Genomic DNA, 106,543 nt, shown 5'->3' with positions numbered 1-106,543 from the left:
ACACATCATCCCTCAGTACAGTCATGTGTATATACTGTATATATATATATATCACTACACATCATCCTCAGTACAGTCATGTGTATATACTGTATATATATATATCACTACACATCATCCCCAGTACAGTCATGTGTATATACTGTATATATATATATATCACTACACATCATCCCCAGTACAGTCATGTGTATATACTGTATAATATATATATATCACTACACATCATCCCTCAGTACAGTCATGTGTATATACTGTATATATATATATCACTACATCATCCCCAGTACAGTCATGTGTATATACTGTATATATATATCACTACACATCATCCCCAGTACAGTCATGTGTATATACTGTATATATATATATATCACTACACATCATCCCCAGTACAGTCATGTGTATATACTGTATATATATAATATATATATCACTACACATCATCCTCAGTACAGTCATGTGTATATACTGTATATATATATATCACTACACATCATCCTCAGTACAGTCATGTGTATATACTGTATATATATATATATCACTACACATCATCCTCAGTACAGTCATGTGTATATACTGTATATATATATATCACTACACATCATCCCCAGTACAGTCATGTGTATATACTGTATATATATTATATATCACTACACATCATCCTCAGTACAGTCATGTGTATATACTGTATATATATATATCACTACACATCATCCCCAGTACAGTCATGTGTATATACTGTATATATATATATATCACTACACATCATCCTCAGTACAGTCATGTGTATATACTGTATATATATATATATCACTACACATCATCCCCAGTACAGTCATGTGTATATACTGTATATATATATATATCACTACACATCATCCCCAGTACAGTCATGTGTATATACTGTATATATATATATCACTACACATCATCCACAGTACAGTCATGTGTATATACTGTATATATATATATATCACTACACATCATCCCCAGTACAGTCATGTGTATATACTGTATATATATATATATCACTACACATCATCCCCAGTACAGTCATGTGTATATACTGTATATATATATATATCACTACACATCATCCTCAGTACAGTCATGTGTATATACTGTATATATATATATATCACTACACATCATCCCCAGTACAGTCATGTGTATATACTGTATATATATATATCACTACACATCATCCCCAGTACAGTCATGTGTATATACTGTATATATATATATCACTACACATCATCCTCAGTACAGTCATGTGTATATACTGTATATATATATATCACTACACATCATCCCCAGTACAGTCATGTGTATATACTGTATATATATATATCACTACACATCATCCTCAGTACAGTCATGTGTATATACTGTATATATATATATATCACTACACATCATCCCCAGTACAGTCATGTGTATATACTGTATATATATATATCACTACACATCATCCCCAGTACAGTCATGTGTATATACTGTATATATATATATATATCACTAACACATCATCCTCAGTACAGTCATGTGTATATACTGTATATATATATATATATCACTACACATCATCCTCAGTACAGTCATGTGTATATACTGTATATATATATATATATATATATATCACTACACATCATCCCCAGTACAGTCATGTGTATATACTGTATATATATATATATATCACTACACATCATCCTCAGTACAGTCATGTGTATATACTGTATATATATATATATATCACTACACATCATCCTCAGTACAGTCATGTGTATATACTGTATATATATATATCACTACACATCATCCCCAGTACAGTCATGTGTATATACTGTATATATATATATATCACTACACATCATCCCCAGTACAGTCATGTGTATATACTGTATATATATATATATCACTACACATCATCCCCAGTCAGTCATGTGTATATACTGTATATATATATATATATCACTACACATCATCCCCAGTACAGTCATGTGTATATACTGTATATATATATATATCACTACACATCATCCCCAGTACAGTCATGTGTATATACTGTATATATATATATCACTACACATCATCCCCAGTACAGTCATGTGTATATACTGTATATATATATATCACTACACATCATCCTCAGTACAGTCATGTGTATATACTGTATATATATATATCACTACACATCATCCTCAGTACAGTCATGTGTATATACTGTATATATATATATCACTACACATCATCCTCAGTACAGTCATGTGTATATACTGTATATATATATATCACTACACATCATCCCCAGTACAGTCATGTGTATATACTGTATATATATATATCACTACACATCATCCTCAGTACAGTCATGTGTATATACTGTATATATATATATATATCACTACACATCATCCTCAGTACAGTCATGTGTATATACTGTATATATATATATCACTACACATCATCCCCTGTACAGTCATGTGTATATACTGTATATATATATATATCACTACACATCATCCCCAGTACAGTCATGTGTATATACTGTATATATATATATCACTACACATCATCCCCAGTACAGTCATGTGTATATACTGTATATATATATATCACTACACATCATCCCCAGTACAGTCATGTGTATATACTGTATATATATATATATCACTACACATCATCCCCAGTACAGTCATGTGTATATACTGTATATATATATATATCACTACACATCATCCCCAGTACAGTCATGTGTATATACTGTATATATATATATCACTACACATCATCCCCAGTACAGTCATGTGTATATACTGTATATATATATATCACTACACATCATCCCCAGTACAGTCATGTGTATATACTGTATATATATATATATCACTACACATCATCCTCAGTACAGTCATGTGTATATACTGTATATATATATATATCACTACACATCATCCCCAGTACAGTCATGTGTATATACTGTATATATATATATATATATCACTACACATCATCCCCAGTACAGTCATGTGTATATACTGTATATATATATATCACTACACATCATCCCCAGTACAGTCATGTGTATATACTGTATATATATATATATCACTACACATCATCCTCAGTACAGTCATGTGTATATACTGTATATATATATATATCACTACACATCATCCCCAGTACAGTCATGTGTATATACTGTATATATATATATATCACTACACATCATCCTCAGTACAGTCATGTGTATATACTGTATATATATATATATATCACTACACATCATCCCCAGTACAGTCATGTGTATATACTGTATATATATATATCACTACACATCATCCTCAGTACAGTCATGTGTATATACTGTATATATATATATATATAACTACACATCATCCTCAGTACAGTCATGTGTATATACTGTATATATATATATATCACTACACATCATCCCCAGTACAGTCATGTGTATATACTGTATATATATATATCACTACACATCATCCCCAGTACAGTCATGTGTATATACTGTATATATATATATATATATCACTACACATCATCCTCAGTACAGTCATGTGTATATACTGTATATATATATATCACTACACATCATCCCAGTACAGTCATGTGTATATACTGTATATATATATATATATATATATATCACTACACATCATCCCCTGTACAGTCATGTGTATATACTGTATATATATATATCACTACACATCATCCCCAGTACAGTCATGTGTATATACTGTATATATATATATATCACTACACATCATCCCCAGTACAGTCATGTGTATATACTGTATATATATATATATCACTACACATCATCCCCAGTACAGTCATGTGTATATACTGTATATATATATATCACTACACATCATCCCCAGTACAGTCATGTGTATATACTGTATATATATATATCACTACACATCATCCTCAGTACAGTCATGTGTATATACTGTATATATATATATATATCACTACACATCATCCCCAGTACAGTCATGTGTATATACTGTATATATATATATATCACTACACATCATCCCCAGTACAGTCATGTGTATATACTGTATATATATATATATTCACTACACATCATCCCCAGTACAGTCATGTGTATATACTGTATATATATATATCACTACACATCATCCCCAGTACAGTCATGTGTATATACTGTATATATATATATATCACTACACATCATCCTCAGTACAGTCATGTGTATATACTGTATATATATATATCACTACACATCATCCTCAGTACAGTCATGTGTATATACTGTATATATATATATATCACTACACATCATCCCCAGTACAGTCATGTGTATATACTGTATATATATATATATATATCACTACACATCATCCCCAGTACAGTCATGTGTATATACTGTATATATATATATCACTACACATCATCCCCAGTACAGTCATGTGTATATACTGTATATATATATATCACTACACATCATCCCCAGTACAGTCATGTGTATATACTGTATATATATATATATCACTACACATCATCCCCAGTACAGTCATGTGTATATACTGTATATATATATATATCACTACACATCATCCCCAGTACAGTCATGTGTATATACTGTATATATATATATATCACTACACATCATCCTCAGTACAGTCATGTGTATATACTGTATATATATATATATATCACTACACATCATCCCCAGTACAGTCATGTGTATATACTGTATATATATATATCACTACACATCATCCCCAGTACAGTCATGTGTATATACTGTATATATATATATATATATCACTACACATCATCCCCAGTACAGTCATGTGTATATACTGTATATATATATATCACTACACATCATCCCCAGTACAGTCATGTGTATATACTGTATATATATATATATCACTACACATCATCCCCAGTACAGTCATGTGTATATACTGTATATATATATATCACTACACATCATCCCCAGTACAGTCATGTGTATATACTGTATATATATATATATATCACTACACATCATCCCTCAGTACAGTCATGTGTATATACTGTATATATATATATATCACTACACATCATCCCCAGTACAGTCATGTGTATATACTGTATATATATATATATATCACTACACATCATCCTCAGTACAGTCATGTGTATATACTGTATATATATATATCACTACACATCATCCTCAGTACAGTCATGTGTATATACTGTATATATATATATATCACTACACATCATCCCCAGTACAGTCATGTGTATATACTGTATATATATATATATATATCACTACACATCATCCTCAGTACAGTCATGTGTATATACTGTATATATATATATATCACTACACATCATCCTCAGTACAGTCATGTGTATATACTGTATATATATATATATCACTACACATCATCCTCAGTACAGTCATGTGTATATACTGTATATATATATATATATCACTACACATCATCCTCAGTACAGTCATGTGTATATACTGTATATATATATATATCACTACACATCATCCTCAGTACAGTCATGTGTATATACTGTATATATATATATCACTACACATCATCCCCAGTACAGTCATGTGTATATACTGTATATATATATATATCACTACACATCATCCCCAGTACAGTCATGTGTATATACTGTATATATATATATATATATCACTACACATCATCCCCAGTACAGTCATGTGTATATACTGTATATATATATATATATCACTACACATCATCCTCAGTACAGTCATGTGTATATACTGTATATATATATATATCACTACACATCATCCCCAGTACAGTCATGTGTATATACTGTATATATATATATATCACTACACATCATCCCCAGTACAGTCATGTGTATATACTGTATATATATATATCACTACACATCATCCTCAGTACAGTCATGTGTATATACTGTATATATATATATATATATATAACTACACATCATCCTCAGTACAGTCATGTGTATATACTGTATATATATATATATCACTACACATCATCCCCAGTACAGTCATGTGTATATACTGTATATATATATATATATCACTACACATCATCCCCAGTACAGTCATGTGTATATACTGTATATATATATATATATCACTACACATCATCCTCAGTACAGTCATGTGTATATACTGTATATATATATATATCACTACACATCATCCCCAGTACAGTCATGTGTATATACTGTATATATATATATATCACTACACATCATCCCCTGTACAGTCATGTGTATATACTGTATATATATATATCACTACACATCATCCCCAGTACAGTCATGTGTATATACTGTATATATATATATATATCACTACACATCATCCCCAGTACAGTCATGTGTATATACTGTATATATATATATCACTACACATCATCCCCAGTACAGTCATGTGTATATACTGTATATATATATATATATCACTACACATCATCCCCAGTACAGTCATGTGTATATACTGTATATATATATATATCACTACATATCATCCTCAGTACAGTCATGTGTATATACTGTATATATATATATATATCACTACACATCATCCCCAGTACAGTCATGTGTATATACTGTATATATATATATCACTACATATCATCCTCAGTACAGTCATGTGTATATACTGTATATATATATATATATCACTACACATCATCCCCAGTACAGTCATGTGTATATACTGTATATATATATATATCACTACACATCATCCTCAGTACAGTCATGTGTATATACTGTATATATATATATATATCACTACACATCATCCTCAGTACAGTCATGTGTATATACTGTATATATATATATATCACTACACATCATCCTCAGTACAGTCATGTGTATATACTGTATATATATATATCACTACACATCATCCCCAGTACAGTCATGTGTATATACTGTATATATATATATATATCACTACACATCATCCTCAGTACAGTCATGTGTATATACTGTATATATATATATATCACTACACATCATCCTCAGTACAGTCATGTGTATATACTGTATATATATATATATATCACTACACATCATCCTCAGTACAGTCATGTGTATATACTGTATATATATATATATCACTACACATCATCCTCAGTACAGTCATGTGTATATACTGTATATATATATCACTACACATCATCCTCAGTACAGTCATGTGTATATACTGTATATATATAATATATCACTACACATCATCCCCAGTACAGTCATGTGTATATACTGTATATATATATATATCACTACACATCATCCCCAGTACAGTCATGTGTATATACTGTATATATATATATATCACTACACATCATCCCCAGTACAGTCATGTGTATATACTGTATATATATATATATATCACTACACATCATCCCCAGTACAGTCATGTGTATATACTGTATATATATATATCACTACACATCATCCCCAGTACAGTCATGTGTATATACTGTATATATATATATCACTACACATCATCCCTCAGTACAGTCATGTGTATATACTGTATATATATATATCACTACACATCATCCCCAGTACAGTCATGTGTATATACTGTATATATATATATCACTACACATCATCCTCAGTACAGTCATGTGTATATACTGTATATATATATATATATATCACTACACATCATCCTCAGTACAGTCATGTGTATATACTGTATATATATATATATATCACTACACATCATCCCCAGTACAGTCATGTGTATATACTGTATATATATATATATCACTACACATCATCCCCAGTACAGTCATGTGTATATACTGTATATATATATATATCACTACACATCATCCCCAGTACAGTCATGTGTATATACTGTATATATATATATATCACTACACATCATCCTCAGTACAGTCATGTGTATATACTGTATATATATATATATCACTACACATCATCCTCAGTACAGTCATGTGTATATACTGTATATATATATATATCACTACACATCATCCCCAGTACAGTCATGTGTATATACTGTATATATATATATATCACTACACATCATCCTCAGTACAGTCATGTGTATATACTGTATATATATATATATCACTACACCCCAGTACAGTCATGTGTATATACTGTATATATATATATCACTACACATCATCCCCAGTACAGTCATGTGTATATACTGTATATATATATATCACTACATATCATCCCAGTACAGTCATGTGTATATACTGTATATATATATATATATATCACTACACATCATCCCAGTACAGTCATGTGTATATACTGTATATATATATATCACTACACATCATCCTCAGTACAGTCATGTGTATATACTGTATATATATATATATCACTACACATCATCCCCAGTACAGTCATGTGTATATACTGTATATATATATATCACTACACATCATCCCCAGTACAGTCATGTGTATATACTGTATATATATATATCACTACACATCATCCCAGTACAGTCATGTGTATATACTGTATATATATATATATCACTACACATCATCCTCAGTACAGTCATGTGTATATACTGTATATATATATATATCACTACACATCATCCCCAGTACAGTCATGTGTATATACTGTATATATATATATCACTACACATCATCCCCAGTACAGTCATGTGTATATACTGTATATATATATATATATCACTACACATCATCCCAGTACAGTCATGTGTATATACTGTATATATATATATCACTACACATCATCCTCAGTACAGTCATGTGTATATACTGTATATATATATATATCACTACACATCATCCCCAGTACAGTCATGTGTATATACTGTATATATATATATCACTACACATCATCCCCAGTACAGTCATGTGTATATACTGTATATATATATATATCACTACACATCATCCCCAGTACAGTCATGTGTATATACTGTATATATATATATATCACTACACATCATCCCCAGTACAGTCATGTGTATATACTGTATATATATATATATCACTACACATCATCCCAGTACAGTCATGTGTATATACTGTATATATATATATATCACTACACATCATCCTCAGTACAGTCATGTGTATATACTGTATATATATCTATATATAACTACACATCATCCTCAGTACAGTCATGTGTATATACTGTATATATATATATCACTACACATCATCCTCAGTACAGTCATGTGTATATACTGTATATATATATATATATATATCTAACTACACATCATCCTCAGTACAGTCATGTGTATATACTGTATATATATATATCACTACACATCATCCCCAGTACAGTCATGTGTATATACTGTATATATATATATCACTACACATCATCCCAGTACAGTCATGTGTATATACTGTATATATATATATCACTACACATCATCCCCAGTACAGTCATGTGTATATACTGTATATATATATATCACTACACATCATCCTCAGTACAGTCATGTGTATATACTGTATATATATATATATCACTACACATCATCCCCAGTACAGTCATGTGTATATACTGTGTATATATATATATATCACTACACATCATCCTCAGTACAGTCATGTGTATATACTGTATATATATATATATATCACTACACATCATCCTCAGTACAGTCATGTGTATATACTGTATATATATATAGCACTACACATCATCCTCAGTACAGTCATGTGTATATACTGTATATATATATATATATAACTACACATCATCCTCAGTACAGTCATGTGTATATACTGTATATATATATATCACTACACATCATCCTCAGTACAGTCATGTGTATATACTGTATATATATATATATATATAACTACACATCATCCTCAGTACAGTCATGTGTATATACTGTATATATATATATCACTACACATCATCCCCAGTACAGTCATGTGTATATACTGTATATATATATATCACTACACATCATCCCCAGTACAGTCATGTGTATATACTGTATATATATATATCACTACACATCATCCCCAGTACAGTCATGTGTATATACTGTATATATATATATCACTACACATCATCCTCAGTACAGTCATGTGTATATACTGTATATATATATATATCACTACACATCATCCCCAGTACAGTCATGTGTATATACTGTATATATATATATCACTACACATCATCCCCAGTACAGTCATGTGTATATACTGTATATATATATATATCACTACACATCATCCCCAGTACAGTCATGTGTATATACTGTATATATATATATCACTACACATCATCCTCAGTACAGTCATGTGTATATACTGTATATATATATATATCACTACACATCATCCCCAGTACAGTCATGTGTATATACTGTATATATATATATCACTACACATCATCCTCAGTACAGTCATGTGTATATACTGTATATATATATATATCACTACACATCATCCCCAGTACAGTCATGTGTATATACTGTATATATATATATCACTACACATCATCCTCAGTACAGTCATGTGTATATACTGTATATATATATATCACTACACATCATCCCCAGTACAGTCATGTGTATATACTGTATATATATATATATATCACTACACATCATCCCAGTACAGTCATGTGTATATACTGTATATATATATATATCACTACACATCATCCCCAGTACAGTCATGTGTATATACTGTATATATATATATATATATATATATCACTACACATCATCCCCAGTACAGTCATGTGTATATACTGTATATATATATATATAGCACTACACATCATCCCCAGTACAGTCATGTGTATATACTGTATATATATATATCACTACACATCATCCCCAGTACAGTCATGTGTATATACTGTATATATATATATATCACTACACATCATCCTCAGTACAGTCATGTGTATATACTGTATATATATATATCACTACACATCATCCCCAGTACAGTCATGTGTATATACTGTATATATATATATATCACTACACATCATCCTCAGTACAGTCATGTGTATATACTGTATATATATATATCACTACACATCATCCTCAGTACAGTCATGTGTATATACTGTATATATATATATATCACTACACATCATCCTCAGTACAGTCATGTGTATATACTGTATATATATATATCACTACACATCATCCTCAGTACAGTCATGTGTATATACTGTATATATATATATCACTACACATCATCCTCAGTACAGTCATGTGTATATACTGTATATATATATATATATATCACTACACATCATCCCCAGTACAGTCATGTGTATATACTGTATATATATATATCACTACACATCATCCCCAGTACAGTCATGTGTATATACTGTATATATATATATATATATCACTACACATCATCCCCAGTACAGTCATGTGTATATACTGTATATATATATATATATATCACTACACATCATCCTCAGTACAGTCATGTGTATATACTGTATATATATATATATATATCACTACACATCATCCTCAGTACAGTCATGTGTATATACTGTATATATATATATCACTACACATCATCCCCAGTACAGTCATGTGTATATACTGTATATATATATATCACTACACATCATCCTCAGTACAGTCATGTGTATATACTGTATATATATATATATATATATATATATATAACTACACATCATCCCCAGTACAGTCATGTGTATATACTGTATATATATATATATATATCACTACACATCATCCCCAGTACAGTCATGTGTATATACTGTATATATATATATATATCACTACACATCATCCCCAGTACAGTCATGTGTATATACTGTATATATATATATATATCACTACACATCATCCTCAGTACAGTCATGTGTATATACTGTATATATATATATCACTACACATCATCCCCTGTACAGTCATGTGTATATACTGTATATATATATATATCACTACACATCATCCTCAGTACAGTCATGTGTATATACTGTATATATATATATATATATATCACTACACATCATCCTCAGTACAGTCATGTGTATATACTGTATATATATATCACTACACATCATCCCCAGTACAGTCATGTGTATATACTGTATATATATATATATCACTACACATCATCCCCAGTACAGTCATGTGTATATACTGTATATATATATATATCACTACACATCATCCTCAGTACAGTCATGTGTATATACTGTATATATATATATATCACTACACATCATCCCCAGTACAGTCATGTGTATATACTGTATATATATATATCACTACACATCATCCCCAGTACAGTCATGTGTATATACTGTATATATATATATATCACTACACATCATCCCCAGTACAGTCATGTGTATATACTGTATATATATATATCACTACACACCATCCCCAGTACAGTCATGTGTATATACTGTATATATATATATCACTACACATCATCCCCAGTACAGTCATGTGTATATACTGTATATATATATATCACTACACATCATCCCCAGTACAGTCATGTGTATATACTGTGTATATATATATATATATATATATCACTACACATCATCCCCAGTACAGTCATGTGTATATACTGTATATATATATATCACTACACATCATCCTCAGTACAGTCATGTGTATATACTGTATATATATATATCACTACACATCATCCCCAGTACAGTCATGTGTATATACTGTATATATATATATCACTACACATCATCCTCAGTACAGTCATGTGTATATACTGTATATATATATATATCACTACACATCATCCCCAGTACAGTCATGTGTATATACTGTATATATATATATCACTACACATCATCCCCAGTACAGTCATGTGTATATACTGTATATATATATATCACTACACATCATCCCCAGTACAGTCATGTGTATATACTGTATATATATATATATCACTACACATCATCCCCAGTACAGTCATGTGTATATACTGTATATATATATATATATATATCACTACACATCATCCCCAGTACAGTCATGTGTATATACTGTATATATATATATATCACTACACATCATCCTCAGTACAGTCATGTGTATATACTGTATATATATATATATATATATCTCACTACACATCATCCCCAGTACAGTCATGTGTATATACTGTATATATATATATCACTACACATCATCCTCAGTACAGTCATGTGTATATACTGTATATATATATATATATATATCTCACTACACATCATCCCCAGTACAGTCATGTGTATATACTGTATATATATATATATCACTACACATCATCCCCAGTACAGTCATGTGTATATACTGTATATATATATATCACTACACATCATCCTCAGTACAGTCATGTGTATATACTGTATATATATATATATCACTACACATCATCCTCAGTACAGTCATGTGTATATACTGTATATATATATATATCACTACACATCATCCCCAGTACAGTCATGTGTATATACTGTATATATATATATATATCACTACACATCATCCCCAGTACAGTCATGTGTATATACTGTATATATATATATCACTACACATCATCCCCAGTACAGTCATGTGTATATACTGTATATATATATATATCACTACACATCATCCTCAGTACAGTCATGTGTATATACTGTATATATATATATATCACTACACATCATCCCCAGTACAGTCATGTGTATATACTGTATATATATATATCACTACACATCATCCCCAGTACAGTCATGTGTATATACTGTATATATATATATATCACTACACATCATCCTCAGTACAGTCATGTGTATATACTGTATATATATATATATATATATCACTACACATCATCCTCAGTACAGTCATGTGTATATACTGTATATATATATATATCACTACACATCATCCTCAGTACAGTCATGTGTATATACTGTATATATATATATCACTACACATCATCCCCAGTACAGTCATGTGTATATACTGTATATATATATATATCACTACACATCATCCCCAGTACAGTCATGTGTATATACTGTATATATATATATCACTACACATCATCCCCAGTACAGTCATGTGTATATACTGTATATATATATATCACTACACATCATCCTCAGTACAGTCATGTGTATATACTGTATATATATATATATCACTACACATCATCCTCAGTACAGTCATGTGTATATACTGTATATATATATATATATCTTACCGTTTTCCTCCATAAGATCGATCTGTATTGGGGAACGCGCTGATTGTTCTGGTCGGATAGAACCACAGACAGGAAGAATGGATTCCGCTCTGTGTCGGTTCCTATATAATTCTGGTGAACTGGGAAACAAAACACAAATAAAGCTTAAAACCTAAGAATGCAAAGTATATATCTCCTGTACACCCCACAGTATACATCTCCTGTACACCCCACAGTATATATCTCCTGTACACCACACAGTATATATCTCCTGTACACCACACAGTATACATCTCCTGTACACCACACAGTATATATCTCCTGTACACCACACAGTATACATCTCCTGTACACCACACAGTATATATCTCCTGTACACCCCACAGTATATATCTCCTGTACACCCCACAGTATACATCTCCTGTACACCCCACAGTATATATCTCCTGTACACCCCACAGTATATATCTCCTGTACACCACACAGTATACATCTCCTGTACACCACACAGTATACATCTCCTGTACACCACACAGTATATATCTCCTGTACACCCCACAGTATATATCTCCTGTACACCACACAGTATATATCTCCTGTACACCCCACAGTATATATCTCCTGTACACCACACAGTATATATCTCCTGTACACCACACAGTATATATCTCCTGTACACCCCACAGTATACATCTCCTGTACACCCCACAGTATATATCTCCTGTACACCCCACAGTATATATCTCCTGTACACCCCACAGTATATATCTCCTGTACACCCCACAGTATATATCTCCTGTACACCCCACAGTATATATCTCCTGTACACCACACAGTATATATCTCCTGTACACCACACAGTATATATCTCCTGTACACCCCACAGTATATATCTCCTGTACACCCCACAGTATATATCTCCTGTACACCCCACAGTATATATCTCCTGTACACCCCACAGTATATGTTACGCCGAGCGCTCCGGGTCCCCGCTCCTCCCCGGAGCGCTCGCTTCACTCTCCCCGCGGCAGCGCTCCGGTCACGTCCTCTGACCCGGGGCGCTGCGATTCCGCTGCCAGCCGGGATGCGATTCGCGATGCGGGTAGCGCCCGCTCGCGATGCGCACCCTGGCTCCCCTACCTGACTCGCTCTCCGTCTGTTCTGTCCCGGCGCGCGCGGCCCCGCTCCCTAGGGCGCGCGCGCGCCGGGTCTCTGCGATTTAAAGGGCCACTGCGCCGCTGATTGGCGCAGTGGTCCCAATTAGTGTGTTCACCTGTGCACTTCCCTATATCACCTCACTTCCCCTTCACTCCCTCGCCGGATCTTGTTGCCTTAGTGCCAGTGAAAGCGTTCCTTGTGTGTTCCTAGCCTGTGTTCCAGACCTTCTGCCGTTGCCCCTGACTACGATCCTTGCTGCCTGCCCCGACCTTCTGCTACGTCCGACCTTGCTTTTGCCTACTCCCTTGTACCGCGCCTATCTTCAGCAGCCAGAGAGGTGAGCCGTTGCTAGTGGATACGACCTGGTCACTACCGCCGCAGCAAGACCATCCCGCTTTGCGGCGGGCTCTGGTGAAAACCAGTAGTGGCTTAGAACCGGTCCACTAGCACGGTCCACGCCAATCCCTCTCTGGCACAGAGGATCCACTACCTGCCAGCCGGCATCGTGACAGTAGATCCGGCCATGGATCCCGCTGAAGTTCCTCTGCCAGTTGTCGCTGACCTCACCACGGTGGTCGCCCAGCAGTCACAACAGATAGCGCAACAAGGCCAACAGCTGTCTCAACTGACCGTTATGCTACAACAGTTACTACCACAGCTTCAGCAGTCATCTCCTCCGCCAGCTCCTGCACCTCCTCCGCAGCGAGTGGCCGCTCCTGGGATACGCTTATCCTTGCCGGATAAATTTGATGGGGACTCTAAGTTTTGCCGTGGCTTTCTTTCCCAATGTTCCCTGCATCTGGAGATGATGTCGGACCTGTTTCCCACTGAAAGGTCTAAGGTGGCTTTCGTAGTCAGCCTTCTGTCCGGAAAAGCCCTGTCATGGGCCACACCGCTCTGGGACCGCAATGACCCCGTCACTGCCTCTGTACACTCCTTCTTCTCGGAAATCCGAAGTGTCTTTGAGGAACCTGCCCGAGCCTCTTCTGCTGAGACTGCCCTGTTGAACCTGGTCCAGGGTAATTCTTCCGTTGGCGAGTATGCCGTACAATTCCGTACTCTTGCTTCAGAATTGTCCTGGAATAATGAGGCCCTCTGCGCGACCTTCAAAAAAGGCCTATCCAGCAACATTAAAGATGTTCTGGCCGCACGAGAAATTCCTGCTAATCTACATGAACTTATTCACCTAGCCACTCGCATTGACATGCGTTTTTCCGAAAGGCGTCAGGAACTCCGCCAAGATATGGACTCTGTTCGCACGAGGCGTTTCTTCTCCTCGGCTCCTCTCTCCTCTGGTCCCCTGCAATCTGTTCCTGTGCCTCCCGCCGTGGAGGCTATGCAGGTCGACCGGTCTCGCCTGACACCTCAAGAGAGGACACGACGCCGTATGGAGAACCTCTGCCTGTACTGTGCTAGTACCGAACACTTCCTGAGAGATTGTCCTATCCGTCCTCCCCGCCTGGAAAGACGTACGCTGACTCCGCACAAAGATGAGACAGTCCTTGATGTCTACTCTGCTTCTCCACGTCTTACTGTGCCTGTGCGGATGTCTGCCTCTGCCTTCTCCTTCTCTACAGTGGCCTTCTTGGACTCTGGATCTGCAGGAAATTTTATTTTGGCCTCTCTCGTCAACAGGTTCAACATCCCGGTGACCAGTCTCGCCAGACCCCTCTACATCAATTGTGTAAATAATGAAAGATTGGACTGTACCATACGTTTCCGCACGGAGCCCCTTCTTATGAGCATCGGATCTCATCATGAGAGGATTGAACTTTTGGTCCTCCCCAATTGCACCTCGGAAATTCTCCTTGGACTTCCCTGGCTTCAACTCCATTCCCCTACCCTGGATTGGTCCACTGGGGAGATCAAGAGTTGGGGGTCCTCTTGTTCCAAGAACTGTCTAAAACCGGTTCCCAGTAACCCTTGCCGTAACTCTGTGGTTCCTCCAGTAACCGGTCTCCCTAAGGCCTATATGGACTTCGCGGATGTTTTCTGCAAAAAACAAGCTGAGACTCTACCTCCTCACAGGCCTTATGATTGCCCTATCGACCTCCTCCCGGGCACTACTCCACCCCGGGGCAGAATTTATCCTCTCTCTGCCCCAGAGACTCTTGCCATGTCCGAATATGTCCAGGAGAATCTAAAAAAGGGCTTTATCCGTAAATCCTCCTCTCCTGCCGGAGCCGGATTTTTCTTTGTGTCCAAAAAAGATGGCTCCCTACGTCCATGCATTGACTACCGCGGTCTTAATAAAATCACGGTTAAGAACCGCTACCCCTTACCCCTCATCTCTGAACTCTTTGATCGCCTCCAAGGTGCCCACATCTTCACTAAATTGGACTTAAGAGGCGCCTATAACCTCATCCGCATCAGAGAGGGGGACGAGTGGAAAACGGCATTTAACACCAGAGATGGACACTTTGAGTATCTGGTCATGCCCTTTGGACTGTGCAACGCCCCTGCCGTCTTCCAAGACTTTGTCAATGAAATTTTTCGTGATCTGTTATACTCCTGTGTTGTTGTATATCTGGACGATATCCTAATTTTTTCTGCCAATCTAGAAGAACACCGCCAGCATGTCCGTATGGTTCTTCAGAGACTTCGTGACAACCAACTCTATGCCAAAATTGAGAAATGTCTGTTTGAATGCCAATCTCTTCCTTTTCTAGGATATTTGGTCTCTGGCCAGGGACTACAGATGGATCCAGACAAACTCTCTGCCGTCTTAGATTGGCCACGCCCCTCCGGACTCCGTGCTATCCAACGCTTTTTGGGGTTCGCCAATTATTACAGGCAATTTATTCCACATTTTTCTACCATTGTGGCTCCTATCGTGGCTTTAACCAAAAAAAATGCTGATCCCAAGTCCTGGCCCCCTCAAGCAGAAGACGCCTTTAAACGACTCAAGTCTGCCTTTTCTTCGGCTCCCGTCCTCTCCAGACCTGACCCTTCCAAACCCTTCCTATTGGAGGTTGATGCCTCCTCAGTGGGAGCTGGAGCTGTTCTTCTACAAAAAAATTCTTCCGGGCATGCTGTCACTTGTGGTTTTTTCTCTAGGACCTTCTCTCCAGCGGAGAGGAACTACTCCATCGGGGATCGAGAGCTTCTAGCCATTAAATTAGCACTTGAGGAATGGAGGCATCTGCTGGAGGGATCAAGTTCTCCTGTTATTATCTACACCGACCACAAGAACCTCTCCTACCTCCAGTCTGCCCAACGGCTGAATCCTCGCCAGGCCCGGTGGTCTCTGTTCTTTGCCCGATTTAATTTTGAGATTCACTTTCGTCCTGCCGATAAGAACATTAGGGCCGATGCTCTCTCTCGTTCCTCGGATGCCTCAGAAGTTGAACTCTCTCCGCAACACATCATTCCACCTGACTGCCTGATCTCCACTTCTCCTGCCTCCATCAGGCAGACTCCTCCAGGAAAGACCTTTGTTTCTCCTCGCCAACGCCTCGGAATCCTCAAATGGGGTCACTCCTCCCATCTCGCAGGTCATGCGGGTATCAAGAAATCTGTGCAACTCATCTCCCGCTTCTATTGGTGGCCGACTCTGGAGACGGATGTTGTGGACTTTGTGCGAGCCTGCACTATCTGTGCCCGGGATAAGACTCCTCGCCAGAAGCCCGCTGGTTTTCTTCATCCTCTGCCTGTCCCCGAACAGCCTTGGTCTCTGATTGGTATGGATTTTATTACTGACTTACCCCCATCCCATGGCAACACTGTTATTTGGGTGGTCGTTGATCGATTCTCCAAAATGGCACATTTTATCCCTCTTCCTGGTCTTCCTTCTGCGCCTCAGTTGGCTAAACAATTTTTTGTACACATTTTTCGTCTTCACGGGTTGCCTACGCAGATCGTCTCGGATAGAGGCGTCCAATTCGTGTCTAAATTCTGGAGGGCTCTCTGTAAACAACTCAAGATTAAATTAAATTTTTCTTCTGCATATCATCCCCAGTCCAATGGACAAGTAGAAAGGATTAACCAGATCTTGGGTGATTATTTGCGACATTTTGTTTCCTCCCGCCAGGATGACTGGGCAGATCTCCTCCCATGGGCCGAATTCTCGTATAACTTCAGGGTCTCTGAGTCTTCCTCCAAATCCCCATTTTTCGTGGTGTACGGCCGTCACCCTCTTCCCCCCCTCCCTACCCCCTTGCCCTCTGGTCTGCCCGCTGTGGATGAAATTTCTCGTGACCTTTCCATCATATGGAGAGAGACCCAAAATTCTCTCCTACAGGCTTCATCACGCATGAAGAAGTTCGCGGATAAGAAAAGAAGAGCTCCCCCCGTTTTTTCCCCTGGAGACAAGGTATGGCTCTCCGCTAAATATGTCCGCTTCCGTGTCCCTAGCTACAAGTTGGGACCACGCTATCTTGGTCCTTTCAAAATTTTGTGTCAAATTAATCCTGTCTCTTATAAACTTCTTCTTCCTCCCTCTCTTCGTATCCCTAATGCCTTTCACGTCTCTCTTCTCAAACCACTCATCCTCAACGTTTTTCTCCCAAATCTGTTCCTCCCACTCCTGTTTCCGGCTCCTCGGACATCTTCTCGGTCAAAGAAATTTTAGCTGCCAAAAAGGTCAGAGGGAAAAATTTTTTTTTAGTGGACTGGGAGGGTTGTGGTCCTGAAGAGAGATCCTGGGAACCTGAGGACAACATCCTAGACAAAAGTCTGCTCCTCAGGTTCTCAGGCTCTAAGAAGAGGGGGAGACCCAAGGGGGGGGGTACTGTTACGCCGAGCGCTCCGGGTCCCCGCTCCTCCCCGGAGCGCTCGCTTCACTCTCCCCGCGGCAGCGCTCCGGTCACGTCCTCTGACCCGGGGCGCTGCGATTCCGCTGCCAGCCGGGATGCGATTCGCGATGCGGGTAGCGCCCGCTCGCGATGCGCACCCCGGCTCCCCTACCTGACTCGCTCTCCGTCTGTTCTGTCCCGGCGCGCGCGGCCCCGCTCCCTAGGGCGCGCGCGCGCCGGGTCTCTGCGATTTAAAGGGCCACTGCGCCGCTGATTGGCGCAGTGGTTCCAATCAGTGTGTTTCACCTGTGCACTTCCCTATATCACCTCACTTCCCCTGCACTCCCTTGCCGGATCTTGTTGCCTTAGTGCCAGTGAAAGCGTTCCTTGTGTGTTCCTAGCCTGTGTTTCCAGACCTTCTGCCGTTGCCCCTGACTACGATCCTTGCTGCCTGCCCCGACCTTCTGCTACGTCCGACCTTGCTTTTGCCTACTCCCTTGTACCGCGCCTATCTTCAGCAGCCAGAGAGGTGAGCCGTTGCTAGTGGATACGACCTGGTCACTACCGCCGCAGCAAGACCATCCCGCTTTGCGGCGGGCTCTGGTGAAAACCAGTAGTGGCTTAGAACCGGTCCACTAGCACGGTCCACGCCAATCCCTCTCTGGCACAGAGGATCCACTACCTGCCAGCCGGCATCGTGACAGTATATATCTCCTGTACACCCCACAGTATATATCTCCTGTACACCCCACAGTATATATCTCCTGTACACCACACAGTATATATCTCCTGTACACCCCACAGTATATATCTCCTGTACACACAGTATACATCTCCTGTACACCAACCCACAGTATATATCTCCTGTACACCCCACAGTATATATCTCCTGTACACCCCACAGTATATATCTCCTGTACACCCCACAGTATACATCTCCTGTACACCCCACAGTATATATCTCCTGTACACCACACAGTATATATCTCCTGTACACCCCACAGTATATATCTCCTGTACACCACACAGTATACATCTCCTGTACACCCCACAGTATACATCTCCTGTACACCCCACAGTATATATCTCCTGTACACCCCACAGTATATATCTCCTGTACACCACACAGTATATATCTCCTGTACACCCCACAGTATATATCTCCTGTACACCACACAGTATATATCTCCTGTACACCCCACAGTATATATCTCCTGTACACCCCACAGTATATATCTCCTGTACACCCCACAGTATATATCTCCTGTACACCCCACAGTATATATCTCCTGTACACCCCACAGTATATATCTCCTGTACACCCCACAGTATACATCTCCTGTACACCCCACAGTATATATCTCCTGTACACCACACAGTATATATCTCCTGTACACCCCACAGTATATATCTCCTGTACACCCCACAGTATATATCTCCTGTACACCCCACAGTATACATCTCCTGTACACCCCACAGTATACATCTCCTGTACACCACACAGTATATATCTCCTGTATACCACACAGTATACATCTCCTGTACACCACACAGTATATATCTCCTGTACACCCCACAGTATATATCTCCTGTACACCCCACAGTATATATCTCCTGTACACCCCACACAGTATATATCTCCTGTACACCACACAGTATACATCTCCTGTACACCCCACAGTATATATCTCCTGTACACACCCCACAGTATATATCTCCTGTACACACCCCACAGTATATATCTCCTGTACACCCCACAGTATATATCTCCTGTACACCCCACAGTATATATCTCCTGTACACCCCACAGTATATATCTCCTGTACACCCCACATTATATATCTCCTGTACACCCCACACAGTATATATCTCCTGTACACCCCACAGTATATATCTCCTGTACACCCCACAGTATATATCTCCTGTACACCCCACAGTATATATCTCCTGTACACCCCACAGTATATATCTCCTGTACACCCCACAGTATATATCTCCTGTACACCCCACAGTATATATCTCCTGTACACCACAGTATATATCTCCTGTACACCCCACAGTATACATCTCCTGTACACCCCACAGTATATATCTCCTGTACACCCCACAGTATATATCTCCTGTACACCCCACAGTATACATCTCCTGTACACCCCACAGTATACATCTCCTGTACACCCCACAGTATACATCTCCTGTACACCACACAGTATATATCTCCTGTACACCCCACAGTATATATCTCCTGTACACCCCACAGTATATATCTCCTGTACACCCCACAGTATATATCTCCTGTACACCACACAGTATACATCACCTGTACACCACACAGTATACATCACCTGTACACCACACAGTATATATCTCCTGTACACCACACAGTATATATCTCCTGTACACCACACAGTATATATCTCCTGTACACCACACAGTATATATCTCCTGTACACCCCACAGTATATATCTCCTGTACACCCCACAGTATATATCTCCTGTACACCCCACAGTATATATCTCCTGTACACCCCACAGTATATATCTCCTGTACACCCCACAGTATATATCTCCTGTACACCCCACAGTATATATCTCCTGTACACCACACAGTATATATCTCCTGTACACACCACAGTATATATCTCCTGTACACACCACAGTATATATCTCCTGTACACACCACACAGTATATATCTCCTGTACACCCCACAGTATATATCTCCTGTACACCCCACAGTATATATCTCCTGTACACCCCACAGTATATATCTCCTGTACACCACACAGTATACATCTCCTGTACACCACACAGTATACATCTCCTGTACACCACACAGTATACATCTCCTGTACACCCCACAGTATACATCTCCTGTACACCCCACAGTATACATCTCCTGTACACCCCACAGTATACATCTCCTGTACACCCCACACAGTATATATCTCCTGTACACCCCACAGTATATATCTCCTGTACACCCCACAGTATACATCTCCTGTACACCCCACAGTATACATCTCCTGTACACCCCACAGTATACATCTCCTGTACACCCCACAGTATACATCTCCTGTACACCCCACAGTATACATCTCCTGTACACCCCACAGTATACATCTCCTGTACACCCCACAGTATACATCTCCTGTACACCCCACAGTATACATCTCCTGTACACCCCACAGTATACATCTCCTGTACACCCCACAGTATACATCTCCTGTACACCCCACAGTATACATCTCCTGTACACCCCACAGTATACATCTCCTGTACACCCCACAGTATACATCTCCTGTACACCCCACAGTATATATCTCCTGTACACACCACACAGTATATATCTCCTGTACACCCCACAGTATATATCTCCTGTACACCCCACAGTATACATCTCCTGTACACCCCACAGTATACATCTCCTGTACACCCCACAGTATACATCTCCTGTACACACCACAGTATACATCTCCTGTACACCACACAGTATATATCTCCTGTACACACCACACAGTATACATCTCCTGTACACACCACAGTATATATCTCCTGTACACCCCACAGTATATATCTCCTGTACACCCCACAGTATATATCACCTGTACACCCCACAGTATACATCTCCTGTATACCACACAGTATATATCTCCTGTACACCCCACAGTATATATCTCCTGTATACCCCACCTATAGGTCATGGCGCTGCTGCTCTCTATACGTCTCGGCGCTGCTGCTCTCTATACGTCTCGGCGCTGCTGCTCTCTATACGTCTCGGCGCTGCTGCTCTCTATACGTCTCGGCGCTGCTGCTCTCTATACGTCTTGGCGCTGCTGCTCTCTATACGTCTTGGCGCTGCTGCTCTCTATACGTCTTGGCGCTGCTGCTCTCTATACGTCTTGGCGCTGCTGCTCTCTATACGTCTTGGCGCTGCTGCTCTCTATACGTCTTGGCGCTGCTGCTCTCTATACGTCTTGGCGCTGCTGCTCTCTATAGGTCTTGGCGCTGCTGCTCTCTATACGTCTTGGCGCTGCTGCTCTCTATAGGTCTTGGCGCTGCTGCTCTCTATAGGTCTTGGCGCTGCTGCTCTCTATAGGTCTTGGCGCTGCTGCTCTCTATAGGTCTTGGCGCTGCTGCTCTCTATAGGTCATGGCGCTGCTGCTCTCTATAGGTCTTGGCGCTGCTGCTCTCTATAGGTCTTGGCGCTGCTGCTCTCTATAGGTCTTGGCGCTGCTGCTCTCTATAGGTCTTGGCGCTGCTGCTCTCTATAGGTCTTGGCGCTGCTGCTCTCTATAGGTCTTGGCGCTGCTGCTCTCTATAGGTCTTGGCGCTGCTGCTCTCTATAGGTCTTGGCGCTGCTGCTCTCTATAGGTCTTGGCGCTGCTGCTCTCTATAGGTCTTGGCGCTGCTGCTCTCTATAGGTCTTGGCGCTGCTGCTCTCTATAGGTCATGGCGCTGCTGCTCTCTATAGGTCTTGGCGCTGCTGCTCTCTATAGGTCTTGGCGCTGCTGCTCTCTATAGGTCTTGGCGCTGCTGCTCTCTATAGGTCATGGCGCTGCTGCTCTCTATAGGTCATGGCGCTGCTGCTCTCTATAGGTCTTGGCGCTGCTGCTCTCTATAGGTCTTGGCGCTGCTGCTCTCTATAGGTCTTGGCGCTGCTGCTCTCTATAGGTCTTGGCGCTGCTGCTCTCTATAGGTCTTGGCGCTGCTGCTCTCTATAGGTCTTGGCGCTGCTGCTCTCTATAGGTCTTGGCGCTGCTGCTCTCTATAGGTCTTGGCGCTGCTGCTCTCTATAGGTCTTGGCGCTGCTGCTCTCTATAGGTCTTGGCGCTGCTGCTCTCTATAGGTCTTGGCGCTGCTGCTCTCTATAGGTCTTGGCGCTGCTGCTCTTTATAGGTCTTGGTCACTTGTACGGACGCCCCTTGTGTATTGGGCAGCACATGTAACATGCAGTTAAATCTGTGCAGAAGATCTTCCCTCTATCCAGACCAGATTCCCAGTTCCATCATTTACTGTATTCTGGGATTCTTTATAGAGAACCCTCCTCAATACCCATGGGGAGGTGACGGGGTAATGTTGGGGACTTCCTTCATGTACCTTTCCCAAGGAAATACTTGAAGAACCATCGTGTGTGGTACTCTGGGTTCTCCAGGTGAACGTCCGTCCGTCTCCAGACCGCCGGTGTGTAGTCACTGTCCTGCAGGACAAGAGAAAAGGTGAAATAATCAATAGAAGACGACAAATAACAGGAGGAGATGAGACCTTGGCGGCTGAATGTCCCGTTCTCTGCGCCTTCCATATCTGAATGTACTTGTTATACTGCAGAGAGTTCAGCCTTAGGCCCCATCACATATGTAAACTGAAGATTGTAAACGTCTCCCAAATGTATAGATTTTCTATTTAAGTTGTCTTCAGACAGAATACAGTCCCAGGTGGACAGCAATCACTCTATCAATGCTGTATATAGACCCTCAGGGGCCCGCCCCGCGTGTAGACAGACCCTCAGGGGCCCGCCCCGCATGTAGACAGACCCTCAGGGGCCCGCCCCGCGTGTAGACAGACCCTCAGGGGCCCGCCCCGCGTGTAGACAGACCCTCAGGGGCCCGCCCGCATGTAGATAGACCCTCAGGGGCCCGCCCCGCGTGTAGACAGACCCTCAGGGGCCCGCCCCGCGTGTAGACAGACCCTCAGGGGCCCGCCCCGCGTGTAGACAGACCCTCAGGGGCCCGCCCCGCGTGTAGACAGACCCTCAGGGGCCCGCCCCGCGTGTAGACAGACCCTCAGGGGCCCGCCCCGCGTGTAGACAGACCCTCAGGGGCCCGCCCCGCGTGTAGACAGACCCTCAGGGGCCCGCCCCGCGTGTAGACAGACCCTCAGGGGCCCGCCCCGCGTGTAGACAGACCCTCAGGGGCCCGCCCCGCGTGTAGACAGACCCTCAGGGGCCCGCCCCGCGTGTAGACAGACCCTCAGGGGCCCGCCCCGCGTGTAGACAGACCCTCAGGGGCCCGCCCCGCGTGTAGACAGACCCTCAGGGGCCCGCCCCGCGTGTAGACAGACCCTCAGGGGCCCGCCCCGCGTGTAGACAGACCCTCAGGGGCCCGCCCGCATGTAGACAGACCCTCAGGGGCCCGCCCCGCGTGTCGACATTAATGCTTATTAATGCTTATGCAGAATTATAAAACTACATCCCTTTCCCTTATCCCCTTACACCCTTCCCTTCAATCCCCTGGTTGGACTTGATGGACGTATGTCTTTTTTCAACCATATTAACTATATATAATTTTTATATACTGGAATATTCCTTTAAGTATGTTCTGCCTCGCTCTGCTCCTCCACCAGGATGGACTGATGCTTGTAGACCTGGTATGGAGTCTTCATGGCTCCGGAGAATCTCCTGTCTCCTGTTATCTCCAGATCTGCTCCTCCACCAGGATGGACTGATGCTTGTAGACCTGGTATGGAGTCTTCATGGCTCTGGTGGAGGATCTCTTGCCTCCTGTTATCTCCAGATCTGCTCCTCCACCAGGATGGACTGATGCTTGTAGACCTGGTATGGAGTCTTCATGGCTTCGGAGGATCTCTTGCCTCCTGTTATCTCCAGATCTGCTCCTCCACCAGGATGGACTGATGCTTGTAGACCTGGTATGGAGTCTTCATGGCTCCGGAGAATCTCCTGTCTCCTGTTATCTCCAGATCTGCTCCTCCACCAGGATGGACTGATGCTTGTAGACCTGGTATGGAGTCTTCATGGCTCTGGTGGAGGATCTCTTGCCTCCTGTTATCTCCAGATCTGCTCCTCCACCAGGATGGACTGATGCTTGTAGACCTGGTATGGAGTCTTCATGGCTCCGGAGAATCTCCTGTCTCCTGTTATCTCCAGATCTGCTCCTCCACCAGGATGGACTGATGCTTGTAGACCTGGTATGGAGTCTTCATGGCTCCGGAGAATCTCCTGTCTCCTGTTATCTCCAGATTTGCTCCTCCACCAGGATGGACTGATGCTTGTAGACCTGGTATGGAGTCTTCATGGCTTCGGAGAATCTCCTGTCTCCTGTTATCTCCAGATCTGCTCCTCCACCAGGATGGACTGATGCTTGTAGACCTGGTATGGAGTCTTCATGGCTCTGGTGGAGGATCTCTTGCCTCCTGTTATCTCCAGATCTGCTCCTCCACCAGGATGGACTGATGCTTGTAGACCTGGTATGGAATCTTCATGGCTCCGGAGAATCTCCTGTCTCCTGTTATCTCCAGATCTGCTCCTCCACCAGGATGGACTGATGCTTGTAGACCTGGTATGGAGTCTTCATGGCTTCGGAGGATCTCTTGCCTCCTGTTATCTCCAGATCTGCTCCTCCACCAGGATGGACTGATGCTTGTAGACCTGGTATGGAGTCTTCATGGCTTCGGAGGATCTCTTGCCTCCTGTTATCTCCAGATCTGCTTCTCCACCTGGATGGACTGATGCTTGTAGACCTGGTATGGAGTCTTCATGGCTCTGGTGGAGGATCTCCTGTCTCCTGTTATCTCCAGATCTGCTCCTCCACCAGGATGGACTGATGCTTGTAGACCTGGTATGGAGTCTTCATGGCCTCCGGAGGATCTCTTGCCTCCTGTTATCTCCAGATCTGCTCCTCCACCAGGATGGACTGATGCTTGTAGACCTGGTATGGAATCTTCATGGCTCCAGAGGATCTCTTGCCTGCTGTTATCTCCAGATCTGCTCCTCCACCAGGATGGACTGATGCTTGTAGACCTGGTATGGAGTCTTCATGGCTCCGGAAAATCTCTTGCCTCCTGTTATCTCCAGATCTGCTCCTCCACCAGGATGGACTGATGCTTGTAGACCTGGTATGGAGTCTTCATGGCTCCGGAGGATCTCTTGCCTCCTGTTATCTCCAGATCTGCTCCTCCACCAGGATGGACTGATGCTTGTAGACCTGGTATGGAGTCTTCATGGCTCTGGTGGAGAATCTCTTGCCTCCTGTTATCTCCAGATCTGCTTCTCCACCTGGATGGACTGATGCTTGTAGACCTGGTATGGAGTCTTCATGGCTCTGGTGGTGGATCTCCTGTCTCCTGTTATCTTCAGATCTGCTCCTCCACCAGGATGGACTGATGCTTGTAGACCTGGTATGGAGTCTTCATGGCTCTGGTGGAGAATCTCTTGCCTCCTGTTATCTCCAGATCTGCTTCTCCACCTGGATGGACTGATGCTTGTAGACCTGGTATGGAGTCTTCATGGCTCTGGTGGTGGATCTCCTGTCTCCTGTTATCTCCAGATCTGCTCCTCCACCAGGATGGACTGATGCTTGTAGACCTGGTATGGAGTCTTCATGGCTCCGGAGGATCTCTTGCCTCCTGTTATCTCCAGATCTGCTCCTTCACCAGGATGGACTGATGCTTGTAGACCTGGTATGGAGTCTTCATGGCTCCGGAGAATCTCTTGCCTCCTGTTATCTCCAGATCTGCTCCTCCACCAGGATGGACTGATGCTTGTAGACCTGGTATGGAGTCTTCATGGCTCTGGTGGAGGATCTCCTGCCTCCTGTTATCTCCAGATCTGCTCCTCCACCAGGATGGACTGATGCTTGTAGACCTGGTATGGAGTCTTCATGGCTCCGGAGAATCTCCTGTCTCCTGTTATCTCCAGATCTGCTCCTCCACCAGGATGGACTGATGCTTGTAGACCTGGTATGGAGTCTTCATGGCTCCGGAGAATCTCCTGTCTCCTGTTATCTCCAGATCTGCTCCTCCACCAGGATGGACTGATGCTTGTAGACCTGGTATGGAGTCTTCATGGCTCTGGTGGTGGATCTCCTGCCTCCTGTTATCTCCAGATCTGCTCCTCCACCAGGATGGACTGATGCTTGTAGACCTGGTATGGAATCTTCATGGCTCCGGAGGATTTCTTGCCTCCTGTTATCTCCAGATCTGCTCCTCCACCAGGATGGACTGATGCTTGTAGACCTGGTATGGAGTCTTCATGGCTCTGGTGGAGGATCTCTTGCCTCCTGTTATCTCCAGATCTGCTCCTCCACCAGGATGGACCGATGCTTGTAGACCTGGTATGGAGTCTTCATGGCTCTGGTGGTGGATCTCTTGCCTGCTGTTATCTCCAGATCTGCTCCTCCACCAGGATGGACTGATGCTTGTAGACCGGGTATGGAGTCTTCATGGCTCTGGTGGTGGATCTCCGTAGTATACTACGATTTTAGGTCCGGTCACAAAACTGTATACGGGTCAAAAATGAGCTGACCGGAGTCACCATTTGGCTCCGGTCGGCTCATTAAAGTGAATGGAGTTCAGCGCTGGTCCAGCTGGGGTACGGGAGAGCCTGGTTTGCCCCTCCCCCAGCCGGATCCGGCACCCGTAATATAAAAACGAAGTGGGAATGCAGCCTAACAGAATTTTGACATTTCCACATTCATGAAACCCAGAGCTTTCAGCTGTCTTATAATTGAGGGGGGGGGGGGGGGGGGGGGGTGTTACCACTTCAGAGATGTGTGATGTTATATGGAGATGTGTGATGTTCTATGGAGGGATAATACAGGATATATGGAGATGTGTGATGTTATATGGAGGGATAATACAAGATATATGGAGATGTGTGATGTTATATGGAGGGAAAATACAGGATATATGGAGATGTGTGATGTTATATGGAGTATACAGGATATATGGAGATGTGTGATGTTATATGGAGGGATAATACAGGATATATGGAGATGTGTGATGTTATATGGAGGGATAATACAGGATATATGGAGATGTGTGATGTTCTATGGAGGGATAATACAGGATATATGGAGATGTGTGATGTTATATGGAGTATACAGGATATATGGAGATGTGTGATGTTATATGGAGTATACAGGATATATGGAGATGTGTGATGTTATATGGAGGGATAATACAGGATATATGGAGATGTGTGATGTTATATGGAGGGATAATACAGGATATATGGAGATGTGTGATGTTCTATGGAGGGATAATACAGGATATATGGAGATGTGTGATGTTATATGGAGTATACAGGATATATGGAGATGTGTGATGTTATATGGAGTATACAGGATATATGGAGATGTGTGATGTTATATGGAGGGATAATACAGGATATATGGAGATGTGTGATGTTATATGGAGTATACAGGATATATGGAGATGTGTGATGTTATATGGAGTATACAGGATATATGGAGATGTGTGATGTTATATGGAGTATACAGGATATATGGAGATGTGTGATGTTATATGGAGTATACAGGATATATGGAGATGTGTGATGTTATATGGAGGGATAATACAGGATATATGGAGATGTGTGATGTTCTATGGAGGGATAATACAGGATATATGGAGATGTGTGATGTTATATGGAGTATACAGGATATATGGAGATGTGTGATGTTATATGGAGTATACAGGATATATGGAGATGTGTGATGTTATATGGAGGGATAATACAGGATATATGGAGATGTGTGATGTTATATGGAGTATACAGGATATATGGAGATGTGTGATGTTATATGGAGTATACAGGATATATGGAGATGTGTGATGTTATATGGAGTATAGAGGATATATGGAGATGTGTGATGTTATATGGAGGGATAATACAGGATATATGGAGATGTGTGATGTTATATGGAGTATACAGGATATATGGAGATGTGTGATGTTATATGGAGGGATAATACAGGATATATGGAGATGTGTGATGTTATATGGAGTATACAGGATATATGGAGATGTGTGATGTTATATGGAGGGATAATACAGGATATATGGAGATGTGTGATGTTAGGAGTAATTCATGACATTTACCTCGTCTGAAGATCCATTCTCCACCCGGAATCTTCCGGCTCTCTGTATAGCTCCATCAGCATCACTGGAGATGAGCTGTGGAAAAAGAATTTATTAACCCTTTGGTGACAGACTGAACAGTTGTTAGGAAAGACATCACAGAGATCCTGGAGGAGATGCCTTTCTATACAGATCACTGCAATCAGCCATCAATGATCTGTATATGAGGAAAGAGGGAACACACAGAAAATGTCATTCCTGATAAACTGCGCCCCAGACGAGAGAAAAACACACACAAAAGGCAAATTATACTACGAAAAATAAAAATACAAAAAAATAAGAAAAAACTCCAGGAAAACACACCTGTCCAACCACACGGATCTCATCCACCAAAGAGAGAGCACACCTGTCCAACCACACGGATCTCCTCCACCAAAGAGAGAGCACACCTGTCCAACCACACGGATCTCATCCACCAAAGAGAGTGCACACCTGTCCAACCACACGGATCTCCTCCACCAAAGAGAGAGCACACCTGTCCAACCACACGGATCTCATCCACCAAAGAGAGAGCACACCTGTCCAACCACACGGATCTCATCCACCAAAGAGAGAGCACACCTGTCCAACCACACGGATCTCATCCACCAAAGAGAGAGCACACCTGTCCAACCACACGGATCTCATCCACCAAAGAGAGAGGACACCTGTCCAACCACACGGATCACATCTACCAAAGAGAGTGCACACCTGTCCAACCACACGGATCTCATCCACCAAAGAGAGAGGACACCTGTCCAACCACACGGATCTCATCCACCAAAGAGAGAGGACACCTGTCCAACCACACGGATCTCATCCACCAAAGAGAGAGGACACCTGTCCAACCACACGGATCTCATCCACCAAAGAGAGAGCACACCTGTCCAACCACACGGATCTCCTCCACCAAAGAGAGAGCACACCTGTCCAACCACACGGATCTCCTCCACCAAAGAGAGAGGACACCTGTCCAACCACACGGATCTCATCCACCAAAGAGAGAGGACACCTGTCCAACCACACGGATCTCATCCACCAAAGAGAGAGCACACCTGTCCAACCACACGGATCTCCTCCACCAAAGAGAGAGCACACCTGTCCAACCACACGGATCTCATCCACCACAGAGAGAGCACACCTGTCCAACCACACGGATCTCATCCACCACAGAGAGAGCACACCTGTCCAACCACACGGATCTCATCCACCAAAGAGAGAGCACACCTGTCCAACCACACGGATCTCATCCACCAAAGAGAGAGCACACCTGTCCAACCACACGGATCTCATCCACCAAAGAGAGAGCACACCTGTCCAACCACACAGATCTCATCTACCAAAGAGAGAGCACACCTGTCCAACCACACGGATCTCATCCACCAAAGAGAGAGCACATCTGTCCAACCACACGGATCTCATCCACCAAAGAGAGAGGACACCTGTCCAACCACACGGATCTCATCCACCAAAGAGAGAGGACACCTGTCCAACCCACACGGATCTCATCCACCAAAGAGAGAGCACACCTGTCCAACCACACGGATCTCATCCACCACAGAGAGAGCACATCTGTCCAACCACACGGATCTCATCCACCACAGAGAGAGCACATCTGTCCAACCACACGGATCTCATCCACCAAAGAGAGAGCACACCTGTCCAACCACACGGATCTCATCCACCAAAGAGAGAGGACACCTGTCCAACCACACGGATCTCATCCACCAAAGAGAGAGGACACCTGTCCAACCACACGGATCTCATCCACCAAAGAGAGAGGACACCTGTCCAACCACACGGATCTCATCCACCAAAGAGAGAGCACACCTGTCCAACCACACGGATCTCCTCCACCAAAGAGAGAGCACACCTGTCCAACCACACGGATCTCCTCCACCAAAGAGAGAGGACACCTGTCCAACCACACGGATCTCATCCACCAAAGAGAGAGCACACCTGTCCAACCACACGGATCTCATCCACCAAAGAGAGAGCACACCTGTCCAACCACACGGATCTCCTCCACCAAAGAGAGAGCACACCTGTCCAACCACACGGATCTCCTCCACCACAGAGAGAGCACACCTGTCCAACCACACGGATCTCATCCACCACAGAGAGAGCACACCTGTCCAACCACACGGATCTCATCCACCAAAGAGAGAGCACACCTGTCCAACCACACGGATCTCATCCACCAAAGAGAGAGCACACCTGTCCAACCACACGGATCTCATCCACCAAAGAGAGAGCACACCTGTCCAACCACACGGATCTCATCCACCAAAGAGAGAGCACACCTGTCCAACCACACGGATCTCATCCACCAAAGAGAGAGGACACCTGTCCAACCACACGGATCTCATCCACCAAAGAGAGAGAACACCTGTCCAACCACACGGATCTCATCCACCAAAGAGAGAGCACACCTGTCCAACCACACGGATCTCATCCACCACAGAGAGAGCACACCTGTCCAACCACACGGATCTCATCCACCAAAGAGAGAGCACACCTGTCCAACCACACGGATCTCATCTACCAAAGAGAGAGCACACCTGTCCAACCACACGGATCACATCTACCAAAGAGAGAGCACACCTGTCCAACCACACGGATCTCATCTACCAAAGAGAGAGCACACCTGTCCAACCACACGGATCTCCTCCACCAAAGAGAGTGCACACCTGTCCAACCACACGGATCTCCTCCACCAAAGAGAGAGGACACCTGTCCAACCACACGGATCTCATCCACCAAAGAGAGAGCACACCTGTCCAACCACACGGATCTCATCCACCACAGAGAGAGCACATCTGTCCAACCACACAGATCTCCTCCACCACAGAGAGAGCACATCTGTCCAACCACACGGATCTCATCCAACAAAGAGAGAGCACACCTGTCCAACCACACGGATCTCTTCCACCACAGAGAGAGCACACCTGTCCAACCACACGGATCTCATCTACCAAAGAGAGAGCACACCTGTCCAACCACACGGATCTCATCCACCAAAGAGAGAGCACACCTGTCCAACCACACGGATCTCATCCACCAAAGAGAGAGCACACCTGTCCAACCACACGGATCTCATCCACCAAAGAGAGAGGACACCTGTCCAACCACACGGATCTCATCCACCAAAGAGAGAGGACACCTGTCCAACCACACGGATCTCATCCACCAAAGAGAGAGCACACCTGTCCAACCACACGGATCTCCTCCACCAAAGAGAGAGCACACCTGTCCAACCACACGGATCTCCTTCACCAAAGAGAGAGGACACCTGTCCAACCACACGGATCTCATCCACCAAAGAGAGAGGACACCTGTCCAACCACACGGATCTCATCCACCAAAGAGAGAGCACACCTGTCCAACCACACGGATCTCCTCCACCAAAGAGAGAGCACACCTGTCCAACCACACGGATCTCATCCACCACAGAGAGAGCACACCTGTCCAACCACACGGATCTCATCCACCACAGAGAGAGCACACCTGTCCAACCACACGGATCTCATCCACCAAAGAGAGAGCACACCTGTCCAACCACACGGATCTCATCCACCAAAGAGAGAGCACACCTGTCCAACCACACGGATCTCATCCACCAAAGAGAGAGCACACCTGTCCAACCACACGGATCTCATCCACCAAAGAGAGAGCACACCTGTCCAACCACACGGATCTCATCCACCAAAGAGAGAGGACACCTGTCCAACCACACGGATCTCATCCACCAAAGAGAGAGGACACCTGTCCAACCACACGGATCTCATCCACCAAAGAGAGAGAACACCTGTCCAACCACACGGATCTCATCCACCAAAGAGAGAGCACACCTGTCCAACCACACGGATCTCATCCACCACAGAGAGAGCACACCTGTCCAACCACACGGATCTCATCCACCAAAGAGAGAGCACACCTGTCCAACCACACGGATCTCATCTACCAAAGAGAGAGCACACCTGTCCAACCACACGGATCACATCTACCAAAGAGAGAGCACACCTGTCCAACCACACGGATCTCATCTACCAAAGAGAGAGCACACCTGTCCAACCACACAGATCTCCTCCACCAAAGAGAGAGGACCACCTGTCCAAACCACACGGATCTCCTCCACCAAAGAGAGAGGACACCTGTCCAACCACACGGATCTCATCCACCACAGAGAGAGCACATCTGTCCAACCACACGGATCTCCTCCACCACAGAGAGAGCACATCTGTCCAACCACACGGATCTCATCCAACAAAGAGAGAGCACACCTGTCCAACCACACGGATCTCTTCCACCACAGAGAGAGCACACCTGTCCAACCACACGGATCTCATTCTACCAAAGAGAGAGCACACCTGTCCAACCACACGGATCTCATCCACCACAGAGAGAGCACACCTGTCCAACCACACGGATCTCATCTACCAAAGAGAGAGCACACCTGTCCAACCACACGGATCTCATCTACCAAAGAGAGTGCACACCTGTCCAACCACACGGATCTCATCTACCAAAGAGAGTGCACACCTGTCCAACCACACGGATCTCATCACCAAAGAGAGAGCACACCTGTCCAACCACACGGATCTCATCCACCACAGAGAGAGCACACCTGTCCAACCACACGGATCTCCTCCACCAAAGAGAGTGCACACCTGTCCAACCACACGGATCTCCTCCACCAAAGAGAGCACACCTGTCCAACCACACGGATCTCATCCACCAAAGAGAGAGGACACCTGTCCAACCACACAGATCTCATCTACCAAAGAGAGAGCACACCTGTCCAACCACACAGATCTCATCTACCAAAGAGAGAGCACACCTGTCCAACCACACGGATCTCATCCACCAAAGAGAGAGCACACCTGTCCAACCACACGGATCTCATCCACCAAAGAGAGAGGACACCTGTCCAACCACACGGATCTCATCTACCAAAGAGAGAGGACACCTGTCCAACCACACAGATCTCATCTACCAAAGAGAGAGCACACCTGTCCAACCACACGGATCTCATCCACCAAAGAGAGAGCACACCTGTCCAACCACACGGATCTCATCCACCAAAGAGAAAGCACACCTGTCCAACCACACGGATCACATCCACCAAAGAGAGAGGACACCTGTCCAACCACACGGATCTCATCTACCAAAGAGAGAGCACACCTGTCCAACCACACGGATCACATCCACCAAAGAGAGTGCACACCTGTCCAACCACACGGATCTCATCCACCAAAGAGAGAGCACACCTGTCCAACCACACGGATCTCATCCACCAAAGAGAGAGCACACCTGTCCAACCACACGGATCTCATCCACCAAAGAGAGAGCACACCTGTCCAACCACACGGATCTCATCCACCACAGAGAGAGCACACCTGTCCAACCACACGGATCTCATCCACCAAAGAGAGAGCACACCTGTCCAACCACACGGATCTCATCTACCAAAGAGAGAGCACACCTGTCCAACCACACGGATCACATCTACCAAAGAGAGAGCACACCTGTCCAACCACACGGATCTCATCTACCAAAGAGAGAGCACACCTGTCCAACCACACGGATCTCCTCCACCAAAGAGAGTGCACACCTGTCCAACCACACGGATCTCCTCCACCAAAGAGAGAGGACACCTGTCCAACCACACGGATCTCATCCACCAAAGAGAGAGCACACCTGTCCAACCACACGGATCTCATCCACCACAGAGAGAGCACATCTGTCCAACCACACGGATCTCCTCCACCACAGAGAGAGCACATCTGTCCAACCACACGGATCTCATCCAACAAAGAGAGAGCACACCTGTCCAACCACACGGATCTCTTCCACCACAGAGAGAGCACACCTGTCCAACCACACGGATCTCATCTACCAAAGAGAGAGCACACCTGTCCAACCACACGGATCTCATCCACCAAAGAGAGAGCACACCTGTCCAACCACACGGATCTCATCCACCAAAGAGAGAGCACACCTGTCCAACCACACGGATCTCATCCACCAAAGAGAGAGGACACCTGTCCAACCACACGGATCTCATCCACCAAAGAGAGAGGACACCTGTCCAACCACACGGATCTCATCCACCAAAGAGAGAGCACACCTGTCCAACCACACGGATCTCCTCCACCAAAGAGAGAGCACACCTGTCCAACCACACGGATCTCCTCCACCAAAGAGAGAGGACACCTGTCCAACCACACGGATCTCATCCACCAAAGAGAGAGGACACCTGTCCAACCACACGGATCTCATCCACCAAAGAGAGAGCACACCTGTCCAACCACACGGATCTCCTCCACCAAAGAGAGAGCACACCTGTCCAACCACACGGATCTCATCCACCACAGAGAGAGCACACCTGTCCAACCACACGGATCTCATCCACCACAGAGAGAGCACACCTGTCCAACCACACGGATCTCATCCACCAAAGAGAGAGCACACCTGTCCAACCACACGGATCTCATCCACCAAAGAGAGAGCACACCTGTCCAACCACACGGATCTCATCCACCAAAGAGAGAGCACACCTGTCCAACCACACGGATCTCATCCACCAAAGAGAGAGCACACCTGTCCAACCACACGGATCTCATCCACCAAAGAGAGAGGACACCTGTCCAACCACACGGATCTCATCCACCAAAGAGAGAGAACACCTGTCCAACCACACGGATCTCATCCACCAAAGAGAGAGCACACCTGTCCAACCACACGGATCTCATCCACCACAGAGAGAGCACACCTGTCCAACCACACGGATCTCATCCACCAAAGAGAGAGCACACCTGTCCAACCACACGGATCTCATCTACCAAAGAGAGAGCACACCTGTCCAACCACACGGATCACATCTACCAAAGAGAGAGCACACCTGTCCAACCACACGGATCTCATCTACCAAAGAGAGAGCACACCTGTCCAACCACACGGATCTCCTCCACCAAAGAGAGTGCACACCTGTCCAACCACACAGATCTCCTCCACCAAAGAGAGAGGACACCTGTCCAACCACACGGATCTCATCCACCAAAGAGAGAGCACACCTGTCCAACCACACGGATCTCATCCACCACAGAGAGAGCACATCTGTCCAACCACACAGATCTCCTCCACCACAGAGAGAGCACATCTGTCCAACCACACGGATCTCATCCAACAAAGAGAGAGCACATCTGTCCAACCACACGGATCTCTTCCACCACAGAGAGAGCACACCTGTCCAACCACACGGATCTCATCTACCAAAGAGAGAGCACACCTGTCCAACCACACGGATCTCATCCACCACAGAGAGAGCACACCTGTCCAACCACACGGATCTCATCTACCAAAGAGAGAGCACACCTGTCCAACCACACGGATCTCATCTACCAAAGAGAGTGCACACCTGTCCAACCACACGGATCTCATCCACCAAAGAGAGTGCACACCTGTCCAACCACACGGATCACATCCACCAAAGAGAGAGCACACCTGTCCAACCACACGGATCTCATCCACCACAGAGAGAGCACACCTGTCCAACCACACGGATCTCCTCCACCAAAGAGAGTGCACACCTGTCCAACCACACGGATCTCATCCACGAAAGAGAGCACACCTGTCCAACCACACGGATCTCATCTACCAAAGAGAGAGGACACCTGTCCAACCACACAGATCTCATCTACCAAAGAGAGAGCACACCTGTCCAACCACACAGATCTCATCTACCAAAGAGAGAGCACACCTGTCCAACCACACGGATCTCATCTACCAAAGAGAGAGGACACCTGTCCAACCACATGGATCTCATCTACCAAAGAGAGAGGACACCTGTCCAACCACACAGATCTCATCTACCAAAGAGAGAGCACACCTGTCCAACCACACGGATCTCATCCACCAAAGAGAGAGCACACCTGTCCAACCACACGGATCTCATCCACCAAAGAGAAAGCACACCTGTCCAACCACACGGATCACATCCACCAAAGAGAGGACACCTGTCCAACCACACGGATCTCATCTACCAAAGAGAGAGCACACCTGTCCAACCACACGGATCACATCCACCAAAGAGAGTGCACACCTGTCCAACCACACGGATCTCATCCACCAAAGAGAGAGCACACCTGTCCAACCACACGGATCTCATCCACCAAAGAGAGAGCACACCTGTCCAACCACACGGATCTCATCCACCAAAGAGAGAGCACACCTGTCCAACCACACGGATCTCATCCACCACAGAGAGAGCACACCTGTCCAACCACACGGATCTCATCTACCAAAGAGAGAGCACACCTGTCCAACCACACGGATCTCCTCCACCAAAGAGAGTGCACACCTGTCCAACCACACGGATCTCATCCACGAAAGAGAGAGCACACCTGTCCAACCACACGGATCTCATCTACCAAAAAGAGAGGACACCTGTCCAACCACACAGATCTCATCTACCAAAGAGAGAGCACACCTGTCCAACCACACGGATCTCATCCACCAAAGAGAGAGCACACCTGTCCAACCACACAGATCTCATCTACCAAAGAGAGAGCACACCTGTCCAACCACACGGATCTCATCTACCAAAGAGAGAGCACACCTGTCCAACCACACGGATCTCATCCACCAAAGAGAGAGGACACCTGTCCAACCACACGGATCTCATCTACCAAAGAGAGAGCACACCTGTCCAACCACACGGATCTCATCCACCAAAGAGAGAGGACACCTGTCCAACCACACGGATCTCATCTACCAAAGAGAGAGCACACCTGTCCAACCACACGGATCTCCTCCACCAAAGAGAGAGCACATCTGTCCAACCACACGGATCTCCTCCACCAAAGAGAGAGCACACCTGTCCAACCACACGGATCTCATCCACCAAAGAGAGTGCACACCTGTCCAACCACACGGATCTCATCCACCAAAGAGAGAGCACACCTGTCCAACCACACGGATCTCCTCCACCAAAGAGAGAGCACATCTGTCCAACCACACGGATCTCCTCCACCAAAGAGAGAGCACATCTGTCCAACCACACGGATCTCCTCCACCTGCAGAGGCAGAAGGTGATCAAGTATTCGCACACAGGATGTAAATTACCGGAAAAATAATCCCCCTGGCTGTCAATGTTACCTTCTTCCTGGCCGATCCGCTGTTACTCATAATGTTCTGTCTGGATTCATCTCCCTATGTACAGAAGCGGTGTCTAATGCTAATGGGGGAGACTAAACACTTACAGATACCATAGGGCGTCATACAATATCCACATATATGGCATCCCTATGGACGGGAAACTAGGGGATTCATTATTAGGGTAAAGAGAATTAAATGAATAAACAGCATTAAAAACAGAACAGGAAAAGTTCTGGAAAAATTGTCGTTTTCAAAACTTTTACCAGTTTCCCTAAAATAAAACTAAGAAACAAAAACAAACACAGAAAATGACTGATTCAACTGTAAATAATAGAAAAACCAGTGCGTCCCAAAAAAAGAAAAAAACTCCTTTACTGCGACATAAGTATTCATACCCTTTACAGTGCCATTTGATTTAAGTATTCATGCCGTTTACTCCGGACTGAAGCCCCTTTGGGAGTGATTACGGCCTCCTCCTTCTTGGGGATAAGGCCACAAGGTTTACACAACTGGATATTCTGCCATTTTTCCCCTGCAGACTCTCTCAGCTCTGAACGGTTGGATGGGACCATCGGTAGAAGCCATTTTCAGGTCTCTCCAGAGATGTCCCTGTCACGATTCGGCTAGCTGGATGTGGATCCTCTGTGTCAGCGAGGGATTGGCGTGGACCGTGTCGGTGGACCGGTTCTAAGATGCTACTGGTATTCACCAGAGCCTGCCGCAAAGCGGAATGGTCTTGCTGCGGCGGTAGCAACCAGGTCGTATCCATCGGCAACGGCTCAACCTCTCTGACTGCTGAGAAGGCGCGGGACAGAAGGACTAGGCAGAGGCAAGGTCAGACATAGCAGAAGGTCAGGGCAGGCGGCAAGGATCGTAGTCAGGATGGATAGCAGAAGATCTGGAAACACAGGCTTTGGACAACACTAAACGCTTTCACTGGCACAAGGCAACAAGATCCGGCAAGGAAGTGCAGGGGAAGTGAGGTAATATACACAGGGAGCAGGTGGAAGCTAATTAGGCTAATTGGGCCAGGCACCAATCATTGGTGCACTGGCCCTTTAAATCTTAGAGAGCTGGCGCGCGCGCGCCCTAAGGAGCGGAGCCGCGCGCGCCAGGACATGACAGCCGGGGGCCGGGGACAGGTAAGTGACTTGGGATGCGATTCGCGAGCGGGCGCGTCCCGCTATGCGAATCGCATCCCCGCCGGCAATGTCAGTGCAGCGCTCCCGATCAGCGGGTCTGACCGGGGCGCTGCAGAGAGAGGAACGCCGCGAGCGCTCCGGGGAGGAGCAGGGACCCGGATCGCTCGGCGTAACAGTCCCATTGGGTTTGGGCTCTGGCTCCACTCAAGAACATTCACAGAATTGTCTCTAAGGTGTTCCTGTGTTGTCTTGGCCGTGTGCTTAGGGTCATGGTCATGTTGGGAGCTGAACCTTCTGCCCAGTTTGAGGTCCAAAGCTCTGGATCAGGTTTTTATTAACATCTCTGTACTTTGCTACATTCAGCTTTCCCACAACCCTGACCAGTCACCCTGTCCCTAAAGAACGATGATGCCCCCACCATGATCACTGTAGGGATGGTTTTGGGCAGGTGATGGGCAGTGCCTGGTTTCCCCCAGACATGATGCTGCCCCCACCATGATCACTGTAGGGATGGTATTGGGCAGGTGATGGGCAGTGCCTGGTTTCCCCCAGACATGATGCTGCCCCCCCCCCCCCCCATGATCACTGTAGGGATGGTATTGGGCAGGTGATGGGCAGTGCCTGGTTTCCTCAAGACATGATGCTGCCCCCCCCCCCCCATGATCACTGTAGGGATGGTATTGGGCAGGTGATGGGCAGTATCTGGTTTCCTCCATACATGATGCGGCCCCCACTATGATCACTGTAGGGATGGTATTGGGCAGGTGATGGGCAGTACCTGGTTTCCTCCATACATGATGCGGCCCCCACCATGATCACTGTAGGGATGGTATTGGGCAGGTGATGGGCAGTGCCTGGTTTCCTCCAGACATGATGCGGCCCCCACCATGATCACTGTAGGGATGGTATTGGGCAGGTGATGGGCAGTATCTGGTTTCCCCCAGACATGATGCTGCCCCCACCATGATCACTGTAGGGATGGTATTGGGCAGGTGAGGGGCAGTGCCTGGTTTCCTACAGACATGATGCGGCCCCCACCATGATCACTGTAGGGATGGTATTGGGCAGGTGATGGGCAGTGCCTGGTTTCCTCCAGACATGATGCTGCCCCCACCATGATCACTGTAGGGATGGTATTGGGTGGGTGATGGGCAGTGCCTGGTTTCCTCCATACATGATGCGGCCCCCACCATGATCACTGTAGGGATGGGTATTGGGCAGGTGATGGGCAGTGCCTGGTTTCCTCCATACATGATGCGGCCCCCACCATGATCACTGTAGGGATGGTATTGGGCAGGTGATGGGCAGTATCTGTTTTCCTCCAGACATGATGCGGCCCCCACCATGATCACTGTAGGGATGGTATTGGGCAGGTGATGGGCAGTATCTGTTTTCCTCCATACATGATGCTGCCCCCACCATGATCACTGTAGGGACGGTATTGGGCAGGTGATGGGCAGTGCCTGGTTTCCTCCATACATGATGCGGCCCCCACCATGATCACTGTAGGGATGGTATTGGGCAGGTGATGGGCAGTGCCTGGTTTCCTCCATACATGATGCGGCCCCCACCATGATCACTGTAGGGATGGTATTGGGCAGGTGATGGGCAGTATCTGGTTTCCTCCAGACATGATGCTGCCCCCACCATGATCACTGTAGGGATGGTATTGGGCAGGTGATGGGCAGTGCCTGGTTTCCTCCAGACATGATGCGGCCCCCACCATGATCACTGTAGGGATGGTATTGGGCAGGTGATGGGCAGTATCTGGTTTCCTCCAGACATGATGCTGCCCCCACCATGATCACTGTAGGGATGGTATTGGGCAGGTGATGGGCAGTACCTGGTTTCCCCCAGACATGATGCTGCCCCCACCATGATCACTGTAGGGATGGTATTGGGCAGGTGATGGGCAGTACCTGGTTTCCCCCAGACATGATGCTGCCCCCACCATGATCACTGTAGGGATGGTATTGGGCAGGTGATGGGCAGTATCTGGTTTCCCCCAGAAATTATGCTGCCCCCACCATGATCACTGTAGGGATGGTATTGGGCAAGTGATTATAACACTCCAGACAATAGTGACCTGTATTAGTTCAGAATCCTGTTTACATCCCCGCCCCCCCTATAGTGATCACATTGTAACCTACTGTAACAATCATTAGCAGGAAGCGTTCAGCGACGTTATAAATAAATTCCCAGGATCAGGTTATGGCTCCAATAATCACATTATAGAGAAATTCATCAAATTAACCTGGACATGACCAGCGAGCATCTCTGCAGATCCCGAGCACAGCCCAAGCCATCTGCATACAGAGAGATAACCAGGTCACACAGCCCGAGCCAGCTGCATACAGAGAGATCACCAAGTCACACAGCCTGACCCTTCTGCATACAGAGAGATCACCAAGTCACACAGCCCGACCCTTCTGCATACAGAGAGATCACCAAGTCACACAGCCCGAGCCATCTGCATACAGAGAGATCACCAAGTCACACAGCCCGACCCTTCTGCATACAGAGAGATCACCAAGTCACACAGCCCGAGCCATCTGCATACAGAGAGATCACCAGGTCACACAGCCCGAGCCATCTGCATACAGAGAGATAACCAGGTCACACAGCCCAAGCCATCTGCATACAGAGAGATAACCAGGTCACACAGCCCGAGCCAGCTGCATACAGAGAGATCACCAAGTCACACAGCCCGAGCCATCTGCATACAGAGAGATCACCAAGTCACACAGCCTGACCCTTCTGCATACAGAGAGATCACCAAGTCACAGAGCCCGAGCCATCTGCATACAGAGAGATCACCAAGTCACACAGCCCGACCCTTCTGCATACAGAGAGATCACCAGGTCACACAGCCCCAGCCATCTGCATACAGAGAGATCACCAGGTCACACAGCCCAAGCCATCTGCATACAGAGAGATAACCAGGTCACACAGCCCGAGCCAGCTGCATACAGAGAGATCACCAAGTCACACAGCCCGACCCTTCTGCATACAGAGAGATCACCAAGTCACACAGCCCGAGCCATCTGCATACAGAGAGATCACCAAGTCACACAGCCCGACCCTTCTTCATACAGAGAGATCACAAGGTCACACAGCCCGAGCCATCTGCATACAGAGAGATCACCAGGTCACACAGCCCGAGCCATCTGCATACAGAGAGATAACCAGGTCACACAGCCCAAGCCATCTGCATACAGAGAGATAACCAGGTCACACAGCCCGAGCCAGCTGCATACAGAGAGATCACCAAGTCACACAGCCCGAGCCATCTGCATACAGAGAGATCACCAAGTCACACAGCCCGACCCTTCTGCATACAGAGAGATCACCAGGTCACACAGCCCCAGCCATCTGCATACAGAGAGATCACCAAGTCACACAGCCCGACCCTTCTGCATACAGAGAGATCACCAAGTCACACAGCCCGAGCCATCTGCATACAGAGAGATAACCAGGTCACACAGCCCGAGCCATCTGCATACAGAGAGATCACAAGGTCACACAGCCCGAGCCATCTGCATACAGAGAGATCACAAGGTCACACAGCCCGAGCCATCTGCATACAGAGAGATCACCAGGTCACACAGCCCGAGCCATCTGCATACAGAGAGATCACCAGGTCACACAGCCCGAGCCATCTGCATACAGAGAGATCACCAGGTCACACAGCCCAAGCCATCTGCATACAGAGAGATCACCAGGTCACACAGTCCGAGCCATCTGCATACAGAGAGATAACCAGGTCACACAGCCCGAGCCATCTGCATACAGAGAGATAACCAGGTCACACAGCCCGAGCCATCTGCATACAGAGAGATCACGAGGTCACACAGCCCGAGCCATCTGCATACAGAGAGATCACCAGGTCACACAGCCAGCCCCCTCCCGTTTCTCAGCCAGTCCCCTCCCGTCCCTCACACCCCAGGTCACACAGCCAGTCCCCTCCCGTCCCTCACACCCCAGGTCACACAGCCAGCCCCCTCCCGTCCCTCACACCCCCAGGTCACACAGCCAGCCCCCTCCCGTCCCTCACACCCCCAGGTCACACAGCCAGTCCCCTCCCGTCCCTCACACCCCAGGTCACACAGCCAGTCCCCTCCCTTCCCTCACACCCCAGGTCACACAGCCAGCCCCCTCCCGTCCCTCACACCCCAGGTCACACAGCCAGCCCCCTCCCGTCCCTCACACCCCCAGGTCACACAGCCAGCCCCCTCCCGTCCCTCACACCCCCAGGACACACAGCAAGTCCCCTCCCGTCCCTCACACCCCCAGGTCACACAGCCAGCCCCCTCCCGTCCCTCACACCCCCAGGACACACAGCCAGTCCCCTCCCGTCCCTCACACCCCCAGGTCACACAGCAAGTCCCCTCCCGTCCCTCACACCCCCAGGTCACACAGCCAGCCCCCTCCCGTCCCTCACACCCCCAGGACACACAGCCAGTCCCCTCCCGTCCCTCACACCCCAGGTCACACAGCCAGCCCCCTCCCGTCCCTCACACCCCAGGTCACACAGCCAGTCCCCTCCCGTCCCTCACACCCCAGGTCACACAGCCAGTCCCCTCCCGTCCCTCACACCCCCAGGACACACAGCCAGTCCCCTCCCGTCCCTCACACCCCAGGTCACACAGCCAGTCCCCTCCCGTCCCTCACACCCCAGGTCACACAGCCAGTCCCCTCCCGTCCCTCACACCCCCAGGACACACAGCCAGTCCCCTCCCGTCCCTCACACCCCCAGGTCACACAGCCAGCCCCCTCCCGTCCCTCACACCCCCAGGTCACACAGCCAGCCCCCTCCCGTCCCTCACACCCCCAGGTCACACAGCCAGCCCCCTCCCGTCCCTCACACCCCCAGGTCACACAGCCAGCCCCCTCCCGTCCCTCACACCCCAGGTCACACAGCCATTCCCCTCCCGTCCCTCACACCCCAGGTCACACAGCCAGTCCCCTCCCGTCCCTCACACCCCAGGTCACACAGCCAGTCCCCTCCCGTCCCTCACACCCCAGGTCACACAGCCATTCCCCTCCCGTCCCTCACACCCCAGGACAAACCAACACTGCTAGAAAGGAACCATACAGGAGTTGCAAATGCTGATCATGACTGTCTTGTTCTTACCACCCACCCGCCAACATGTGTCTGCCCCAGCCTAACGTCCAATAGGGAACCAAATCATTAACAAACCCCACCAAGAGGCAGTCACTCAATTTTAACGACCTATCCACTCCTCTTCCACATACATCCTCTTATACAGAGTGACCTGTGTACAGTCCTCCTCATTCCTCCACCATATATCCCCTAATACAGAGTGACCTGTGTACAGTCCTCCTCATTCCTCCACCATACATCCTCTTATACAGAGTGACCTGTGTACAGTCCTCCTCATTCCTCCACCATATATCCCCTAATACAGAGTGACCTGTGTACAGTCCTCCGCATTCATCCTCTTATACAGAGTGACCTGTGTACAGTCCTCCTCATTCCTCCACCATACATCCTCTTATACAGAGTGACCTGTGTACAGTCCTCCTCATTCCTCCACCATACATCCTCTTATACAGAGTGACCTGTGTACAGTCCTCCGCATTCATCCTCTTATACAGAGTGACCTGTGTACAGTCCTCCTCATTCCTCCACCATACATCCTCTTATACAGAGTGACCTGTGTACAGTCCTCCTCATTCCTCCACCATACATCCTCTTATACAGAGTGACCTGTGTACAGTCCTCCTCATTCCTCCACCATATATCCCCTAATACAGAGTGACCTGTATATAAAAAAAAAGTTGCACAGAATGTACATATCATCACACTGTGTATACACCTGCAGTACATTATATATGGTGTATAGACTATATACAATGATATCATCACACTGTGTATACACCTGCAGTACATTATATATGGTGTATAGACTATATACAATGATATCATCACACTGTGTATACACCTGCAGTACATTATATATGGTGTATAGACTATATACAATGATATCATCACACTGTGTATACACCTGCAGTACATTATATATGGTGTATAGACTATATACAATGATATCATCACACTGTGTATACACCTGCAGTACATTATATATGGTGTATAGACTATATACAATGATATCATCACACTGTGTATACACCTGCAGTACATTATATATGGTGTATAGACTATATACAATGATATCATCACACTGTGTATACACCTGCAGTACATTATATATGGTGTATAGACTATATACAATGATATCATCACACTGTGTATACACCTGCAGTACATTATATATGGTGTATAGACTATATACAATGATATCATCACACTGTGTATACACCTGCAGTACATTATATATGGTGTATAGACTATATACAATGATATCATCACACTGTGTATACACCTGCAGTACATTATATATGGTGTATAGACTATATACAATGATATCATCACACTGTGTATACACCTGCAGTACATTATATATGGTGTATAGACTATATACAATGATATCATCACACTGTGTATACACCTGCAGTACATTATATATGGTGTATAGACTATATACAATGATATCATCACACTGTGTATACACCTGCAGTACATTATATATGGTGTATAGACTATATACAATGATATCATCACACTGTGTATACACCTGCAGTACATTATATATGGTGTATAGACTATATACAATGATATCATCACACTGTGTATACACCTGCAGTACATTATATATGGTGTATAGACTATATACAATGATATCATCACACTGTGTATACACCTGCAGTACATTATATATGGTGTATAGACTATATACAATGATATCATCACACTGTGTATACACCTGCAGTACATTATATATGGTGTATAGACTATATACAATGATATCATCACACTGTGTATACACCTGCAGTACATTATATATGGTGTATAGACTATATACAATGATATCATCACACTGTGTATACACCTGCAGTACATTATATATGGTGTATAGACTATATACAATGATATCATCACACTGTGTATACACCTGCAGTACATTATATATGGTGTATAGACTATATACAATGATATCATCACACTGTGTATACACCTGCAGTACATTATATATGGTGTATAGACTATATACAATGATATCATCACACTGTGTATACACCTGCAGTACATTATATATGGTGTATAGACTATATACAATGATATCATCACACTGTGTATACACCTGCAGTACATTATATATGGTGTATAGACTATATACAATGATATCATCACACTGTGTATACACCTGCAGTACATTATATATGGTGTATAGACTATATACAATGATATCATCACACTGTGTATACACCTGCAGTACATTATATATGGTGTATAGACTATATACAATGATATCATCACACTGTGTATACACCTGCAGTACATTATATATGGTGTATAGACTATATACAATGATATCATCACACTGTGTATACACCTGCAGTACATTATATATGGTGTATAGACTATATACAATGATATCATCACACTGTGTATACACCTGCAGTACATTATATATGGTGTATAGACTATATACAATGATATCATCACACTGTGTATACACCTGCAGTACATTATATATGGTGTATAGACTATATACAATGATATCATCACACTGTGTATACACCTGCAGTACATTATATATGGTGTATAGACTATATACAATGATATCATCACACTGTGTATACACCTGCAGTACATTATATATGGTGTATAGACTATATACAATGATATCATCACACTGTGTATACACCCGCAGTACATTATATATGGTGTATAGACTATATACAATGATATCATCACACTGTGTATACACCCGCAGTACATTATATATGGTGTATAGACTATATACAATGATATCATCACACTGTGTATACACCCGCAGTACATTATATATGGTGTATAGACTATATACAATGATATCATCACACTGTGTATACACCCGCAGTACATTATATATGGTGTATAGACTATATACAATGATATCATCACACTGTGTATACACCCGCAGTACATTATATATGGTGTATAGACTATATACAATGATATCATCACACTGTGTATACACCCGCAGTACATTATATATGGTGTATAGACTATATACAATGATATCATCACACTGTGTATACACCCGCAGTACATTATATATGGTGTATAGACTATATACAATGATATCATCACACTGTGTATACACCCGCAGTACATTATATATGGTGTATAGACTATATACAATGATATCATCACACTGTGTATACACCCGCAGTACATTATATATGGTGTATAGACTATATACAATGATATCATCACACTGTGTATACACCCGCAGTACATTATATATGGTGTATAGACTATATACAATGATATCATCACACTGTGTATACACCCGCAGTACATTATATATGGTGTATAGACTATATACAATGATATCATCACACTGTGTATACACCTGCAGTACATTATATATGGTGTATAGACTATATACAATGATATCATCACACTGTGTATACACCCGCAGTACATTATATATGGTGTAGAGACTATATACAATGATATCATCACACTGTGTATACACCCGCAGTACATTATATATGGTGTAGAGACTATATACAATGATATCATCACACTGTGTATACACCCGCAGTACATTATATATGGTGTAGAGACTATATACAATGATATCATCACACTGTGTATACACCCGCAGTACATTATATATGGTGTAGAGACTATATACAATGATATCATCACACTGTGTATACACCCGCAGTACATTATATATGGTGTAGAGACTATATACAATGATATCATCACACTGTGTATACACCCGCAGTACATTATATATGGTGTAGAGACTATATACAATGATATCATCACACTGTGTATACACCCGCAGTACATTATATATGGTGTAGAGACTATATACAATGATATCATCACACTGTGTATACACCCGCAGTACATTATATATGGTGTAGAGACTATATACAATGATATCATCACACTGTGTATACACCTGCAGTACATTATATATGGTGTAGAGACTATATACAATGATATCATCACACTGTGTATACACCTGCAGTACATTATATATGGTGTAGAGACTATATACAATGATATCATCACACTGTGTATACACCTGCAGTACATTATATATGGTGTAGAGACTATATACAATGATATCATCACACTGTGTATACACCTGCAGTACATTATATATGGTGTAGAGACTATATACAATGATATCATCACACTGTGTATACACCTGCAGTACATTATATATGGTGTAGAGACTATATACAATGATATCATCACACTGTGTATACACCTGCAGTACATTATATATGGTGTAGAGACTATATACAATGATATCATCACACTGTGTATACACCTGCAGTACATTATATATGGTGTAGAGACTATATACAATGATATCATCACACTGTGTATACACCTGCAGTACATTATATATGGTGTAGAGACTATATACAATGATATCATCACACTGTGTATACACCTGCAGTACATTATATATGGTGTAGAGACTATATACAATGATATCATCACACTGTGTATACACCTGCAGTACATTATATATGGTGTAGAGACTATATACAATGATATCATCACACTGTGTATACACCTGCAGTACATTATATATGGTGTAGAGACTATATACAATGATATCATCACACTGTGTATACACCTGCAGTACATTATATATGGTGTAGAGACTATATACAATGATATCATCACACTGTGTATACACCTGCAGTACATTATATATGGTGTAGAGACTATATACAATGATATCATCACACTGTGTATACACCTGCAGTACATTATATATGGTGTAGAGACTATATACAATGATATCATCACACTGTGTATACACCTGCAGTACATTATATATGGTGTAGAGACTATATACAATGATATCATCACACTGTGTATACACCTGCAGTACATTATATATGGTGTAGAGACTATATACAATGATATCATCACACTGTGTATACACCTGCAGTACATTATATATGGTGTAGAGACTATATACAATGATATCATCACACTGTGTATACACCTGCAGTACATTATATATGGTGTAGAGACTATATACAATGATATCATCACACTGTGTATACACCTGCAGTACATTATATATGGTGTAGAGACTATATACAATGATATCATCACACTGTGTATACACCTGCAGTACATTATATATGGTGTAGAGACTATATACAATGATATCATCACACTGTGTATACACCCGCAGTACATTATATATGGTGTAGAGACTATATACAATGATATCATCACACTGTGTATAACCACCCTCCCCTCCCTGTATATAGACAGCAGGGACTCACCAGCTCCACAGATCCGTAGTGTTTTCGGCTGAATTCTCCTCGTCTGCAGCCCAAATCTTCTGAGACGGAGCTGGAAGAGAAACGCTTCATTAGTAACCATAGCGAGAACCACAGCGTCTACTGCAGGGCTCAGCAAGGAGGGGTCTCCTGAGCAAGAAGAGGAGGGGCAGCCGCTCAGCAATGAGGGGTCTCCTGAGCAAGAAGAGGAGGGGCAGCCGCTCAGCAATGAGGGGTCTCCTGAGCAAGAAGAGGAGGGGCAGCCGCTCAGCAATGGTCCCAGCAAGAAGGGGTCACAGTCACATCAGCTACACTAAAAAGGACAGCACCTGCCAGCCCCCCCCCCCCAACCTGCCAGACCCCCAGACATCCCCCAACCTGCCAGCCCCCCCCAACCTACCAGCCCCCCAGACATCCCCCAACCTGCCAGCCCCCCCCCAACCTGCCAGCCCCCCAGACATCCCCCAACCTGCCAGCCCCCCCCAACCTACCAGCCCCCCAGACATCCCCCAACCTGCCAGCCCCCCCAGACATCCCCCAACCTGCCAGCCCCCCCAGACATCCCCCAACCTGCCAGCCCCCCCAACCTACCAGCCCCCCAGACATCCCCCAACCTACCAGCCTACAAGCCCCCCAGACACTGCCCAACCTGCCAGCCCCCCCCCAGACACTGCCCAACCTGCCAGCCCCCCCCCCAGACATCCCCCAACCTGCCAGCCCCCCCCCAGACATCCCCCAACCTGCCAGCCCCCCCCAGACATCCCCCAACCTACCAGCCCCCCCCCCAGACATCCCCCAACCTCTCAGCCCCCCCCCCCAGACATCCCCCAACCTGCCAGCCCCCCCAGACATCCCCCAACCTGCCAGCCCCCCCAGACATCCCCCAACCTGCCAGCCCCCCCAGACACCGCCCAACCTGCCAGCCCCCCCAGACACCGCCCAACCTGCCAGCCCCCCCAGACACTGCCCAACCTGCCAGCCCCCCCAGACACTGCCCAACCTGCCAGCCCCCCCAGACACTGCCCAACCTGCCAGCCACCCCAGACACTGCCCAACCTGCCAGCCCCCCCAAACACTGCCCAACCTGCCAGCCCCCCCAAACACTGCCCAACCTGCCAGCCCCCCCAAACACTGCCCAACCTGCCAGCCCCCCCAGACATCCCCCAACCTGCCAGCACCCCAGACATCCCCCAACCTGCCAGCCCCCCCCATCCCCCAACCTGCCAGCCCCCCAGACACTGCCCAACCTGCCAGCCCCCCCAGACACTGCCCAACCTGCCAGCCACCCCAGACACTGCCCAACCTGCCAGCCCCCCCCAAACACTGCCCAACCTGCCAGCCCCCCCAAACACTGCCCAACCTGCCAGCCCCCCCAGACATCCCCCAACCTGCCAGCACCCCAGACATCCCCCAACCTGCCAGCCCCCCCATCCCCCAACCTGCCAGCCCCCCCAGACACTCCCCAACCTGCCAGCCCCCCAGACACTGCCCCACCCCCAGACCCTGCCCAACCGGTCACCCTACATACAGATCTGACAGTACAGCGCGGGGGACTATGCTGGCGCTATCACCCTACATACAGATCTGACAGTACAGCGCGGGGGACTATGCTGGCGCTATCACCCTACATTACAGATCAATGACAGTACAGCGCGGGGGACTATGCTGGCGCTATCACCCTACATACAGATCTGACAGTACCGTGCGGGGGACTATGCTGGCGCTATCACCCTACATACAGATCTGACAGTACAGCGCGGGGGACTATGCTGGCGCCATCACCCTACATACAGATCTGTGAGTACAGCGCGGGGGACTATGCTGGCGCTATCACCCTACATACAGATCTGACAGTACAGCGCGGGGGACTATGCTGGCGCCATCACCCTACATACAGATCTGTGAGTACAGCGCGGGGGACTATGCTGGCGCTATCACCCTACATACAGATCTGTGACAGTACAGTGCGGGGGACTATGCTGGCGCCATCACCCTACATACAGATCTGTGACAGTACAGCGCGGGGGACTATGCTGGCGCTATCACCCTACATACAGATCTGACAGTACAGCGCGGGGGACTATGCTGGCGCTATCACCCTACATACAGATCTGTGAGTACAGCGCGGGGGACTATGCTGGCGCTATCACCCTACATACAGATCTGACAGTACAGCGCGGGGGACTATGCTGGTGCTATCACCCTACATACAGATCTGACAGTACAGTGCGGGGGACTATGCTGGCGCTATCACCCTACATACAGATCTGACAGTACAGTGCGGGGGACTATGCTGGCGCTATCACCCTACATACAGATCTGACAGTACAGCGCGGGGGACTATGCTGGCGCTATCACCCTACATACAGATCTGACAGTACAGCGCGGGGGACTATGCTGGCGCTATCACCCTACATACAGATCTGACAGTACAGCGCGGGGGACTATGCTGGCGCTATCACCCTACATACAGATCTGTGACAGTACAGCGCGGGGAACTATGCTGGCGCTATCACCCTACATACAGATCTGTGAGTACAGCGCGGGGGACTATGCTGGCGCTATCACCCTACATACAGATCTGTGACAGTACAGCGTGGGGGACTATGCTGGCGCTATCACCCTACATACAGATCTGTGAGTACAGCGCGGGGGACTATGCTGGCGCTATCACCCTACATACAGATCTGACGGTACAGCCCGGGGGACTATGCTGGCGCTATCACCCTACATACAGATCTGACAGTACAGCGCGGGGGACTATGCTGGCGCTATCACCCTACATACAGATCTGACAGTACAGCGCGGGGGACTATGCTGGCGCTATCACCCTACATACAGATCTGACAGTACAGCGCGGGGGACTATGCTGGCGCTATCACCCTACATACAGATCTGACAGTACAGTGCGGGGGACTATGCTGGCGCTATCACCCTACATACAGATCTGACAGTACAGCGCGGGGGACTATGCTGGCGCTATCACCCTACATACAGATCTGACAGTACAGCGCGGGGGACTATGCTGGCGCTATCACCCTACATACAGATCTGACAGTACAGCGCGGGGGACTATGCTGGCGCTATCACCCTACATACAGATCTGACAGTACAGCGCGGGGGACTATGCTGGCGCTATCACCCTACATACAGATCTGACGGTACAGCGCGGGGGACTATGCTGGCGCTATCACCCTACATACAGATCTGACGGTACAGCCCGGGGGACTATGCTGGCGCTATCACCCTACATACAGATCTGACAGTACAGCGCGGGGGACTATGCTGGCGCTATCACCCTACATACAGATCTGACAGTACAGCGCGGGGGACTATGCTGGCGCTATCACCCTACATACAGATCTGACAGTACAGCGCGGGGGACTATGCTGGCGCTATCACCCTACATACAGATCTGACAGTACAGCGCGGGGGACTATGCTGGCGCTATCACCCTACATACAGATCTGACAGTACAGCGCGGGGGACTATGCTGGCGCTATCACCCTACATACAGATCTGACAGTACAGCGCGGGGGACTATGCTGGCGCTATCACCCTACATACAGATCTGACAGTACAGCGCGGGGGACTATGCTGGCGCTATCACCCTACATACAGATCTGACAGTACAGCGCGGGGGACTATGCTGGCGCTATCACCCTACATACAGATCTGACAGTACAGCGCGGGGGACTATGCTGGCGCTATCACCCTACATACAGATCTGACAGTACAGTGCGGGGGACTATGCTGGCGCTATCACCCTACATACAGATCTGACAGTACAGTGCGGGGGACTATGCTGGCGCTATCACCCTACATTACAGATCTGTGACAGTACAGCGCGGGGGACTATGCTGGCGCTATTACCCTACATACAGATCTGACAGTACAGCACAGGGGACTATGCTGGCTGTTACGCCGAGCGCTCCGGGTCCCCGCTCCTCCCCGGAGCGCTCGCTACACTCTCCTCACTGCAGCGCTCCGGTCAGTTCCACTGACCCGGGGCGCTGCGATACCGCCTCCAGCCGGGATGCGATTCGCGATGCGGGTAGCGCCCGCTCGCGATGCGCACCCCGGCTCCCGTACCTGACTCGCTCTCCGTCAGTCCTGTCCCGGCGCGCGCGGCCCCGCTCCCTAGGGCGCGCGCGCGCCGGGTCTTTGCGATTTAAAGGGCCACTGCGCCGCTGATTGGCGCAGTGGTTCCAATTAGTGTTAACACCTGTGCACTTCCCTATATCACCTCACTTCCCCTTCACTCCCTCGCCGGATCTTGTTGCCATCGTGCCAGTGAAAGCGTTTCCTTGTGTGTTCCTAGCCTGTGTTCCAGACCTCCTGCCGTTGCCCCTGACTACGATCCTTGCTGCCTGCCCCGACCTTCTGCTACGTCCGACCTTGCTTCTGTCTACTCCCTTGTACCGCGCCTATCTTCAGCAGCCAGAGAGGTTGAGCCGTTGCTAGTGGATACGACCTGGTCACTACCGCCGCAGCAAGACCATCCCGCTTTGCGGCGGGCTCTGGTGAAAACCAGTAGTGACTTAGAACCGATCCACTAGCACGGTCCACGCCAATCCCTCTCTGGCACAGAGGATCCACTACCTGCCAGCCGGCATCGTGACAGTAGATCCGGCCATGGATCCCGCTGAAGTTCCTCTGCCAGTTGTCGCTGACCTCACCACGGTGGTCGCCCAGCAGTCACAACAGATAGAGCAACAAGGCCAACAGCTGTCTCAACTGACTGTGATGCTACAACAGTTACTACCACAGCTCCAGCAATCATCTCCTCCGCCAGCTCCTGCACCTCCTCCGCAGCGAGTGGCCGCTTCTGGACTACGACTATCCTTGCCGGATAAATTTGATGGGGACTCTAAGTTTTGCCGTGGCTTTCTTTCCCAATGTTCATTGCACTTGGAGATGATGTCGGACCAGTTCCCCACTGAAAGGTCTAAGGTGGCTTTCGTAGTCAGCCTTCTGTCTGGAAAAGCCCTGTCTTGGGCCACACCGCTCTGGGACCGCAATGACCCCGTCACTGCCTCTGTACACTCCTTCTTCTCGGAAATTCGAAGTGTCTTTGAGGTACCTGCCCGAGCCTCTTCTGCTGAGACTGCCCTGTTGAACCTGGTCCAGGGTAATTCTTCCGTTGGCGAGTATGCCGTACAATTCCGTACTCTTGCTTCATAATTATCCTGGAATAATGAGGCCCTCTGCGCGACCTTTAAAAAAGGCCTATCCAGCAACATTAAAGATGTTCTGGCCGCACGAGAAATCCCTGCTAATCTACATGAACTCATTCACCTAGCCACTCGCATTGACATGCGTTTTTCCGAAAGGCGTCAGGAGCTCCGCCAGGATATGGACTCTGTTCGCACGAGGCGTTTCTTCTCCCCGGCTCCTCTCTCCTCTGGTCCCCTGCAATCTGTTCCTGTGCCTCCCGCCGTGGAGGCTATGCAGGTCGACCGGTCTCGCCTGACACCTCAAGAGAGGACACGACGCCGCATGGAGAATCTCTGCCTGTACTGTGCTAGTACCGAACACTTCCTGAAGGATTGTCCTATCCGTCCTCCCCGCCTGGAAAGACGTACGCTGACTCCGCACAAAGGTGAGACAGTCCTTGATGTCTACTCTGCTTCTCCACGTCTTACTGTGCCTGTGCGGATGTCTGCCTCTGCCTTCTCCTTCTCTGCTGTGGCCTTCTTGGACTCCGGATCTGCAGGAAATTTTATTTTGGCCTCTCTCGTCAACAGGTTCAACATCCCGGTGACCAGTCTCGCCAGACCCCTCTACATCAATTGTGTAAACAATGAAAGATTGGACTGTACCATACGTTTCCGCACGGAGCCCCTTCTAATGTGCATCGGATCTCATCACGAGAGGATTGAACTTTTGGTCCTCCCCAATTGCACTTCTGAAATTCTCCTTGGACTTCCCTGGCTTCAACTCCATTCCCCAACCCTGGATTGGTCCACTGGGGAGATCAGGAGTTGGGGGCCCTCTTGTTCCAAGGACTGCCTAAAACCGGTTCCCAGTAACCCTTGCCGTGACTCTGTGGTTCCTCCTGTAACCGGTCTCCCTAAGGCCTATATGGACTTTGCGGACGTTTTTTGCAAAAAACAAGCTGAGACTCTACCTCCTCACAGGCCTTATGATTGTCCTATTGACCTCCTCCCGGGCACTACTCCACATCGGGGCAGAATCTATCCTCTGTCCGTCCCAGAGACTCTTGCCATGTCTGAATACGTCCAGGAAAATTTAAAGAAGGGCTTTATCCGTAAATCCTCCTCTCCTGCCGGAGCCGGATTTTTCTTTGTGTCCAAAAAAGATGGCTCTCTACGTCCTTGCATTGACTACCGCGGTCTTAATAAAATCACGGTTAAGAACTGCTACCCCCTACCCCTCATCTCTGAACTCTTTGATCGCCTCCAAGGTGCCCACATTTTTACCAAACTGGACTTAAGAGGTGCTTATAATCTCATCCGCATCAGAGAGGGGGATGAATGGAAAACGGCATTTAACACCAGAGATGGACACTTTGAGTATCTGGTCATGCCCTTTGGCCTGTGCAACGCCCCTGCCGTCTTCCAAGACTTTGTTAATGAAATTTTTCGTGATCTCCTATACTCCTGTGTTGTTGTATATCTGGACGATATCCTGATTTTTTCTGCCAATCTAGAAGAACACCGCCAGCATGTCCGTATGGTTCTTCAGAGACTTCGTGACAATCAACTCTATGCCAAAATAGAGAAATGTCTGTTTGAATGCCAATCTCTTCCTTTCCTAGGATACTTGGTCTCTGGCCAGGGACTACAAATGGATCCAGACAAACTCTCTGCCGTCTTAGATTGGCCACGCCCCTCCGGACTCCGTGCCATCCAACGTTTTTTGGGGTTCGCCAATTATTACAGGCAATTTATTCCACATTTTTCTACCGTTGTGGCTCCTATTGTGGCTTTAACCAAAAAAAATGCCGATCCCAAGTCTTGGCCTCCTCAAGCGGAAGACGCCTTTAAACGGCTCAAGTCTGCCTTTTCTTCGGCTCCCGTGCTCTCCAGACCTGACCCATCTAAACCCTTCCTATTGGAGGTTGATGCCTCCTCAGTGGGAGCTGGAGCTGTCCTTCTACAAAAAAACTCTTCCGGGCATGCTGTTACTTGTGGTTTTTTTTCTAGGACCTTCTCTCCGGCGGAGAGGAACTACTCCATCGGGGATCGAGAGCTTCTAGCCATTAAATTAGCACTTGAGGAATGGAGGCATCTGCTGGAGGGATCAAGATTTCCAGTTATTATTTACACCGATCACAAGAACCTCTCCTACCTCCAGTCTGCCCAACGGCTGAATCCCCGTCAGGCCAGGTGGTCTCTGTTCTTTGCCCGATTTAATTTTGAAATTCACTTTCGGCCTGCCGATAAGAACATTAGGGCCGATGCTCTCTCTCGTTCCTCAGATGCTTCTGAAGTTGAACTCTCTCCTCAACACATCATTCCTCCTGACTGCCTGATTTCCACTTCTCCAGCCTCCATCAGGCAAACTCCTCCAGGAAAGACCTTTGTTTCTCCACACCAACGCCTCGGAATCCTCAAATGGGGTCACTCCTCCCATCTCGCAGGTCATGCGGGCATCAAGAAATCTGTGCAACTCATCTCTCGCTTCTATTGGTGGCCGACTCTAGAGACTGATGTGGTGGACTTTGTGCGAGCCTGCACTATCTGTGCCCGGGATAAGACTCCTCGCCAGAAGCCCGCTGGTTTTCTTCATCCTCTGCCTGTCCCCGAACAGCCTTGGTCTCTGATTGGTATGGATTTTATTACTGACTTACCCCCATCCCATGGCAACACTGTTATTTGGGTGGTCGTTGATCGATTCTCCAAAATGGCACATTTCATCCCTCTTCCTGGTCTTCCTTCAGCGCCTCAGTTGGCTAAACAATTTTTTGTACACATTTTTCGTCTTCACGGGTTGCCTACGCAGATCGTCTCGGATAGAGGCGTCCAATTCGTGTCTAAATTCTGGAGGGCTCTCTGTAAACAACTCAAGATTAAATTAAATTTTTCTTCTGCATACCATCCTCAATCCAATGGACAAGTAGAAAGAATTAACCAGGTCTTGGGTGATTATTTACGACATTTTGTTTCCTCCCGCCAGGATGACTGGGCAGATCTTCTACCTTGGGCCGAATTCTCGTATAATTTCAGAGTCTCTGAATCTTCCTCCAAATCCCCATTTTTCGTGGTGTACGGCCGTCACCCTCTTCCTCCCCTCCCTACCCCCTTGCCCTCTGGTCTGCCCGCTGTGGATGAAATTTCTCGTGATCTTTCCATCATATGGAGAGAGACCCAAAATTCTCTCTTACAGGCTTCTTCACGCATGAAGAAATTCGCGGATAAGAAAAGAAGAGCTCCTCCCATTTTTTCCCCTGGAGACAAGGTATGGCTCTCCGCTAAATATGTCCGCTTCCGTGTCCCTAGCTATAAGTTGGGACCACGCTATCTTGGTCCTTTCAAAATTTTGCGCCAGATTAATCCTGTCTCTTACAAACTTCTTCTTCCTCCTTCTCTTCGTATTCCTAATGCCTTTCACGTTTCTCTTCTTAAACCACTTATCATTAACCGTTTCTCTCCCAAATCTGTTCCTCCCACTCCTGTCTCCGGCTCCTCGGACATCTTCTCCGTCAAAGAGATTTTAGCATCAAAAAAGGTCAGAGGGAAAACCTTCTTTTTAGTGGATTGGGAGGGTTGTGGTCCAGAAGAGAGGTCCTGGGAACCTGAGGACAATATCCTGGACAAAAGTCTGGTCCTCAGGTTCTCAGGCTCCAAGAAGAGGGGGAGACCCAAGGGGGGGGGGTACTGTTACGCCGAGCGCTCCGGGTCCCCGCTCCTCCCCGGAGCGCTCGCTACACTCTCCTCACTGCAGCGCTCCGGTCAGTTCCACTGACCCGGGGCGCTGCGATACCGCCTCCAGCCGGGATGCGATTCGCGATGCGGGTAGCGCCCGCTCGCGATGCGCACCCCGGCTCCCGTACCTGACTCGCTCTCCGTCAGTCCTGTCCCGGCGCGCGCGGCCCCTCTCCCTAGGGCGCGCGCGCGCCGGGTCTTTGCGATTTAAAGGGCCACTGCGCCGCTGATTGGCGCAGTGGTTCCAATTAGTGTTAACACCTGTGCACTTCCCTATATCACCTCACTTCCCCTTCACTCCCTCGCCGGATCTTGTTGCCATCGTGCCAGTGAAAGCGTTTCCTTGTGTGTTCCTAGCCTGTGTTCCAGACCTCCTGCCGTTGCCCCTGACTACGATCCTTGCTGCCTGCCCCGACCTTCTGCTACGTCCGACCTTGCTTCTGTCTACTCCCTTGTACCGCGCCTATCTTCAGCAGCCAGAGAGGTTGAGCCGTTGCTAGTGGATACGACCTGGTCACTACCGCCGCAGCAAGACCATCCCGCTTTGCGGCGGGCTCTGGTGAAAACCAGTAGTGACTTAGAACCGATCCACTAGCACGGTCCACGCCAATCCCTCTCTGGCACAGAGGATCCACTACCTGCCAGCCGGCATCGTGACACTGGCGCTATCACCCTACATACAGATCTGTGACAGTACAGCGCAGGGGACTATGCTGGCGCTATCACCCTACATACAGATCTGACAGTACAGCGCGGGGGACTATGCTGGCGCTATCACCCTACATACAGATCTGTGACAGTACAGCGCAGGGGACTATGCTGGCGCTATCACCCTACATACAGATCTGTGACAGTACAGCGCAGGGGACTATGCTGGCGCTATCACCCTACAAACAGATCTGACAGTACAGTGCGGGGGACTATGCTGGCGCTATCACCCTACATACAGATCTGACAGTACAGTGCGGGGGACTATGCTGGCGCTATCACCCTACATACAGATCTGACAGTACAGTGCGGGGGACTATGCTGGCGCTATCACCCTACATACAGATCTGACAGTACAGTGCGGGGGACTATGCTGGCGCTATCACCCTACATACAGATCTGACAGTACAGCGCGGGGGACTATGCTGGCGCTATCACCCTACATACAGATCTGACAGTACAGCGCGGGGGACTATGCTGGCGCTATCACCCTACATACAGATCTGACAGTACAGCGCGGGGGACTATGCTGGCGATATCACCCTACATACAGATCTGACAGTACAGCGCGGGGGACTATGCTGGCGCTATCACCCTACATACAGATCTGACAGTACAGCGCGGGGGACTATGCTGGCGCTATCACCCTACATACAGATCTGACAGTACAGTGCGGGGGACTATGCTGGCGCTATCACCCTACATACAGATCTGACAGTACAGTGCGGGGGACTATGCTGGCGCTATCACCCTACATACAGATCTGACAGTACAGCGCGGGGGACTATGCTGGCGCTATCACCCTACATACAGATCTGACAGTACAGCGCGGGGGACTATGCTGGCGCTATCACCCTACATACAGATCTGACAGTACAGTGCGGGGGACTATGCTGGCGCTATCACCCTACATACAGATCTGACAGTACAGCGCGGGGGACTATGCTGGCGCTATCACCCTACATACAGATCTGACAGTACAGCGCAGGGGACTATGCTGGTGCTATCACCCTACATACAGATCTGACAGTACAGCGCGGGGGACTATGCTGGCGCTATCACCCTACATACAGATCTGACAGTACAGCGCGGGGGACTATGCTGGCGCTATCACCCTACATACAGATCTGACAGTACAGTGTGGGGGACTATGCTGGTGCTATCACCCTACATACAGATCTGACAGTACAGCGCGGGGGACTATGCTGGCGCTATCACCCTACATACAGATCTGACGGTACAGTGCGGGGGACTATGCTGGCGCTATCACCCTACATACAGATCTGACAGTACAGTGCGGGGGACTATGCTGGCGCTATCACCCTACATACAGATCTGACAGTACAGCGCGGGGGACTATGCTGGCGCTATCACCCTACATACAGATGTGACAGTACAGCGCGGGGGACTATGCTGGCGCTATCACCCTACATACAGATCTGACAGTACAGCGCGGGGGACTATGCTGGCGCTATCACCCTACATACAGATCTGACAGTACAGTGCGGGGGACTATGCTGGCGCTATCACCCTACATACAGATCTGACAGTACAGCCCGGGGGACTATGCTGGCGCTATCACCCTACATACAGATCTGACAGTACAGTGCGGGGGACTATGCTGGCGCTATCACCCTACATACAGATCTGACAGTACAGCCCGGGGGACTATGCTGGCGCTATCACCCTACATACAGATCTGACAGTACAGTGCGGGGGACTATGCTGGCGCTATCACCCTACATACAGATCTGACAGTACAGCCCGGGGGACTATGCTGGCGCTATCACCCTACATACAGATCTGACAGTACAGTGCGGGGGACTATGCTGGCGCTATCACCCTACATACAGATCCGACAGTACAGCGCGGGGGACTATGCTGGCGCTATCACCCTACATACAGATCTGTGACAGTACAGCGCGGGGGACTATGCTGGCGCTATCACCCTACATACAGATCTGACAGTACAGCGCGGGGGACTATGCTGGCGCTATCACCCTACATACAGATCTGACAGTACAGCCCGGGGGACTATGCTGGCGCTATCACCCTACATACAGATCTGACAGTACAGCGCGGGGGACTATGCTGGCGCTATCACCCTACATACAGATCTGACAGTACAGCGCGGGGGACTATGCTGGCGCTATCACCCTACATACAGATCTGACAGTACAGCGCGGGGGACTATGCTGGCGCTATCACCCTACATACAGATCTGACAGTACAGCGCGGGGGACTATGCTGGCGCTATTACCCTACATACAGATCTGACAGTACAGTGTGGGGGACTATGCTGGCGCTATCACCCTACATACAGATCTGACAGTACAGCGCGGGGGACTATGCTGGCGCCATCACCCTACATACAGATCAATGACAGTACAGCGCGGGGGACTATGCTGGCGCTATCACCCTACATACAGATCAATGACAGTACAGCGCGGGGGACTATGCTGGCGCTATCACCCTACATACAGATCTGACAGTACAGCGCAGGGGACTATGCTGGCGCTATCACCCTACATACAGATCTGACAGTACAGCGCAGGGGACTATGCTGGCGCTATCACCCTACATACAGATCTGACAGTACAGCGCGGGGGACTATGCTGGCGCTATCACCCTACATACAGATCTGACAGTACAGCGCGGGGGACTATGCTGGCGCTATCACCCTACATACAGATCTGACAGTACAGCGCGGGGGACTATGCTGGCGCTATCACCCTACATACAGATCTGACAGTACAGCGCGGGGGACTATGCTGGCGCTATCACCCTACATACAGATCTGACAGTACAGCGCGGGGGACTATGCTGGCGCTATCACCCTACATACAGATCTGACAGTACAGCGCGGGGGACTATGCTGGCGCTATCACCCTACATACAGATCTGACAGTACAGCGCGGGGGACTATGCTGGCGCTATCACCCTACATACAGATCTGACAGTACAGTGTGGGGGACTATGCTGGCGCTATCACCCTACATACAGATCTGTGACAGTACAGCGCGGGGGACTATGCTGGCGCTATCACCCTACATACAGATCTGACAGTACAGCGCGGGGGACTATGCTGGCGCTATCACCCTACATACAGATCTGACAGTACAGTGCGGGGGACTATGCTGGTGCTATCACCCTACATACAGATCTGACAGTACAGCGCGGGGGACTATGCTGGCGCTATCACCCTACATACAGATCTGACAGTACAGCGCAGGGGACTATGCTGGCGCTATCACCCTACATACAGATCTGACAGTACAGCGCGGGGGACTATGCTGGCGCTATCACCCTACATACAGATCTGACAGTACAGCGCGGGGGACTATGCTGGCGCTATCACCCTACATACAGATCTGTGAGAGTACAGCGCGGGGGACTATGCTGGCGCTATCACCCTACATACAGATCTGACAGTACAGTGCGGGGGACTATGCTGGCGCTATCACCCTACATACAGATCTGACAGTACAGCGCGGGGGACTATGCTGGCGCTATCACCCTACATACAGATCTGACAGTACAGCGCGGGGGACTATGCTGGCGCTATTACCCTACATACAGATCTGACAGTACAGTGCGGGGGACTATGCTGGCGCCATCACCCTACATACAGATCAATGACAGTACAGCGCGGGGGACTATGCTGGCGCTATCACCCTACATACAGATCTGACAGTACAGTGTGGGGGACTATGCTGGCGCTATCACCCTACATACAGATCTGACAGTACAGCGCGGGGGACTATGCTGGCGCTATTACCCTACATACAGATCTGACAGTACAGTGCGGGGGACTATGCTGGCGCCATCACCCTACATACAGATCAATGACAGTACAGCGCGGGGGACTATGCTGGCGCTATCACCCTACATACAGATCTGACAGTACAGCGCGGGGGACTATGCTGGCGCTATCACCCTACATACAGATCTGTGACAGTACAGCGCGGGGGACTATGCTGGCGCTATCACCCTACATACAGATCTGACAGTACAGTGTGGGGGACTATGCTGGCGCTATCACCCTACATACAGATCTGTGACAGTACAGCGCGGGGGACTATGCTGGCGCTATCACCCTACATACAGATCTGACGGTACAGCGCGGGGGACTATGCTGGCGCTATCACCCTACATACAGATCTGACAGTACAGTGCGGGGGACTATGCTGGCGCTATCACCCTACATACAGATCTGACAGTACAGTGCGGGGGACTATGCTGGCGCTATCACCCTACATACAGATCTGACAGTACAGCGCAGGGGACTATGCTGGCGCTATCACCCTACATACAGATCTGACAGTACAGCGCGGGGGACTATGCTGGCGCTATCACCCTACATACAGATCTGACAGTACAGCGCAGGGGACTATGCTGGCGCTATCACCCTACATACAGATCTGACGGTACAGCGCAGGGGACTATGCTGGCGCTATCACCCTACATACAGATCTGACAGTACAGCGCGGGGGACTATGCTGGCGCTATCACCCTACATACAGATCTGACGGTACAGCGCGGGGGACTATGCTGGCGCTATCACCCTACATACAGATCTGACAGTACAGTGCGGGGGACTATGCTGGCGCTATCACCCTACATACAGATCTGACGGTACAGCGCGGGGGACTATGCTGGCGCTATCACCCTACATACAGATCTGACAGTACAGCGCGGGGGACTATGCTGGCGCTATTACTTTACTGTCACTAATGTCAGGAGGGTTTGGTGGCGGAATAGCAGCAGAGAATGGAGGGGGAGGGGATGTAAATAATAGATGCTACAAGGGGAGACATGTGGAGAGGTGACGGAGCGACATTCCAGATCACATGTCCCGCACTGACGTCAATCTCTGAGGATTACAGAAGACACCGGACCCCGCCGGCAGAGGGTACACAGGGGGCAGACCCCGCTGGCAGAGGGTACACAGGGGGCAGACCCCGCTGGCAGAGGGTACACAGGGGGCAGACCCCGCCAGATAGTACACGGGGGGGCAGACCCCGCCAACAGAGGGTACACAGGGGGCAGACCCCGCCAACAGAGGGTACATGGGGGGCAGACCCCGCCAAGAGGATACACAGGGGGCAGACCCCAACGGCAGAAGGTACACAGGGGGCAGACCCCGCCAACAGAGGGTACATGGGGGGCAGACCCCGCCAAGAGGATACACGGGGGGCAGACCCCAACGGCAGAAGGTACACGGGGGGGGCAGACCCCGCCAACAGATGGTACACGGGGGGGGCAGACCCTGCCAACAGAGGGTACATGGGGGGCAGACCCCGCCAGATGGCACACGGGGGGGCAGACCCCGCCAACAGAGGGTACACGGAGGGCAGACCCCGCCGGCAGAAGGTACACGGGGGGGCAGACCCCGCCAACAGAGGGTACACGGGGGGGCAGACCCCGCCAACAGAGGGTACACGGGGGGCAGACCCCGCCAGATGGCACACGGGGGGGGCAGACCCCGCCAACAGAGGGTACACGGGGGGCAGACCCCGCCGGCAGAGGTACACGGGGGGGCAGACCCCGCCGGCAGAGGTACACGGAGGCAGACCCCGCCGGCAGAAGGTACACGGGGGGGCAGACCCCGCCAACAGAGGGTACATGGGGGGGCAGACCCCGCCAACAGAGGGTACACGGGGGGGCAGACCCCGCCAACAGAGGGTACACGGGGGGGGGGGGGGGCAGACCCCGCCGGCAGAAGGTACACGGGGGGGGGGGGGGGCAGACCCCGCCGGCAGAGGGTACACGGGGGGCAGACCCCGCCGGCAGAGGGTACACGGGGGGCAGACCCCGCTGGCAGAGAGTACACGGGGAGCAGACCCCGCTGGCAGAGGGTACGCAGGGGGCAGACCCTGTGGGCACAACCCTCTGCACATCACCATTCTGATTGCTCAGCAACCTGGACTAATAATGGAGGAGACGAGAATCAAAGAGAGCGATGGGCGGAGCTCCGGGGAGTAATCTGTCTGTAATGAGGAGACGTGAATCAAAGAGAGCGATGGGCGGAGCTCCGGGGAGTAATCTGTCTGTAATGAGGAGACGTGAATCAAAGAGAGCGATGGGCGGAGCTCCGGGGAGTAATCTGTCTGTAATGAGGAGATGCCAATCAAAGAGAGCGATGGGCGGAGCTCCGGGGAGTAATCTGTCTGTAATGAGGAGACGCCAATCAAAGAGAGCGATGGGCGGAGCTCTGGGGAGTAATCTGTCTGTAATGAGGAGATGCCAATCAAAGAGAGCGATGGGCGGAGCTCCGGGGAGTAATCTGTCTGTAATGAGGAGACGCCAATCAAAGAAAGCGATGGGCGGAGCTCCGGGGAGTAATCTGTCTGTAATGAGGAGACACCAATCAAAGAGAGCGATGGGCGGAGCTCCGGGGAGTAATCTGTCTGTAATGAGGAGATGCCAATCAAAGAGAGCGATGGGCGGAGCTCCGGGGAGTAATCTGTCTGTAATGAGGAGACGTGAATCAAAGAGAGCGATGGGCGGAGCTCTGGGGAGTAATCTGTCTGTAATGAGGAGACGCCAATCAAAGAAAGCGATGGGCGGAGCTCCGGGGAGTAATCTGTCTGTAATGAGGAGACACCAATCAAAGAGAGCGATGGGCGGAGCTCCGGGGAGTAATCTGTCTGTAATGAGGAGATGCCAATCAAAGAGAGCGATGGGCGGAGCTCCGGGGAGTAATCTGTCTGTAATGAGGAGACGTGAATCAAAGAGAGCGATGGGCGGAGCTCCAGGGAGTAATCTGTCTGTAATGAGGAGACGCCAATCAAAGAGAGCGATGGGCGGAGCTCCGGGGAGTAATCTGTCTGTAATGAGGAGACGAGAATAAAAGAGAGCGATGGGTGGAGCTCCGGGGAGTAATCTGTCTGTAATGAGGAGACGTCAATCAAAGAGAGCGATGGGCGGAGCTCCGGGGAGTAATCTGTCTGTAATGAGGAGACGCCAATCAAAGAGAGCGATGGGCGGAGCTCCGGGGAGTAATCTGTCTGTAATGAGGAGACGAGAATGAAAGAGAGCGATGGGCGGAGCTCTGGGGAGTAATCTGTCAGTAATGAGGAGATGCCAATCAAAGAGAGTGATGGGCGGAGCTCCGGGGAGTAATCTGTCTGTAATGAGGAGACGCCAATCAAAGAGAGCGATGGGCGGAGCTCCGGGGAGTAATCTGTCTGTAATGAGGAGACGCCAATCAAAGAGAGCGATGGGCGGAGCTCCGGGGAGTAATCTGTCTGTAATGAGGAGACGTGAATCAAAGAGAGCGATGGGCGGAGCTCCGGGGAGTAATCTGTCTGTAATGAGGAGATGCCAATCAAAGAGAGCGATGGGCGGAGCTCCGGGGAGTAATCTGTCTGTTATGAGGAGACGCCAATCAAAGAAAGCGATGGGCGGAGCTCCGGGGAGTAATCTGTCTGTAATGAGGAGACGCCAATCAAAGAGAGCGATGGGCGGAGCTCTGGGGAGTAATATGTCTGTAATGAGGAGATGCCAATCAAAGAGAGCGATGGGCGGAGCTCCGGGGAGTAATCTGTCTGTAATGAGGAGACGCCAATCAAAGAAAGCGATGGGCGGAGCTCCGGGGAGTAATCTGTCTGTAATGAGGAGACACCAATCAAAGAGAGCGATGGGCGGAGCTCCGGGGAGTAATCTGTCTGTAATGAGGAGATGCCAATCAAAGAGAGCGATGGGCGGAGCTCCGGGGAGTAATCTGTCTGTAATGAGGAGACGTGAATCAAAGAGAGCGATGGGCGGAGCTCCAGGGAGTAATCTGTCTGTAATGAGGAGACGCCAATCAAAGAGAGCGATGGGCGGAGCTCCGGGGAGTAATCTGTCTGTAATGAGGAGACGAGAATAAAAGAGAGCGATGGGTGGAGCTCCGGGGAGTAATCTGTCTGTAATGAGGAGACGTCAATCAAAGAGAGCGATGGGCGGAGCTCCGGGGAGTAATCTGTCTGTAATGAGGAGACGCCAATCAAAGAGAGCGATGGGCGGAGCTCCGGGGAGTAATCTGTCTGTAATGAGGAGACGAGAATGAAAGAGAGCGATGGGCGGAGCTCTGGGGAGTAATCTGTCAGTAATGAGGAGATGCCAATCAAAGAGAGTGATGGGCGGAGCTCCGGGGAGTAATCTGTCTGTAATGAGGAGACGCCAATCAAAGAGAGCGATGGGCGGAGCTCCGGGGAGTAATCTGTCTGTAATGAGGAGACGAGAATAAAAGAGAGAAATGGGCGGAGCTCCGGGGAGTAATCTGTCTGTAATGAGGAGACGCCAATCAAAGAGAGCGATGGGCGGAGCTCCGGGGAGTAATCTGTCTGTAATGAGGAGACGCCAATCAAAGAAAGCGATGGGCGGAGCTCCGGGGAGTAATCTGTCTGTAATGAGGAGACGAGAATCAAAGAGCGATGGGCGGAGCTCCGGGGAGTAATCTGTCTGTAATGAGGAGACGCCAATCAAAGAGAACGATGGGCGGAGCTCCGGGGAGTAATCTGTCTGTAATGAGGAGACGCCAATCAAAGAGAGCGATGGGCGGAGCTCCGGGGAGTAATCTGCCTGTAATGAGGAGACGCCAATCAAAGAGAGCGATGGGCGGAGCTCCGGGGAGTAATCTGTCTGTAATGAGGAGACGCCAATCAAAGAGAGCGATGGGTGGAGCTCCGGGGAGTAATCTGTCTGTAATGAGGAGACGAGAATCAAAGAGAGCGATCGGCGGAGCTCCGGGGAGTAATCTGTCTGTAATGAGGAGATGCCAATCAAAGAGAGCGATGGGCGGAGCTCCGGGGAGTAATCTGTCTGTAATGAGGAGACGCCAATCAAAGAGAGCGATGGGCGGAGCTCCGGGGAGTAATCTGTCTGTAATGAGGAGACGCCAATCAAAGAAAGCGATGGGCGGAGCTCCGGGGAGTAATCTGTCTGTAATGAGGAGACGCCAATCAAAGAGAGCGATGGGCGGAGCTCCGGGGTGTAATCTGTCTGTAATGAGGAGACGTGAATCAAAGAGAGCGATGGGCGGAGCTCCGGGGAGTAATCTGTCTGTAATGAGGAGATGCCAATCAAAGAGAGCGATGGGCGGAGCTCCGGGGAGTAATCTGTCTGTAATGAGGAGACGCCAATCAAAGAGAGCGATGGGCGGAGCTCTGGGGAGTAATCTGTCTGTAATGAGGAGATGCCAATCAAAGAGAGCGATGGGCGGAGCTCCGGGGAGTAATCTGTCTGTAATGAGGAGACGCCAATCAAAGAAAGCGATGGGCGGAGCTCCGGGGAGTAATCTGTCTGTAATGAGGAGACACCAATCAAAGAGAGCGATGGGCGGAGCTCCGGGGAGTAATCTGTCTGTAATGAGGAGATGCCAATCAAAGAGAGCGATGGGCGGAGCTCCGGGGAGTAATCTGTCTGTAATGAGGAGACGTGAATCAAAGAGAGCGATGGGCGGAGCTCCAGGGAGTAATCTGTCTGTAATGAGGAGACGCCAATCAAAGAGAGCGATGGGCGGAGCTCCAGGGAGTAATCTGTCTGTAATGAGGAGACGAGAATAAAAGAGAGCGATGGGTGGAGCTCCGGGGAGTAATCTGTCTGTAATGAGGAGACGTCAATCAAAGAGAGCGATGGGCGGAGCTCCGGGGAGTAATCTGTCTGTAATGAGGAGACGCCAATCAAAGAGAGCGATGGGCGGAGCTCCGGGGAGTAATCTGTCTGTAATGAGGAGACGCCAATCAAAGAGAGCGATGGGCGGAGCTCCGGGGAGTAATCTGTCTGTAATGAGGAGACGTGAATCAAAGAGAGCGATGGGCGGAGCTCCGGGGAGTAATCTGTCTGTAATGAGGAGATGCCAATCAAAGAGAGCGATGGGCGGAGCTCCGGGGAGTAATCTGTCTGTAATGAGGAGACGCCAATCAAAGAAAGCGATGGGCGGAGCTCCGGGGAGTAATCTGTCTGTAATGAGGAGACGCCAATCAAAGAGAGCGATGGGCGGAGCTCTGGGGAGTAATCTGTCTGTAATGAGGAGATGCCAATCAAAGAGAGCGATGGGCGGAGCTCCGGGGAGTAATCTGTCTGTAATGAGGAGACGCCAATCAAAGAAAGCGATGGGCGGAGCTCCGGGGAGTAATCTGTCTGTAATGAGGAGACACCAATCAAATAGAGCGATGGGCGGAGCTCCGGGGAGTAATCTGTCTGTAATGAGGAGATGCCAATCAAAGAGAGCGATGGGCGGAGCTCCGGGGAGTAATCTGTCTGTAATGAGGAGACGTGAATCAAAGAGAGCGATGGGCGGAGCTCCAGGGAGTAATCTGTCTGTAATGAGGAGACGCCAATCAAAGAGAGCGATGGGCGGAGCTCCGGGGAGTAATCTGTCTGTAATGAGGAGACGAGAATAAAAGAGAGCGATGGGTGGAGCTCCGGGGAGTAATCTGTCTGTAATGAGGAGACGTCAATCAAAGAGAGCGATGGGCGGAGCTCCGGGGAGTAATCTGTCTGTAATGAGGAGACGCCAATCAAAGAGAGCGATGGGCGGAGCTCCGGGGAGTAATCTGTCTGTAATGAGGAGACGAGAATCAAAGAGAGCGATGGGCGGAGCTCTGGGGAGTAATCTGTCAGTAATGAGGAGATGCCAATCAAAGAGAGCGATGGGCGGAGCTCCGGGGAGTAATCTGTCTGTAATGAGGAGACGCCAATCAAAGAGAGCGATGGGCGGAGCTCCGTGGAGTAATCTGTCTGTAATGAGGAGACGAGAATAAAAGAGAGAAATGGGCGGAGCTCCGGGGAGTAATCTGTCTGTAATGAGGAGACGCCAATCAAAGAGAGCGATGGGCGGAGCTCCGGGGAGTAATCTGTCTGTAATGAGGAGACGCCAATCAAAGAAAGCGATGGGCGGAGCTCCAGGGAGTAATCTGTCTGTAATGAGGAGACGAGAATCAAAGAGCGATGGGCGGAGCTCCGGGGAGTAATCTGTCTGTAATGAGGAGACGCCAATCAAAGAGAACGATGGGCGGAGCTCCAGGGAGTAATCTGCCTGTAATGAGGAGACGCCAATCAAAGAGAGCGATGGGCGGAGCTCCGGGGAGTAATCTGTCTGTAATGAGGAGACGAGAAGCAAAGAGAGCGATGGGTGGAGCTCCGGGGAGTAATCTGTCTGTAATGAGGAGACGCCAATCAAAGAGAGCGATGGGCGGAGCTCCGGGGAGTAATCTGTCTGTAATGAGGAGACGCCAATCAAAGAGAGCGATGGGCGGAGCTCCGGGGAGTAATCTGTCTGTAATGAGGAGACGCCAATCAAAGAGAGCGATGGGTGGAGCTCCGGGGAGTAATCTGTCTGTAATGAGGAGACGCCAATCAAAGAGAGCGATGGGCGGAGCTCCGGGGAGTAATCTGTCTGTAATGAGGAGACGCCAATCAAAGAGAGCGATGGGCGGAGCTCCGGGGAGTAATCTGTCAGTAATGAGGAGACGAGAATAAAAGAGAGCGATGGGCGGAGCTCCGGGGAGTAATCTGTCTGTAATGAGGAGACGCCAATCAAAGAGAGCGATGGGCGGAGCTCCGGGGAGTAATCTGTCTGTAATGAGGAGACGAGAATCAAAGAGAGCGATGGGCAGAGCTCAGGGGAGTAATCTGTCTGTAATGAGGAGATGCCAATCAAAGAGAGCGATGGGCGGAGCTCCGGGGAGTAATCTGTCTGTAATGAGGAGACGAGAATAAAAGAGAGCGATGGGCGGAGCTCCGGGGAGTAATCTGTCTGTAATGAGGAGACGCCAATCAAAGAGAGCGATGGGCGGAGCTCCGGGGAGTAATCTGTCTGTAATGAGGAGACGCCAATCAAAGAGAGCGATGGGCGGAGCTCCGGGGAGTAATCTGTCTGTAATGAGGAGACGCCAATCAAAGAAAGCGATGGGCGGAGCTCCGGGGAGTAATCTGTCTGTAATGAGGAGACGAGAATCAAAGAGAGCGATGGGCGGAGCTCCGGGGAGTAATCTGTCTGTAATGAGGAGATGCCAATAAAAGAGAGCGATGGGCGGAGCTCCGGGGAGTAATCTGTCTGTAATGAGGAGATGCCAATCAAAGAGAGCGATGGGCGGAGCTCCGGGGAGTAATCTGTCTGTAATGAGGAGACGCCAATCAAAGAGAGCGATGGGTGGAGCTCCGGGGAGTAATCTGTCTGTAATGAGGAGACGCCAATCAAAGAGAGCGATGGGCGGAGCTCCGGGGAGTAATCTGTCTGTAATGAGGAGACGAGACTCAAAGAGAGCGATGGGCGGAGCTCCGGGGAGTAATCTGTCTGTAATGAGGAGACGAGAAGCAAAGAGAGCGATGGGTGGAGCTCCGGGGAGTAATCTGTCTGTAATGAGGAGACGCCAATCAAAGAGAGCGATGGGTGGAGCTCCGGGGAGTAATCTGTCTGTAATGAGGAGACGCCAATCAAAGAGAGCGATGGGCGGAGCTCCGGGGAGTAATCTGTCAGTAATGAGGAGACGAGAATAAAAGAGAGCGATGGGCGGAGCTCCGGGGAGTAATCTGTCTGTAATGAGGAGACGAGAATCAAAGAGAGCGATGGGCGGAGCTCCGGGGAGTAATCTGTCTGTAATGAGGAGATGCCAATCAAAGAGAGCGATGGGCGGAGCTCCGGGGAGTAATCTGTCTGTAATGAGGAGACGAGAATAAAAGAGAGCGATGGGCGGAGCTCCGGGGAGTAATCTGTCTGTAATGAGGAGACGCCAATCAAAGAGAGCGATGGGCGGAGCTCCGGGGAGTAATCTGTCTGTAATGAGGAGACGCCAATCAAAGAGAGCGATGGGCGGAGCTCCGGGGAGTAATCTGTCTGTAATGAGGAGACGCCAATCAAAGAAAGCGATGGGCGGAGCTCCGGGGAGTAATCTGTCTGTAATGAGGAGATGCCAATAAAAGAGAGCGATGGGCGGAGCTACGGGGAGTAATCTGTCTGTAATGAGGAGACGAGAATAAAAGAGAGAGATGGGCGGAGCTCCGGGGAGTAATCTGTCTGTAATGAGGAGACGAGAATCAAAGAGAGCGATGGGCGGAGCTCCGGGGAGTAATCTGTCTGTAATGAGGAGACGAGAATCAAAGAGAGCGATGGGCGGAGCTCCGTTGAGTAATCTGTCTGTAATGAGGAGACGCCAATCAAAGAGAGAGATGGGCGGAGCTCCGGGGAGTAATCTGTCTGTAATGAGGAGACGCCAATCAAAGAGAGCGATGGGCGGAGCTCCTGGGAGTAATCTGTCTGTAATGAGAAGACGAGAATCAAAGAGAGCGATGGGCGGAGCTCCGGGGAGTAATCTGTCTGTAATGAGGAGACGAGAATCAAAGAGAGAAATGGGCGGAGCTCCGGGGAGTAATCTGTCTGTAATGAGGAGACGCCAATCAAAGAGAGCGATGGGTGGAGCTCCGGGGAGTAATCTGTCTGTAATGAGGAGACGCCAATCAAAGAGAGCGATGGGTGGAGCTCCGGGGAGTAATCTGTCTGTAATGAGGAGACGAGAATCAAAGAGAGCGATGGGCGGAGCTCCGGGGAGTAATCTGTCTGTAATGAGGAGACGAGAATCAAAGAGAGCGATGGGCGGAGCTCCGGGGAGTAATCTGTCTGTAATGAGGAGACGTCAATCAAAGAGAGCGATGGGCGGAGCTCCGGGGAGTAATCTGTCTGTAATGAGGAGACGAGAATCAAAGAGAGCGATGGGCGGAGCTCCGGGGAGTAATCTGTCTGTAATGAGGAGATGCCAATCAAAGAGAGCGATGGGCGGAGCTCCGGGGAGTAATCTGTCTGTAATGAGGAGACGTCAATCAAAGAGAGCGATGGGCGGAGCTCCGGGGAGTAATCTGTCTGTAATGAGGAGACGAGAATCAAAGAGAGCGATGGGCGGAGCTCCGGGGAGTAATCTGTCTGTAATGAGGAGACGTCAATCAAAGAGAGCGATGGGTGGAGCTCCGGGGAGTAATCTGTCTGTAATGAGGAGACGTCAATCAAAGAGAGCGATGGGTGGAGCTCCGGGGAGTAATCTGTCTGTAATGAGGAGACGCCAATCAAAGAGAGCGATGGGCGGAGCTCCGGGGAGTAATCTGTCTGTAATGAGGAGACGCCAATCAAAGAGAGCGATGGGCGGAGCTCCGGGGAGTAATCTGTCTGTAATGAGGAGACGCCAATCAAAGAGAGCGATGGGCGGAGCTCCGGGGAGTAATCTGTCTGTAATGAGGAGACGCCAATCAAAGAGAGCGATGGGCGGAGCTCCGGGGAGTAATCTGTCTGTAATGAGGAGACGCCGCCATGTGTAATGTGACCCCGGGATTATATCTACAGCCTGGATGATACCATGTGACCAGATATTCACACTGCACCCCTCCAGTATATACACCCCCCTCCAGTATATACACACTATACACCCCTCCAATATATATTATATATATATATATATATATATATATATATATATATATCCCCCCCAGTATATACACCTCCCCCAGTACATATATATATATATATATATATATATATATATATATACACACACACACATCCCCCCAGTATATATATATATATATATATATATATATCACCCCCAGTATACACATCCCCCAGTACATTATACAAACATACATACACACACACATCCCCCCCAGTATATACACATCCCCCCAGTATATACACACATCCCCCCAGTATATACACATCCCCCCAGTATATATATACACATCCCCCCAGTATATACACATCCCCCCAGTATATATACCCCCCAATATATACACCCCCCTCCAGTATATACACACTATACACCCCTCCAATATATATATATATATATATATATATATATCCCCCAGTATATACACCTCCCCCAGTACATATATATATATATATATATATATATATATACACACACACACATCCCCTCCAGTATATACACCCCCCAGTATACACACACATCCCCCCAGTATATACACACATCCCCCAGTATATACATACACATCCCCCCAGTATATATATACACATCCCCCCAGTATATACATACACATCCCCCCAGTATATATATACACATCCCCCCAGTATATATATACACATCCCCCCAGTATATACCCACATCCCCCCAGTATTTACACACACATCCCCCAGTATATACATACACATCCCCCAGTATATACATACACATCCCCCCAGTATATACATACACATCCCCCCAGTATATACACACATCCCCCCAGTATATACACACATCCCCCCAGTATATACACATCCCCCCAGTATATACACATCCCCCCAGTCTATACATACACATCCCCCCAGTATATACACACATCCCCCCAGTATATATACACATCCCCCCAGTATATACATACACATCCCCCCAGTATATATACACCTCCCCCCAGTATATATATACACATCCCCCAGTATATACCCACACATCCCCCCAGTATATACCCACACATCCCCCCAGTATATATATACACATCCCCCCAGTATATATATACACATCCCCCAGTATATACACACACATCCCCCCAGTATATATATACACATCCCCCCAGTATATATATACACATCCCCCAGTATATATACCCACACATCCCCCAGTATATATATACACATCCCCCCAGTATATATACACATCCCCCCAGTATATACACATCCCCCCAGTATATACATACACATCCCCCCAGTCTATACATACACATCCCCCCAGTATATACACACATCCCCCCAGTATATATACACATCCCCCCAGTATATATACACATCCCCCCAGTATATACCCACATATCCCCCCAGTATATACACCTCCCCCAGTATATACACATCCCCCCAGTATATATATACACATCCCCCCAGTATATATATACACATCCCCCCAGTATATATATACACATCCTCCCAGTATATACACACACATCCCCCCAGTATATATAAACACATCCCCCCAGTATATACACACACATCCCCCCAGTATATACACACACATCCCCCCAGTATATATATACACATCCCCCCAGTATATATATACACATCCCCCCAGTATATATACACATCCCCCAGTATATACCCACATATCCCCCCAGTATATACACCTCCCCCCAGTATATATATACACATCCCCCCAGTATATATACACACATCCCCCCAGTATATACACACACATCCCCCCAGTATATATATACACATCCCCCAGTATATATATACACATCCCCCCAGTATATATATACACATCCCCCCAGTATATATATACACATCCCCCCAGTATATATACACATCCCCCCAGTATATATATACACATCCCCCCAGTATATATATACACATCCCCCCAGTATATACCCACATATCCCCCCAGTATATATATACACATCCCCCCAGTATATATATACACATCCCCCAGTATATATATACACATCCCCCCAGTATATATACACATCCCCCCAGTATATACACACACATCCCCCCAGTATATACCCACATATCCCCCCAGTATATATATACACATCCCCCCAGTATATATATACACATCCCCCAGTATATATATACACATCCCCCCAGTATATATACACATCCCCCCAGTATATACACACACATCCCCCCAGTATATATACACATCCCCCCAGTATATACCCACATATCCCCCCAGTATATATATACACATCCCCCAGTATATACCCACATATCCCCCCAGTATATATATACACATCCCCCCAGTATATATATACACATCCCCCCAGTATATACATACACATCCCCCCAGTATATATCCACATCCCCCCAGTATATACATACACATCCCCCCAGTATATACATACACATCCCCCCAGTATATATATACACATCCCCCCAGTATATACCCACACATCCCCCCAGTATATACACATCCCCCCAGTATATATATACACATCCCCCCAGTATATATACATACACATCCCCCCAGTATATATACATACACATCCCCCCAGTATATATATACACATCCCCCCAGTATATATATATACACATCCCCCCAGTATATATATACACATCCCCCCAGTATATATATACACATCCCCCCAGTATATACATACACATCCCCCCAGTATATATACATACACATCCCCCCAGTATATATATACACATCCCCCCAGTATATATATATACACATCCCCCCAGTATATATATACACATCCCCCCAGTATATACATACACATCCCCCTAGTATATACATACACATCCCCCCAGTATATATATACACATCCCCCCAGTATATATATACACATCCCCCCAGTATATACATACACATCCCCCAGTATATACCCACACATCCCCCCAGTATATACATACACATCCCCCCAGTATATATCCACATCCCCCCAGTATATACCCACACATCCCCCCAGTATATACACACACATCCCCCCAGTATATACACACATCCCCCCAGTATATACACACACATCCCCCCAGTATATATACACATCCCCCCAGTATATACCCACATATCCCCCCAGTATATATATACACATCCCCCTAGTATATACCCACACATCCCCCCAGTATATACACACACATCCCCCCAGTATATACACACATCCCCCCAGTATATACACACACATCCCCCCAGTATATATACACATCCCCCCAGTATATATATACACATCCCCCCAGTATATACACACACATCCCCACAGTATATACATACACATCCCCCCAGTATATACACATCCCCCCCAGTATATACATACACATCCCCCCAGTATATATATACACATCCACCCAGTATATATATACACATCCCCCCAGTATATATATACACATCCCCCCAGTATATATATACACATCCCCCCAGTATATATATATACACATCCCCCAGTATATATATACACATCCCCCCAGTATATATATACACATCCCCCCAGTATATACATACACCTCCCCCCAGTATATACACACATCCCTCCAGTATATACCCACACATCCCCCCAGTATATATATACACATCCCCCCAGTATATATATATATATATACACATCCCCCCAGTATATACCCACACATCCCCCCAGTATATACACATCCCCCCAGTATATATATACACATCCCCCCAGTATATATACATACACATCCCCCCAGTATATATACATACACATCCCCCCAGTATATATATACACATCCCCCCAGTATATATATATACACATCCCCCCAGTATATATATACACATCCCCCCAGTATATATATACACATCCCCCCAGTATATACATACACATCCCCCCAGTATATATACATACACATCCCCCCAGTATATATATACACATCCCCCCAGTATATATATATATACACATCCCCCCAGTATATATATACACATCCCCCCAGTATATACATACACATCCCCCTAGTATATACATACACATCCCCCCAGTATATATATACACATCCCCCCAGTATATATATACACATCCCCCCAGTATATACATACACATCCCCCAGTATATACCCACACATCCCCCCAGTATATACATACACATCCCCCCAGTATATATCCACATCCCCCCAGTATATACCCACACATCCCCCCAGTATATACACACACATCCCCCCAGTATATACACACATCCCCCCAGTATATACACACACATCCCCCCAGTATATATACACATCCCCCCAGTATATACACACACATCCCCCCAGTATATACACACACATCCCCACAGTATATACATACACATCCCCCCAGTATATACACATCCCCCCCAGTATATACATACACATCCCCCCAGTATATATATACACATCCACCCAGTATATATATACACATCCCCCCAGTATATATATACACATCCCCCCAGTATATATATATACACATCCCCCCAGTATATATATATACACATCCCCCAGTATATATATACACATCCCCCCAGTATATATATACACATCCCCCCAGTATATACATACACCTCCCCCCAGTATATACACACATCCCTCCAGTATATACCCACACATCCCCCCAGTATATATATACACATCCCCCCAGTATATATATATATATATACACATCCCCCCAGTATATACACACACATCCCCCCAGTATATACCCACACATCCCCCCCAGTATATATATACACATCCCCCCAGTATATACATACACATCCCCCCAGTATATATATACACATCCCCCCAGTATATATACACATCCCCCCATGACTAGGGGATCTGCTACTTGCTCTGTGACCCCTGTACCACCCTGCCACCCCCATCAATAACCACATTACAACACTTATTTTGGTGGAAAAGGCCACAGCGGCCACATTTATTAAATAACCATAATAACATAAAATAAATATATATACTTTAACTTTACAATAACACAGAAACAGTCGGGTAAACATTACCCATTAACATTATAACATTTACAAATCATAGTGCATAACATTGTAAACAGTTTTCCATTTCCTACCCCAAAGGTAAGGGGACCTGAAGGCAACCTGAGTTATTCCCCGGGCTCCTACTTTGCCCTTGGCCGTAAATCAACGACCCAAGGACACCCCCTTCAGAGCCCCCGTTTTCCACCTCAACCGCTGAGGTGTCACCAGTGACTGGGGCACCGCCCCCAGCCCTACCACACCATTCTGTTCACACCTCACTCCAATTCTCCATCAAGTGCCTCCAGGTCCCCTCCCCCACTACCTGCCACGACGGCCTTGTGTGACTCCTCACTCACGGCCGGCCACCCACAACCCGACTGCTCTCACCACCACCTCCCTAATCTCCAGAACCCACAAATCCATCCCCAAGGGGTTCAGATGGACCCCGTCAGCGTCCATAAAATCCCAGGAAGGACTCTCCAACTCCCGGTGGCGCACTACCAGGCCCCCATTCCGCGCCATAAAACGACTCACCACCCTATTAACCTTGGCCCTCGCCTTATTCAGTCGGATGACCGAACGCGCCTCCCTCCACTTGAACCGCGCCACAATGTCCGACCAGACCACCACGATCCCGGGGAAGGACGACCAGATCCGCAGCATGTCCAATTTAATATCCCTCATCAAGGCTCTGGCCGTCCGACCCCCAAGATCATTGCCGCCTAGGTGGACTACCAACACGTTGGGGGGCCTGTCCAGCGCCGCATGTGTTTGCAAGAGGGGGAGCAGTCCCGCCCACTGCAAACCCCCTTGACCAATCCACCGCACCTGAGCCTGTTCCCTGTCCAGACCCAACTGCCTCCCAGCCGGGCGAACATCAGCGCGCGAGGCCCCACGCCTCACGTACGAATGACCCACGATCCAGACCAAGCACGGCTGACCCCTGTAAGACATAAACACGAAAAACAACCCATCACTATCCCTGCCTTACTCCCCACATATATCGTCCATAAAAACAAAACAAAACCCCACAGAAAGACACGCCCACCCCCTACAACATCTGCGGGCGCACATATAACCGGAACCGATCAGATTCCCACCTCCCAATCCTCCGTATCGCATCAGGCCCCAAACCCCACCGCGACGCCTCCGTAGCCGCTCCTATCCGAAATGAGTGCGAGCTGAACCCACCCGCATCCTTCCCCAGCCTTTCCAGGCAAAAACGGAAAACCCGCACAAATTGGAACCGGGACAAAAATTCCCCGTTCGCATGAACCAGCAGAGGGCCCCCCATCACCGTCCGAACCCCCAAGTACTCCCGAAAACAATGCACCGGACACATGCCCCCACCACCCAACTCCGCCAATCGTACAGCAAAACCCTTCCCCAGCTGGTCCGTTTTGGACCTGCGCACCTTACACACTAACACAGAACCGTCCAAGCAAACATCCCCAAACAACAAACCTCCCACCCGAACCTTACTAGGCGCGACCAACTCCGAAACCCGGAACGCCCCAAAAAACGCCAGCGAGAAAGCCAGCCGAAACAGCAACACCTCAAAAACAGACGAGCACACCGTCCCCAAGACCCCCCCTATATCCGCCAGCAGCTGGAAAGAAACGGGCCGCCGAGCATCACGCTGCACCACCCCTCTCCGAAAACCCCTGGCAGCCAAACGCACCCTAAACGATTTAGTGACATCAGACAACCCCTGACACCTAAACCAGAACCCCAGGGCCGCCATCCGGCGGCTCAACCCCGACGGGGACACTCCATCCCCAAACAATCTCCCAACGTAAAACAAAACTGCCACTTCCCAATCCCCATCACTCAAAACCCCCAACTCCGCCACCAAAAGCTCCCATTCCCGCCAACACTTACTATACCCCGCCCAGGTGCTATCACAGACCGACCGACGAATCAAGGCAAAGGCCGTTCTCAAACCACTTGCCATAACTCCTCCGGACAGGGGATCCCCTGCGACTCCGCCTCCGGCGCCAGCTCCCGAAACCTGTCCCACTGAAAACGAGAGAGAGAGTCAGCAATCTCATTACAGATCCCCGGGACATGCATAGCCACAAACTGCGCGTTCAACAATAAACAGCTTAACACCAAACGCCTTAACAGCCTCACCACCGGAGGTGATCTCGCCGTTTGTGCGTTCACTGCCTGTACCACTCCCTGGTTGTCACACCGGAAACAGATTTTCCGATTGCGCAACTGCTCCCCCCAAATCTCCACCGCCACCACAATCGGAAAAAGTTCCAGCAGCGCCAAGTTGCGCACCAAACCGCCCTCCCGCCATGCCATCGGCCATTCCCCCGTGCACCACTGACCCTGGAAATAAGCGCCGAAGCCACAGCTACCCGACGCGTCCGTGAACAGTTCCATGTCCCAGTTGGACACTTGCCGTTCCATGATAATCGACCGCCCGTTATACCTGTCCAAGAATTCCCGCCAAATCCCCAAGTCCGCCCGTAAATCCGCGGACAATCGCACAAAGTGATTCGGCCGTCGCACACCTGCCGTAGCACCCGCCAAACGCCTACAAAAAACCCGCCCCATGGGCATAATGCGGCACGCAAAATTGAGGCGGCCTAACAACGACTGCAAGTCCCTCAACTTAATCTTCCGAGTCAGCAACGCCCCTTCAATCGCCCCCCTCAAATCCTGAAGCTTGTCATCCGGCAACCTACACTCAAAAGCCACCGTGTCAATGACAATGCCCAGGAATTTTAACGCTGTGGATGGCCCCTCCGTCTTGTCGGGTGCCAAAGGCACCCCGAAGCAGGCCGCCACCCTCTCCATCGTTTGCAGCAGAATCGCGCAAGTCGCCCTACCAGCCTGACCCACGAATAAGAAATCGTCGAGGTAATGCAGCACCGAAGGCACCTGAGCCTCCGATCGCACCACCCATTCTAAAAACGTGCTAAAAAACTCAAAAAACGAACAAGAAATAGAACAGCCCATAGGAAGGCAACGATCCACAAAAAACTGTCCCTCCCAACGGCACCCCAACAACTCAAAACTGTCCGGATGGACCGGAAGGAGCCGAAAGGCAGCCTCAATATCCGTTTTCGCCAACAGCGCGCCCCTGCCGTACCGCCTCACCCACTCAACCGCCGCATCGAAAGACGTGTATGACACCGCGCACAGCGCCGGGTCGATACCGTCATTTACCGACTCCCCTTCCGGAAAGGAGAGGTGGTGAATGAGCCGAAACTTGTTCGGCTCCTTCTTGGGAACCACCCCCAGCGGAGAAATCCTCAAGTTCGGCAGCGGCGGGGCCGCAAACGGCCCCACCATCCTACCCAGCTCCACTTCCTTAAACAACTTGGCCGACACCACGTCCGGATGACCCAATGCCGACGTCAAGTTGCGCACCACCCCCAAGTCCCTAACCGGCGAACACGGAATACGAAAACCCTCTGAAAACCCCTTCTTCAACAACTCCGCCACCCGCCTATTTGGGTACGCCTCTAGAAAAGGAAGCATCCTTTCCACCCTCACCGGCGTGACCCCCTTTTGCCTCAACATCTCCGCCCTTACCCTTCCCTTTTCGAAAACACCGCGACAGACCATGGGCACCTCCGCAACCGGAGCACTCATGACGGAATCTGCATGTCTCCCCAAACTTGCACTGGCCCTCATTAAATTGCCAGCAACACCCTTTTGCCGCACCGGCCGGCCGACCAGACCCAGCCCCAGACCCGCCGGCCCCCTCCCGAAAGGACTGCTGTCCCCCTGGAGCGCGAGGCGCCGCCATGAGTTTCATCCACAAGCTGATATCCTTGTGGTCCCACCGCAGCGAGGGGCGCACCGCCTTGCGCTGCCGAAACTGCTCGTCATATCGCAGCCAAGCGGTGCCCCCATATGTCCTATAGGCTTCCCCAACCGAATCGAGATAGCAAAACAGGCCGGAACAATTATCCGGCGCTTTCTCGCCAATAACGCTCGCCAACATGGCAAACGCCTGTAACCAATTATTAAACGTCCGAGGTATCAGCCGATACCGCCGGCGTTCCTCCTCCTCCTTCTTTGACTCGTCAGGTTTAACCCTATCCAGGTTGAACTTCTCTAATGGGAGCAGCGAAAAAATTTCAACATACTCCCCTTTCCAGATCCGCTCCCGAACCTCCGCCTTCAAATGCGCACCCAGGGGCCCCTCAAAACAGACATAGACTTCCCCTTTTGCCGAATCCGCCAGACGCACTTCATCCACAACCTTATCCCCCGCCTTCCCAGCCGCCGCACCAGGGACCGTCTGCCCACCGTCCCCACTCCCAACCGTGACCGACGTGGACCCCCCTTCGGCCACCCCGGCACCGCCGCTCGCCCATACCGCCGCCGGCGACCCCGCCCCCGGAGCAGCCCTATCATGCAACAGATCCCGGACATCCCGCAGTAAAGAAGACAAACCCTCCCACAACCCCCCCCCAACCCCAGACCCCAAAGCAGTATTCCACTCACCCAACCTCTCTGGGGCGGACAGCCCAGCGGTCGCCGCTCCTCCTTGACCTCGACGCGTCGCGCCTCCTCCGGATCTCACTCCAGACAGTTCTTGACCCGTCGCACTGCCTCCCCGGGCGGCCGCTGGCGGCACCACCACACTGGCCACCGCAGGTCGCAGGTCATCGCTTTCGTCCCCGGCGACATCCTCCGCAGCTGAGACGGGAGAGGCTCCGCCTCCATCCCTCTCGTCTCCGGATACCTCCTCGCTAGTGCATGTAGCCCTGGGGGCGGAGCCAGCCACACGCTCCCCCCGTGCCTCCCGACCAGAAGCCAGACGCCGTCTTGGAGACGGATCCTGCCGGCGCCTCGTCCCATCAGGCGCCGCAGTGTGTCCCGAGGTCCGTCCGCAGGCCCTCCAGACCCCATCAGCCTCCAGCTCCGCGCCCCCCCGGGCCGCTGGCGATACCCTCCCGTCCACTTCCGACCGCCGGGCCCTCCCAGTGCACGGAGCCTCCGCACTGGGACCAGCCGTCAGTAGCTCCGCCTCTCCCCTCCTGGAGCGTCTTCTTGCAGAGCGCCCCTGCTCTGCACGCGCCGGCACCACCACTCCCCTCCCCAGCTCGAGATTCCTCCCGGCAGACTCACCGCACTCAGATGTGGGAGCAGCTGCAGGCCTCACCGGAGGGTCCCTGGCGGGGCTCTCCTGCCGGCGCCGGGAGCGTGGGATCGCGTCTGGGCTCACTCTGGACGGCGCCCTGGACCTCCTCCCGCTCGTCCGCGGAGGCGCTGCGATCGCAGCCGACGTCCCGGCCGCATCGCCGTGGAGCTGCTGATCCAGCCATCCTGTGCCTCTCCTCCGGAGCTCCTCTCTCACCCGCCGGATCGCCGCTTCCAAGTCCGCCATCTATACGCCGGTCCCGCAGCCTGGAGCAGCTCCAACTTCCTTCCACGTTTCTTGAGGTAAAGAGGGGCCCTTCCGGTTCCGGACCTCCTTTTAACCCCTCCGACCTCTTCCTTAACTCCCCCTCCTCTATGCCCCCACCTTCCCCTGACCTGCCTTTGACCCCTATCTTATTTTCCCGCTGCGCTGCCCCCTGTCATGTGCCCCCTCCTCTCCTACTTCGCTGCCGATACGGGGCCTTTCTGTATATATATTCACATGCCCCAGTATATACCCACACATCCCCCCAGTATATACACACATCCCCCCAGTATATATATTCACATCCCCCAGTATATACCCCCACATCCCCCAGTATATACCCACACATCCCCCCAGTATATACACACACATCCCCCCAGTATATATATATACACATCCCCCCAGTATATATATACACATCCCCCCAGTATATACATACACATCCCCCCAGTATATATGTACACATCCCCCCAGTATATACACACATCCCCCCAGTATATATATATACACATCCCCCCAGTATATACACACACATCCCCCCAGTATATACACATCCCCCCAGTATATATACATCCCCCAGTATATATATACACATCCCCCCAGTATATATACACATCCCCCCAGTATATATACACATCCCCCCAGTATATACACACATCCCCCCAGTATATATATACACATCCCCCCAGTATATACACACACATCCCCCCAGTATATACACACACATCCCCCCAGTATATACCCACACATCCCCCAGTATATACCCACACATCCCCCCAGTATATATATACACATCCCCCCAGTATATACACATCCCCCCAGTATATATACACATCCCCCAGTATATATATTCACATGCCCCAGTATATACCCACACATCCCCCCAGTATATACACACATCCCCCCAGTATATATATTCACATCCCCCAGTATATACCCCCACATCCCCCAGTATATATATACACATCCCCCCAGTATATACACACATCCCCCCAGTATATATATTCACATGCCCCAGTATATACCCACACATCCCCCCAGTATATACACACATCCCCCCAGTATATATATTCACATCCCCCAGTATATACCCCCACATCCCCCCAGTATATATATACACATCCCCCCAGTATATATATATACACATCCCCCCAGTATATACATACACATCCCCCCAGTATATATATATACACATCCCCCCAGTATATATATATACACATCCCCCAGTATATATATATATACACATCCCCCCAGTATATATATATATACACATCCCCCCAGTATATACACACACATCCCCCCAGTATATACACATCCCCCCAGTATATATACATCCCCCAGTATATATATATACACATCCCCCCAGTATATACACATCCCCCCAGTATATATACACATCCCCCCAGTATATACCCACACATCCCCCCAGTATATACCCATCCCCCCAGTATATACACATCCCCCCAGTATATACACATCCCCCAGTATATATACATCCCCCAGTATATATATACACATCCCCCCAGTATATACACATCCCCCCAGTATATATACATCCCCCAGTATATATATACACATCCCCCCAGTATATACACATCCCCCCAGTATATATACACATCCCCCCAGTATATACCCACACATCCCCCCAGTATATACCCTTCCCCCCAGTATATACACATCCCCCCAGTATATACACATCCCCCAGTGTATACCCACACATCCCTCCAGTATATATATACACATCCCCCCAGTATATATATACACATCCCCCCAGTATATATATACACATCCCCCCAGTATATATATACACATCCCCCCAGTATATATATACACATCCCCCAGTATATATATACACATTCCCCCAGTATATATATATACACATCCCCCCAGTATATATATACACATCCCCCCAGTATATACATACACATCCCCCCAGTATATATATATACACATCCCCCCAGTATATATATACACATCCCCCCAGTATATATATACACATCCCCCAGTATATATATACACATTCCCCCAGTATATATATATACACATCCCCCCAGTATATATATACACATCCCCCCAGTATATACACACATCCCCCAGTATATACACACACATCCCCCCAGTATATACCCACACATCCCCCCAGTATATATACACATCCCCCCAGTATATATATACACATCCCCCCAGTATATACATACACATCCCCCCAGTATATATATATATACACATCCCCCCAGTATATACCCACATCCCCCCAGTATATACACACACATCCCCCCAGTATATATACACATCCCCCCAGTATATATATACACATCCCCCCAGTATATATACACATCCCCCCAGTATATATATATACACATCCCCCCAGTATATACATACACATCCCCCCAGTATATACCCACACATCCCCCCAGTATATACACACACATCCCCCCAGTATATACACACACATCCCCCCAGTATATACACATCCCCCCAGTATATATATATACACATCCCCCCAGTATATTCCCATCCCCCCAGTATATACCCACACATCCCCCCAGTATATACATACACATCCCCCCAGTATATACCCATCCCCCCAGTATATACCCACACATCCCCCCAGTATATACACACACATCCCCCCAGTATATACACACACATCCCCCCAGTATATACACACACATCCCCCCAGTATATATACACATCCCCCCAGTATATACACACACATCCCCCCAGTATATACACACATCCCCCCAGTATATACACATCCCCCCAGTATATATATACACATCCCCCCAGTATATACATACACATCCCCCCAGTATATACCCATCCCCCCAGTATATACCCACACATCCCCCCAGTATATACACACACATCCCCCCAGTATATACACACATCCCCCAGTATAAACATACACATCCCCCCAGTATATATATACACATCCCCCCAGTATATATACACATCCCCCCAGTATATACACACACATCCCCCCAGTATATATATACCCATCCCCCCAGTATATACCCACATATCCCCCCAGTATATATATACACATCCCCCCAGTATATACCCACACATCCCCCCAGTATATACATACACATCCCCCCAGTATATACATACACATCCCCCCAGTATATACATACACATCCCCCCAGTATATATATACACATCCCCCAGTATATACATACACATCCCCCCAGTATATACATACACATCCCCCCAGTATATATATACACATCCCCCAGTATATACACACACATCCCCCCAGTATATACACACACATCCCCCCAGTATATATATACACATCCCCCCAGTATATACACATCCCCCAGTATATACACATCCCCCCCAGTATATACATACACATCACCCCCAGTATATATATACACATCCCCCCAGTATATACACACACATCCCCCCAGTATATACCCACACATCCCCCCAGTATATACACACACATCCCCCCAGTATATATATACACATCCCCCCAGTATATACATACACATCCCCCCAGTATATACCCACACATCCCCCCAGTATATATATACACATCCCCCAGTATATATATACACATCCCCCCAGTATATATATACACATCCCCCCAGTATATATACACATCCCCCCAGTATATATATACACATCCCCCCAGTATATATATACACATCCCCCCAGTATATACACACACATCCCCCCAGTATATATATACACATCCCCCCAGTATATACCCACACATCCCCCAGTATATACACACACATCCCCCCAGTATATATATACACATCCCCCCAGTATATATACAAATCCCCCCAGTATATACCCACACATCCCCCCAGTATATATATACACATCCCCCAGTATATATATACACATCCCCCAGTATATATATACACATCCCCCCAGTATATATACACATCCCCCCAGTATATATATACACATCCCCCCAGTATATATATACACATCCCCCCAGTATATATATATACACATCCCCCCAGTATATACATACACATCCCCCCAGTATATACATACACATCCCCCCAGTATATACATACACATCCCCCCAGTATATACATACACATCCCCCAGTATATATACACATCCCCCCAGTATATATATACACATCCCCCCCAGTATATACATACACATCCCCCAGTATATATATACACATCCCCCAGTATATACCCACACATCCCCCCAGTATATATATACACATCCCCCCCAGTATATACATACACATCCCCCAGTATATATATACACATCCCCCAGTATATACCCACACATCCCCCCAGTATATATGTACACATCCCCCCAGTATATACACACATCCCCCCAGTATATATATACACATCCCACCAGTATATACACACACATCCCCCCAGTATATATGTACACATCCCCCCAGTATATACACACATCCCCCCAGTATATATACACACATCCCCCCAGTATATATATACACATCCCCCAGTATATACACACACATCCCCCCAGTATATATATACACATCCCCCCAGTATATACACACACATCCCCCCAGTATATATATACACATCCCTCCAGTATATACACACACATCCCCCCAGTATATATATACACATCCCCCCAGTATATATACACATCCCCCCAGTATATACATACACATCCCCCCAGTATATATATACACATCCGCCCAGTATATACCCACACATCCCCCCAGTATATACATACACATCCCCCCAGTATATACACATCCCCCCAGTATATACCCACACATCCCCCCAGTATATATATACACATCCCCCCAGTATATACACACACATCCCCCCAGTATATATATACACATCCCCCCAGTATATATATACACATCCCCCCAGTATATATATACACATCCCCCCAGTATATACATACACATCCCCCCAGTATATATATACACATCCCCCCAGTATATACACACACATCCCCCAGTATATATATACACATCCCCCCAGTATATATATACACATCCCCCCAGTATATACACACACATCCCCCCAGTATATATATACACATCCCCCCAGTATATATATACACATCCCCCCAGTATATATATACACATCCCCCCAGTATATACATACACATCCCCCCAGTATATATATACACATCCCCCCAGTATATACATACACATCCCCCCAGTATATATATCCACATCCCCCCAGTATATATATACACATCCCCCCAGTATATATATACACATCCCCCCAGTATATACACACACATCCCCCCCAGTATATATATACACATCCCCCCAGTATATACATACACATCCCCCCAGTATATACATACACATCCCCCCAGTATATATATACACATCCCCCCAGTATATACATACACATCCCCCCAGTATATATATACACATCCCCCCAGTATATACACACACATCCCCCAGTATCTACACACACATCCCCCCAGTATATACACATCCCCCCAGTATATACACACACATCCCCCAGTATATACATACACATCCCCCCAGTATATACACATCCCCCCAGTATATATATACACATCCCCCCAGTATATATATACACATCCCCCCAGTATATACACACACATCCCCCCAGTATATATATACACATCCCCCCAGTATATACATACACATCCCCCCAGTATATACATACACATCCCCCCAGTATATATATACACATCCCCCCAGTATATACATACACATCCCCCCAGTATATATATACACATCCCCCCAGTATATACACACACATCCCCCAGTATCTACACACACATCCCCCCAGTATATACACATCCCCCCAGTATATACACACACATCCCCCCAGGATATACATACACATCCCCCCAGTATATACACACACATCCCCCCAGTATATATACACATCCCCCCAGTATATACACACATCCCCCCAGTATATACCCCCACATCCCGCCAGTATATACACACATCCCCCCAGTATATATATACACATCCCCCCAGTATATACACACACATCCCCCCAGTATATACACACACATCCCCCCAGTATATATACACATCCTCCCAGTATATACACACACATCCCCCCAGTATATACACACACATCCCCCCAGTATATATACACATCCCCCCCAGTATATACACACACATCCCCCCAGTATATATACACATCCCCCCAGTATATACACACACATCCCCCCAGTATATACACACACATCCCCCCAGTATATATACACATCCCCCCAGTATATACACACACATCCCCCCAGTATATACACACACATCCCCCCAGTATATATATACACATCCCCCCAGTATATACACACATCCCCCCAGTATATACCCCCACATCCCGCCAGTATATACCCACATATCCCCCCAGTATATATATATATACACATCCCCCCAGTATATATATACACATCCCCAGTATATATATATACACATCCCCCCAGTATATACATACACATCCCCCCAGTATATACACACATCCCCCAGTATATACACACATCCCCCAGTATATACACACACATCCCCCCAGTATATATATACACATCCCCCCAGTATATATATACACATCCCCCCAGTATATACATACACATCCCCCCAGTATATACACACATCCCCCAGTATATACACACATCCCCCAGTATATACACACACATCCCCCCAGTATATACACACATCCCCCAGTATATACACACACATCCCCCCAGTATATACACACACATCCCCCCAGTATATACCCACACATCCCCCCCAGTATATACACACATCCCCCCAGTATATATACACCTCCCCCCAGTATATATACACATCCCCCCAGTATATATACACCTCCCCCCAGTATATATACACATCCCCCCAGTATATACCCACACATCCCCCCAGTATATACCCACACATCCCGCCAGTATATATATACACATCCCCCAGTATATATACACATCCCCCCAGTATATATATATATACACATCCCCCCAGTATATATATACACATCCCCCCAGTATATACACACACATCCCCCCAGTATATACACATCCCCCCAGTATATATATATACACATCCCCCCAGTATACACATACACATCCCCCAGTATATATACACATCCCCCCAGTATATACACACACATCCCCCCAGTATATATACACATCCCCCCAGTATATACATACACATCCCCCCAGTATATACATACACATCCCCCAGTATATATACACATCCCCCCAGTATATACACATCCCCCCAGTATATACATACACATCCCCCCAGTATATATATACACATCCCCCCAGTATATACACACACATCCCCCCAGTATATACACACACATCCCCCCAGTATATATATACACATCCCCCCAGTATATACATACACATCCCCCCAGTATATATACACATCCCCCCAGTATATACAAACACATCCCCCCAGTATATACCCACACATCCCCCCAGTATATACATACACATCCCCCCAGTATATACATACACATCCCCCAGTATATATACACATCCCCCCCAGTATATACACACACATCCCCCCAGTATATACACACACATCCCCCCAGTATATACATACACATCCCCCCAGTATATACATACACATCCCCCAGTATATATACACATCCCCCCAGTATATACACATCCCCCCAGTATATACCCACACATCCCCCCAGTATACACATACACATCCCCCAGTATATATACACATCCCCCCAGTATATACCCACACATCCCCCCAGTATACACATACACATCCCCCAGTATATATACACATCCCCCCAGTATATACCCACACATCCCCCCAGTATATACACACACATCCCCCCAGTATATACATACACATCCCCCCAGTATATACATACACATCCCCCAGTATATATACACATCCCCCCAGTATATATATACACATCCCCCCAGTATATATACACATCCCCCAGTATATATACACATCCCCCCAGTATATATACACATCCCCCAGTATATATACACATCCCCCCAGTATATATACACATCCCCCCAGTATATACACACACATCCCCCCAGTATATACATACACATCCCCCCAGTATATACATACACATCCCCCAGTATATATACACATCCCCCCAGTATATACCCACACATCCCCCCAGTATATACACACACATCCCCCCAGTATATACCCACACATCCCCCCAGTATATACACACACATCCCCCCAGTATATACACACACATCCCCCCAGTATATACACATCCCCCCAGTATATACAAACACATCCCCCCAGTATATACCCACACATCCCCCCAGTATATACAAACACATCCCCCCAGTATATATATACACATCCCCCAAGTATATACACATCCCCCCAGTATATATATACACATCCCCCCAGTATATACATACACATCCCCCCAGTATATATACACACATCCCCCCAGTATATATATACACATCCCCCCAGTATATATACACACATCCCCCCAGTATATATACATACACATCCCCCCAGTATATACATACACATCCCCCCAGTATATACATACACATCCCCCCAGTATATACACATCCCCCCAGTATATACACACACATCCCCCCAGTATATACACATCCCCCCAGTATATACATACACATCCCCGCAGTATATACACATCCCCCCAGTATATACACATCCCCCCAGTATATATATACACATCCCCCCAGTATATACATACACATCCCCCCAGTATATATATACACATCCCCCCAGTATATATATACACATCCCCCCAGTATATACATACACATCCCCCCAGTATATACACACACATCCCCCCAGTATATACATACACATCCCCCCAGTATATATATACACATCCCCCAAGTATATACACATCCCCCCAGTATATATATACACATCCCCCCAGTATATACACACACATCCCCCCAGTATATATACATACACATCCCCCCAGTATATACATACACATCCCCCCAGTATATACATACACATCCCCCCAGTATATACACATCCCCCCAGTATATACACACACATCCCCCCAGTATATACACATCCCCCAGTATATATATACACATCCCCCCAGTATATACCCACACATCCCCCCAGTATATACCCCCACATCCCCCCAGTATATACACACACATCCCCCCAGTATATATATACACATCCCCCCAGTATATACATACACATCCCCCCAGTATATACACATACACATCCCCCCAGTATATATATACACATCCCCCCAGTATATATATACACATCCCCCCAGTATATACACATCCCCCCAGTATATACATACACATCCCCCCAGTATATACACACATCCCCCCCAGTATATACACACATCCCCCCCAGTATATATATATACATTCCCCCAGTATATACATACACATCCCCCCAGTATATACATACACATCCCCCAGTATATATATATACACATTCCCCCAGTATATACATACACATCCCCCCAGTATATACATACACATCCCCCCAGTATATACATACACATCCCCCCAGTATATACCCACACATCCCCCCAGTATATACACACACATCCCCCCAGTATATATATACACATCCCCCAGTATATATATACACATCCCCCCAGTATATACACACACATCCCCCCAGTATATACCCACACATCCCCCCCAGTATATACACACACATCCCCCCAGTATATATACACATCCCCCCAGTATATACATACACATCCCCCCAGTATATACATACACATCCCCCCAGTATATACATACACATCCCCCCAGTATATACATACACATCCCCCCCAGTATATACATACACATCCCCCCCAGTATATACATACACATCCCCCCCAGTATATACACACACATCCCCCCAGTATATACACACATCCCCCCAGTATATATATACACATCCCCCCCAGTATATATACACATCCCCCCAGTATATACACACACATCCCCCCAGTATATACATACACATCCCCCCAGTATATACACACATCCTCCCAGTATATACACACACATCCCCCCAGTATATATATACACATCCCCCCAGTATATATATACACATCCCCCCAGTATATATACACATCCCCCCAGTATATATACACATCCCCCCAGTATATAATACACATCCCCCCCAGTATATACACACACATCCCCCCCAGTATATATACACATCCCCCCAGTATATACACACACATCCCCCCAGTATATATACACATCCCCCCAGTATATATATACACATCCCCCCAGTATATATATACACATCCCCCCAGTATATATATACACATCCCCCAGTATATACATACACATCCCCCACAGTATATATATACACATCCCTCCAGTATATACACACACATCCCCCCAGTATATATACACATCCCCCCAGTATATATATACACATCCCCCCAGTATATATATACACATCCCCCCAGTATATACACACACATCCCCCCAGTATATATACACATCCCCCCAGTATATACCCACACATCCCCCCAGTATATACCGCACACATCCCCCCAGTATATACATACACATCCCCCCAGTATATATACACATCCCCCCAGTATATATATACACATCCCCCCAGTATATATACACATCCCCCCCAGTATATATATACACATCCCCCCAGTATATACATACACATCCCCCCAGTATATACACATCCCCCCAGTATATATATACACATCCCCCCAGTATATACATACACATCCCCCCAGTATATACACACACATCCCCCCAGTATATATACACATCCCCCCAGTATATACACACACATCCCCCCAGTATATATATACACATCCCCCCAGTATATACACATCACCCAGTATATATACACATCCCCCCAGTATATATACACATCCCCCCAGTATATACACACACATCCCCCCAGTATATATATACACATCCCCCCCAGTATATACACACACATCCCCCCCAGTATATACACACACATCCCCCCAGTATATACACATCCCCCCAGTATATACACACACATCCCCCCAGTATATATACACATCCCCCCAGTATATATATACACATCCCCCCAGTATATACACACACATCCCCCCAGTATATATCCACATCCCCCAGTATATATATACACATCCCCCCAGTATATATATACACATCCCCCCAGTATATACACACACATCCCCCCAGTATATATACACATCCCCCCCAGTATATATATACACATCCCCCCAGTATATACACACATCCCCCAGTATATACACACATCCCCCCAGTATATATATACACATCCCCCCAGTATATATACACATCCCCCCAGTATATACACACACATCCCCCCAGTATATACACACACATCCCCCCAGTATATACCCACACATCCCCCCAGTATATACACACACATCCCCCCAGTATATATATACACATCCCCCCAGTATATATATATACACATCCCCCCAGTATATATACATACACATCCCCCCAGTATATACACATCCCCCAGTATATACACACACATCCCCCCAGTATATACATACACATCCCCCCAGTATATACATACATCCCCCCAGTATATATATACACATCCCCCCCAGTATATACACACACATCCCCCCAGTATATATATACACATCCTCCCAGTATATACATACACATCCCCCCAGTATATATACACATCCCCCAGTATATATATACACATCCCCCAGTATATATACACATCCCCCCAGTATATATATACACATCCCCCCAGTATATACATACATCCCCCCAGTATATATATACACATCCCCCCCAGTATATACACACACATCCCCCCAGTATATATATACACATCCTCCCAGTATATACATACACATCCCCCCAGTATATATACACATCCCCCAGTATATATATACACATCCCCCAGTATATATATACACATCCCCCCAGTATATATCCACATCCCCCAGTATATACCCCCACATCCCCCCAGTATATACAACTCCCCCCAGTATATACACCTCCCCCCAGTATATATACACATCCCCCCAGTATATACACATCCCCCCAGTATATACACCTCCCCCCAGTATATATACACATCCCCCCAGTATATACACATCCCCCCAGTATATACACCTCCCCCCAGTATATATACACATCCCCCCAGTATATACATACACATCCCCCCAGTATATACATACACATCCCCCCAGTATATACACATCCCCCCAGTATATACATACACATCCCCCAGTATATACACACACATCCCCCCAGTATATACACACACATCCCCCCAGTATATATACACATCCCCCAAGTATATATACACACATCCCCCCAGTATATATATACACATCCCCCCAGTATATATACACATCCCCCCAGTATATACCCACACATCCCCCCAGTATATATATATACACATCCCCCCAGTATATACATACACATCCCCCCAGTATATACATACACATCCCCCCAGTATATACACATCCCCCCAGTATATACATACACATCCCCCAAGTATATATACACACATCCCCCCAGTATATATATACACATCCCCCCAGTATATATACACATCCCCCCAGTATATATATACACATCCCCCCAGTATATATATACACATCCCCCCAGTATATACACACACATCCCCCCAGTATATACACATCCCCCCAGTATATACATACACATCCCCCCAGTATATATACACATCCCCCCAGTATATACATACACATCCCCCCAGTATATATACACATCCCCCCGGTATATATACACATCCCCCCAGTATATATATACACATCCCCCCAGTATATATACACATCCCCGCAGTATATATATACACATCCCCCCAGTATATATACACATCCCCCCAGTATATATACACATCCCCCCAGTATATACACACACATCCCCCCAGTATATACACATCCCCCCAGTATATATATACACATCCCCCCAGTATATACACACACATCCCCCCAGTATATACATACACATCCCCCCAGTATATACCCCCACATCCCCCAGTATATATATATACATCCCCCCAGTATATATATACACATCCCCCAGTATACACATACACATCCCCCCAGTATATATATACACATCCCCCCAGTATATACCCACACATCCCCCCAGTATATATATACACATCCCCCCAGTATATATATACACATCCCCCCAGTATATATACACACATCCCCCCAGTATATACATACACATCCCCCCAGTATATACATACACATCCCCCCAGTATATACACACATCCCCCCAGTATATACCCACACATCCCCCCAGTATATATATACACATCCCCCAGTATATACATACACATCCCCCCAGTATATATATACACATCCCCCCAGTATATATACACATCCACCCAGTATATATATTCACATGCCCCCAGTATATATATATACATCCCCCCAGTATATATACACATCCCTCCAGTATATATATATACACATCCCCCCAGTATATATACACATCCCCCCAGTATATATATTCACATGCCCCCAGTATATACATACACATCCCCCCAGTATATATACACATCCCCCCAGTATATATATACACATCCCCCCAGTATATATATATACACATCCCCCCAGTATATATACACATCCCCCCAGTATATATATTCACATCCCCCCAGTATATATATACACATCCCCCAGTATATATATATACACATCCCCCCAGTATATATATACACATCCCCCAGTATATATATATATACACATCCCCCCAGTATATATATATACACATCCCCCCAGTATATATATACACATCCCCCCAGTATATATATTCACATCCCCCCAGTATATATATACACATCCCCCCAGTATATATACACATCCCCCAGTATATATATATACACATCCCCCCAGTATATATACACATCCCCCCAGTATATATATTCACATCCCCCCAGTATATATATACACATCCCCCCAGTATATACACATCCCCCCAGTATATATATACACATCCCCCCAGTATATATATACACATCCCCCCAGTATATATACACATCCCCCCAGTATATATATATACATCCCCCCAGTATATACACATCCCCCCAGTATATATACACACATCCCCCAGTATATACACACACATCCCCCCAGTATATATATACACATCCCCCCAGTATATATATACACATCCCCCCAGTATATACACACATCCCCAGTATATACCCATCCCCCCAGTATATACACACACATCCCCCCAGTATATACCCATCCCCCCAGTATATACACACACATCCCCCCAGTATATATATACACATCCCCCCAGTATATACACACACATCCCCCCAGTATATATATACACATCCCCCCAGTATATATATACACATCCCCCCAGTATATATACACATCCCCCCAGTATATACCCCCACATCCCCCCAGTATATACACATCCCCCCAGTATATACCCACACATCCCCCCAGTATATATATACACATCCCCCCAGTATATACACACACATCCCCCCAGTATATATATACACATCCCCCCAGTATATACACACACATCCCCCCAGTATATATATACACATCCCCCCAGTATATACACACACATCCCCCCAGTATATACACACACATCCCCCCAGTATATATATACACATCCCCCCAGTATATATACACATCCCCCCAGTATATACCCACACATCCCCCCAGTATATATATACACATCCCCCCAGTATATACACACACATCCCCCCAGTATATACACACACATCCCCCCAGTATATACACACACATCCCCCCAGTATATACACATCCCCCCAGTATATATATACACATCCCCCCAGTATATACACATCCCCCCAGTATATATATATACACATCCCCCCAGTATATACATACACATCCCCCCAGTATATACATACACATCCCCCCAGTATATACATACACATCCCCCCAGTATATACACATCCCCCCAGTATATATATACACATCCCCCCCAGTATATATATATATACACATCCCCCCAGTATATACATACACATCCCCCCAGTATATATACACATCCCCCCAGTATATATACACCTCCCCCAGTATATATACACATCCCCCCAGTATATATACACATCCCCCCAGTATATATACACATCCCCCCAGTATATATACACATCCCCCCAGTATATATACACATCCCCCCAGTATATATACACATCCCCCCAGTATATATACACATCCCCCCAGTATATATACACATCCCCCCAGTATATATACACATCCCCCCAGTATATATACACATCCCCCCAGTATATATACACATCCCCCCAGTATATATACACATCCCCCCAGTATATACACATCCCTCCAGTATATATATACACATCCCCCCAGTATATACACATCCCCCCAGTATATACACACACATTCCCCCAGTATATACACACACATCCCCCCAGTATATACACATCCCCCCAGTATATATACACATCCCCCCAGTATATATACACATCCCTCCAGTATATATATACACATCCCCCCAGTATATACACATCCCCTCAGTATATACACACACATTCCCCCAGTATATACATACACATCCCCCCAGTATATATATATACACATCCCCCCAGTATATACACATCCCCCCAGTATATACACATCCCCCCAGTATATATATACACATCCCCCAGTATATATATACACATCCCCCCAGTATATACACACACATTCCCCCAGTATATACACACACATCCCCCCAGTATATACCCACACATCCCCCCAGTATATACCCACACATCCCCCCAGTATATACCCACACATCCCCCCAGTATATACCCACACATCCCCCCAGTATATACCCACACATCCCCCCAGTATATATATACACATCCCCCAGTATATATATACACATCCCCCCAGTATATATATACACATCCCCCCAGTATATACCCACACATCCCCCCAGTATATATATACACATCCCCCAGTATATATATACACATCCCCCCAGTATATATATACACATCCCCCCAGTATATATATATACACATCCCCCCAGTATATATATACACATCCCCCCAGTATATATATACACATCCCCCCAGTATATACATACACATCCCCCAGTATATACATACACCTCCCCCCAGTATATATACACATCCCCCCAGTATATATACACATCCCCCAGTATATATATACACATCCCCCCCAGTATATATACACATCCCCCCAGTATATATATACACATCCCCCCAGTATATACACCTCCCCCCAGTATATATATACATCCCCCAGTATATATATACACATCCCCCCAGTATATATACACATCCCCCCAGTATATATATACACATCCCCCCAGTATATATATACACATCCCCCCAGTATATACATACACATCCCCCCAGTATATATATACACATCCCCCCAGTATATACACACATCCCCCCAGTATATATATACACATCCCCCAGTATATACACACACATCCCCCCAGTAAATATATATACACATCCCCCCCAGTATATACATACACATCCCCCCAGTATATATATACACATCCCCCCAGTATATACATACACATCCCCCCAGTATATACACACATCCCCCAGTATATACACACACATCCCCCCAGTATATACACACACATCCCCCCAGTATATATATACACATCCCCCCAGTATATATATACACATCCCCCCAGTATATACACACACATCCCCCCAGTATATACACATCCCCCCAGTATATATACACATCCCCCCAGTATATACACACACATCCCCCCAGTATATATATACACATCCCCCCAGTATATACATACACATCCCCCCAGTATATATATACACATCCCCCCAGTATATATATACACATCCCCCCAGTATATATATACACATCCCCCAGTATATACACATCCCCCCAGTATATACCCATCCCCCCAGTATATACACACACATCCCCCCAGTATATACATACACATCCCCCCAGTATATATATACACATCCCCCCAGTATATACCCACACATCCCCCCAGTATATATCCACATCCCCCAGTATATACCCCCACATCCCCCCAGTATATTCCCATCCCCCCAGTATATACCCACACATCCCCCCAGTATATACATACACATCCCTCCAGTATATACATACACATCCCCCCAGTATATATATATATACACATCCCCCCAGTATATACCCACACATCCCCCCAGTATATATATACACATCCCCCCAGTATATACCCACACACATCCCCCCAGTATATATCCACATCCCCCAGTATATATATACACATCCCCCAGTATATATACACATCCCCCCAGTATATACCCCCACATCCCCCCAGTATATTCCCATCCCCCCAGTATATACCCACACATCCCCCCAGTATATACATACACATCCCCCCAGTATATATATACACATCCCCCCAGTATATACATACACATCCCCCCAGTATATACATACACATCCCCCCAGTATATATATACACATCCCCCCAGTATATACATACACATCCCCCCAGTATATATATACACATCCCTCCAGTATATACACACACATCCCCCCAGTATATACCCACACATCCCCCCAGTATATATATACACATCCCCCCAGTATATATATACACATCCCCCCAGTATATATATACACATCCCCCCAGTATATATATACACATCCCCCTAGTATATACATACACATCCCCCCAGTATATATATACACATCCCCCCAGTATATACACACACATCCCCCCAGTATATACACATCCCCCCAGTATATACCCACACATCCCCCCAGTATATATATATACATCCCCCCAGTATATATATACACATCCCCCCAGTATATACACACATCCCCCCAGTATATATACACATCCCCCCAGTATATACATACACATCCCCCCAGTATATATATACACATCCCCCCAGTATATACATACACATCCCCCCAGTATATACATACACATCCCCCCAGTATATATATACACATCCCCCCAGTATATATATACACACCCCCCCAGTATATACATACACATCCCCCCAGTATATACATACACATCCCCCAGTATATATATACACATCCCCCCAGTATATACACACACATCCCCCCAGTATATATACACATCCCCCCAGTATATATACACATCCCCCCAATATACACACACATCCCCCCAGTATATATATACACATCCCCCCAGTATATATATACACATCCCCCCAGTATATACACACATCCCCCCAGTATATACACACACACATCCCCCCAGTATATATATACACATCCCCCCAGTATATATATACACATCCCCCCAGTATATACATACACATCCCCCCAGTATATACATACACATCCCCCCAGTATATATATACACATCCCCCCAGTATATACCCACACATCCCCCCAGTATATACATACACATCCCCCCAGTATATATATACACATCCCCCCAGTATATACCCACACATCCCCCCAGTATATACACACACATCCCCCCAGTAAATACACACACATCCCCCCAGTATATATATATATACACATCCCCCAGTATATACATACACATCCCCCCAGTATATATATACACATCCCCCCAGTATATATATATACACATCCCCCCAGTATATATATACACATCCCCCAGTATATACACACACATCCCCCCAGTATATACACACACATCCCCCCAGTATATACACATCCCCCCAGTATATATATACACATCCCCCCAGTATATATATACACATCCCCCAGTATATACACACACATCCCCCCAGTATATACACACACATCCCCCCAGTATATACACATCCCCCCAGTATATATATACACATCCCCCCAGTATATACATACACATCCCCCCAGTATATACACACATCCCCCCAGTATATATACACATCCCCCCAGTATATATATAGACATCCCCCCAGTATATATATACACATCCCCCAGTATATACACATCCCCCCAGTATATACCCATCCCCCCAGTATATACCCACACATCCCCCCAGTATATATCCACATCCCCCAGTATATACCCCCACATCCCCCCAGTATATTCCCATCCCCCCAGTATATACCCACACATCCCCCCAGTATATACACACACATCCCCCCAGTATATACATACACATCCCCCCAGTATATATATATATACACATCCCCCCAGTATATACCCACACATCCCCCCAGTATATATATACACATCCCCCCAGTATATACATACACATCCCCCCAGTATATATATACACATCCCCCCAGTATATACCCACACATCCCCCCAGTATATATCCACATCCCCCAGTATATACCCCCACATCCCCCCAGTATATTCCCATCCCCCCAGTATATACCCACACATCCCCCCAGTATATACACACACATCCCCCCAGTATATACACATCCCCCCAGTATATACATACACATCCCCCCAGTATATATATACACATCCCCCCAGTATATACATACACATCCCCCCAGTATATACATACACATCCCCCCAGTATATATATACACATCCCCCCAGTATATATATATATACACATCCCCCCCAGTATATACATACACATCCCCCAGTATATATATACACATCCCCCCAGTATATATATACACATCCCCCCAGTATATATATACACATCCCCCAGTATATACATACACATCCCCCCAGTATATACACACATCCCCCCAGTATATATATACACATCCCCCAGTATATATATACACATCCCCCCAGTATATATATATATACACATCCCCCCAGTATATATATACACATCCCCCCAGTATATACATACACATCCCCCCAGTATATACACACACATCCCCCCAGTATATATATACACATCCCCCAGTATATATATACACATCCCCCCAGTATATATATATACACATCCCCCCAGTATATATATACACATCCCCCCAGTATATATATACACATCCCCCCAGTATATACATACACATTCCCCCAGTATATACACACACATCCCCCCAGTATATATATATATACACATCCCCCCCAGTATATACATACACATCCCCCAGTATATATATACACATCCCCCCAGTATATACACATCCCCCCAGTATATACACACACATCCCCCCAGTATATATATACACATCCCCCCAGTATATATATACACATCCCCCCAGTATATATATTCACATCCCCCCAGTATATATATACACATCCCCCCAGTATATATATACATACACATCCCCCCAGTATATACACACACATCCCCCCAGTATATATATACACATCCCCCCAGTATATACATACACATCCCCCCAGTATATACATACACATCCCCCCAGTATATATATACACATCCCCCCAGTATATACCCACACATCCCCCCAGTATATACATACACATCCCCCCAGTATATATATACACATCCCCCCAGTATATACCCACACATCCCCCCAGTATATACATACACATCCCCCCAGTATATACATACACATCCCCCCAGTATATATATACACATCCCCCCAGTATATACCCACACATCCCCCCAGTATATACATACACATCCCCCCAATATATACACACACATCCCCCCAGTATATACATACACATCCCCCCAGTATATACATACACATCCCCCCAGTATATATATACACATCCCCCCAGTATATATCCACATCCCCCCAGTATATACCCACACATCCCCCCAGTA

At 47.3% G+C, this 106,543-nt stretch overlaps 1 protein-coding gene across 1 annotated transcript; it reads right to left on the bottom strand.

Annotated features, from left to right (window-relative positions):
• Window positions 1–14,267: 14,267 nt before the first annotated feature.
• On the bottom strand, window positions 14,268–51,857 carry LOC130304084 (GTPase-activating Rap/Ran-GAP domain-like protein 3; the record flags this gene model as incomplete). The annotated part of the gene is made up of 4 exons (XM_056551902.1): window positions 51,704–51,857; window positions 30,972–31,046; window positions 25,236–25,335; window positions 14,268–14,386 (listed from the first exon to the last, which is right to left on the bottom strand). Coding segments are annotated over exons 1-4 (384 nt in total), but the record flags the coding sequence as incomplete, so codon positions are not given.
• Between the last annotated feature and the right edge of the window lie 54,686 nt (window positions 51,858–106,543).

Source organism: Hyla sarda, unplaced genomic scaffold, assembly GCF_029499605.1.
Source record: "Hyla sarda isolate aHylSar1 unplaced genomic scaffold, aHylSar1.hap1 scaffold_1261, whole genome shotgun sequence".
In the NCBI taxonomy this organism is placed as follows: domain Eukaryota; kingdom Metazoa; phylum Chordata; class Amphibia; order Anura; family Hylidae; genus Hyla; species Hyla sarda.
Note: the sequence above shows the minus strand (reverse complement) of the source record. Positions and strands in the feature narration are given on the sequence as shown.